Source organism: Paramormyrops kingsleyae, chromosome 7 (assembly GCF_048594095.1).
Source record: "Paramormyrops kingsleyae isolate MSU_618 chromosome 7, PKINGS_0.4, whole genome shotgun sequence".
NCBI classification, from domain to species: Eukaryota; Metazoa; Chordata; class Actinopteri; order Osteoglossiformes; family Mormyridae; genus Paramormyrops; species Paramormyrops kingsleyae.
The window spans coordinates 14,015,765-14,159,943 of NC_132803.1; the positions used below are offsets into that span (position 1 = coordinate 14,015,765).

The window sequence follows — 144,179 nt, forward strand, 5'->3', positions numbered from 1 at the left end:
TTTGTCCATAACGAACACCATGTTCGAGCATAAGGGTGTCCATAAGTGGCCATGGTACAAACATGCCCAGGGCTACAGGTCGATGATCGATTTCATAATCGTATCATCTGATCTGCGGCCTTCCGTCTTGGACACTCAGGTAAAGAGAGGGGCAGAGCTGTCAACTGATCACCACCTGGTGGTGAGTTGGCTCAGGTAGCGGGGGAGGAAGCTGGTCAGACCTGGTAGGCCCAAGCGCATAGTGAGGGTCTGCTGGGAACGTCTGGCAGAGGCTCCTGTTCGCCGGAGCTTTAACTTGCACCTTCGGCAGAATTCCAACTGCATACCGGGGAAGGTCGGGGACATTGAGTCTGAATGGACACTGTTCCGGACCTCCATTGTGGAAGTGGCCGTACGGAGTTGTGGCTGCAGGGTGGTCGGTGCCAATCGTGGCGGTAACCCCCGTACCCGATGGTGGACACCAGAGGTGAGGGGGGCTGTCAAGCTGAAGAAGGAGGCTTACCGGGAATTATTAGTCCGGGGGTCTCCGGAGGCAGCAGACTGGTACCGGCAGGCCAGGCAGAACACAGCTCAGGCGGTCGCAGAAGCAAAAACCCGGGCATGGGAGGAGTTCGGTGAAGCCATGGAAAGTGACTTTCAGTCGGCCTCAAAAAGGTTCTGGCAAACCATCCAGAATATCAGAAGGGGGAAGCAGCTCCTGGTTCCTACTATTTATAGTGGGGAGGGGATGCTGTTGACCTCACCTGGAGGTGGAAGGAATACTTTGAGGACCTCCTCAACCCTGCCTCAGATACATCTACGCACACTGCCTTTGAGACATCTGAGGGCACAGAGCCCGAGAGTGCTGGGGGGGGCTTGCCCATCACTGGGGCTGAGGTGGCCAGGGTGGTTGGGGAGCTACGTGGTGGCCGGGCCCCGGGGGTGGATGAGATCTGCCCAGAGTACCTGAAGGCTCTGGATGTTGTGCTTCTATCGTGGCTGACATGTCTTCTCAACAGTGCGTGGAGGTCAGGGACAGTGCCGCAGGATTGGCAGACCGGAGTGGTGGTCCCCTTATTTAAGAAAGGGGACCAGAGGGTGTGTTCCAACTACAGGAGGATCACACTTCTCAGTTTGGTGGCCTCAGGATTGCCTTGCTGCTTTTTGCAGACAATGTCGTCCTGTTGGCTTCATCTGCTGGGGACCTCCAGCATGCTCTGGGGTGGTGCCGAGTGTGAAGTGGCGGGGATGAACATTAGCACCTGCAAGTCCGAGACCATGGTTCTCAGCCGGAAATGGGTGGATTGCCCTCTTCAGCTCAGGGAAGACGTACTGCCTCAAGTGGAGGAGTTTAAGTATCTCGGGATCTTGTTCACGAGTGAGGGTAGGCGAGATCGGGAGCTGGATAGACGAATCGGAGCGGCATCTACAGTTTTGCAGGCACTTAACCGGTTCGTCGTGGCTAAGAAAGAACTGAGCCAAAAAGCAAAGCTCTCGATCTATTGGTCCATCTTCGTCCCTACCCTCACCTATGGTCATGAGCTATGGGTAATGACCGAAAGAATGAGATTGCGAATACAGGCGGCCGAAATGAGGTTTCTCCGCAGTGTGTCTGGACTCCCCCTTAGGGATAGGGTGAGAAGTTAGGATATCCGGGAGGGCCTCAGAGTAGAACCGCCGCTTCTCCACGTCGAATGGAGCCAGTTGAGGTGGTTTGGACATCTGGTGCGGATGCCTCCTGGGCGGCTACCCGGAGAGGTTTTCCATGTATGTCCTACAGGGAGGAGGCCCCGGGGCAGACCCAGGACTTGCTGGAGGGATTATATCTCTTGGCTGGCCTGGGAATGCCTCGGCGTCCTCCCCGAGGAGCTGGTAGAGGTAGCTGGGGAGAGGGAGGTCTGGGTATCTCTCCTGAACCTGCGACCCAAACCCCAGACAAGCGGTATATGATGGATGGATGGATGGATGGCATTTTATAAATAGACTTGGCCACTAATCCAGTGCTGATTAACTGCAACAATTAAACTACTACAACTGTATGTAAAATACAGCTATAGTCAATGGAGCAACCAGGTATTTTCTCTGGACAGAATTAAAGAAAGAATATTGTCAGCTGCAAAATTCATACTTGGGCCCAAATGCAGGTCAGCTTCTCTACAGTACACATAGCTGTACTATAGGACTGTCTATTAGAGCCAATGATGAATCATCAATCGACTGGCTGTCTTCAACCCTCCACAACATATCCCATTGACTAACCCAGACTAACTCATTTAGTCTGAAGACTTCCAATAAAATCTCATAAACAGATGAATAATTCAGAGCTGTTGCCAATGGCAACAATTGCAAGAATTCCATTGTATTTGCATCATGAGAACCAGTGCTTAGGCAGGTAATAATTTTAAAGTATTAATAAAGTGCTTTGGTCTTGTTTATTTCTGTGTTGTTTGATAACTATATACCACATCATTATTTATAAAAAAAAAAAATAAAAAATTATATATGTCAGAAAATGACAAAATGCGATGTGCGATGGAATGAGCTGATTGGGCTCTCAGGAAACACCCAGCACTAATCAGGGCTTCCATGGCAAATGGGGAGGGGTGGGACCTCTGGCAAGGTGCTAGCAATCTACTCAGCAGCCGAGGCCGGCCTTGGACGAAGCAGACTTGCTCAAGCTGGTGTCCTACCCTAATCGCCCTTCAGTCACCATACGCTAATTATCAGTAGAAGCACCAAAGCCAGCTGCGATTTCCCCGCTAAAACAGCAAGATGACCAGCTCATCCACGGAGATAGAAACACTCAGATGCAAACAAAACATGACATCTGGACAAACTTTTGAAATAGGGTCTTAAAAATAAAGGCCACAGATTGCCAACCTCCCTTTTGTAAAAACTGACAGGTATAAAATGAGAGCTTTGCGGTCTCTCCATGCCAGCTATCAGCTTTGAAACTTTCTGGAAGGGGGGTGGGGGTTACACCACACCCTAAGGCAGTCAGAAAATACAGGGAATGCATTATTAGCAATGACTGGGTTTGTCAAACTCTACACTGAACCAGAGCGTCTCCGACAAATGGGATTTAAAATCTGTGCCGTAAAACCAAACTGAAAGGCTGAGCTGTTTTTTCTTCCTCGGGACTCACACTCTGGAAATCGACAGCAGTTAATCAGAGGCTTCACCTGTAACTGACACCCTCCATTGAGTACCTGGACACAGCCTTGGTTACATGGAGAGGTATGCCAGTGTACAATTAGCCATAAAATATACTCACTTCCCAAGATCTGCAGTGGCCAGAAAGGCACTTACTGAGTGGAGACTGGGCTCAGAGGACCAGACCTTACCCCGCTGTCATGACCGGGAGTTTGGCTGAGGTAGAAGCAGAATTGGTTTTGGCTGCAGGGAAGCAAACCTGCGAACTATCTTGGGAAAGGTGGATTGCCCTATGGGCACCTCCAAGTGGACAGGAGTGAGATTCACGTACTGCCTCTGGCACTCATCCAATCTCCAAAGAAAGTCATTTTAGACTCCTGTCACTTCCATTCAGCCCAAAAAAGGTAGTGGTTAATTAGTTTCATTATTATTTAATTTTTGGGTTTTTTTTTTGCCCAGTGAGTAATGTTTGGTTAGCACAATGTTTCTCAATCTGGTCCTTGGGGACCCTCAGACAGGCCAGATTTTGCTCCTACTAGGAGCTGGAAGGGAGCAAAAATTTGGACTGTCTGGCAGTGACCTGGGAGGGAGCAAAAATGTGGTCTCTATCAAGGTCCCCAGGTACTAGATTGGAAACACTGGGATAGCACAGCAAAAGCACACTGAACAGACGGGGATCCCCTCATGAACTGTGTGAACAGGTAAATATTCTGCAGTGGTAGGTGCGAGGCATCCTGGAGGAGTGCCTCTCTTTGCTTTCGTAAACGCATATTCTGCTTCCTCTTCCTTTTGTGATGTCTTTTTGTTCCTTTTTTTGTTAATAACTTATCAAAATATTAATCAAAAAATGTGCCGGTAATGCAGCTGTAGAATGTTTCCCTGAAGCTCCTGAAACCTCCAGGGAACCCAGCTTCAGCTTAAATCAGCGTTTCATGGTGTGTCAGACAATACATATAGATGTAGCCAATTAGAGTTAATTAATCCTATCATGATTGTTTACCTCGTAATTCCAGCTTTACAGGTTCAGCAGGATTCAAGCTCTATTGTGGTGTCTTAATCTCCAGCCGTTGGGTAACAAATCCGGCTCTTACCGCATTAATATGTATGAATTTCCTCTTCCAATTAGTTAAATTATGGCCATATTGCAATGTGGTGGCTGAGTGGGGCAGCACTGGTCCCTCACACTGCATGGCTGGGTGTCTGCATTCGGCCCCTGCTCCATGTCTGCATGCAGTTTGCATGCTCTCCCTTTGCTATGCGTGTTTCCTCCTGTCGCTCCAGTTTCCTCCTCTAGTCCAAAGATGTGCAGTCAGGCTAATTGGCATCCCTAAATTTCTCACGGAGTAGGGGTAGGCAATCTTACCCAGAGAGGAACATTGTGTTTGTGGGTTTTCGCTGCAACTCCCTAATTAGATTACTAATTAGAGGACTGATTGGCTGAAAAGTTCTTACACCTGGGTTTGAACAGCGAGCCTAAAGGTTATTCCAAAAGCCTGCATACACACCAGTCCTTTGTGGATAAGATTGACCACCCCTGATATACAGCATGACTGCATGTGCCCTGAGAAGGACGGACATGCCATCCATGGTGGGCCCCAGCCTTGTGCATTCTGGGATTGACTCCATTCCCCCCTCAACCCTGAGCAGCATAAGCAGTTAGAAGATGGATGGATTGTTTACCTACGGTCCCTAATGCCCACAAGATGAGAAACACTCGAACGTTGTGTACCTATCTTTGTGACATCCAATACATTACTGAGTGCCATGGAATAAGTGTGTCAAAGGAGGGGAGACTCTTACTTTGATAACCATCACATCTCATTCCTGTTTATCTTTGAAGCAGCCTGTCTGTGTGTCGGGTAAGAAAAGAGGGAGGCAGAGCAATGTCATTGACAGTATTTCACAGATAATACTCAGCCGGCATCCTGATTAATCCTGATTACCACAATCCAACTCCCATTGACTGCCACAATCAGTCCTGCATGCAAAATTAAAAGCCCGCAACTGTTTAAATGCATGCAAATAATATGAGAATTTAGATGTGAATTTGAGAATACAGACGTGGGTCAACCACCGTTTTCTTATTTCCATTTTTGCTTAATTCATGCATGTGTGTCAAGCACGAGTCTCAGCACCTAAAGGGACATCAACATGGTCAACTTATATATAATAATCACGGAATGAGCAAAGTTTACTTCATATGAGCATTTGGAAAGCAGTGAAGACTTTGGTGCATACAAACAAGCGCAGACACAGGGATAGCCAATTACTGGCTGAAACCTAAAGGCCGGCCATTGGACCAAATCTCACAAAGGCTTCTAGGAGCTTGGATCTTATGTCAGTGCATAAAACCCAGCTGTATAAAAGGCTGCCTGTTGAACTGGATGCAGGCGCCCGCTGTGATTGAAGTGAAAGTAGCATATACCTTAGGAGCATGACATACGCTGAGTATTTTGTTTGCTGCATGCATTTATGCGTCCTGTACGGTTTGTTTTGTTTTCTATCAGTGCTAAGGATCAGATGGGTGTGGGTGGGGGGGCTTTTCAGGAGCATCAGCTTCTTGATGGATAACGAGGACACAGGCTCTCCTGGTGGTGGTGCTGGCATAGGGGGGGGGGGGTGAGGTTAAGAATCACCACAAGAAAACCCGTGGAGGGTAGAGATATCCACCCAGCTTCCCCGAGAAATCCTCGGATCGGATGGAGTAGAACACCCCCCCCCCACCTGTGACCAGCTTTGTTCTTACACCCATCTTCAGAGATGATTGCCGCGCTCCTACTCCCTTGTTTTAGACATGCCTGAGTGATCGCTCCAAGCACACTGCAGACATAGCGCTTTACAGCTCAAACATAATTGAAAGCGCAGAAGACTATGTGCTGCCTTGTTACATAACCACAGACAGGCAGTGTGGAGACGGTAGCAGCCTCATTAAGGAAAAAGGATCCAGCTGTAATTGATACTGGGGGGTGGGGGGGGGGGTGTCAAGCAGCAGGTTGTGGGTGTGGTCTAAAGATGACAACTTGGTGAACAAATTATATTAATTTGTTAACAAGGCTGGGGAACCCACCTATCGGCCTGCACTGGATGAATCTCCCTGCCTCTTGGGTGTACAGGCAGGCAGGGAGAAGGAACATCTAAGAGGTATGAGGCGGCCCTTCAAAATAAGGAATGCCTTGTGTGTAGGAGCTCGTGCTGCCCACTATTCCTCCTAAAGCACATTCGGCTGAATAGGGACAGCCTCCCGTCTGCCTTTCCTGGAGGCCGCCGGTGATCGCTCACCACAGAAAGACGGCCGACAGCTCGCGGCATTCAGGGGGTCACAAATCCCTCCCAGGAAAAGCTTGCTCATCAAAAGAAGACTCTTTAAGAAGACAGGAGGGGTATCGCGCTCCAGGATTTACGCAGCCTCCATATACAGAGGAAGGGGAGGCCAGGCCATGGGCGAGACAGCAGATGGGAACCACAGATACACTGTTAAACAGCCAGACAAGAGTAACACTGGTCATTTTACCACATCCGTTAATCTAGTCTCATTCCACTTGGTGAGAAGTAGCACAACTGCTATACATGGAAAACATTGGGAGAAGTCCATCCAATGATGGAAAGAACGAGACCGATAAATGGGATTCCCATCTGTTTTTATGACTAGGTCCACCTCCAAAGCAGTTGGTTTTTAAGCAAGAGTCAAATGCTCCCAAAATGTGGATGGGAAAGGCTGTAGCAGCCCAAGCCAGAGACTGCGGGCAGCTTCATGGGTACAGATTTATAGAATTGTTACACACAAGTAGCTTCTGGGTTATAAAAAAAGACCACAATGTTCTCAAAGTCCATCCAGATCTGGGTGTAATGCACATACAAGGCGGATTTTATTTCAACACCTGCCTTAGCTATGGACAAACAGAGGAAGCGGAGAACCACATGATGGCATTAACAAATCAGAGCCAGAACTTGTAAACAGTTACAAGTCAGAAAGTTTTGTGTTTTTCACCCGTATTACTGTCTTGTATAAACTGTGAGAAGAGGAGAAGGCGAGGGAGAACATGACACATGTGAAAGTGCCCCCGCCGGCTGCCCCAGCGAGAATCTCACTGTTCGTCGCCACTCCAGATCGACAGCATGATTACCGTTATCCTGGAATTAATGCGCGAAACCACATAGCAAATCAGTGCTGGCTCCCGTCTCATTATAGATGGATGGAAGGTCTCCCCTCGTTTTTGCCTGCCTGTACTACATCTCAGGGCTCCTAATTCTCCATTCAATCCAGCAGAGAAAGGATCCGGAGGGCATTTCAGCATCGGCGTTGAGCGCCGCATACTGGTCATCCTTGAACCAGAGTGCCACCATCCCACACTTTCCAGATCTCCCTTCGATCCCTGTAGGGATTAATGAGCTCCTATGCATCCACAGCTGCGCGGAAGCCTTAAAAGTCTCATGTCCTGAAGTATTATGTGCAATAACTAATATGGTAGGGGGCTCGATTCAGTCGGATAAAGACGGCAATATCGTCCATGGGTCAGCTGCACCCTGGGAATACTTCCCACGCTCGTATCCGTGCAGAGCTTCTGCAATTGCTACAAAACGAAATAAAGATACATCTGGGAAAAGAGGCGGGCGGGATGCTCATAACAGGCTGATAAAATCAAACTGGGAACAGGAGCCTTCGTCTCCAAGTGCCAGCCGCAAAAAGGTAAGGGGAGCCTTTAAAAAGCCTTTCAAAAAGACCCAGAGCTCACAGAGGTGGAAGTGACTTTTTGTTTGAGATTCAAACTTTCAAAAAAAGTTTTGAATTCATAATGGAATTCTAAGACAGTACTATTACCATTTTACAGTATGTTAGTATCCTTAAAATATAATTTGCAGAAGTAAATAATAATAATAATAATAATAATAATAATAATAATATCCAATATAGTCCAGTATTATCATCTTAAGAGATGATGATGATTACTGTTGTTGTGATTAAGAAATGGAAGTTATTTTTTTTTAAGAATTTGTCTTACAAGCAAGTGCTCACACAAGTTTTGCTCTTGTGTGCCACACACACACACAGACATGTACACCAGTCAGAAGTAAACAGGAGATGCTCAGCAAAGAGGACATTAAACATCTTGGCCCGCAAACTGTGGCACATATGACCGTGTTAAATGTTGACAGTCTTTGTAATGCTGTTTAGAAGCCAACCACATTTAACTGCCTGTATAGTCTTCCCTGCCTGTAATTAAATCAATGGGATAGCAGGAGCCTCAGAGGCTAAGAACAGGTAAACGGTGCGTGCCGGGTGTAAACACCTTCCCCGAGCATCTGTCAGGTTGATACTGCCTTTTAATTGAGCGATAACAAGGAGTGATGCTCTATTTCGTTCCGCTACTGAATATACATAGTACTTTTATAAAGGGATGTTATGTTTACCCTCCATGAATATGAGAGACATAATTTAAGTGCCCAGAGACCACTTTCTCTTTTTGTGAAGTCCACATTTTTAAGGCAAATCTCTTCTGTGTGTAATTGATTTGGGCATTGCTACAGGCTACAGCAGTAGTAGCTTCTGTGAGACCTGCCCGCAGCTGTCATCTCTTGGCTTTATCTCCACGCAGGATGTGTGCATCTAGGCAAACAACAGCCAGTGACTGGGTCGACTTGTCCTCCTATCTGGCGTGTGATTGGCCGCTGAGGGTCTGCCTGTTAGGAAGATAGACTAATGGGTTATTTAACAGAGATGGAGAGTTAATCAGAGACAAGTGCAGGTAAAGGGAAACTTCTGCTCTTCATGCATCTCCTGAGGCAAAGCTCTAAGTCTTCCTTGTCAGCAGAAAGCAGCAGATCAATGGGTAAAAGCACCACGATGGGATTGTCCTCATCCGCCATTTCTATGTTGTGACCAAAACCCTTGCAAAAATCCTCACTAGTCTTTAAGATCTACTTGGTCAGGATATGCAGCTGAATAATATTGCATTTGTGTCATACTGAAACATCCTCCGTGTCTCCAAACCATAATCAATGATTCAATCTCCTGTCCTTACACCAGAGGGGGGTTATTTTAGGTATAAAAGCAGGAGAGAGATAGGTGGAGTATGCTTTTGACACCAAACCATGTAAGGTTTGGCGATATGTTTTGTTAAGCTGATGTCATACAATTTTGTAGTTTGAGTTGTCCAACCAACACTATACTGGAGTAACTCAGATAAAATACCTAAAGGACTTGAACCTTTGGGCTTCAGGTTGCAGATACACGTTCTATTGTAATTTCAATTTATATACAGTGGAACCTTGAAACTCGGACGCCTCATAACTCGACAAACTCGTATGGGTCGAGACACATTAAACTCTACCAATACCTTGAACAGGTCAGTCGAAAAAAATCCAATCTCAACTTGACCAAAAACTCAGAACATGACAAACCAAAACAGACCTGCCAAAAATTGTATGGATTAAGACGCGTCTCTGATGTGCTGAAACGAAGGCAGACAGGCCTACTGAGATCCCGATGCCTATAAATCGCTCTCAGTCTTACAGTACCTCTAGACAGAGTTCGACGTGCGAAAGCTGTGTTCCTGTATTAAGTGTGAATTTTTTTGTGCTTTATCTAAAGTACATTTAGAATTTAGTGATCAATGGTCACTGTTGATACACCACAGCACACAACAACGAAATGTGTCCTCTGCATTTAACCCATATGTGACATCGTGACATAGCAGGGGGCAGCTAATTCAGTGCCCGGGGAGCAGTGCTTGGGGGCCGTACCTTGCTGGTCGGAGTATAGTTAATGTTATTCATTTAATGTTTATTGCTTTTGTATGTGTGATTGTTTCATGTGTGTATTAGTTTTATATTGATTGTTAATGCTTTTTATAATTAGGCAGGTTGGTAGATAAGTTTAAATAGGCAATCATTAGGGGTCTGGGACAGATTAAATTCATTTACATTATTTCTTATGGGGAGATTCGACTCGGACCTCGACCAAATTGCAACTCTACTAACCTTCTAGAATTAATTATGTTTGTCTTCCAAGGTACCACTGTATTATACTAAAAGAAGGAGAGTAAAACATAACTGTGTTCACTGCCCAAAGCACTGAAGATATTAATGAAAGCACCCATGTTGTGTGTATGTCACATAATATTGGTTTTGCAGAATGTGTTTAGTGTGTTTCCTCACACGTCATTTTTACACATGAAACTAAACCAAGTGAAGGACATGGTGTCACTACTCCCACGATCAAGAGGATTTTATCCAGGAAAATGACGCATGGCTTGCTGGATCCCAATAAATCACTGCAGAAATGCTACAACCTCTAATAAAAAAAATATTAAATGAAAAAGCAAACTGTTTAATTTTCCTCTTTGCAAACCATCAAAAAATGACACACGGGCCACAGGAAGGAGTAAATATCTCCAATCCTCACATGAGGAAATCCTGATTCACGGTCTCTACTCTCTGCTCAATAGGCCACAGGAAGGAGTAAATATCTCCAATCCTCACATGAGGAAATCCTGATTCACGGTCTCTACTCTCTGCTCAATAGGCCACAGGAAGGAGTAAATATCTCCAATCCTCACATGAGGAAATCCTGATTCACGGTCTCTACTCTCTGCTCAATAGGCCACAGGAAGGAGTAAATATCTCCAATCCTCACATGAGGAAATCCTGATTCACGGTCTCTACTCTCTGCTCAATAGGCCACAGGAAGGAGTAAATATCTCCAATCCTCACATGAGGAAATCCTGATTCACGGTCTCTACTCTCTGCTCAATAGGCCACAGGAAGGAGTAAATATCTCCAATCCTCACATGAGGAAATCCTGATTCACGGTCTCTACTCTCTGCTCAATAGGCCACAGGAAGGAGTAAATATCTCCAATCCTCACATGAGGAAATCCTGATTCACGGTCTCTACTCTCTGCTCAATAGGCCACAGGAAGGAGTAAATATCTCCAATCCTCACATGAGGAAATCCTGATTCACGGTCTCTACTCTCTGCTCAATAGGCCACAGGAAGGAGTAAATATCTCCAATCCTCACATGAGGAAATCCTGATTCACGGTCTCTACTCTCTGCTCAATAAAAGAGGTCAAATTTATTTAACCCCTGAAAACACAGAGTAATAATTCCCTGAAAAATTTGCAAGTGCAAGTATTTCCATATCTATGAAAAAGGGGGATGGGGGATTCTTAAATTCTGTGACTTTAAAAGAAACATTTAATATTAACATACATTTTTTTCCTCGCTTTTTCAGATTTCCATAGAACCACATGTAGTGTAATGTTGGCTGTTTTTCTCTTAGAAACTGTAACTGTGGCACTAAAATATACACACACAGTCCTGCTAGCAGCAGAGATAAAATCATTCTTGGAAGGACATAGAAAAACCTGCCTCATGGCGTCAACTGATTGAAGAAATGACCATAACTTTGACTCAGCTTGATTAATTCCAAGAAAAAGGAGGATCCTGCCATTTTCCCCCAGAAACAAGCACGACGGCCATAAATGGCAAAATCTGCATGGAAGATAGACAGGAATACAAAGGATTGTTTGGGGTGAGAGCCTTCTCAGTGCTGAGTACACTAAACATGGTACAAGGAGGACCTCTGTTTCTCAAAGGTTTGGTATCGCAGAACACAAACACAGATAATTCACCATGCTGCACAATACAGGAGTGTACCAAATGGGTGAAAGGGTTATTTAATGCTAAACCACTTTAAACTGTCTAAAAGCAAATTAAATATTGGATAAAATAAGATAAGTCTCCTACAAAACAAGAACAAACATATGGCAACCTAAACATCCAAACTGATATCAAACCCCTAAGCCTTCCAGGTGTTTCCAAATCCGGTCCACGTTTTTGCTCCTTCCCAGGTCTCAACTAAGGCAGTACTCAGTAATATACTAGGTGCACAACAGAAACTGCATTGTGCTTGTGTCCACTAGATGACCATGGGATGATACAGTGACCCCAGATTCTTATTAAGGAGGAGAGCTGTAGGAGAGCCGGGCAGCCTCTGCTCAGCACGAAATTCACTAAACTGTGTGCACGGCAGGCATCTTCACATGCAATCAAAATGTACATTAACTAGGCAATGCCAGGACCCACTGCCAGAAGCTTCACAGTTGGACATATTAAATTACCATATTTTCTGAAATCTGTTTAAATATGTGGGATTTACACAGCAGTTACTCTTGTTTCACTGACCTCTTCTTCCAAATCTAGTCATCTGGCTTGTGTTTTTGTTAGTCTGATTGACTAGACACTCTTCACAGTATGTTACTAAATATCTAGCGTCAGCTGAAATCCCCTTATAGTGTTAAATATTAATATACAGCTCTGGAAAAAAATAAGAGACCACTCTATTAAAAAAAAAATCTGCATTTCTAAATCCTGCTTTAATCCTGGTTCTACTGGCAGAAGGCTAGACTGCGAGGCAGGCTGCTTCCAGCGCTCAATTTCTAAGACAGCAGTACACAAGAATAAGGTGAAGCAGGAGACAGTGGCAATAACCAAAAACCAGTCAGGTAGAGGGCAGAAGCGACTTTCTAATGCCATCAACTTATCCGGCAGTTCCTCATGAATAGGAGGATGACATCAAGTGACCTTGAATGAGAAACATTAAGTGGTGTGAAGTGCACTGCTAGGACAGTTCATAACAGGCTCATAGAAGCAGGACTGAAGACCCATAAAGCAAGGAAGAAGCCCTTCATCAGTGAGAAGCAGCGAAGAGCCAGGAGCATACCCTTATATAGGCGCATACCCATAAGTTGAAAAATGAGTGAGACTGAAAACTTTGCTGTGGTTCCTTAATTTTTTCCAGAGCTGTAAATATTAACAGGGGAGGTGCCTTGTATGTATGGGTTTTCATGTCACAAACACATTGATTGTCCTTAATTGACCAGCTGCATGTATTATATCTCTGTTGATCAGATTTACCATGAGTAGATGTTAGCTGCTGGGTGTGGTCCCCTAGCATCTTCTCCATAACCTCCATCTAAACTGTGACAGCCCCACACTTCAAATAAGAACACTCTGTGCAGTCAGAGTTCTTCATGGGTTCTGTCTGAACCTAAGGGGCCATCACCATGAGAATCAATAGCCACAACAAAAAGAAACAACCTCCGAAAAGCACCACAGGTAGGTCGCTCCCCGACAGGTTTGCTACACAATGAGACAAGCTCTCTTAAACTCATCCCAGAACTCCAGATCATGCCCTTGGCTGGCCGCTCTGGCAGCTACAGCTACAAAGCAGCATCTGATGTAAAGTAACCTGGATTTGGAATTGTAATTATGTTGGGGGTGATGATGACAGGGAAGGTGAGAACATAAGAACATAAGAAATTTACAAACGAGAGGGGGCCATTCGGCCCATCAAGCTTGTTTCGGTAGAGCTTAACTAATACAGTAGCTCAGAGCTGTTAAAATCTTATCTAGCTCTGATTTAAAGGAACCCAGGGTTTTAGCTTCCGCTACACTAGCAGGAAGACTATTCCATACTCTGACTACACGCTGTGTAAAGAAGTGTTTTCTCAAATTCAGTTTAAAATGTCCTCTCGCTAATTTCCACCTATGGCCATGAGTTCTATGATGGTAAGATAAGATAAGATACGATAAGATAAGATACGATAAGATACGATAAGATACGATACGATAAGATACGATAAGATAAGATAAGATAAGATAAGATAAGATAAGATAAGATAAGATAAGAAAGTATAAGAAGAACTGTATTCATCCTGAGGGAAATTCTTTTGTCTTAAACATGCTCAGTGCAACAAGAGGAATAAAGATGAGACAGTAAAGAGTTTAAAAAGAACAGTAGTAATAGTGCAAAACAGAATAACAAAATAAATCTAACAAAGTAACAAATAACTATAACAGATATAATAAAAGAACAGATAATTAGTGCAAGTGGTTATGAAAAGTGACTTAGTGTTTGTGTCATGAATATGGCAGCCAGTTTGGGGAAGCAAGTATTTAAACTAATATTAAAGTAGCCATTTGGCTGAACAGTATCGAGACCTGTTAGAATCATATATACCTGGATCATGTCCCCCCTTAATCTCCTTTGCATGGGGCTGAACAAATTCAGCTCCGCTAACCTCTCCTCATAAGACATTCCTCCTTAAAAAGGACATTGCTGCCTTGGAAATGGTTCAACATAGGGCTACAAGAATGATTCCTGGTATGGTGACCAAACCTGCACACAATATTCTAGGTGGGGTCTTACCAAGGAACTGTATAGTGATAGCATCACCTCCCTTGCCTTAAACTCCACACACCTAGAGATGTAATCCAACATCCTATTGGCCTTTTTAATTGCTTCCCCACACTGGCAAGAGTGGGACATGGAAGCATCAACATACACACCAAGGTCTTTCTCATAATCAGCTACCTTTATTTCAGTGGAACCCATAAAATATCTGTACTTTATATTTCTGCTCCCTGCATGGATTACCTTACATTTATCTACATTAAATTTAATCTGCCAGGTATCAGCCCAGTTGCTAATTAAATCAAGATCCTGTTGTAGCCTCTGTGCTGCTAGTTTAGTATCTGCTACACCACCCACCTTGGTGTCGTCTGCAAATGTGACCAGTTTACTGTATGTATTGTGAGAGTAGAAGCTTCATTGAGAAATTAAATGTCACATCTCCAATGAGTGTCACACCCGGCTCGTACGATCCTCGTGTGTGCCACGCCCCCTCGTTACCTCATGTTAATTCCTGATTGTAATCACCTGTTGCCTGTTACGTTCAGCCTGTCTTATGTATTTAGTCCGTGTCTGAGTCAGTTTTCCCCAAATCTGTCATTGTGGTGTTATATGATGTTCCTTGCCGTGTGCCTCTGTCTCCCTGCCAATAAACCCCGTTTGTCCGTATTTATGGCTCCACTCGCTTCCTTCTCCGCTCGCCCGCTTGCCTACTGTATGTAACAATGAGTTTATTCAGTAATTTCTTGCATTTTGACTCTTTTTATGACTCTTGACAATGTTGGTACTTCTCTTGCAAGAGAACAAGCTGACGAACTGTCATTCATAGCCTATAGCTATGAGAAATGACTTCTACAGTTGCTCCTCAAACTCATGTCTACCGGTTTACTTTTTTTTCTAGAGGAGGTAGCTGGATCTTCACCACTGCTTCAGATGGGTGTCCTAGATTTGGAGAAAACCAAGTTCATTAAGAGCCAGTAGTAGAACTAGCAGCACCCTAAATGAACAAGTCTGACAACTACTGGGTGTCCAAAAACATACCGTCTGATAACTCACAAACTTGTTAGCACTGTGAAGCCAAATGGATAGCACCAAGAAAACAGTATGTCACAGTCTAACTGTAACCTGGGGCATAACCACAATGCCTGTTTTTAGAGCAAATCGACCAGTTGTCACTCAAGAGCCACCACTGTCACTAATTTATATTGAATTTAAATGCAATATATAAAGGAGCTATACAGACAGGGATATTCCCAAACTGAACTCTTCTGAAAAAGCTCAGCTGGCATTTCTAAGGAGGAATGAAGATACATTCAGGAAATAGAGAGCAATTTTAAAATAACCTCCTGCACAGAGAAGGATTAATCAAGGTATTACTTACTCAAAGTGAAGTAATGATAATTTAAAATTCCACCAACTTTAATGAGACAATGGATCCTGAGTTTCAGCATCGAGTGAACTAGCAGTTTTCCCTGTGCCCAGGTTCTTTTCAGTAGATTGAGCTGTGGTATGTGAAATGTCATCCTGTTTTACTGTCATGACCTGCTTGTCCGATCCTCCCGTGTGCCACGCCCCCCCTCGCTACCTCGTGTGGAATCCCCGTGTTACCAGCTGTTTCTCGTTGTTGTTACTTAGTCTGATGTATTTAGGTCTGCGTTTGAGTTTGTTTCCCTAGTCATTAACATCATTTTGAGTTTGTTGCCTGTTCTGTTGCCCTGCTTATCTTCCCTTCGATTAAACCTCGTATTCTCCCTACCCCTGGAGTCCTGCATTTACTTCCCCAGTCTGTGCCCCGCACGCGTCGTGACATTTACCACTTGAGTAGGAAGGGAACCATGGGACCCATTTCCTCTATTCCAAAAGGAGCTTATATATAAATATATATATATATATATATATATATATACTATATATATATATATATATATATATATATATATATATATATATATATATACTATATATATATATATATATATATATATACTATATATATATATATATATATATATATATATACTATATATATATATACTATATATATATATATATATATATATATGTTACTCTCATTAACAATTAGTGAACTATACAGTTATTTAGCTAATTTATAACTATGCAGTTATTTAGCTAATTTTTTAGCTAGCCCATGTCCAGTAACTATGGACTGCCAAATGCCAATAATGTTATTTTTTCACCACAGCAAATATTGTGTGTGTCATTTGACACATTTAAGGAATAAAAAAGTTATAAATCATTTTTGTGAAATGACCCGGACTTAGAAACTCCATTATAAGTTTATGGGGTTTCTCAAAAAACTCAATTATTATCTTATAGATGAAGTGCAGTGCGGATGTAAATTCCATTCATTCTTCCATACTCTTCCTTATTTACCACGTTGCCTCCTTGGTTATATGACACACCCCCAGATTGCAGACCTACCCCTTCCTCATTCCTCGGCAGAGATCTGGGGTAGCTTGCGAGGGGTCCGTACCACAGTTTTGGAGATGGGGACTACTGAGATTGTGCCTGGTGTTCACCCAGTTTGGAAACAGAGGGGCAGTTCAACACAGAAATAGTCTGGGGGAGATGGGGGGCTAGGGGTGGATCTGATGCCATAAAAAGTACCACCCTGGCAAGCAATTAGACCACAGAAAATCAAAACAACCCTGGATAACCGGAAGGAGCTGAGCCTCATGGGAAATGTGAAAAGGTTATGCGTGTCTTCAAAGGACAAGGCACAGAACAGCAGAGGCTTAACTCTTATCACTATTGTGTGCACAAACGGATATCGGGCTTTGCAAGTCTAGCTTGATATATTGGGGTCAACAACACAGAGCTAAAGGCTGAGTAACACCACAGTGTTTGGTAACACACTGGAAGGTGTTTGTCAGGAAAAGTAAAATTGAAACATTATTTAATTATCTATCTTTGCCTACCTATAAAGTACATGCAGAAATGCAAATTGTTATGATGGGGCAGGGGAAAGAGGGACGATCCATGGGGCGGTTCACAAAAAAAACTGGGTTTATTATCAAAACAGAACACAAAGGGGGGGGGACGACAAAATAAAGGGAACACAAGGGGTCAAGGACAAAACAGGAATAATAAAGAACTAGCTAAATGTAACCACATAGTAACAGAACTAGGGAACAGGGCAAAACTGGGAGCAAGACACAGCAACAACCACAATGGCTGACTGAGGAAGAGAGCAAAGGCAGGCACTGAAATGCATTGATAACAATGACTGACATGGTGCATGTGTGGGTTATAAAGTATTAGGGGCAATGAGGAGCAGGTGAGGTCAATTAGCGCATACAGCAGGTTCAAACACCAGGGGAAGCTAAAACAAGGAAAACAACACAGTACAACCAGGGAGCAGGGAGCAAACACAAGGGACTGTAACTGGAATACATACACATACTGTAATAAACCAAGAGAACATAAAATAACAAGTATTAAATACAGAAAAAGCCAAGTATTTGGTGCTGGCCTGAGGGCAGCCCCAAACCCACATCTAGAGGAAATCTGGATGACGGTGGCCCAGGCAGTAGGGAAACACACTCAGGAATGTAGGGCTGAAAGACAGAGGAGGAAACAGGATGGCCAGTGACACCTGCTGGCCCAATGGTGCCAAGACACACATGGGAAAGGGCCAGATGGGCATCGATCCTGACAGCAAATGTGTTTAGGGCTTTTTCTTATCTCCATTTTAAATGGCAAGTACAAAAATATATATAAAAAACATGTATAAGATGAGAGGTTGATGTCAGCTGTATTGCACATGTCAAAGTTCTTAAGCCTACTGATTTAGTGCTCTGGTCTTTACTTTAAAAGAGCAATGGGACTGCTGTCAGCCTTGAAGACACAGCTCGAGCGGTTGTTAATTGCAACACAAGATACTACCACATCAACAGCCCATTATGTTGCTTCAAAGCAGAGGACCAAGGTCACGTGCTACTGACCAGTCTCCAACTCGTCCTCCAGATGGCCGGACGTTGGAAATTTGACCTATTTTTCTGGACATCCAGCACTGAAGCCGCCCAGCCGTGACAGAAGCACAGATTCTAATGTTACGCCTGAATTCAGCCTGTTAAATAGGACATTGCCACTTGCAATCTCACAAGGCCGAAAATGCTAATTTGTTTACTAATTAAGTGTTAAATATACCCTTTCCTATGGCTCATACTCAAGTCAATTAAAGTTTTTTGGACAAAAGAGTAAATATTAGATAATACCCCCAGGAACCCTGTCTATGAACACTTAAAAAAAATCACAAAATCTTGTAATCAATTATCCTAATTAGTTGACCTAAAACAGAGTACTATCAACATGATCTCCTATCAGGGTTCTGGAAATTTCTAAAGCTATTGTTATAGACATTACGGCCAGCAATAAATAAATAAACAACGTCGTGATTCATCCCAGACTCTACTACACACTCTGGAGACAATCTCTGCATTTTCAAAGCTGCTTGAAACTGTGCTGTCTTGATAAACTTGTCAGCCTTTCACAGGAATTCTCTTTAACTTGATGGTCTTATCAAATTACGTCGTATTTCTTTGTTTTGGTTCCCTACAGAGACCCAGCAATGTTCAACTTGATTGTAAAAAGTGATTTTAAAAAATCATAGCTGTCAGCCCCAGCAGCTCTGTGCTCAGCCAAAGACAGCTTGGGTCCTCCACTGAATGACTGACCTTGAGCACATTGTGGAACACGAGCGAAAAAGCTAACTAGGGAAGGCTCTCAGTCATCACAGTAATGGACATTCCATTGGGAAGCCAGAAGACCCAAACAGAAGACAGGAGGTTCTGTAATGCTTCTGTCCCTATGGATGTCAGGAGTCCATATCAACTCTGACGCCACTTAATGATAAGGAATGGCTGGCTTCAGGTTGACGTTTGATTAGGCTGCCTCAATTGTGCTCTATTTCACATTCTGCAAATTCACTTACACAGTTCTAATGGCCTGAGATGTTTCTGGAATCCTAAATATGTTTTCAAAGCTTTAATGAAAGACAGATATGACACAATGGTATTTGCCACAGGGAAGCAAAAATGGTTCCTGGAGATTCAAGGCCACCAAATGCTGAGTGCAGGGGCTCATGGGAAATGGGTGTGAACATTGCCTGAGGGACTGGGAGAAGGATGTCAACAGACACGCCCTTGGCTGACTTATCCCTGCAATAATCAGAGCTTCCGATCTCCAATTCCACATCTTTGCTTTTGTCATATATGCTTTCTCTCTCATCGACCTTCGGAAGATCCTGAGTTTCAGATCTTCTGATTGCTGGCACTTAGTTATTGAGCATATTGTGCTTGAAAGCCCAGGATTAAAAGCACTTGCCGGGAATTTTAAGGCTAACAATGCTAATGTCATTTACAGTCCACGGGAGCCACATGATATGTGCGCAACAAAGTAAAACACAGAGACAGGGATGTGGTTTGGGCTTCTTCTTCTTACGCTCTTGCCTGGTGTTTTGCAGTAAGGGTTATCTGGCTGAATATCGTACAAAACAGAATCACAGAAGAACAGCCTCTGAGGCACAAGTCCCAAAAGATTACTCCTGTTTTTTTTTTTAGTATTTTTTTCAATCCTGTGTTAACAAGAACAGAAAATGAATAATTAACCAGACATCGTGTGAGAACCCCCACAAAATACAATAATAATAATAATAATAATAATAAAAAAAACATCTTTAGAAGCTCACGTTGTTGAGAGCCAAGTGGGGGGTGTCTTTTGAAGGCTTTTGGTCTGTGCTCGCTTTGTTATGGCTGGGCAAAAAAATAAATAAATAAATTTGTTCGTTCGCGGAAAAAAATGTCAGTGCTCAAACCATTTTTTGAAAATTTCCCTGCATTGTGACTCTGAATTGCAACAGAAATCCATGATGAAATGGCAGCAGCTCCCGTCCAGCTGCACTACCACAAGTGAAACATCCTATGAATATCAAAATATAACCATATTCAACCTTGAGAAAATAAAAATAAACAAAATAATGCTTCATAATTAAATACCAGAATATAGTAACATACTGAATATAAGTTATTGATCGATGCTGGTGGGTACATGTTTCTCTAGCCTGTGATTTGTGCTAATTTGTTAAAATCCTTGGTGCCTGGTATATGTAGGAGGTATCAGACACTGAGCTAGCGAGCTGAAGGCTGACAGATGTTAAACGCTGTATTTGTGAGGGCAAACCCACTCTTATGTTTAACAGGGCTATGCTCAGAAGTATAAAGTAACAAAGTGTGAATACTTTGCTACTGTACTTAAGTAGTTTTTTCCTGGATTTCTACTTTGCTTGCATTTTTCTATGTTGTGACTTTTGCTTTCACATCGCTATGATTCTCAGGCAAATAATCACTTTTTTTCTCATACATTGTAACATTTTTTTTGTGCTCAGAATCAAGATTTTCTCTCACGATTCTTGAGCAATAGTTTTTTTTTAAATTGTCATTATTTTGCATTACATTGTGTCTTAATGAAACTGGAGCAAACAATATGTAGCGATGCAAAATATTTTGTATATTAATGTACCAAAATTGCCATCCAATATTTACATTTTATCAATATTCAAAGTAACAGCATTAGAGCTACTGCTGAAATAATAATGGTGCACTATTCCACAGTGGAAAACGATGGTTTTAGTAATTTCATTTACTACTTATAAGAGGTCTAAAAGTACTGTTTATAATTCATTATTAAATCTGACTTGTAGATCTATCTTTTGTTTTCCATAGCATAAAAACATCATTCTGCTAATCTGTGCCAGCCAGCTTGGCAAGTTCCAATGCTTTTTCTGAAAAAAATGATGCAACTCAGTTTTCCTTATTGTGCTGCACTGTAACATGTCAATGTTGTGCTCAAACCTGTCTTGAGTGAATATAAAAGGATATATTGTGTTTTGCAAGATCATCCATCCACTGAATTTCTGTAACCACTTCTCCTATAACGGGTCACAGGGAGTCTGGTGCCTATGGGCAGAGGGCAGGGAACACGATGGGGCGCCAACCTATTAGAGGGTACGCTCACACAGAATTCACATACACATCAGTGCGGCGTCTGGTAACTTCATTTAGCCTCAGCGTGTTTGTGGACTGTGGGGGGAAACCCAAGAACCTGGAGGAAACCCCACGATGACATGAGGCGAACATGCAAACTCCATGGAGCTGTGCAGAGACCTGAACCCAGGGCCTGGAGGTATGAGGCCACAATGTAAACTTCTGCACCACCATGTCATGCCATAAGAGTACATTTAAATGCGCAGTAGGCCTTAGTTTTACTTACGTACCTCGAAAACCAGGATTTTTTCATCTTTCTTGGGTGAAATTTCATCATTTTACTTGAGTAACAGTTTGGTGTGGTATCTCTACTTTTTCTTAAGTATGAAAATTGAGTACTTTTTCCACCACTGGCTATACTAGGTGTCACTGTTGTTTCCATACTGAATAATTCTCAATGCTAATGTGCCGCGTGACTTTTTCCTGCTGTTTCCTTAATGGCTGGATTCTCTCTTCACCCATCATAAGCATTCGGCACGCTTGGATGTGACACATCCTTGATAGCACCTTCAGATTGTGGTTCCCAACTCCCTCTGCCCCCTAGGAAACCACCAAGTGGTCAGAGAACAGGATGCTTCTTATGCTGGACTAGAAAGCCCAGTTGCTTCAGTAAATATCAGGTAATTAATGGAAGTATTTCTTAACAGCTAAGCTCTTAAATAAGGAAAATATAAATATGAATATATAAATATAATCTGTAATATGAATATAAATAACAGCAGATGATTGAATGGTATTACCTGAATTCATGGAGATACGTGAAAGATATTTGCATTGTTGAGATGCAAACATATGCCGTTTGCGTTTATTAGAGGTCCGCTGTCAGCCAGAGACACCAATCCCTCATCGGGTTGTTTCAGCGATAAATGTGCCATAGGCTAACATGTCCTGCACAATTGGTACATGCGGCCAACCTCATGATTTGAGGCTATTTGCAAGTTTACCTAAAGCTTGGTTGTAATAAACAGGAATAGCTCTTGTGAGAATTGGTGGGACGGCATTTTCAAAGTGTTGGCTTTTATTCGTACATCAATGTACTGTACGAGAACCAGCTGACTGACTTTATCTTGCCTTAAAGAACCGGAAGTCCGCATCTGGGGAGCTGTATTAGCATTTGGTGATCCCCCCCCCCCCCCAACTTGAAACCCCAGGAGGCCACTCCTGTTTCACCTCAGAGTGAGACTATTAACATTAACTGCCTGTGTAAATGCCCTGCAGCAAAAACGGAGGGAAATTCAGAACTCCATGTGCTCTGCAGGCCGCCCAAGAAAAAACATACAGATGGGGGGGGGACTGCTCGTCGAATGAATAATGCAGAGTTTGGTTCTTGCCGATTCATGTCAGGTGCCTTGAGTGCGAGGCGCAGACATGGTCCCCGAGGTTTTCCCGATGCTTCCGAACTGTCAGGAAGCGGCTGGCAGCCATCTCGCAGTGTGAACGCGCGTAGACAAAAAAACAGTCAGAAAATTCACAACTGTGGAAAACTCAAAGGCCTCTTCATGCATCTGAAGGCATAAGATGGAAGCTGTAATTATTTACCTTCTCAATTTGCCAATATTGCTTTAAATGTCTCAACCAACTTTTTTAACTCATTACTGTAACCTGGAAGTATTCCAGCAACTCGATGTGTACATTTACTGCACTGCAGGTGTATTGTTAATGGAAACCAGGACAGATTCGTTTTAATGGCTATGGGAAAGCCTGGCTCAACGCTTCTCTTCATCTGAGTTGCTCTTCAGAGAAAATTTCCGGTGACAGATCTTGTTCACTGAGAAGGCCGTGACATGGCTATCGGCCAATCTCCTCTCTTCCCTTTCCTGTGCCGCCGATTAGCCGGGGGTATTAGCACACCTCAGAGTGGGGGCACTGAAGCGCTGTACTCAAGATAACAGGTGCTGCAGGATTGAACTGCCGCCTTATCGCCGGGGCAACCCAGCAAACGTGCACATGTGACTTTCGGCTCTCCCCGAGAGGAACTGTGGAAAGTAGAGGAGGCCATGGAGAGGAAAAAAAGTGGCCGCAGACTGACGTAGAATCAGGTACAGCCACTAGATACAGCTACTGCTGGAGGAGCCGAAAGACATCACCTCCAGCAGTCTGGAGGACAGTGAGTACAGAAGGGGACAAAGAATGTGTGTGTGTTTGTGTGTGTGTGTGGGGGGTCATAGCATATCTCTTTTCACATAGGAAGTGGATCCTCACATTGGTTACACACTTTACAATTACCTCTATAGTGAGATACACACTCTACAGTCTTGAAAAGCTCATGGGAGTTGTCTTACACAAAATTATTGGTTAAGAGAGATAACCAATCAGGTTGTAGAGGAAGTGGGTCCAAGTCTCCTCTAGTTGCTTAGACCCACCTCCTCTCTAATCTGATTGGTTATCTCTCTGAACCAATAATTTTGTCGTTCTGCCCTCAGAACAAGTAACTAAGTGGTCCCATAATTAAATGGTACTGATGAAGTCCTGATGGAAATGGCTGGAGTTGGGAAATGATGCAAATATAATGTTAAGATGGACTGCTGCCCAGGTATCTACAGGAGGGAAAGAACAGCTCTGAATGTCTGTATGTAGGATTCAGGCAGGGGTCTGTGAGGACTATGGGTCCATATGCTTACATAGGTTCAGTGCTGGGGTCTAGATTTTGTACTTGACCCTATACTCACATGAGAGCCTGACCATATGCTCACACATCTTCTGTAAATAAAACATAGCCATAAATGTTTGTGATGACTACAGTTTCTACAACATTTAGTGTTACTACAGACATCACTAGACGACACCGCTCGATTATGCGTGACTGATTCTAGAAGTAACTAGAGGTCTCAGATGGCAAGCTGTCACGTGGAATGAAGGGGCAATTCGCCGGTATCTGCCTGCCTGTCACCCCAGAGACTAAGAACTGCTCTGGGGTGTCCATCCCACCTCCAAACCTGCACTCTTAATCATGCCGACCGAGTGCAGAGAACAAGTTAAATGAAAGAAGTCCGGGGTTTCCAGAGAGAAACAGGCCCGATTGATTGCCTCTTTATTGCTAGAGCAATAGTTCTCTGTATAGTCAACTGGCATTTACTCAGGGTTTTTAATAAAAGAGCTGTAAAGCAGTTATAATTATAATTACAGATGCATCATTATAATTATAACGTTCATAATTGCAAACTTTCTGCAAGCTGGCTGTTTGTTTCTTAGCTTAGATTATTAAACTTTAGTTAGTGATTCTTAAACTTTTTGAACCAAGTGTCACATTTGAAGAAACCGAAGCAGAACCACATGGCAAAAAAAAAAAAAATACACAGAACCCCGAGCACTGACCATTTCATGGTGGGGGGGGGGGGGTTAAGCCAGCTTGGCATAGCAAAGCTTTGAGATGTTGGGGATGAGAGCAGTGAGCTTTAAGTGCAGAATGAAGCCCAAGAATCAGCATGTGCAGGATTGATTAGGTTACCATCACCTGTCCCAAATGTCTCATTATAGAGAATATATATAATAATACTATAATAATATTAAATTGCTTTTTTAGATCCTGGTTTAATCTTGGTTCTGCTGGCAGAAGGCTACACTGAGCAGCAGGTTGCTTCCGTGTTCATAATGTCTAAGACAACAGTACAGAAGAACAAGGTGAAGCAGGAGACACTGGGGACAAACAGAAACCAGCCAGGTAAAGAGCAGAAATCACTTTCTAAAGCCAGAGACGACTGTTAACTTATCCGACAGTTTCTCATGAACTGGAGGATGACATCAAGTGACCTTCAAAAGGAATGGGTGTACACTGCTAAGACAGTTCATATCGGGCTCCTAGAAGCCGGACTGAAGACCCATAAAGCAGGGAAGAGGCCCTTCATTAATGAGAAGCAGGGAAGAAGCAGGCTGCAGTTTGAAAAAAAAGAAACTATATATATATCAGTGAAACAAAAAAAATTGTGCTGCAGTCTCTTAATTTTTTCAGAGCTGTATATATAAAACTTTTACATCGATTTAAATCTTCTCAGGTACCACCTGGGGGCCATCCAAGTACCACAGTTTGAGAACCACCGACCATAGAATAAAAATGAATGATAATAACTATGCTGATTTAGGAAAAAAGAATACTTTATTTATATTTATGGTTGGTCACAAGTAAAATAATGCATATCTATAATATACAACAACCTCAGTGAACAAACAGACAGCACCCGTAAGCGAATGCTCTCCGTGACCACGGAATGACGGTAGGACGAAACTGAAATAGAGAAGAATATCTGTAGCTTAACACTTGTGGATATTAAAAAATAATAAAAATATTAGCATCGAACAAAAATGCATCACTTCTTTTGAAAAAATAAAAACGAATGGAGAAAGAAAATCCAACATGTCTTTGGGTTTGTCGTGGAAAAAAAAAAAAAAACACCCAGAACATTCTTAGTCTGACAGCATGTGTGCATTCTGCCCTAAAGTGACGATGTTTTCGGTGGCTGGCTAGTCGCTATCTTTGCAGCAAAAGCGTTGATGCTTCGAGGGGAGCTGAGAAGCACTCATGGTGCACCTCAGTTGGTTGGGAGTTTCGTGAACAAATGATTTGGGCACTGTTTTTTTATTTACAATAGGTGCTGTATACTCTATAAAGGCATCCATTTGTCATCTTTTCCCTCTCGTGTCTTTTATTCATTTTTCTTTTAAAATCTACAGTGTGCCCTTCCCCTTTCCCTACGGAAGTCTTTGGAAGTCACGGCATGTTTGGCTTCCCAATCTTTTTGGGAAGCATCGGTGTCCAAGTTGCCTCCCGTCCCTCACCAGGTCCAACATGTGAATAAGGAGGACCAGAGCACAGGTAAAATAAGGATATCCAGTGTTCGAAGCAGGGTTGCTTTGCCTTTGGGGCACTGCATGTCTGAACTGAGGTTCTTTGAGCATTTCTTCTTACTGGAGGGATCCGTGGAAGATTCCAGGTCATCAGAGACATCTGGTTTCACTTTTCCCGGGGCCTGGTTCATGTTGGAGTTGCCTGGACCTGGGCCGTCGTTCAGGTTCTGCTTGTTCCGGGTGCCATTCTCTGATTGGTCCACCTCTAAGAACTTAGTCTTAGCAATATTCTCCTTCTCTTTAGGGGAGCTGTTGGTGATCTGCCGGCTGTTGTACAAGGAGGGATCCGGCAGGCCTTTGCTGGAAATGATAGATGATTTGTCACTGTCCGGCAGGCAGCACCGGGGAGTTCCTCCCCAGAGAGGAGCCTCGGTAGTTGGGTACTTTCCTGGCCAAGCCTTGGCACCAAAGATCCCAGTCCATGTATGAAGAGTGCTATCGACACACCCCTCTAAATCACTGCTCTTCAGTTTTTTCAAATCCTTCCCTGCCAAACTAGCAGGAACGTGACACTCCAGTGCTGAGCTGGACCCTTTGAATCGCTTGAACCAATCCCAGAGCGTCCTAGCCCTGCAGTCGCATATCCATTGGTTCCCGTTGAGACGCAAGTACTGAAGCGATGCCATAGGTTCCATGGTCTCCCCTGTGAGCACAGTCAGATTGTTGTAAAACAAATATAAGGTGGTCAGTTTGCCCAAGTCTTGAAAAGCTCTTTGCTGGATGAAAGTGACGCGGTTCTGGTGGAGCAGCAAGCGGTCCAGGTTGACCAAGCCACGCAACATGTGGTCGGACACAGTCTTGATTTTGTTGTTATGGAGGAAAAGGTAGGATAGGTTGGCAAGGTCCATGAATGTGTTGTCATGTAGGGTAAGCAGGTTGTTATCCTGGAGATACAGGTACTGCAGGGAATATAGCCCACGGAAAACTCCGACTGGAAGCTCAGAGAGCCCACACCTGTGAAGGTGCAGGGTGTGTAACCGCGTGAGTCCCCGGAAGGCCGTGGAGCTGATGATCCTCATGTTTCCGTTGTCGCCGATGTCCAGCTCCTCCAGCCTGCCCAGGCCGTAGAAGGCACCCGCTTCGATGTGGCTGATGTCGTTGGAGTATAGCCACAGCACCGTCAGGTTCCGGCAGCAGCTGAAGCTAGTGGAGCGCACTACCGTTAGCCGGTTACTCTGGAGGAATATCCTCTGGCTCCGCTCGGGAATTTCAGTGGGGATGGAGGAAAGTCCTTGCTGCTGGCAGGCCAAGGTGGGCCGGGGCTCTTCGTAGCACACGCACGTGGCCGGGCAGCCCGGCGCCGCGGACGCTGACTGAAGCCACAAGGCCAGGAGGAGAAGCCCGCCCCCTGGAAGAAAAGCAGACAGAAGTCAGTCACAGGCCGGCCGACATGCGCCACTGCATCGCTCCTTCTGTCAGGCCGGGGGGTTGGAACCTTTCGTAAACCACGTACCACGAAATGACAATAAGCTATAACTTACGGACCCCCTATGACTTATGCATGAGCACATACATTTCTGAACATTTTTCTCATTCTGTGAAATGGATAACAATACAGAAAATGTACAGTAAGTCTCTGTGGGCCCCCTGCAACTGCTCCATGGACCCACAGGGGGTGGCAGACTGCAAGTTTAAAACCCCCAAGCAATTAATCTGGAAACTTCTGCTGATTTCCCACTGCTTTTTTTTTCAATTTTGAAATGCCTTTTCCTGAAGTGTTGGCTTCAGACGTGATCCGCTAAAAGCTACTTACGGTTCAATAGTTGGAGAAAACTGCAGCGCCTTCTTTTGAAAAAAGGAAACATCAGGCAGTTTAGCAGCAGCCTCAGCTTAGAGCTGAAAGGAAGTTTATTCTCTCCCTCCACAGAAGAAACAGAGAGTTACAAGTCTTTGAGATTTGTTTTGAAGCGAGACAAATTTTATTTTAAAAGCAATTCCCCCGCGACATCTGGGTGTAGTTTTCACTGAATGTGCTATAGTGGTGCTAACTAATTCTGGCCCCCTGTTTTCGTTCCTCATTGACAAGTGCTGTCAGTCTCCCTTCCTCCAATTTTCAAGTTATATCACAGACACAGTGACCAGCCGCTGCGGGAATTGTCTGCGACAGATCTTAAAAATACATCTCCCTAAAAATAATAAAGTACCTGACAAAACTGCTATTACACCTATTGAAGTATTTTTTTCATTAAGCAACAAAAGACAAAGTCACGTGTAAAATTTGAGTTACTTTTCCGACATGCTAGGTATACCTCCTTACCTCTAGGGGCGCTCTTTCTCAATAGTGAGTTGTTGTCATGCAAATAAGCAGCTACAAGGGATGATCACAGTTGGCTGGAAGGATTATCCCCCATTGCCAGCTAATGGACTCCGAGCAGTAGCTGATTGGGGAGCAGCTGGCACAAGCCCCTTGGTAATGGGAGGGCTCATTAAATTAGACCGCACTGCAGTCAGACCAGCTCCCGGGTGCTAATTGTATGTAGGCCCATGGGAGGGCATCAGATGAGCTGTTGTGTTGTGTCATTGTTGCCAAGAGACTCCGAGTCCCAGAACGGATAGATGGGACCTCAAACTAAGCAAGAATCCTGGGGTGGGGTAAGGGAGCAGGAACGAGGCACCGTGCACCCCAAGAAGCCCGTAGATAAAGAGAGCAGTCTGCTCCCAAAGACCTTGCAAGATCTCCAGAAAACCTGCTCAGGTAAACTGAAGCTGCAGTCCACATCTCACAGGGTCTAATAATATGAGGGATCACGTGGTCTCTGTTGTCCTGTGCGACTGGTCAACAGAACAAGGAGGGATCTGTCCAGATAAACATCTCACATGCAGATTTCACCTGTTGTCTTCCCCGGCTCTTCGGTCATTCCTCATATTTACCATGGTTAAAACGTAGCATTGGAAACACGGTATTAGATGCATTACAGGGCCAGGCTATTTAAAGTGGGTATTTAAAAATAAAAAACCCCAGCAAAGCTGAATGCTGAACAAATGTTGAAAGCGCACAAAATCAAATATGACTCTCAGGAACATGGATGATTTTCTAAGCACATAACTGTCGGAGTTTTCCGTGGGCTACATTCCCTGCAGTACCTGTGTCTCCAAGGATAACAACCTGCTTACCCTACAATGCTATCGATATACTAGATCAGAAAAGAGATCTTCTATAGCAGCTGGGAGATAAATCAGAGATTTATCATAAGTTTTGTACTCATATTGCAAAACAGGAAACCCTCTGGTGATAAACTAGATAATTTAATTTTGTGTCATATTTCCTTTCAAGCAGTGTGTAATGACTAGATAGATAACTGTGTCCTGCAGGGTGAAATTTTGTTTTTTTTTTATCTCCTTTTTCTGCGTGTCACACATGGTTGCGCTTGAAGTGATGGTGACATTTCCTATCCAGATGAATGACACCTGAGCTGTTTCGAAACATCCCTAAAGCCTCCCCCATCCGTGTAAGTGAGCGAAACGTCGTGCCGAGGATTACCGGCATTATGAAGAGTGTTCCCAAGCACAGCCGAGGTGCAGCCCCTAGGGGATCAATGAATAACGATCCCCTTTACTGCCTCCGTACAATAAATTATTTTTGTAGCTTTGAACTGATGGGCAAGGTAATTAAAACATCACAGCGTAACTGTGGCGTTTGTAATAACAAGCCGTGTGCACATGCGCGGCGGAAAATTCGATTATTATCAGATTATTATGACGTTATTCTTGTGTTTGATACAAAACAGAGAGGAAGGTGGCATCACACCAGTCAGGGTGCCAGGATTTAAAACAGCGACGCCATGAACCTGGAAGCAGGGAGATATAATGAGACTCAATTTCGGCTGATAAACGTCAAGCTGTAATATTTTTGTAATATTTACAAAGGAAACATGCTAAATAATGGTCTTTACCTGTCAAATACAGAGATCTGCCTTTGAAAAACGTTGCATAGGCCATATCACACGCACACACACACACAAACCCGCACATGTACACGCACACACACACACACACAGGTTTGTAATTATATCTTTGTGGGGACTCTCCATTGATTTCTATGAGGAAAACTCTAATCTCAACATGACGACCTTAACCCCTACCCAGCCCTAACTATAATCATAAGTAACCAAACAAAATACGACACTCTTGGCATTCTTAGTTTTTTGATCGCATTTACAAATCTTTGTAGGAAAATTAAAAATGGTCCCCACAACATCAAAATAACAGGTTTTAATTACATTGTGGGGGGACATGTGGTCCCCACAATGTGATATAATCTATACACACACACACACACAAACACTAGCACACGTGCACACGAGGAGTCCCACGGCGCAGCTCGTTAAACGTATCCCACAGTCCCTCAGTCACAGCTCCTACACACAGAGCCTGCCTTTGCACGGCGCCTGCTGCTTCCGCCCTCCTCTCGGGGCTGTCCTCTCACCTGTCTGACGGATAAAAATACCCCACCGCGTGACGAGCATCAAATCCCCACCCGCCCCCCTCCCCCACCCCCGGCTTCCGTTCCTCCGCCCCGATCCCGCCCGCGTGGCCAATCCCAGCTCTTTCTGCAGGCTCCTCTCGTCCCGCCCACGCGGTTCTGCCAGCGCCGCCCGCTCTCGGCCCTGCGTGCCGTTTCAGAGCCTCCCCGTCTCCTCCTGACACATCTCTACTCCGCTGTCAGCCGACGGGATATGGCCCACTCAAAATAGGCTTATTAAACAAAATAAAAGTAATAACTGAGTAAATTTATGCTATTTTCTCTGCAGAAATGGCAATTCTTCCTTTTTTCATAAGCTGTGGATGGACAGGGAACGCAGCTTGAGGCACAAACCTCATTTTCCATAGGCTGTTTTTGGACTGAGGTTGCCTGCAGCCTGAAACAAAACTGGACCCACTGACCCATTGTCAGAGCAGTCTGGAACCAGTTTCCTGATCCAATTAAGCTTTTCAGAGTAAAAGTAATACTTAACCGTATAAAGGACTTTTTATTGTAAATACATCTAACCAGCAGTAGTGTAACTTCAGACTACACATCCTGTAACCATCAGTACTGCCCATCCCTGAGTGAGACCTTCCAGAGCATTCTCAAGGTATCCTGCATTTTCATCTCCATTCACTGAAAAACCACAACCACATTCGGCGGTCCTTGAGAAAAAATCCATTGTTTTGCATCAGTGTCTTTAACATTTTGGCATTAGTGTGGACCTGAGAGATAGTGAACGAGCTGTCTTGCTTTATGATACTTCTGCCTTAAGTACGAAGAAGAAAAAAATAAATTGCCACGCTGCAGCGGACATGTACTGACAGCCGCCGAGACAAAGAAGAAACTCCCTGCAGACAGCTCATCTGAACGTATCTGCACCTCACACCAAGGCAGAGGCATGCCTCTTCCATCCATTCAGGTCCAGAAGCTACAAATCCAGACCAAGATTTTGTTTCTACCAACCAATTGAGCATAAACAGTCACAGGCACAGAGTACTCACCTGGTTGGTAGAAACAAAATCGTGGTCTGGATTTGTAGCTTCTGGACCTAAAATGCCCAACATTGCATGGTGAGTGAGCCCAAAACCAGTTCTGACTGGTCTGAGTGCTGATCAGTGGCAGACAGTGACATTGATAGTAGAAGAAACCTAGAACCGTTTTGGTGGGTGCCCAAGTCTTACTAAAATGAAATCCTGTCATTTCTCAAAGCAGACAACCCCCTTATGCACTTGGGCCATCTTAGTCCAACCAATCCTGTGCAATGTCACATTTAACAGCCCTCCCCCTATAGGCCACCAAATAAATCGATACTACGGTCAGCCACTATAAAATCTTTACTGCCTCAAATATACAAACAGATGCTTCTCGGAGTGTGGCTTCAGCACACTGAGTAATCTGTTAGTTGTAATGTTAAATGTTACAGAGTAGAACATTCCGGAAAGGACCATCATTTTATGTATCACATCATCGATCGGCAAAGTTGTAAGGGTTCCGAGGGGCAAGCTAGTCAAACAGCAACTGGACATATGATTGTTCCCATGCCTGTCAAGCAAGCAGCAAATAAAGCTGTTTATGTTCAAGTCAACCATGTTTAGCATGGCAAAGGTGGATGCTTCAGAAAACATCCTACTTATTATCCATCTTCTGTAACCACTTGTCCTATTCAGGGTTGTGGGAAGTCAGGAGGCTATAGGTGCAAGGCAGAGAACAACCCAGGAGGGGGCGCTAGCCCAACAAAGAGCACACTAACACCTCTGGGCAACTTCAGAACTCAAATTAGCCACAGCATGTTTTTGGACTGCGGGAGAGAAACCAGAGAACCTACAAGAAACTCCACAGGGAGAGCATGCAAACTCCAGACACATGAAGCCATGATGGACACTTGAACCCAGGTCCTGGAGGTGTGAGGCAACAATGCTAACCACCACACCACCATGCTGCCCCATGACAAGGGTATTATTATTACTTATTTATATATTATTATTTATTTGTAGGTGGTACACGGTACAGCTTCACATGCAGCAACATGTAGTCGTGGTCCTGCTCCTCTAGGTAATCTTTTACTAGCTGGTTAAGGAGATGGGGGGGCTGCATTATAAAGGGAACAATAATGATATGGCTCATTATCAACGTGAAAGTACACATAGCGTTTTCCTCCACCTGTGTGGTTGGCGGTTTCACACGGGCATGACATTTTTACACAGAAGCTGCACCTTACTGAGTATTTGTTCACCACGTACAGCGACAAACAGGACTCTAATCAGCATTTCCTCCTTCATATAGGGAAAAAGATGGCAGGACCAGATTCATGAGCAGAACATCTAAACAGTCCAACACTCAAACCATCTCATATGAGCATAATAAAAAGCATGGAAAGATGTAGTAGCCTGTTGCCTCATATCTGCAGGGTCTGGGGTTGGAATTCTGCCTCCGCCCTCTGTGTGTGGAGGTTGCATTGTCTCCTCATGTCGCTTAGCTTTCATCTGAGCTCTCCAATGTCCACCCACAAACCAAACACATGCAGTTAGGCTAAATGGCACCTCTAGATCACCCATAGTGTATATCTGTGTGTATGCGTGCACCGCGCTGGACTGGCTAAGTTACTAAGCTAATGATTCATTCATAACTTGGAATGAAGTGCTGAACATACATAGAGGAGAGACTATATAAACCAAATTAACATAAAACCTGAATTAATGGTCCAAATTAACAGGTGACTTGGAACTGCAGATGGCAAAACACCGGCAGCCCATAAAACAGCTCTGGCGCGAGAAAATGGATATTGGTGGATCATAGAATTATAGCACCTGATGGACAGCAGTCACAGATGGAGAGCCGGAGAGCCCACCAAAGTGATTTCCGCGATTCCCGAACCATGCCAGTGGAAGATCTCCACAGGTGATGGATATCTCTGGGGGGGAGGGCACCGGACTCAGTCAACGCGGGGAATCTGCCTCTAGGGGTGTCAGTCGACTCGACACACAGCTCCACCCGGCAGATGGTTCATAGGCATCATAGGAAATGAGGAAATGAGTGAGGAGGAGACAGCCGGAATTCACACCTCGTTCAGCGAAAGGCTCACAGACACGACGCATCAACAGATGGAGCAGAAATCAAAATGCATTTTCAGGATGGCCACTCGCAAAGCTGCCCCCTCCTTATGGAAATCCCAGGTCATGGGACTGAAATTTAGCCAATATTCGCACACGTAGGCCAACATCTGCGTTTGTGAGTCTGCCACCAGAGTGTTTTTGGGAATTCCCATTATCAGACACAGAGTGGTACAGCTTTCCAGTCCCAGTCTGTTGCGGTCAGTTACAGTTTTTATCGATCAGCCAAATCGATCATTTTAGGGAGAGTCCACAACAACGCGCAACAGCCAGTCACTGTGAAATCATCAACTACGGACCAGAATAGTATGAATAAGAAGAATCCCTCGGTCCAGCATTAACCTCTTTTTGCTAAAACGATGCCTAGTCGGTTCCGGAGGTCCCAGAAATCCCATCCTGGTATCCCAGAAATTCCGGCCCGATGCAAGCTCGTAGCTCCTGTACTGTCCAATTACATTACAAAAACCGTCTGTGGCAGTTATGACAAGTTCCGGAAAATTCTGGTCCCCCAAAGGGTCTTCTATACCCCCCAGAACCCCAGGTCTTGCCAGCACTGGGCCCCAATAGTCAGAGCTAGCTAGCGGCCCATATCTCTGGCCTAATTAAGCGGCATCGGCGGGAAATCTGTAGCGATGTCACATGCGGCCACCATATTCCCTGCCGTGGTCTCGCTGCAGGCAACTAATGGAATAACCTCCCATCTTTTGCCTCCTTCAATAGCGACGGGGAGTGGGGGGGGGGGCAAGGGGGATGCACCAAGGCTACGTTCTAAATAACAGAAATCATGGACCCCGCGTCGCTGAAGCATTAATTAGCAATTAAGCACGATTGGAAAACCGTGAGGCTGCCAGCCTTCGGGCTGCAGATAAAAAAAGAACAAGCACATTAACACGTAATAAAAAAGAAATTACACTCCATCACGACTCCACTTTGCTGCGAGGGTGCCTTTCCAGGCAGGAGTAGCTGGAGCATTCAAAATGCCCGTGGCATTGTTTGTGCCATCCAGGCTGCCATAGGGAGCGTCTTCTTCCATGCCAAGCCACCTGATGTTTGCAGTCTAAGTTTTTTGATGGAGGTGGTGAATAGGGAGAGTCAGAGACCCGTATAAAGCCTGTAAGCATCATGTCACTATGGAGCTAATGCCACCTGGATAATATGACAGTTAATCACAAGGTCCTGATGCCTGGTTTGATTGGGACCATCCTACACATCCACAGCATTGTGATGCTGTAAGACCAGTGCTGTCCCTCAAACCAATACCATCGTGGTGCGCTGAACCCACAAGCTTTGTGGTGCTGTGGACAAGAGCAGTCTCTCGAACCCATGTCTTTATAAAACACCTTTAAAGCATGTCTTTACCCCGAAAAAAGGGGTTAGTCACCAGAGAACAGAGGCAGTGAACGTCAGGTGTTTTAATGAAGCGGGAAACATAACAGAGCTCATTCCCACTGTCAGGAAATCCTCTGAAACAACTTTTAACAAGGGGACCCTACTTGTGTGGTTTCGATGGCGTAACACACGTCTCACATGGCAACCACAGGGGCGGGGAGGGGGGGGGCACAAGGCCCAGCTGCACAGCCCTCCGCTCCAGCACAGCGCGCTAATTGGGACCTAGTTTCCGCGGGGCACAGGGGAACAGCCTTGTTTGGGAAGAAGCGAAAGGGTTGCGGACGTAAAGCGAGCTTTGCCGCCCCCAAGCCTCCCTTCAGCTCGCCAATTATTAAAGTTCAACCGTTTTGACAGAAATGCCATAGAAAGTACTGGGAAGTATTATGCTAATATGGCTGCTGAAGATATACTGCAATTTCGCAAACTGCACGCAGATCAGTGGCTTTGTTTTTTGTTTATATGTTTATTTACATGTTTTATAACTCTGTTCCTTCGTGTTATCTCCTACTCTGCAAAGACAAAAAGCATTATGACATCTTAACCAGCTGCTAAAAAGAAGGGAAACTGAGAAGTTCACTGCAGGCATTGTGATGCACTGTGGTCCAATATAACGGCAAAGTTAGAATCCAGAGAAGTCTTCAGGTCATTCGCTACTCGACGCTCACAACGCGCACGTATCGTGGCCAACAAACGTTTTCTACGTTGGTGCCACATGTCGTTTCTGCACCTACACAAGGAGTTAACAGAACACATGTACGAGTTGCAGTATCACCAAAACCTGAGGTGGTAGCAGGGTCACCATTTGCGTCGGTACTGTGTTTATATACGGTACAGATCGTATTAAAGTAACATCAGATTTTTTTCTAAGAATGAATTGCCAGAAGAACGCAAGTGAGAAAATATTCTGTGCACTATTGTGTCCCTCTGTGTAGAGCGTCTTCAAAATTTAATGGCCGTTTAAGTTTCTATGAAAGCAGTGTCATGTGTATGAGGGACAATGGAACTCTAGCTTGAAATTCTGACTTGCCTACTTTAATAAGCAATGTTATTTTTTCAATACAGCTCCGGTATTTATAAATCTGGGTGATCAAATTTGCAGAGAGCGTGTAGTTTATGCTTCAAAAGAACATTTATATTGTTATAGGAAACAAGACTTAGCAAGCTGTGCAATTTTAATGACCGTTGCTTTTCAGGATTATCTAGTATATGTTAACACTAGTTTAAAGTTTACCACCCCTACTTTTGTGTGCGCACTGCATGTGCACTGCAAGCCAATCCTGATCTTTTTCATCCTTGTTGTTTTAAATCACTCAAGAATAGATGTTTTTGTGAGAAATTGATTTATTTTGAACATATTCTTCTTTATAATTCCTGCAATACTTATTGCGGAAATGCATATTTTTCCAATATCATGCAGCCTGATTACAAAATACTAAATACTATGAGATATATAATGACATATAATACAACATTCAACACTGGGTAGTAAAATGATATGTGGCAGAGCGAAGTACCAATATGAAGTGAAGCACCGGGTAGAATATAGAGAATGCTACAACAGTATTACAGAATTAACTCTCTTTCAGACAGCGACTGTACAACATTTCGTGCCACAACGTCATACAAACAAGTGAGACCGGAAACAAAAGAGCTGATTAAGGAGTTTTCTCGCACTGCCTCCTGGTGGACATGACCTTTAATCCTCCAGATAGACATAAACTACACATGGAAGTATAGTCAGTACACTGCTGGTGTAGCGTATGCATCGCGTTGCGTACTGTATGTGTTGCAGCAAGTATATCCTCCTTTTCAGCACAGACACACTCTCCCCTACCAGTGTGCCCTGGTAGCTGGAGAGCTGTCCTTCAGCCTTGCCACCCTCCAACAGAGATGGGTAATTCAGGTCCAGAGAGTAAATGTCCAGACCAAGACTTTGTTTCAACCATCCAGTTGAGTATATGGAGTCACAGTCACAGAGTACTCAGTTGATTGGTTGAAACAAAATCTTGGTCTGGACTTTTACTCTCTGGACCTGAACTATCCCCATCTGCTCTCCAATACATAGAGCTTCCCATGGACAGGAGGCCCATGCTATATCCTCTTTAAAGAGGGCTAACGCTAAATCCCAGTCATACAGTGAGACATGCAGTCAAGCAGTGAGGATCTGATTAGGTATTTTACAGTATTAAAAAAGGCAAACCTACAATTAATGAGTCTGAGTAAAGAGTAAGTACTGAAATCAGGGTACAGTGTGGGGTCTCCTTCCTCTGCCAAAGTAAATGAATCAGAAGGTAAATGACAGGAAGAGCTCCAGAGCCATCACCTTTATAGGAGTGGCCACCACAAGCTTCACTTCGTCATTGGGATGAAACACATGGTCTTGGGCAGCACAGTGAGAGGCTGACAGTGAGGCAGTGCCGGTCAGTGCTGGTCATGTGACACCGTGACTCATCCATCGGGGTATCTGCGACCCGCACTTCATATCCAGAAGAAAGCAATACTGTGAATGCCAAACATGCACACATGTGCAAGCAATCACTCACACGCCTCACTCACACAAACACAGGGCGCAGCTTGGAGACCAAAAGAAAACATTTTCGGGATGCCACGGAGCAAAAAACACACAAACAAAATAAATTATAGACAGGGCACACACCAGATTGATAACCACAACCTGGCGGGAAGGAGGAGACGAGAACTCTTAATATCAATTCCTCACTGTGCAGAATAATAGCAGCCTGTCGTACTTCGGTACATGCATGCAGAATAAAGACACTGATATAGATCATTTTAAAACTATTTATCTTGGCAGGAAGTGTAACATTAGGACATGCAAATGAACAGTAACTCAATGAAAACCAACAAGAATTTATTCTGTTCTCAAACGTTACTGACTATTTGCTGGATAGCGAGTTGAACACCTTTTCAGTTCCCAGGTCTCTCCTTAGGGGGCCACCAGACATTCCATACATTTGTTAAATTTCACCAAGTAATTAACTAATTAACCTAAATATTAAATAACTCAATGAGGTATTGATTAGCCAAACATGTTATGCTAGTGGTCAAGTCAAAAAACACATCTGCATATTGGACAGTTGCTGCAAATGCTGGGGTGACGTTAAGAGAGGTTCTGAAATGGCAAAGCTGATACACTGACAGACATAATATCATAGTATTACACCAACGTGAAAATCATTTAAACACAATTTTCTTTGAGTGACTAGGACATTTGCACATTGCTTTATATTAAAATACCTGTACTTCTGGATATTTGAAAATGCCAATGTAGTATTATACCATTGAATTCCATGATGACTCTAACGTTGTTTTTTGTTTGTTTTGTTTACTAACGCAATACACTTCAGGTACTGGAACATTCCATATTAGTGTCGGCTTTCCCCATTGTTAATATAGTTGGCTAATTATAATACACCAATCAGCACCGTACACCTCCTTTGTCCTCCTGTGACCTCCCTCCCCGTAACCATAGGTGACACTGAGCTGCCAACACGTGAAGCGAGCTCCACTGTGACAGCCTGGGCCACCCCTATGTTGCACACAGGGTTGGAGAAGCGGGTACCATCAGAACCCTGCCAGCGGACCCTGCCGCAGGTTTCCAGACCTGACAATTTGTCTCCAAGTTCAGGCTGATGGAGCTCAGGTTGAAGGAGCTCAGGCTGAAGGAGCTCAGGCTGTTGGAGCTCAGGCTGATGGAGCTCAGCCTGAAGGAGCTCAGGCTGATGGAGCTCAGGCTGATGGAGCTCAGCCTGATGGAGTTCAGGCTGATGGAGCTCAGGCTGATGGAGCTCAGCCTGAAGGAGCTCAGGCTGATGGAGCTCAGGCTGAAGGAGCTCAGGCTGATGGAGCTCAGCTCCCTTGAAGTGGCTTTATTCCCACAAAGCGGGACCCAGGTCGCGGTGCTAAATCAGGTTAAGACCACAACCCTGTTGGGGGATTTCCTATTTTTAAACAGGTCGATTTAATGTTGGGGGGTGGGGGGGGTTCAAAGAGGTATGCCGAGTCTCGAAGATGGGAGACAGATCCAGGATTCAACTTTCACACAGATGAAGAAGCCCAGAAACTTTTCCACCCCCAGGGGAGAAATCCAAAGATAAGACTGAAGGGACATGGGTGGCGTTTCCAAACATAGACCTCCAGCACCATTACTTGAGCTGCAAAAAAGTAAACTGGAAACCCAGGTCGAGTCCTTGCTGTAGACATTACAAAGAAACGAGTGAGGAAAATACCAGACTGCATGTCTCCCCCCCCCCCTTCTTGACAATGACTGGTTGGTGTGACACAGTGTGGGTCACAGGTTTTGGCAACATTGACGCAAAGACCTTCTCACATGACAAGTCACACTTCACGGAAAAACCACGCCTTCATTAACCCGTGATGGGGCACATCGATGGAGGGGTGGGGGTACATCCTGAACATGCTGGGGGTGTATGGATCAGTATACACTGCATAAGAGAGTCATGACCATTACTGGCAGGGATACGGTCGAAAAGGTCACGGAAGTGTCATGGAAACTGAGGTGCAAGTACAATTACATGGTTTTCCCTGGTCACCTTTCACATAGACAAGGACTGGGACCTTCTCTGAGGATCAGTCAGCACATGCACATGCAGATTTCTGAGAACCGCCATCTTTGCCATAGTTAATACTGGCAAATCCTAAAACACAAAACTCAGCAGTATAAGTATATGTCATTCAAAACTCATTTTTCATTTCACAATTAACGCTATAATACATGTAAATAACAAAATTATTATTCTATTTGAAGTTATGGCAAACTGTATATTTTGCAAATATTACACATTACACGTATTTTATCGTCTTCAACATTTTGGTTATCCTGTGGAGTATAGGTGTTGCAGTCAAGATGCACACATTTTGTCAAAAGTGTTTCAAAAACACTTCCTCAGCCTGCAGGCAACACTTCAAACATGCAAGCGCATATCAGAAGACATCATCCCGACATAGATCTTAGAGCCACATGAAAGATTAATAAGACCCAGAATTTTTTTCAGGATCCACCCCCCCCCCCCACCCCCCCCAAAAAAAAACGCAGCTTAAAAATCTAAGTCAGGACCAAGCAGTGGATTTGAAGAATCGTTACACCCCTAGTGTTCAGTGTGGTGAACAGCACTTTGGACATCATGTTCCTGCCACCCTCAATGTAGAATACAGGGTAAGTCACGTGATCACAAATGAGCCAACAGGGTACAAATATGTAGATTATCACCAACTCATGGAAGCGGCAAAAGTGTAAAAATTAGATCATTCGGTGGTTTTGTGACATGGAATTATCAGGAATACGGAGAAAGCTCCCCATAGTCCTACTACTAGGTGGGTAGGGAATCGACAGCAGGGACCGTCTTAGATACTGGGAACCAAACAAACAGAAAGAGGAAACGCAAACACGTTCAAAGGCCTCTTTCAATTTCTGTAATGGGCAGTAAGGTCCCAATTGCAGAGCATGTGACTGGCGTTGAACATCACAGAACATGAGGGCGGGAAAAAAATGAGGTGATGAACGGCCCCCTGCATTTTATTGGGGTTTTATTGTCCAGGCTTGATGATATCGACGGATGGCCACAGGCAAGACGTTTCCAAAATTGGATTTTAACTTCATTTGATTTAACAAGATTTTTGGTCCAAGCGTTTTTGCCCGCTTGTAGATCACTGCTTCTAAAAGCACACTTGTCTTGTTCTCTGTGGGTAGGCATTTTTAGGAAGAGCAAACTACTCCAGCCTCCAGCCCCTCAGGGCTTCTGTGAAACTGCTGCTCCTCCCCTAACATTGGTCCTCCTGTTCAGCAGAGAGCCTGACAGTTAAGGGTCTGATCCTCCAAAAAGGTCACTGACTCAGGATGCTCTCTTGAGCGGACTGTATAAATTACTAGTAAATTACTAGTAAAAATAACCTAAATTCTGTACTTAGAAAGATTCTGCATGTATTAAATGTAAAATGTAAAAAATAAAGGGAACCTATCGTGCTTTTCTGCCTTTTCCATTTCCTTTAGTGTGTTATAGAGCTTTATATGCATGTAAACGGTCTGCAAAGTCTTAAGGCCCAAAGTCCACACCAGAGGGAGTAACTCTCACCACAGAGAGCACTCTTCTTTAATCTGCCTGAAATGCCTCGCAGGAATTTCAGCCCATACTTCCATGATATGGTGAGCCACCTCATAACACAATCCTTATTGGCCGCCTACCTGCAAGGATCTGCCTGCAGACTGTAAGACAGGGGTGAGACATGTAGGGCAAGGTGACCAATCAGGTAGGCTGGCCAATCACAGCACACGGGGCTCATCAAGGGTGGGACTTAAAGCTCTATCAGAGCGTTTCAGACAGACGGTAAATAGAGATGTACAGTATGAGAAAAGTACTGTGTTTTTAGAATGCTGAAGCATGAAAATCTATTCTAGTCGATCCCAAAAATAAAATTATGAACACTGAAAATGAGAATAATAGGGTTCCTTTAAAGTTCCTTGCCGTGTAAAATCTCTACTAAGCACATTGTCAAGTAACCCAAGACGTTTGCAGCAAATTTCTGATATGAAACCTGTGCCAACTTCCTGGAGACCCCACTCTGACTAGTGGCTCGGATGGAGCCCAAAGTGGACGTGTTGGGAAGCTGAGGAGCAGTTCTGCGCATTTCCCGAATACAGAGGCTTGGCTGCACGTGATTGGCTGCTGAGCTCCCCGAGTGATCCCAGGTATGAAGGCCTGGCACCCTGGGATCGGAATGCTGAATGGAAGACATACCTCTGCCCTCCCAGAAAAATAGGCAGGCATAACGATCCGCCATTTTTAGTTTTCTATGTAAACAGACCCCCAAACAGGTGGTGTTTGCATCCTCTACCAGTTTCTCAGCAGACCCCCAAAAAAACACTGTCTACTGATTACCAAGGCGGAAACTGCATCCGGCGATACCAGGGAATGCACGAGGGAATCTTGGGATCTAATTAACTGGCATCTAAGTCAAGCCCTGAGAAACAACAGTTTCAAGTCAGACCTGAAGGTCACTGAGGTCAGCACCACTAATGTCAGTACTGCTGAGGTCACAACCTGCCGGCCCCAATTTCCAAGAAGTCTGAAATATTGCATACTGCAGAAAATCTATATCATTTTAAAGGCAAATCTGTATTACTAAGTCTTGGAGTTTTGTATACACCAGGAAGGCAATTGTATGGACAGCAGCCTTACTTTGCATTTTACGAGTGACACTGTGGAGGGTTATTAATATTTTATTAGGCAGTGCCTTTTACTGATTTTGCACCAAGAAATGAACAGTATGTGTTCCTTATATTATTACATCATTATTTTGCTCAGAAAACACCTTTTCCAAGGTGACTTGGCTAAAAGTTGGACCTATTATTGACTATTTTTACCTAACAGTCCAGATACTTGAGACTTGAACAACTGCACGTCAAGAGCTAATTTTCCTACAGTCTACACTCATGAAATATGCAGCTCAGGTCATGTGACTCAGATTGGCAAATGACATGGGCTCCCTGTGCCCCAGGGCTACTTCCTATGCATCTGATACTGAGAAAAGTTTTGGTAGGAAGCTCTTTCCAGTCTCACAGAACTAGAGATAATTTGCACTTTTGCAGCCAATACAAAGGGGACAGATAGATATGTCAGTTCCCAAGCAGAAAAGCTGTAAAAAAGCAAAACTCATAAACCTTCAGAGTCTGGCTGAAAGTTTGGATAAGATTAAATTTTAAAATGGCTACAGTAAATAAAGGATGATCCACCTTCCCCCCTTCCCACTCACATAATTCCAGCAATCCTAAACTAGTTCTTAAATTAGTATCCCAGAAGGTTCTTATGGGATGGGTTGGGGGAGGGGGGTAAGGTTTTAACCTTCTTAAAAATTAATAAAAATTACAAAAGAAGCGTAACTCTTTTAAAGCCTTTGCCCCAGACAGCACGCTCCCGTGGAGGGGAAAATGGCAACTCCATTATTCACTACCTTCCTTTGTTCAGGCACGCCTGGGCGCGCACAGACCCGCCAGTGGAAAATAGATTTGGAGGTGGGGAGTAGCGATAAGACGACGTATCATGGCCCCCTGGACCCTCCGAGATCACGGCCACCTCCCCTCAAACACAACCGTGGAAACTAGGGGCATTTTTGACATTTCATTTGGTTAAAGCGAAACACTTATTGTCCCAGTGTCTCACTGTGCCCTCTATAGGAGCATACTGGTATTTATTCATTTGGAAACGGGAGAGGTACATTTACACTTATTTATTTAACAGACACTTGTGTCCAAAGTGACATACAACTGCCTATCCGAGAACAGGGTCAGATGATGTTATAGCTACGGGCCTTGCTCAAGGCCCCAATAATGCTTGATTACTCTGCCAGCCACGGAATACGAACCCACGACCTTCCGGATACTGACACATATCCCTGAGCTACACATTGCCCAAATGTAACAAGCTTTGTGTGAACTGCGGAGTCCAGCAAGAAAACATGCCGATTCAATTATGGTGGAATTACATGCATCACTGGAATATGTGGAAATGGTACGCAGAGGAGATGAATCAGTTCCCCTCTCAGCCAGATGGATGCTGGGGTCTGACCATGCCAGTCGCCTGCGGAGGCAGCAGTGGGACTTAACGACCCCTTCAAAGTCCCTAGGTAGTGCTGTGAAGCCACACTGGGTTACGGTCCCTGTCTGTGGCCCGGAAGGCTAACAATGGTGCCATTCCATTAGCGGCAAGTAACACGGTCGCTTACAGCGGGAGTCAGGAAATCCACAGGGGGCCGCGGCCTGCAGATCTCAGGCCATCTCATCACGTGGCCACTCCCAGCGGTCCCGGGCAGTCATGTGACATCCTCCCCCGCTGTTAGGAGCCACGGTGTAAAAAGAGCTGTTGGGGTGTCTTTGACTGGCTGACTAATATGCGAGGAAGATTCCTGCCAGTATATCTATAGGTTCAGAATCTGCGATGCCCAGATTTGCTGAGCTCTGCTCAGAGGATGAGACAGGAAGGTTCCCATGTGAACCACATCCGGCAGTTCAACTACTTTTACCCACACTCTTTGCTGCCCCCCCCCCCCCCCCAGTAACACATCTGACTGCCTATGACGGAATCCAGTCTGATGTTGGGAGGTGCCATTTCTCCTCACCTCCACCCCCCCCCCCTAACAACTCACTAATGCTTACACTACACCCTCAGCCATGCACACTAATTACTATCCTGTAATTGCTAAGGGGTAAATTTTAATTTAATCAGAAAAAGCCCCGTCATCAATACAGGTACGGCTGCTGCTGCCTCACGCAGCCAACAAAAAAATAATTAGCATTTCTGATATTCTTTGCTCTCTCTCAAGGCTATGGATTACAATTTTCTAAAGTATTTCCATTTTCCAGTACACTGTATAGGACTTGTCACTGTATACTGTCTCCCAGTGGTTACTATAGTAGAAGATATACATTCATTCCTATTTACATAACCTACGCTAGACTCTGCTTATTGAGTATATAATGGCCTGTGGCGCTTGTCTGCGAAGAGGAACATTCCGCTCGCACAAGGAGAGTGCCAACAAGACGTGATTTTATTGTCAGAGAGTGATTTTTGCACTATATGCTTCGAGGTGCAAACAAGATGTCACTGCCTGAGCAGAAGGAGCGACTCTATTAAGTGCCCAAGTCTTCATATTACATCACTTCTGGCTCGAGAACAAGATGATCTTAATCCTACGGCCGGGCCTGAGAAATGCGGCGCTCGGTGAGAACCCTTCCCCACACCTCCTTCCTCTCAGCTAAACCCTGCCTCTCTTCCAGCACTAGACACAGTCATCAGAATCACCAAAAAAAATTTTTTTTTTAAAAAGCCAACCAGCAGGGGCTCCGTATCCCGCGGAGACGAACAGGGCTTGCTGGTAAGCTCCAGGTGTTACTCGAGATCACGCTGTCACCGAGGCTCTCGCCATTACCCTTCGTCACACAGCGTCACTGACGCGGGTGCTCCAGAGAGGCTCAGTCAGCTGGAAACACTGCCCATCTCCTCCGATGGGGAGTCCACCACGGGCAGGGTGGTTGCTTAGCCGGCGGTGGCCCCTTGTGAGGTACCGTTTACTACAAAGGCTGCGAGGAGATGAAAGAGCTACCAACATCGGCCTGCGGGTCGATACATCCGAAGCGACTCGGCGGGCGTGAAATGAAAGAGGATACAAATGAAGGCTAGCTGTAAAAACGCACGGTTCCTCCGTGGGGAGGGGCTTCAGACCTGTCTCAGTCTTAATCGGAGAGGTTCACGTGCTTTGAGTGCCGTGGGGAGTGAGGAGAAGGGACACAAGGAAGGTGCTGAGTCATCCAGACACAAGCGCTCCCAGGATGCTTCTTACGACAGGAACAAGTGCGGAGAACGGGGGGAACCGGCACACAAACACCCACTACCTAACATGGCGACATCCCAAGACAGCCTGCCAAACATCCTTCTCCTCAGCTCCCAGCTCAGATAATAAAGAGACATCTCCGAGGATCCCGTGTGTAAGATGCTGCTGTCTCCTGGTTCCAGATTCCTGCTTCTTCGTATCACATTAAGGCCGATTTGCATGGATGTCCTCTGGCCCCTATGGTCTACAGCCAGCTTATCCTGCACACAGCACCCCCCCCCCACACGCATCCCACCCCGCATCCCACTCTCTCCTCCTCCCTGTACATCTCACGTCAGGACCTGTCTGAACGTCTCTAGCAGGATTGCGCGTGGGGAACTCGTGTTAATTGCAGTGATCCTAAGTGTTTACTTCACACGATGGTCGACAAGGAAGTGTCAGTTCTGTCTGGTGCGAACATCAGAGTAACACAGCTACACTGTAAATATATTCACAATGCTACTATGCAGATATATCACACAAACACATATATATATTACACACTTTTTTAAGACACAATAATTTATAAATATATGATGTTTCCTGGTTGACACTCCAACCTGGGTTCTTCCCTGCCTTGTGTACGTAACCTCCAGAATAGGCTCTGGATCCCCCATGACCCTGAATTGGACAGGCAATTACAGAAAATGGATGGATGGGAGATGTTTTGTGCATATATAGACAATGATTCAAATATATAGAAACTGCTATATGTCATGATTCGCCTCTGTCATGTCCCCATTTAGCCAGTAGAGGGTGCTGGCCATCCCGTAATTACCTAATTGTTCCTGGTCTAATGTGATAATCACCCACACCTGCCTTTTGTGAGTCCCTTGGTAGTAGTGCATATATGTGCCTGCACTGTGCTCTCCAGCTCAATCATTCTTGCTGTTACTGCTGTAGAGTGAGCTCCTATTTTCCAGTGTCTCCCTTCCCTGCAGTGTTCCCTGTGCTCCTGTTCACCCGACTCCTTCCTTGTTGCTCCTTCCTGTTGTCTGTTTTAGTTCCCTGATGGTCTCTTGTTTTCTGGTTGTTCCTGTCCCAGTCATATAAAGCCCCTGTCTATTCAGCCCAGTGCTGCCTCTGGGTCATGCCTCCACCATCAGATGTGACAACTGTAATGCATTATTATCTAATAACACTTATAAGAAGATTCAGGAACTTTTTGTGAAATAATTATGTGACGCATGTTTAGCACTTTTTAGGTGGGGGTAATCTTATCAGTTAATTGTAAGACATTTGAATTGGATCCAAATGGATTTTCCTGTTTCATTCTGGCTGAAAAGATTAATCACGTGTGAGTGTTGCCAGTGCTTTGAGCCTAATTCCAACTCTCACCTTGAGGTAGCAGCTTTTTAAAACTTGTTGTTTTGATTTTTATTTTGTTTAAATACATGTGTGCCACATGTTTGATTTCACCCACTCTCCTTCCATCTGCCACTCTAGTTGTCCCCACCAGGGTTGTTATACAATTCATGGACTTACTGCTTGATAAAAATAAACATAACAGGATCCTTTCATTCCCAAAGGTGAAATTCACAATGCACAGATAAATCTTTGCTAGTGGCTAGGTGATAATGGGAATTGTAGTCTTTATCAGAGCTGCCATTTTGAAACGTATGCGCTTGAAAAGGTATCATGAGACTATCGCAGATGTAAAACTGTAACCTTTTATACTTAATTCAGCAAGTAAAGCACTTTTCGGGACAAGAGACATTTTACTGGATCTACTTGATATTCCACTCTTATAATTCTACTTTACCCATATTTGTGGATGTATAATCTTGCAGGATTTCACCCTGTGTTTTTCGTTCTAGTGAATTGTTTGAAAGCTGATTTGTCCTTGGAGCTTGCTTAAGACACATGGCTATCGATAAGCCTGATAGATTTGAGCCTCGCCAAGTTCAAGCTGTAGTTTGTTGACATGAGGCAGGACCATTGGGAGATTCGTTAAACTTAGCCTTTCAATCTGTTCCCCTTTATCATTAAGGTGGACAGGTGGGTTTCGTGATGGTGCTGCAGTCCCACACGCCGTCTCCTGAGTGTTGGATGGCTGGTTTATATATTTAGTGGTCATAGTCAGAGGGACTTCAGCAGCCATATTGGAGGGATGTAATGGAGAGATGTGATGAGTGGAAGTTTCACTCACATTCTCGATACATGTGGAGCAAATCCAGCCATCTCTTCACCATTTCTCCCCCCACATTTTGGAGATGTGTGGCAACTGGACATTTGAAGTCGCACCTAGCATTCGGCTTCGCCAGTGCTCCCGTCGCTCATGCCCCTGATGTGTCCAACCCCCACTCCACTTCGCCTCCTACCTGGGCACATAACGGCCATTTTTTTTTTGCCTCTGGTGTGGAGAACTTGTCATGTCCTGGTTTCAAGGATGCCTTGCTGAAATACAGCGGTGGAACTCAGTCCGGACACTTTCAACCAGAACTCATCCGTCTGACAGGACTTTTCCAGCCGAACAGTTTTTCAGGGTATCCACTGAGGGGCTTTAGGAAAGACGCATAAAGCTATATTGGCACCACGACTTGATTCTCATTTTGAAGCTCTTTTCAGACTGGCTGTAATTATGTCACGCTACGGCCGATTCCAAACCCGCTGCTATTCCACTTCAGCTAGCCGAATAAATTTCCATGTCGGCCTTGACACAGTGAGAGCTACTCTCTAGACTCACGGGAGTCAAGCAGAGCCTTGTGGGCGTCTGGAGCAGTCCATGCATCCGTGTTGATGCTCGCCCTTGCGCCTTGACGGGCAGCATGTGACGGGGTTCTGAGAAGCAGTGATTCCGCGAAGCGTGACTCGTCGGCAGGTAGACACTGGATTGCAGACCGGAGGCGCGTGTTGCTTTTAAACTGGGCCGTCCTTCTTCTCCGAAACTACTGCCCTGTTCCGATAAAGCACTGCGATTTAATGGGGCCACTGGAAACGTCAGTGTGTACAGCTCCAGATCCATTACCATGGCAGCCAGGCCACGTCTGGCGAGACGAGCCAGCCAGCACTGTGTGACACATGCGGGAGGCGAGCCAATCAGATGGGAGTCACTGGATATGAGGAGGGAGCTGGATTCCATTAAGCAACCTGCCACTGGAAGGGCCCTGCAGATCAGTTCCCGCGGTCACTTCTGGAACAGCTTAAACGTAAATGTGACACTCCTCACCCCCCCCCCCCCCCGCCCCCCTCCCGCCCATTGCCACTCCCCGCCCTTGAGAGGGTTATGCATTGAGCCACAGATTCCTGCGCTCTGAAGTTAATCAGCCTCTTATGTAATATCATCAAAACCCAAATTCAGGCCTGCATGTCAGCGAGAGCAGATGGGGATGAGAGAGCAAACAGCCGCGGCATTATACTTAAAAAGTTTAAAGGGATTTAAGTGTTTTATACCAAGCCTGGAAAAATGGAAGCAATAAAAGCCATTCTGCTTGCACTGCTGCTATTCTGCTTGCATTGTAACTAACCTGTTTTCACAATAACTAAACTGACTTTCAATTAAAACTAAAGGAGCTCTATCAGTGCTTTTCCTTAGAACTCCGGTCTGGTGATGAACAGGGTACAAGTTTTCATATTTGTTACAAAGGAATCATCAATAACAAATCACGTTCAGCACAGCCAACACACATGTCTACCCATCTTTCTGGTGAGTGGAGAGTGGTAAACACACTACTGGAAGCGGGTCAGACACTCGGTCTGGGGACCAATTCATGTGCAGTGACCAGAAACGCCAATGATATTTACAGGCCCTGAGGGGAAGGGAAGGTTGTAAATATCCATTATCCTGCCTGTCCAGCCATGGAGTCACCCTTTCTACAGGACAAGTGTGACCTTTGAGCAGACATTACAACATACTGTGGGGGGGCTTATTGAGAGAAATATATAGTGTGTCTTAATAGAAAGTGATCAGGAATTCTGGTGATGTCATTTGAGAGAGATATACAGCTCTGTTGAAGAGATGGGTTAAAGAAATATTCTGATAGCCACCAGTATTATATTGAGGGTTGAAAAAAAATTAGATACAAAATAGTATATAGTGTAAAGTCAGGATATAGAAAAATTTGTGTATCTGGGGTGGAATGGAGGGACCTATAGTGTAGCCAAAAAATTTGACACATATAGATTGATGCGCTACCATTCTGTAGCAAGAGAGTGGCCTGATACTTTAAAGAGACTCGTTCAGGTAGAGTAAGATTGATTCAAATAGCAGGGCCCTCAGCACTGAAGAGAAACTCATTAAGTTAGGGTAAGATTGACTGAAATAGCAGGGCCCCTGGGGGCTGTAGAGAGACTGATTCAGGTAGGGTAAGAATCACTCAAATAGCACCAGGGATGTAGGGAGATTCATTTAGGTAGGGTAAGAATGACTCAAATAGCAGAGTCCAGTAGAGAGACTTGTTAAGGTAGGGTAGGAATGACTCAAATAGCAGGAACCACCAGGGTTCGGGACAGGCTTATTTAGGTAGGGTAAGAGTGACTCAAATAGCAGGGCCCACCAAGGCTGTAGATGGGTAAGAATGAGTCTAATAGCAGCCAAGAGGCAAGAGCTACTGACCCATTAAGCTCTAACTCTTATAATTGTGGGTAGTTTTTCCCACACATCACAATACAAGACTTCCTGTTTACCAGAGCAATATGAAAACCCTAAACAACGCCGTCTGCCATTTCTGGGGGAGAAACCTAACGGCTGTTTGCGGAAAGGCTCTCTTATATGAATGTGATCCCAGAGACTGACTCATGCATTCATCCGAATGCACATGTGACACTGAGCGGACATGCAGAGTGCACTCTTAGCTGTGAATTAGAACCATAACTTTGCGCTGCATTTTTCTAATTTCAATAAAACTAAATTCTTAACATTTTATCAGTAGATTATTCATTGTTTTTCTGGTTCACTCTCCCACCAGAGGGTTACCTTGTAATGTCACATTAACGTTACAAATTCACACCAAGTACGGTATGTACATAAATAAGCTCTGCAACACACCTCAGGGGTCTACTTATACAATTAGAAAAAAAAAAAAGAAACAGACACTGTACTACTTAAGAGTGACTCCCTAACCTACCTAAATTAACCGGCAGAAAAGCTATTTATGCCCAGCACCGGTAGTGCGGTCAGGATTTCAGATATTCCACAGAGTCTCCGAGCTACAGCCAGGGAGCTGAGCATCAGCAGAGATTGGCTGCTACCCGCCACCTCGCAGCCAATAGAAGGGCTCCAGTGAGGAGCTGTAAGGCAGAAAATAAAACCGTGAGACAGAAAATTCCTCCAGTAAGGTTCTTCCCAGACTTCCACGGGCCGGGGATTTTTCATCGTATCGAGCTGTATGAAACAGAAACCCCCTGGGCTTTCAGTCTTCCTCTTAGCTTGCAGGGAGAGACATTTTGTGTTGCTTTTGATCTCCCGTAGCTGCTCTCTCTCCCCATTTTTTTTTAACCCTTTTGTGCTGGAATCCCCGGAGCCTCCATTGCTGGGATCCCTTCCATTTTAAGCATCTGTTTACTTTCTTCCTTAAACCAATTAAGAGGCAGAATGTCTTCAGGGGAAAGTGCTCAGAAAGCTCTGGAAGGAGCGTGTGACCTCAACGGATAAGAGTCACACACATCCAGAAATCAAATGCGTAAGGAATACCCACAGTCTGATCCCTTTTCAGATCGCTGATGAACAGCGAGCCAGCAAGACATAAATAGGCCAACTACCTGACTTACATGCTGCTGCTACACCCAATTCCTCACAGCACTTGTATTAGTATACACCAATTAATATACTTAAATAAAAACTAAAACATAATTGCATGGGTCTGTTAATCTCAACTAGGCAGCCATGCCCTCAGCAGCCAGCCAATCGGAGCAGCGCTATTCAGGTGCCTGCAGCAACGTGGGGGAAGCAGGAGGATGGGGTAGCACCCGGAACGGGGTCACATACCCGCCCGCGCAGGGTGCGTTATGTCTGCATGGCAGCTTCAGCGGGGTCTCATTGGGGGAATCACTGTCTTGCAAAAAGCAAACACCCCTCAGAAACAAGGTATGGGGGTGCGGTGGTAAATGAGAATATTTATAAATACAATTAAAAAAAAATAAAGACACAGTCCATCCATCCATCTTCTAATTAGTTATTCTGGTCAGGGGGCCTGGAGCCTGTCCCAGACAGCACAGGGCAGAAGGCTGGGATGCACCTTGGACAGGATGTCAGTCCATCAGAAGGTGCATACGCACACAATTCTGCGACACCACTTCGCCTAACTGCAAGCTTGTGCTCAGCGGGAGTGCCCGCACAACTCGGGAACAAGATATACGTCCGACCGCACAACGGAGGCGAGATCCGAACCCCCGGCGCTGGAGGCGTGAGGCAACATGGCCACCCACTGAGTCACCGTGTCACCCCTAAAGGTACGGTGATAAAATATGCATGCATCTGCTGGGAGGAAGGCTGCTGTAAAAAGACCAGAGGAATAGATGTTTTGATGAAGGAGTGGGGGTGGGGATCTTTGGAGTGGGGGAGGGGCACCTCCCACTGTCATGTGGGAGAGTAGCTGCGTGGTTGCAAAAGCCAACCAGAAGGTTGACAGTTCAAGCCCCCGGTAGGACCTGCTGGTGTACACTTACCGAGTTTGTCGACATAACCAATCTTTGGTAATGTTCACCTACCATGTTCTACCACGGACACCAATGCGGACTGCTGTCCACCACTCTGCTTGGCTGTGCTTATGACAGATTGGTTAGAATTTCCATTCAGCAGTTCTGTCTATCACTGGAAAGCCAGGGTGGGCCTCACACCTGTAACTTAACGTGAGGAGCCTACGGTGGCCACGAGGATCCCGGCGGGTCCCTTCCGCAGCTCTGGGCTTCCCAGGAAATGTGGGTGACACGGACACGATGCTATATGCCTCCATTACACCGCTAACCTGATGATTCCACACTGCTCCAAGCGGGATGCTCTCGCTCTTTCTGCTCCTCCGCAGCAGAAAATCTGATCAGCCTTATACGAGTAACAGGCCTGAGATGAAAACGACGGCGGAAAGAGAAGAGCTGGTCTTATATTAGAGTCCCTTTGAAGATCAAGTTGGATATTCAATCTGGCTGTATTGGAGAGCACAGAACAGAGGGCCGCAGATTTCATTGTGAATTTCATATGCAAAGGCAACCTCCATCACCCCTCCGTCTCACGCTGCTCTCATCCGCTCTGCCCCATGTCTCACTCTCTATGTCTCTCCCCTAAAATATGCTCTACATAACTCGCTAAGCATTTGTGTGAGACCGGAATATTCTATTTTCACATTTCCGTAAGATCGAAGCAATCAGAGTTTATGCCAAACCAAACTGATGTAAGACTTGAAAGTGCGTAAAAATGTACATAAGGAAACTGTCACAACCACGAGACCCGAACACCTGGACAGGAGACGGAAAGTTCCGGAGGAAATGATCAGCGGGAGTCGACATCGACTTGAAGATTTCTAATGATAATAGCGGTTTAAAAAATAGTATGGGCAGGATTTTTATTTTTCCTGTACGCTGTTCAGTGCCTGTAAATGGGAATGCAGTGAAGGAGGCTCACATGCCAGGAATGCAGTGAAGGAGGCTCACACGCCGGGAATGCAGTGAAGGAGGCTCACATGGACGTTTTCCAAATAGCCGCCGGCCGATAGCTTCCATGCCGGAGCGCAGCAGCCACAGATGGCGGATCTTTGGGTGCGTCTCCGCTGCCCCCCAGCATCGCACAGCGGTCTGTTTTCTGTGACGGCACACGGTGTTTATTTCCTTTCTCGTCCGCGGCTTACTGCTGCAAGGCCGCGGGTCCGTCGGCGCATCAGAATCAGCTCTGTTTCGGGCCTGACATTCTGTAGGCTGACTTCCAGATCAACGCCCCTTTTTAAGCCTCCATTAGCAAGCTGGACCGTTCTGTGTCTATAACAGAAGGTTATACAGCACTGCGCAGAAATCCTAGGCAGGCAAAGAAAATCGTGTTTAAATGATCTTCATGTTGGTGTAAAACTATGATAATATATCTGTCAGTATGTCAGCTTAGCCATTTCAGAACCTCTTGTTATGTCACCCCATCCTCAAGGGCACTGTGAGGGGACAGAAAATTTGAATGTTTCAAACGGAACCTGAGTGCCAGGGGCCCTAAAAAATTTGGAACATAATTGGATTGTTCTGGGCTGGGAGCCCAATATGAGGTACATACATGGGGTCCAAAATCTCTAGAACCCCTGACCATCTCTAGCATACCACGTTTTGTTAGTCAATACCTCGTTGATTTTTTTAAACTGTAACTCACCGCTCAGAACTCGCCATCACGGGCCATCCCAAAGACAAAGTGCACAGTCACTCACGATGCATCGCTCGCATGTCCCAATTGGCCTGCATCCAGTACTGGAAAAGGGGGCAGGTCTGAACTAAGGCAGGAAGCATCACAGAAATTCAATATGGCGCCCTGCTTATGAAGATGGGCCTAATGCATGTTCCATGTTTTAGTAAAGGGAGTAAGACTTGTTAGCTCATGGCTTTGGCACCATCTGTTTATACCTCTAAACTCTGGTGGATTTCTTTGTACCTAAATGCATCAGTATATGTGAACAGGGCTCCTTCACCAAAGGGTGTAGGTTTGAGTGTGGACACTAGGGACATGCCCCACCGATATTGTGGAAGTACAATGTGTGTTTAGGGGGGTAGGGGGCTTTGGGGCTTCGCCCTCGTCTTCTCCCGCACTCTCTGACAGATCTAATGAACGTCAAAATGAAGGGTGGATGGGTAGTTGGAGGTTTGCTGTATGCAGCCAAAGTGAGATCTGCTAATTATGTGCATTATATGTTAAAATCGGACCTCCAACTAGAACAGCATTTATTACTTCGGAGGTCTGGGATAATTGAAAGTTGCTTTTGAGGCAAAGCAATGATGCTTCGACGTTCAAAGTGCCTCTGAGGCCACTCGCTGGAGGAAAAATATCTTTTTGTTTCTATATATTGCTTTAAAGTCCTTGCACTCCAAGCATTGAAAAAGCTGGACTCCTCCAAACTCTCCTGTCACTGACTTTTCTACATTTAGTACATTTAATAATTGCTACACTTTAATAATTATAATACTCTGTGGCCCTTCATAATTTCATCCAGGGATGAGCTACTTTTAAAGCTAGAGTTGGGTCTACTGAAAATGATAATTGCCGGTGCTTTATACTTCTGTAAGATGTTTGATGTATATCAAGTGAACCTAAAAAACGATTTCTGTGTAACAGACTATTGCTAGTTGAATTATAATCACTGCTATACTAAGAAACCACAATTACGCCACATCACATTGGCGGATTTTGCATATTAATATATACATAAGAACCAAAGATACCACAGAGTAATCCTCAGATATAAGCTGTCAGAGCAGTTGATTATGAAGAAGTCGTGATTTGGCCTTTCTGAATTTGGATTTTCCTTCAAATTTCTCAGTGTATGACCTACTTAATAAAACGTGCAATGAAGCTGAAGGATTCTCCCATTATCTTGGACAGAATCACCAATCCAAGCACAGCTGTATTCCTAAGAAGTCCTCACGAAGGCTTCTTAATTACGTCTAGGAGGATCAGACTGATGTTCACCATTAAACATAGCACTATTCACAGAAACACACCTGTCACGTGAAGGACATTACAGCACCCTGCAGAGCTACATGCAGCATCACGCAGACTGAAATGGCGGCTTATTTCTGCTGTCTACTGTAGCGTCAGGAGCAGCGATGACGATGTCGCTCCTCAAGGGAACCTGTGATTCTTGCTCAGTATCAGGAGGGGGTCGGATTGGAGGATGAGGAAAAGCCCAAACTCTGGAGGCCCGGGGGGTCACAGCAGTCCATCTGATATCCTGCCCCATGATTATGGCCTCTCGCCAAGCGTCCATTGCGCTACTGTGAGGGAGCCGGCTAAAGACGGATCCAATTTCAGACCACAGGGGAATGCTCAACAAGATTGGGCAAGACCAAGCTGGGAAAAACAAGGGGAGTTGTATGAGCTGTAGAGATGGAAAGTTCAGATCCAGAAAGTACAAATCCAGGCCAAGGTTTTGTTTCAACCAACCAGCTGAGTACTCTGTGATTATGACTCTTTATAATAAACTGGTTGGTTGAAACAAAACCTTGGTCTGGATTTGTACTTTCTGGACCTAAACTTTCCATCTCTGGCCAGCTGATAGCAGGAACCATGGGGGGGGGGCACACTGTCTCTCTCAGGCAGATGCATCATGAGACCGTTGTTGTTCTCGCTTATTCCGTACATCTGCTCCCCATTCCCCGTATCCCTCTGCTGGTGCGCTTTGCTTTTGTTTTATCTGTGACTGCAGGCTGGACCTGCTTTACACTCACCCCCCGGTTCCCCCCATCCCTGGAAAACAGACAAGCTAGTCATCACTCATCCCGATTCCCCTCCACACTGAGAAGGGGATTCCCAAAGTCATCACGTGCCTCCGTTTTCCTTCAGCCGGGCTCATTCCCAGTTTAGATAAAAAAGCTTCATATTGGATAACAAATCTGTTTTAATTAAAGATATATAGAGTATAATATAATAAATCATAACTCCCCTTGATGATGCCTGAAATCCCAAGATCCCTTTAAGGGTCACATGATGACATGAAGACCTGCAGTTATATATACCTTCAGCTGCAAATGTCAGCAAATAACTGAATAGACTGGCCGGGAGAAGATTTAATTTAGTGGGATAAAAGAGCAGGACAGAATGCTCCTTTCAAGAAAATGCTCAAGCCAAAGTGACTCCATTGCTGACTATGAAGAAAAACACCATAAGCACATCCAAAATGAGAACACAGCAGCTCTGAAAGATGGGACCACTGGATGGACTGAACCAAATGATGGACCAAACTGTCAGGTGACGTGGGGATACAGCATGGAATGGTTCTGATGGGGGCGGAGCCCTCAGTGCTAGGGTAAGAAACGAGGTGACAAAAGGAGGGAAAACATCAAAAGAGGGGAAAGATTAAAGAAATCGGGGTCAGAACAGTGCTCACCAGCAAACACTGTTCAACACCAACTAGCAGGAATGCACGGTTTTTTTAGCCAATTACCATGAAGGATACCAATCACATGACCCTCCCTCCCGCCCCAGATAGCCACACCCCCTTATTTCCCAACAGATGGGTCTTCACATCTATAATCCAGGGTCCCTATATGAAAATTTCCATTTGTATGCATTTTTGCATAAAATCATACAATTCTTTATGGAGCAAAATCAGTATTGTTCATTTAAATGAGCCTCTCTATAAATGCTGCCAGTTTTAACGTTATCTGTAAATCTGAGGGGTGCATGAAAGGACAGAGTTAAATGAAAAGATCTGGGACAGATAAGTGGGGCTGTTAAACCATATGGACCAATTCATCATAAATACATGGGGTTCAGGCTTAAGCACAAGTTTGATGGAATCAGAGAAGATAAGGAGAAATACCAAATTTATGTGCTCATGGCCTACGGCAGAAATTTGGTACAAGTATATGTTTGAGGAGTTTCCGTACTCCTATATCGATGGTCTAGTTGGGGAAATTGACATTATATCTGTTACCCACAATTCCACACTCCTAGCTGAGTGGCTCCAGAGAGAACAGTGTATAATGCAAACTAAAGCAAGAGGGGAGCTGTCAATATTAGATAATCAACACCAGCACAGAGCTGGGCTGCTCCGCACTGCCATTTAAAACAGTGAAGAGGCACACTCTGAAATGTCACACCCCGTGTGTGTGTGTGTGCGTGTATGTGTGTGTGTCTGTGTGACCGGGGGGGGGGGGCGGTGATGTATATTTTCACAATGTCAGGATGCATTCCCAAATCTCTCCCTCATCCTACTCTGCTCACAGCGGAGTAATTTCACATCTCCGACACGTGCATGTCATGCCGATGTGCTGATAACGTGCGTCAGGCACTGAGTGGCTGGCTGAGTGAGTAAGCGGCCGACCACATCCGATAAACAGAAGGGCCCAGGTGTGAGGCCGGCTGATACCCAAAGCGGCCTGGTGAGAGCTTTGTTACGTAAACCCATCCATATGCACTCGACAGGACCTGACAAGGCGCTGAGCACCTATCCTGTATTCTAAATATTTGGTGGCAGTGCTCATTTTATTACGCCCACGGGGAACCTAAGAGACAGACAAGCTATGCAGTTTGCTGAATTAATAAAGTTTAGGACTTTAGTTATGACCACCAATATAAATACATCCATAACATTGGGGAAAACATTGTTGTCTTAACATTGAAAGAGCTGTAATAGTATATAATTGCTTCATATACAGTAACCTTGCTACAGCATCTAAATTATGTTGTGTTTAATCTTTTGTTGGTGGTTCTGGGGCTGATTTAGGCAAAATTTGGTATAAGAAACAAGTCACAGGTCTGTGAGTTTCTGTTTCTCTGTGGGTGTATATGTGCACATGTGCGAGGTCTGATATAGCAAGACAACCGGTCAGTAAGACATAATGAGCAGCCACACATCATTGCTTTGACGGAAGCCTCCTAGCCCGTGATGACAGGCCTGTTCCTCAAAACTCTTGTTAGACGGGATCTCATTGAATGCAGGAGCTGCAGTCCAGGAGCACTTTTACAGGGCGTGCATGTGAATGAAGCCACAGCAAATTATATGGCAGAGGCGATGTCATCCATATACTCATGTTTACAGGTGTCAAAATTGTTTTTTTTACTTTGCTAAGATATCAATATCCCCAGAGCTCTTGGCTGGCAGATTGAAAATGACTCTCTCTCTGTAATCCTGGCAAAGCCACACACTTAAGCAGTATGAGCTTACAAAACAATGAAATGTTAATAGGAGTTTCTCTCTCGCCGGGGGTCGCACACGGGATTTTTTACCTTCCTTCTCTATTTGTCAAACCACAAGTCAAACCTTAGCAACAGAATCCTAAATGGTTTCGGTAAGGAGCATTTTGATGCTGTGATTGATCGTACAGTTTTCCTTTAGCAAAACTCTAGCCCCGTGTGATTGATAATGAGTCTCTCTGTGGATGGAAGCTGCTGACATGCATATCAAATCAGGATGGCATGCTGAGAACTGAGATGAATGACCTGGGGTCTAAAACGACCTTCAGCACCAACCAGGGGTACGAGACCCTGATTTATGCGTGGATTCTTGAGCCGAGAGGACAAGCTACAGATGCAACCTCACTACTATATCCATGGGAACGTTTTAGGTGTTCCATCAAAGGTCATATAGACTGCAGGAGCACAGAACCAGGAGGAAATAGAATTAAAAGCTCAAGAATTTAATAACATGGGGAATGTAAGGAAAATGGGCTGAATGAAAATTCTGCTTATTTACTTGCCTTGCCGAGTCTTGAGGACCCTACAGGTGTATGAATGCACAACATGAATTCAAGCCTTCCCACTGTTAATCCCCTTAGGAGATTGGCCATAACTCCAAGCAAAGACAAGTAGGCAGGAAAGACTGATGAGCAATTCTGCAGATATCCAGGCTGGAAAGTTATTTAAACATCTCACATTCTGAACTGTACCCTAGGAATCACTACAGCTGTACAGGTTGCCTTGGTTTTTCCAATGAAGAGCACCAGAGAATCAAACAGAGCCCCATTGACTTCTAGTGTGTGGGTTTCCCTAAGATGTGAGAGCCCCCAGCAAGGGCATATAATTAGGCTACTCGTCCAACAAAGGCTTCAGTCATCTGCTTAATTAAAATGACCACTTCCTCCTCCACCTAATTAACAATTTACTAACCCATCGTTCATCTGCTCAACGGAGCCGTGTAATCAGTTTAAGAAATGGCTCCCATCCGAGGTCTCGGGCCCCTCAGTCACATCTACTGCAGATTAAATTATTAAAGTTTAATAGCAGGAGTACAAAGGTGGTGAAACAGGGTCACAGCACACACACGGGCGAGCGGGAGAGGACCTGAAGAGCATCCTCAGCATCCATCCGTCCTTCCAAATCCATCAGAATAAAGAACGGACCCCTTGGCCAGGATCAAAGCTGTGAGCGTTTTTGCAATCGATTGGTGAGGATTAGTTGCGCAACCTGGGATTTGGAACTGGGAGCACACACGTCCCAGCTAGTAGTTTTGAAGCCACTGGCTCATTGTGACAAACCACCCAGAAACACTTTTTATTCTCCACCGTTTGGATACTTCTGGGCTCTTAAGTTGGACAGCAACTCCCATTCGTTCCTAACAGCAATGACAAAGGCAAATGGAGAATAAGAAAAAAAATTGATTGGTGGAGCCAGGAGGTAATGAGGTTGGTAAGAAATTAAAGACGTATGTATGAGTGAAGGAGTTTTCTGTGGTTCAGGCAAGGAGAGGAAAGAAAAACAGGCCTTTTACCTCAGAGTCTGGCCCCTTTAATTGAACAGCCAGTGGGAAATGCTTCGAACCATTCTCAACGCACTGAGACCCCAGATCAGCAGCTGCTCATCTTCTGGCAAAAATGATCCGAATAGCGAGGGGACAAGGTCACATTATCACCACTCGTGCCGAGTTTAAAGAAGCCACATCTACTGTCAAACAGACGTACCGTACACATTAGGTATGGCGATCCTGTGCGACCACGACGGCCCTCGGGCAGAATTCGGGGAAGCTTCAAAGTCAGACTATAGCCTCACTGGCCTACATATTACATTTCAGGAGTGACAGGGACATGTTAGTCAAGGAAAGTGAGATTATATACACACAGGAAACATTAGTGCCCTATCCTGGCTCTCTCTCCAACCATTCAAGGCCCGCATGCGAAAATTGTTACCTGCTATGGATGGATAAAGGGTGACAAAAACCTGCAGAGGTAAGGAATCTACAGACACAACTGGCTCTTATTTCAAAGCCCACTAACAGTAACTTGGGCTGAAAAAGCAAAAGCCAGGGCAGGCTGAGAAGGAGAAACAAAAGTATGAGGACAGGATCTCCTACAAACATTTCTCAAGAGTCATGAGATGTTACCATCCCCTTGTTGGCATATCATTTAGTTTTTTTAGTTTTTTTTTATGTGCATACGTTCCCCTCTCTTAAGGTTTATCAGCCATCAAACTCTCCAAGGTCTTACTACTAAATAAATTATCCTTCTGGTTTCCTCATTCTCATGTGTAAGGATTCTCCAGTTCCATCTGGGGGAATCGCTTTTAGCAGAACCAGACCTGACCAGTTCGTGTTCCTCAGATCCCCGCAGCCAAGAGGAGACAGACTTTGAATCCCACACATGTAGACAGTGCTGCATAAAAAGAGAAACTCAGAAGCTTGTTCATTCCACCCACAATGCGCTCATTTTGGTTTCACTTCTCATCCAACGTAGCCCTCAGCCAACAAAAATAATATTAGGGCTGGTCTGTTTAAACACTCACGCTTATGTAAACACATTAAACCTTAAAATAATCCTAACGAAAATTACCACGCGTCAGCTGATGGTATGACTACTGCTCTTTGTCCACATAACTAGTTATATTAGCCATCAAACTATTAATCGTGTATGACTATCACGGCTTTTGGCATACAGACATGGTCGTAACATGTTACGAGTCATAAAAAATAACACTTAGTTTCCTATTACAATTCCTTGACCTTTGAGTAAGTTATTAAAATAAACAACCTTTCAGACCCCTGACAGTCTTTATACAAGATGGTAACTGTGCTTATCCTATCAAACCAACCTTGAAGACAAGTTCACATTGATAAATGTAACACCCACAGCTTTTATCCTTCTGAGATTGGGGGTGGCGAGGGGGGGGCGGCAGAGGGCGTTGACATTCGGCCTTCTCTTTCTCTCTCTCTCTCACACACACACACATTTTCTCTCCTTCTATTGCTTTCTCCAGCACACACAGAGTATTCCTTTGATGTATACTCAGCGACGACCATTGAGCCGGGATTAGCGTTTAGCATTCACGGGCCACTCCACTCTGCCGTCGGGTGTGAAAGAACGGGCTTTGGCCACCTTCAGCTTGATGAATCACGGTGCTTGGCAGGGGGGTATCAGAGGAACGCAGCTGTGTGTAGGATCAGGGACCCCCCCCCCAGATACAGTAAGGTAGTCACCCTCACCCACATTCCACAATACAGGTGCCTAATTTGATGTACCAGAGTGATGATGATGACAACGTCCCCATGAGGGACTCTTGGCTTTTAATCCATTTCTAATTCAGATTCCAAGGTCAACCTACTCTGTTGTATCCTTTAGCAGAGCAGTAAACCGGAATAACTTCAACAAATATTTGGAGACACAAAGTTGTTCATAGGAATAAGCAGTGTGAGTATCCTTATGGCGCTTTCCCATTGGCATACGGAGAGCGAGCCGTACCCGTGCCGTACCCGAGCCGTACCACAAAGAGACACCAGTTACGGCACAGTTCCAGCTTGCAGAAGGGTCCGCTCGGTAAAGGTGTTGCCAGGTATGGAGCGCGACAGTGGTGTAAAATAAAAGAGATGCTTATTTACTGTTCACACGGTGTGCATAATTTACTATGTGCAATTATTATTATTTTACTGTGTGCCAATTTCCGCTGGCACACCTTTAAGAATTGCCATGTTATGCGAGTATCAATCTCTAGCAGATTTAGCATTCGCTTGCGTAAATTTGCATTACAAATCCATTCCGTTCAGCTATTCTATAGTACTTTTTCAAGTAGGAGATTGGAAATTTTCAAGTTACGAGTTCTCGGGAATGTATTGCAATGTGCAATGCTACTAATAATTAACAAAATATAGAATAAAGGCTTATTCCTTCAGATAATCCATGGGCAGAATACCGATACCTCCATGCAATTTCAGATGGTGATGACGCAACCCCCTTGGTTTGGTCAGGCTTTCGGCCCTGCTAGTAAGTAGGGCCATGTCAGCGTGGTTACAGTTCAAGTACAGCCCTCATACTTTGCAGTGGAGAAGTGCCAGTGCACAGTACGGGTCAAGTGCGGCTTGGTTCTTGGTTACAGTGGAAAAGTGCCATTACATAGCGGAATTGCGACATTGCGAAGAGCATGCCAATACAGCAAACGTGTACCATTCAGTTATACCCACACAATGGACAATGGATGCATATCATGTCTTTACTGTTGCCTTGCAATAATAAGCTGCAATGCATTATGGGCTAATGGTGTGAATTTCAGCAGCCACTGCAATGTTGATTTCAGTAAGGCACCCTCGTCAGTGAAGCCAGTGTCCCCCTCACACACAAAGCCCTGATCCAATTGCTGTCAAATACCCTATTAAAATATGTAAAATGCCCCTTCCCTTGTCCAATATTTCACTCTTAATTTACAGCAGCTGGTGTTGTTTGCTTTGATCGTACATTCTGCATGCAAATGAACTCATAGTTCTGAATGCTGACAATTTATAATTGACGTTTCTGCATCTAAGACCTCTTCCAGTGTAACCCGCAGTTTATGAGCTTGTAGCCGGCTTCCCTTGCTATTAGGCCGCTGCCACCCGATGTCAGTAAAGAGAATGTGGTACTCTGTGTCTTAAACGAGGATCGAGTATGCCATTCTCTCGATCTCCAGCAATTTATATAATAAAAATTATAATCGCCATCAGCTACAAAACTTTTGTACCTTGGTAAAATATGAATATTTTAATGGCATATGCAAGCATTCAAGTGTTTTGAATGTAGACTTAGAATGCAACGAATGCGTATATCACGATGTCCTCGACTTCTCCCACGGTGCGAGCGCGACGACCGTCGGACTACCTGCAGCCACGCACGAGCACGAGGCTTCCCGGCAAGGTTTAGCACGAGCACGATGAGTCACGGGATCCTTGCCAGCCGCGCGGATGTCAGCGCATATCTCGCGAGTGCATACTTTGAATGTCACGCAAGTGTGTATTACAGGCTAGACTCGGTTAAAAAGTAATATGGTTAGTTGCAGTCTAACTTCATTTAAGAAGTTGCAGTTCTGTATGTCTCTCTCGACGACGGTTCATGCCGAAGCGTTAAGGCGCAACGTTGTCACCACTGATGGTGCTGTACCTGCAGCAGATGGGCTTCCTCTTTTACTTGTAAAATACATAGTGCAGTGGCATTGCTCGGCAGTAGCAGGGGAAGAACATGATGATCCATCATGCGTTTCCTAAACAGATGCATTGTGCACCTACAAAACACTGCTGGGATTGCCGTTATAGCTGTGTACATTTGAGTCACTGTAGCCAATGAGTCATACGTGCAAAAAAGTATCCCTGGATCCTAATAAGCTATTCAAAACTATTCTATTCTTAATGCGAGTAGCTACGATGCAACATGCCGTTGATCTGGATCACGAAAGTAAACCGACACAATATGAAATGCAATTTACTATTTCAGCATTTCAGGTAAGTCTTAAAATGCGGATTTAACTGGGATCGCGGGGCCCTCTGTATGCTGACATGTACTCCAAAAAGGCTGCTTGCAGCAGATTAAAAATGCCTCCTAGAGATGGCAGGTTCCAGTGGAATCCATAAAGGTAACCCTCGCCCCCCATTTCTGCGTGATATGCCTCCCGTTTTCCTGCCATTCTTCAGGAAAAAACAGAATTCCAGTTCCCTTTATCTGGAACGGTGCACGATACGCCGAGAAAACTTTGCAATATTTACGACTTTGTGGTAATTGAGAGAGTGCGCATATTATAGGGTAAGACAGTGCGGCGTTATTCACCCGGCGAGAGACCATTGAACTCTGAAATGAGTTAAATATCAAAAGAAAACTAGTCCTGATTAAGTCTGTTCATAGCTATACCGCACACGAAGTCCGACAAGGCGAGACGTGAATTACAGACTGCGCTATCCAGACAGGCTCCTCTCGCACACAACTATCTCGCATTTGCGTGACCTGAAATAAACAGTTAATTAAATTACAGTTCGGTAATCTCATCAGATGTGTCTGAACTAATGAAGTCAATATGTCCCGATCTTTATCAAAGGGAAGATCAAAGACGATAATGTCACGACCCCGCAAAAATAATATAAAGCCTAAACTCTCGTCGCATATTATTATTTGACTGCATTAGTAGGCCTATTCAATGCAGAATCTAAAATCAGTTTATTTGTCAATGTTTGTAGCAAGAACAAAAATCTGTCGATCGCTAACAGATTATCAAACATCGCGGGGTAGGAACGTGGATTAATTTATTTTTCCTTAAACTATGCTGTTTCTATATACGGGAAATTGCAGGCTACTTTCGCAAAATAAATTATGAATTTTGTCCTGAAATGTACAAGTAAATGAGTCTGCTGAAACCGCCTGCTCCTTTTCTATCTGCAACAGCTCCATAATCTATGGAGATAATTCCGTATCTTCTACCTACCTTCCACAACAGCCGTCTTCATTTTACTGAAGCAAATCCCAGCAGATGGACACCCTGTTGGCGTTGACTGGCAAAGGCGCAATTTTAACTGTAAATAACAAATCCAGGTTGCGGTTACCTCTGACAATCGCTTCATGAAAACTTTAGCCAGAAGGTTTTCATATGCAGGCGGATGGGAGATCGGAGTCTCCTCCGAATCCTACGCACGGTCATCTGAGAAGTGTGAGAAGTACAAAACTGCGATTAACATCCAGATAGGAGATCCTGTTCAGAAAACAGGAACCGTCCCCAAAGGCGGACAAGCGTCGCAGCAATCCAACGAGAAAGAATGGCAATCCTCGAATACTGAAGCATGGATCCAGCAGTCCCCGGTCTGAAAGTCTAACGCAGATATATCCAGAGGTACACTGAGTCCGCACATGTGAGAGGGTATTGACTGTAATGCTGCGTTTTTTGTACTGGATCGCGGAGCGAGTAGGGCGGGGTGGGGAAGAAGAAGCGCTAGTGGGGGTGGTATGTTTAATGGGACTGGTTGAGGGACTGACCGCTGATAAATGTTTTATACTTCTGTGGGTTGACGGGAGAGGAAGCACTAAAGGAAACATATATATATATACACTAGAGGCTGACAAATTTATATAGGTTGAAAATTTGTATGATTCGCAGTGATGCAAGGGAATCGTCCGGCATCGGGGCTGGCAGGTGCTAGATGACACCTTTGGTTGTAAGGCGTCGCCCTTGAGGACTTGGTCAAGGAGAGTAAAAACATATATGTAAATATTGGTCGTATATTTTTTAATTTTTATTAAACCATAAACACTATGTACACTGTACTATTCTGGAACATAATCGAATTTCTTAAATTAAATACAGGGTGGAAGAAGGGATATAATTGAACTCAAGTTAGAGCAGCAAATAACTTGCACTAATTAGAGATCTGCGCACATCGCAAAATGCTACAGACCTGCGATACATCAAGCAGATACTTCATTCAGGCTATGTGCATTTCCAAAAGCCCAGCACTACTAAATTAGCCCAGGCCGACAGTTCGCATGGATGATGCGCCGCCTAGCGGCAGAGGACAAACGTCACGTTTTACAAACCTCGCTCTTCTCGCCGGTCTGAAGAACGGCTGCTTGATTCGCACTAGTGTGAAAACAGCGCGATGTCTCAATAGGCTGGTGAACGTCTTGTCAGTATTCCTATAGATTGATGTGTCTGTATGCCTATAAGAAAAATATACCGGCAACTGCGAAATACAGGCTAGCTACAGTATGCCAGTCAAAGATGATACATTAAGAACTATTGTTTTCCAAGTACAGTAAATACTGAAGTATTTCCATCCCGTCCAGGGTGTTCTCCTGCCTGCTGCCTTGGGCATTTTGGGACTGGCTCCAGGCTCACCGCGATCCAGTACTGAATAAGAGCATTTACTGGTGATGGGTGGACGGGTGCTCTAGAAAATCACCTGACAATGACACTTTTGAGCACAAGTAAAATGAAAATCACAACCTAGGCCTAAATGATCGATGTGCTCACTGAGCACAGTCATACTACTTAAAGTAACACTTTTTTCATATATTTAGGCCTTCGATTTGATGCTGAGATATATGCCATAGAAAAAAAATAGGTTGTTGGGTAAAATCGTCAGGTCGGAACCAATCTTTAGGCTGTCATATTCTGCAGATGAGTGCCCGTAGCAATTCAGTGAAGTGTACTGTCTGTTTAAACGATGCCCACGAAGTATTTAAGTTGTTTAACGAGGACAGTTATCAGAAAAACAGCATGCGTAAGTCACGCTATGCAAATGAAACCATGTGTGTGAAAACAACTTTTCTGTTTTGCAAAGAAACTCGGAATGCAATATGCTGTGGACAAATGGTGGGAGATTTAGAGGGTTTCCTACGCGACAGTCGCCGTTCAATCGCGAACCCGGTTGAATTTCCAGAAGTCTGGGGAAGAGAAGAGGAACTGACAAGGCACTTTGACGGATTTATTAAAGTGGGATTATTATTGAAGATGAGATTTTAAATTTCGGTTTAATTTGTACACGACCTAATTAAAGGCTTGAACAAACATTGATATGAAGCAGATTATTAATCTACGTTCCAGACCCTTATCCTGGTCAGGGTCGGGCAGAAGGCAGAAAAACACCCCCCCCCCCCCCCCAGAATGGCAAGCCAATCCATTGCAGGACACAAACTCGCACATATAATCATTCTAAACGGTCAATTTAGAGACACTAACTACCTTATCTACGAGAAGTTGGAGGAAATTCACTTAACACTGGAGGAACGTGCTTAACGCAAAGAGCAGAGGCGGGATTGGTCCCAAAGCCTTGGAGCCTAGGAGGTCTGCCCTATTAATCGTTATACAGATAACCTATACAAAATACTGCAGTTTAACTGGGGAATAATTTATTTTCAAGACGTTTTAGTTACTGGTAACATGTGACGAGTCACTTCGCAATTGCAGTGGGAGACGTTAATTGTTATGCAACATTATTGCGTGAGGACGCAATACAGTGTCGCAGGTTAAATTCCTCTCGGTTGTATGATCGATGAAATAAGAGCGTCTTGATCCAGCTGAGAGATTAAAGTCAGAATCAGTATTAGTAGGCTTTTCCACAGTATCCCGGTTAGAACAGTGTGGAAACCCACGCGTGGAAACCAAATGGTGACTATATAGCCTCTACTAATCATTTTCCCAATCTTCCTAAACAAATAAATCTGTGATGTATTTATTTTATTATTGAGCTTGGTTTATGTTTCTTAATGTTAAACTCTCTTAAAGATTTACAATTATTACTTTTCTCGGGTAGTGACCAATATTTACTAAGCATTCAAGAACGAGCTAGGTGTATAACCTGGTTATTGTGTTTCCCGCATAATCTTCTCTGTTGCTACTTAACCACTTCGACAGTAACTGCACCTTTGCTGCAACACTAAACTGAATTACGCCTGATTTTGTTATTATAGAGTGCCCCAAAAACTGGCGTCGATTCAACCCTGTGACTGTTGGCCGCAGCCAAGAAGCAACTGATGAGCAATTAGGGTTAAACCAGGTAGGGATTTTAAAGACTTTACCTAGGGTTAAATAACTCGACGGGAACACCATGTCGATGTGACCTTTTGGTCGACCGTCTACAGATAACAGCCTGCGCAGAGGTGCACAATGCAGCCTGTACCTTTCGCCTGCGCAATCTCTTCCGCTCCAGGTTCTCCGTTAACCTACCCCAGATCAACCGCTCTCCTGCATGAATTAACGGTATTTAGAGTGTGGAACTAAAGCTTTGGGATTTGTGCATTATGACAATGGAACGGATATTTGGGTGAATCCGTTTCCATCAGTGGGTGTGAATGATACGACAAGGTGAAAATGTCACACGCTTTTCAACCTTAGGATGTGGGGTGGATTTTCGCTTCGCCATTCCTGGCAACAGAAAATTCCTTAGACTCATCCAATTCCCAGTGGGTCAGTAATGATCCGCGATAATCACAGGAAGCACAGAACTGAATTAGGTGGACTTACGTTCAGTTTGGTGCAGACTGACCAAACGTAAGAATGGATCATTAACTCAATTTATATTCTGTACGTTCTTTACAGCAGCCTTTACTAAATAAAATTGGCGTATTGTAGGCCTACAGATTTTACTAGTACGCCACCTGCTGGTCTTTTATGAAAATTTATGAGGTCACAAGAGAAAAAAAACGGGGGATTGAATATAATGCGATGCAACGCAACGGAGGAAAGAGCGGACAGAAATAGGGCGTGTAATTACTATCCAAGATCTGGGTCACCACCAGGCAAGAAACAAACGCGAGAATACCCAGAATTAACTTCTCTGTCCTGAAAAGCAGGGATTGCAAACCATGAAAAAGTGTCACCCACAGGAAGCAAAGGGTGACACCTCTATAAACTGGTGGCCAAGGGAAACAAAGCCACACGTACCTGTCAGTCACTCCTAACTGGCACCCAAAGCCTGCAGGTGCAAGTTAAAGATCTCACTCGCCAAGGCAGCGCTCGCTATTATGTTAGATTTCCATACAAGACGTTAACTTTGTCTTTTTAACCAGCCTCTGAATATCAAGAACAGAGTTGGAGATTAAATTCACAGTCAAAGTTATATTTCAGTAATGTGCACTATAATTTCCCCCTTTATAATAAACATACGACTGCGTGTTCCTGTTAGTGTCTTTTGTGTTTCTGTCCACGTCTCGTATTTTAATCTCTTTCATTGCTGAGAATTCCCAGATCGCTCTATCGAATTAAAATACAGATCTTTATTAATCATTTCGCAATATCTCTTAAATCTTTATGAATTCTCAATCTTCTTGACCGAGTCAAAAGCTTCTGAAAAGACAACTTGAGTTTAAAAGAAAACCGTGTCGATAAATTGTGCTCTCCCAGCATGTTTTTTTTCTGTCTACTGCTGTAAATTTACGGAAGCAGATTGGGTTAGGTGCACCTAAGGTGCGTCAGAAGTTCACTTTAGGTGTTCGATTTGGATTTGTCCCAAGCCTGGAGCCGGGAAGTTTTTAACCCCCCCGCCGTCCCCCCGCCCAACTTCTCAGTCATCGGAGTTGTCGGGTTTCGCTGCGTAAGGGAAATGAAGAATTAAATCAAATAAGGTGCATAACGGCAACAGTGCAGTTAGGTAAATACTACATGCTGAGTACAGCCATTATCTTTAAAGAGCTGGTACCAGAGAGGATTTTCAGCGCCCGAAACAGTCCCGTCAGACCTGGGGCGTCCTCCATCGCAGGCACATTCGGGGACGCGCTGTGTTGTTAAAAATACGCATATTTAAGGTAGTATAGCGAATATACAGACGGATAGATAGAAATATATATTTTTTTTTTTACTTTTCAAGGCAACTCCATGTGGTTTCTGTTACTTCAATGTTTATAATGCACTGGTTTTTAAATACAGATTTATGGTTATGTTTGTAAATAATGACGCAAGCAAGATTGTTCGCACTTGTGTATTTTATTTATTATGGCGAACATTTGATATATTATAGCGAGCTTTATGTTTGAGTCTTGCTTTATTGTGGAATATTTCAGGGTGTTTTCTCTTCTCGGAAACATTGCTGAAATACAGGGTTAGGCTCTGCCTCAGTAAAAGTTTTACAATCCATCCTCAGAGATCTTGAATAAGTTGATCGTACACAAACTCAGAACATCTTTTGTTTTGGTATTAGTCCCCTGAATCACATCAATGCTTTATAGACGAAACCTCTACTGACTTCTAAAATTTTGTGGAAGGTTTTACCCAGAAACGAAAGGAAGTTATTCTGTGCGTATCTTGCAACGTCATTGGTCTTAAACCTCTGTCCCCAAAGCATGGAGATGTACTTATCCAACATAAATTATGCAAGATGTTGATCTGCATTTCTGAACCACGTAACCTTTACGTGAGATTCTCTTTGATGTACCCACATCTCAGCCCATCTCCAGCTCACTCCCAGTCGTACCCACGCGTCACTCAGAGCGCCAGAAGAAAGAGTGCTGTAGGTGTTCTTGACGTCTCTGGACGCCGTGGAATAGGAGCATACTTTGTGATTCATATCTCCTGTAGTTGTGTATACAAGCATTCAGATTCCACTGTAGCCACTGGGACCGAGTGTTGCTGCTGGGTTTTTCACAAGGAGCAGATTCCAGGTGCGTTTTAATGACATCCGTGGCTAGATTCAAAAATTAGAGTCAAAAATACATTCTATAAAGCCACGCTTAAGCCTGGAAGATCACATGTGCATCAACGTGATGAAAATGAGTCAACTAACTCCGTGGTTTGCTGTGGGAGAGCCAGCAGCCTCAACCACATCTCGAAAACGCTAAGGCCTCCTAACAGTCTCTACGCTACCCCTCCAGTGCAGAACCACTGCATGCCCACAGGTCCATTATGTCAGCGGCACCTCCCACCGGAAGGGGAGCCAAACACAGACTTTCATCCCACTTCTGATACCAATGCAGCAACTACATGGTGAGACACCAACACCAGCAGGCCAAAGGCTCTTACCAAGGGTGCCATCCTCACCATACCATCACCGAGAGATGGAAAAGAGCAACTGGAGACTGGCGGAAAACAAACAGTTCATGTCAGGGCACCGAGGCATCTCACGCTCCCTCACGCATACACCATGCATGTAATCAGCTTTTATTAGACAACCGGAGCCAGAGATGAATGTACGAAAACAGAGCCATACATACCCACACACGCATGCACGCACGCACACACACACACACACACACGGTGCCCACGTCCAGCTGACTGCTCGCGCCTCCAGTCCAGAAGCGCACAACTCCTTCAGGAATTATAAAAACCATCTCGTTTTATGTAACTTTCCCGCTTCTCTGCCCGTCTTGTGATTTATCTTAGAAACCGAGATGTTGAGTTCTGCTCGCATTAGCGAACTCGCAGAGGATGAATGTAATCTCGGGGGGGGGGGGGGGGGGGGGGGGGGACATGCTCTCGCTGCTGAGCTGCTCTCTGCGAGGAATTACCGTCACAGAAAGAGTCACAAGTGCAGTAATTCAAAGGTAGGATGGAGTTCAGGAGGCTGTTTCTGCCGATCTCTAATGCCAGCATCCCCGTTATGTGGTTTATTTTAGGAGATGAGTCATTCTATTCGAATCTGTAAGTAACTTTAAATCCTTTTGTGGCTACTGGAATCTTAAAATCATATTCCACAGTAATGAATAGCTTCATCAACTCCACCAATATTTTCTTAAATATGATAATCATATAAGATTATAAGATAATAATATATGTGTTATTTTGACGTTGTGGGGATAACCTTTTCGGTCCCCCCAAGGGGAAACTCAATTTTATGAAAATCCGTGAGTGCAATTAAAAAACTAAAAGTCTTGTGTGTGGTATGGGTACTTGTGGTTAAGGTTAGGGCTGCGTAGGGGTCGTGGTTGTCATTGTTGGGATTAGAGTTTTATCTGTAGAAATGAACAGATGTTCCGCACAAACATATGAATACAAACGTGATTTCAAGTTTTCAAGGTTGTTATGACAACGGGAAAGAGAAGCCAGGCATGTCAAGCTCTGTCTTTGGACTAGTTAGTGAACAGTAGGCTTTAGCTGGTGACATCATCACTTCACTTACTGAGTTATGGGCTTGAATCCCACCCACCTGTCCCCTTACTTTGGGACTGTGACGGAGTAGTCTGGTGTCCCCTTCACAAATGATAGGCCCTGTGTGGTTTAACCCTGTGAATTCACAGGTTAAATTAAAAGTAAAATGGCCAGCTGAGAGTGACCGCTAACTGTATTGGTATTCTGCAGGTGTCTGTCCTCGCTGGTGTGGCTTTGAAACACCTCGAGAACTTATGGTGGGAAGGAACGGGGAGGGAGGGAGTGCTCGGAGATCCAAGGTGCAGGAAAATAGCCCCCCCTCCCCTCCGCCAACAACAAATATGGACATCCAAGGATCGGTCCCAAGGTCAGAAGAGGAGGCTCTTGGTCGGATTTATCCTGAGCCAACATTAAATAGAAAAAAAGAGACGAAAGAGAAGTGTGATGTAACTAACGGTAAGATCTGAGGCGAGGAAGGGCTATTAGCAGCCGCTGGCCCTGACAGGGCGTGCAGTCATCGAGCGACGGGCATCACTCTGAAGCCTGCCGCTCCCATTACGCCCCCCATACCCGCCCTTCTCTTCTCTCATCCTTCATTATTCACAGAAACGTGACTGCTTGTGAATTATCGATCATCGCGTTTCTGTGCGGGTATTTTGTTATCTAATTAGTGAGAACTGTCTGTTGTGGTAGCATAGTGCAAAGACAGATAAAGTGGAGGAAAGCAGAGAGGAGTCTCAGATCTGGGGGCGACTTGGCATGAAGAGCCCTCCTCACGGTGACCAGGCACCCGTCTCTGTACCTGGAAGGAGCCTGAGGCGAAGTTGGGCCTTCATCTGCAAAGGTGGCATTATCGCTGAGATTGATGGCAAGTGGTGTCCACCATACTCCAAGCCCCTCCATGCTGTAATTGTACTGCAGTACAGAGCATGTGGGCTTCTTGCAGAGAGTGCCATAAGTGCATTGATGGATGGGGACTGGAGCCCCCATTGATTCAGTAAGCTATTCCGAGAGTGGACCGGGGGGGAGGAGGCGTGGACCCAGGACCTCTGTGCTTTTAACCAGCTGCTGAGTTAGTAGGTTTGGTGAGCCAAGCCTATACTAACTATGGTCACGGTAACCCGGACGTCTGGTGAGGTGCTGAGAAAAGTGGACCATTTAGACATGAAAAAACGTATTTCAATTACACAGACTAGTGATCAAAAGAACCATTTTAAGATCAGAGTGTTCGGCTGTTGTACCCTTGAGCTTTGATCATGGGATACTTTGACCCAAAGTATTTAACCTGAAGTAGGCCCTTCGTAAAATGCTTTTATTAAAAGTGTCAGATGAGCATAAACATTCATTAAGCAATGAAGGGCGCTACCCATCAGACCAACACACTCTGCCTACTCTCATTCGCTAAACATGTGGTTATATCCATGTCCAGTTGCGTAACGTACAGTGTAAGGCTATGTATCATCACTCCTACGTCTAAATGCACATCATCCAGGAAGCCACAGCTACACCAGCACTGAGCCGCTTTTATGCATGCATACTGAGCCACTGGGAGGTGTTTCGGGCATGCCCAACTGAGAAGAGGCCCCGGGACAGACCCAGGGATTCCCCCGGAGGAGCTGGAGGAGGTGGCTGGGGAGAGGGAGGTCTGGGCATCCCTGCTTAGACTGCTGCCCCCATGACCCGGCCCCGGATAGGTGGCAGAAAATGGATGTGTTGATGGGAGTACATACTGTGTATGCTGCTGTGACATCATTGTGATATCATTAACCACGGGGATAACTGTTTAATCATGATCTAGAATGGCACATCATGGTCCATTAATGGGAGACACAACAGGCATCCAGGGACCAGACAGATGTCTCACATATGGTAAATGTATGTATGTGATATTAATCTAGTCCAGTTGCTGATTGTAGTCAGTGGTTGTGTTCAATACGTTTCCTGCTACCGCAACCTTTCCCGCATTTAAAAATTGATGCTGGTCTCCGAAGGGAGCGCCGAGGTTGTATTTTAATTAATCTCCTTAATCCAAAATTAATTGCAACCCTTTTTCCACTCTACCATTTTCAGAAGGTTCTACCTCATAGAACAGTTGGTGCTAAATGGGCTGTCAGCTAGGAACCAGACTCACCACAACAGATTATTTTCACAGGGTTATAAATTTGGTGACATGGAGAGGAGGGAAGGTTCTGGGGTACACTAATGCCCTAAAGGGTTCCGTCTGTGCGGTTCTTTTGTGAGTTGGGTCTGATGCACCCAAGGAGACGTAAAACCAAGAAAAGACTCGTCCCGTAATTATCCATGAGCGTTTCTTTCCACTGGAGACGTATATCAGAAGAAAAGATGGGTGAGGAGAGACATGTATGTCTAATCTTGTTTTAATGCAGAAAGGTGCCTGGTGATTGAATGGAGGTCAGCCTGGGATCGATGCCAAACGCCAGGCTATATCAAGTCAGGACAAACGACACTCGGCTCACCTGTCTGACCCAAGATGAAACTGAGAACGTGCAGGCCAGCTGCTCTCTCCATTTTGCCTCCCCCAAATGAAAACAAAAGCCTGACATTATTTTTAAAGGTCACCATGCCCCCCCACCACACACTCTCTTAGGAAGCACTCTATGTTCCACTTGCAATAAAAATTATTCCCCCAAAAATTTTTACATAAGTTTTGGTTGCATTGGGTGGTCTTCCTCTTAGACATGGTATTTAAATCAGCACCGCTAGCAAAATTTTGACGTTGTTGTTTGAAATCGCTTCAATTCCACACGTGGAAAAAATCTAATTGCTGGTTAAACAGAGCTTAATTTACAATGAAATAGATATAGACCAGTGAAGCATAATTGACCTGTCAGGGTATTGAGCCCAGCCCTAGAGTATTTGTTCATGTAGACAGCCTTCCTTGATGCAATTCCAGGTAAGCGCACAAGGTTTATTCTACCGCATGTGTTTTATTAGTAATGAGGTAATGACCCAGGGGGCTGTGATCTTTCCCTTCTATTAATTACCAGAGATCATTTCCAAAGTGTCTTTCCAGCTTTTGTGGGAATTAATATACAGCACCAATGGCACATGCCCAAATTAATTTCTATGAACAGTTTAATACAAATAGGCGTCAAGATGCCGGTCTTGTGACCAATTCAAGAGAAACTGCAGTTGTACCTTCATACAAATTCAATTCAATTTTATTTATATAGCGCTTTTAACAACAATCATTGCCACAAAGCATTTTACATATAACCGGCCCACCCCCACCGAGCAAGCCTGTGACAACAGTTGCAAGGAAAAACCCCCTCTAGCAGGAAGAAACCTTGAGAGGAACCTAGACTCGGAAGGGGACCCCATCCTCCTGTGGGCGACTGGGGTGCATGAAAATGTATTCACATTAACAGTAGTTGAAAAGTTCAAGTCCATATAAATTAAAAGTCCTACTTGGTTCCAGATGATGGTCTCCAAGGAGCCAAGTTCAGGGTTCAAGCGGTGAAGTGTCAGCTCAGTGTTCAGCTCGGAAAAGAGGAGAAAGAGAAGAGAGTTATTGCCCTACACCTAACCTAACCTCCGGCAGTAATAAAGTGACTATGGCAGCCTGGCTAAAAGGGAGACCTGGAAGGAAGCACAGACATGAGGGTTTCCAGGGGTTTTGGCGTCAAGTCAAACTACCGTCAACAGCTTAAGTGATCAGCGAGAGTTACAGGACGACAGCACCAATCCCCCCTTTCACCTTTAATCTTAAATGACCATGAACCCCCAGATCTCACATTCACCTTAAGAAAAAGGGATTTTAATATCCAAAAGACGCAAAAGACTAAAGAGGCAAGTCTTAAGCCTTGACATAAAAGATTATTTCTGAGTTCCAAACGCTAATAGGAAGTTTATTCCATTGCTGTGGTGCTTTATGAGCAAATGCTCTTCCCCCAGAAGTAACGTTCTTTATTCTGGGTATTTATAGAAGACCTGCATCTTGCGATTGAAGTGTACGAGTCGGAATGTAGTTGCAAATGAGGTCACTCACACACTGCGGTGCAAGACCATTTAGAACTTTGTAAGTTAAGAGTAGTATTTTGTAGTCAACACAAAATTTACCTGGCAGCCAGTGGAGTGAAGATAAAATTGGGATGATATGATCATATTTTTTAGTTTTGGTGAGGACTCTGGCTGCTGCATTCTGGACTAGTTGGAGTTTATATAATGACCTATTTGGACAGATGGAGAATAAGACATTACAGTAATCGAACCTGGAGGTAATAAATGCATGAACCAATTTCTCTGCATCTTGATAGGATAGCATGTTTCTTAATTTGTCAATATTACACAGGTGAAAGAAGACAGTACGACTAATGTTAGAAGCATGTACATCAAACGAAAGATTGGAATCTAGAGTAACACCAAGGTTTTTAACAATATAACTTGGTGCAATAGATAGTCCATCCAGATTGACTATGATGTCCGATAGTTGACTTCTGGTGGCTTTAGTGCCAATAAGAAGAACCTCAGTCTTGTCTAGATTTAACTGGAGGAAGTTGTCTGACATCCACTTTTTGATGTTAATTAAACATTCTTCCATTCTCTGAAGTTGCTGTCTATCTTATGGTTCAGCCGATATATATAATTGTGTATCATCTGCAAAGCAATGAAAGCTAACTCCATGCTTACGAATAACTGAGCCTAAAGGTAACATGTATAGTGAAAATAGTAGGGGACCAAAAACTGAACCTTGTGGTACTCCATTTCTGACCTTGACATGTTCTGAGGAATCACTATTTAAATTCACATACTTATAGCAGTCTGAGAGGTAAGATTTAAACCAAGAGAGCGCCACTCCCTTTATGCCTACAGTATGTTCAAGCCTGTCTAGGAGAATGGCATGGTCTATAGTATCAAAAGCAGCTAAGATCAAGCAGCACTAGGAGCTGCTTGAACCACTGACAGCCTTGGTCAGCAGATAGGAGAAGATCATTTACCACCTTCAGTAAAGCAGTCTCTGTGCTATGATGAGCTCTAAACCCAGACTGAAATCTTTCATAAATCTGATTCTCCTGCAGAAATGAGGTTAGCTGACTAGCTACAACTCTCTCTATTATTGCAATGGTATTATATGTAATGGTAGTATTATAATGGTAGATTAGAGATTGGTCTATAGCAGGGGTCTCCAACTCCGGTCCTGGACAGCTACTATTCAGTAGGTTTTCTATCATACCCAGCTTCTGATGAGCCACACTAGTTCTCAGGTAAATACCAGGAGCAGGTGTGGCTCATCAGAAGCCAGGTAGGATAGAAAACCTACTGGATAGTAGCTCTCCAGGACCGGAGTTGGTGACCCCTGGTCTATAGTTTATCATTTCCAAGGGATCCAAGTTTGGCTTTTTTAACAAATGTTTAATTACTGCTAGTTGAAGAGATTTTGGCAGATGGCTAATGCTGATTGAGGAGTTAACTATTGCTAGTAGTGGTTCAATCACTGCTGGGGTCATTTCTTTGAGTAAACTTGTAGGAACAGGATCTAGCATACAAGTAGATGAACCAAATACCACATATCGCCTGAGTATCTGTCCATTACCTCACTTGAGCCAAAGGAGAATTTTTCACCCCAAGGCAGCTAATAACCTCTGAAAAACAAATATTAATTTTCGCATGGATGTTGGTTTGCAGTGAAGAATGGAGGAGAAAGATGGAACCAGGAAAAAGCATAGGTAGAGAAGTGATGGATTTCCGACCAGGATGGGGGTGGGGGGGTATCACTGAGTGCCAGGTTGAACTGGGAGCCTTGGACACCACAGCCTTTCAGGCTTATAGCAGCCAGGGATCTTGTTAGAAGTTAATTAATCACAGGTATTGATCTGTCGTTGGCTGAAGGCTGAGAGCTTTTTGGAGCTGCAGATCTGTAAAGGGGGGGGGGAGGGGCACAGTGAGGATTATTGCTGCTATCAGGCCCACAGACATGGTCCATGACATCCATGACAATGCCTGCCTGTCATGTGATGCTGCAACGGGCTAATCACAGAGGGTGTTTCTCAATACCAAGAATGCAAAAATCATACTTGCGGTCTTGGCAAAACCGGTCCTGCTAACTTGTCTCCCAAGAATGAACTTGGAGCACAATGAATAATGAGATTTGTGTCATTCGCCGAGGATGCAACCAATGTATCCTTGATATTTGGGGTGGGGGTATCTGGGGGTTTCACCATCCTCTGTACTTTTGTTCTTAGTATTAGAACTGATTTTCAGCAATGGAAGATGACATAAAACGACTACAGGTATGCCAGAACGCAAGTACGGTCAAGTACGCATATTAAGAAGTGCGTTACGACACTGTTCAGGAAATGTTCAGGAAAAGCAATTTTCAGTTTGTATAATTACACACTAGGCTTTCACTTTAAACAAAATTTATTCTTGATTTTAAATGGACAAATGAATTATGGTTGGAGAATTAAAAAGAAATTGGTTTTGTACCTCTAAGGTGTTCCAAAATAAGTTGGCCAAATGAGGCAAATGCAGCCGGCAGAGAGGGGGAACCTGCAGACTCTGATGTTTGTAATATCGTCCTTCAAATCATCAAATCATATACAAGTTAGGTGTTACGTCCAGCCCACCATGTGCGCCTAACCCCCCTGTCTCCTCCCTACTGTGACCCTGATGAGCCATGCCTGTTACCTGCTGCCCCTCGTTAGTCTTGATATCTGTTTGTCTAGTCATCCCCAGTCCGTCATTAATGTCACTCCTCCTGTCTGCCCGTGTCCTTCCCTCTACCAGTCCTCCCGTTTTTGATCGCTCGTGGTCCCATTTGTTTTCCAGCCCCTGTTCAGTTCTGTTCTGTTTTGGTTTCAATAAAACCAACCCCCCCCTTTTGTTCACCCAGATTCCTGTCTTTGTTTTTGTCCCACGTGTCACAACGTTACGTTGCCTAAAGATATGAATTTAAAGTAAATTTTATCTTGCACAGACAAAGGGTGACCTACTTTCAAGACTATAAGATTAGATATAGGGTTTATATATCACTTTTGGAAAGAATTGTGTCCAAATAACTATGACATAGTCAGTATAATGCTAACTTGTATTACAATTTTACGGACTATTCAAATATGGTGATGCATGAGGGGCAGCTGACACAGGAATGGCTCATCACTGCCCGGAATACCTCTGAGTATGCGCTACAGATTTCAGGATCAGTGGTGAAGGACACATTTAAACAATTATTTTTCTAATTTATCTTCCCTGATTCAGCTGTGTTGCAGCCATTGAGGATGACAACTTACCAGCTCCCTTTGGTAAATGAATGTAAATGCAGACAGTGTAAATGCAGACAGTGTAAATGCAGGCAGTATAAATGCAGACAGTGTAAATGCAGACAGTGTAAATGCAGACAGTGTAAATGCAGGCAGTGTAAATGCAGACAATGTAAATGCAGGCAGTGTAAATGCAGGCAGTGTAAATGCAGACAGTGTAAATGCAGGCAGTGTAAATGCAGACAGTGTAAATGCAGACAGTGTAAATGCAGACAGTGAAAATGCAGACAGTGTAAATGCAGACAGTGTAAATGCAGACAGTGTAAATGCAGGCAGTACAGCAGGTGGGTTTCAGTCTAGCCCCTGGATGAGATATATTTCACTACCTATAGCATTTGATAGAAAAGCAAGCAGTATTAGTGTCCTCCCCCAACGGTGTTCACAGCATACGGTGTTACTGCCTTTATGATGGATGCACGCACCTGTCAAACACACTGAGTAGCTCTGTGAAGGTGCGGCGCACTGCAGTTAACCACACTGATGTCGGTCCAACAGCCGAGCCCATCTGGCGACGCGAGAACACGGCTTAGACCTTACTCGGATGAGCCTTCGTACAGCCGCTTACATCCACGCAGACCTACAGACGGAACAGCCCCATGTGTCTGCCTCCCTCTGCCCGTCACGCGCCACGTGATATCCGCTCTGTGACCACAGCCTGGACACCCTACCCCGCCACATAGTGCTACTGTTACGTAAGAAATGATTGCTTAAGCATATACGCACAAAGACATGTTCTCTGTTATTTATAAAGGATGATCAGTCTCTGCATGTGCAGGCAGCTCTGCTCTGCAATTTAGGAGAACATGACTAAAGATTTTAAAAGGCTTCAACATCTGATCTTCAAGATCAAGATATCACAAATGGACCAAAACTGTAAAACTAAAATACATCCATCCATCCATCCATTGTCTGTAACCACTTATCCTATTTAGGGTGGCAGGGGGTCCAGAGGCTATGAACACAAGGCATGGAACAACGTAGGACGGGGCACCAACCCATCTCACACTCATACACCGTTTGCACACTCATACAGCGTTTGCACACTCATACGCCGTTTAAAACGAAAATCTTATTTTCCAAATGTTACCATAAACAGAACAAAACAGCTGTTAAAGCACCGGTGTGTTACTGCAGTGTTTTATATATGCATGTTTGTTTTAAAATGAGTTTTTAAATAAATTAGGTGTTTCCAACAACTAGACCAAAATGGAAGAAGTCTTTTTAATTAAGTCTACTAGCATTGATGCCATGTGAATTATTCAAGAGAAGGCTGTGATCTTGTGTTTTCTTTGAACATATTCTTTGTACTGTCTTCACCTTTTTATTTGTTCAGCCTGCTCTCAAGCACGGACCTGTTTTTTCACTAGGCTCGTGAACGGATCGGATGCCGCGTGTGGATTACCTTTTCATGGTAAAAATGAAAACCTCGGGAAATCTGCAATTTTCAGACGTTCATCTACGCCTGTTTGTCTCGTCTCTGGTTCGGCTTGAATTCATCCCGCCAGCGCTTGAGGGTTCGGAGCCTCATCCATGCAGTCTGGAACTATCCGCTGTAGTGATAGGGACTGGCGGGGGCATGTGGGGGGGGGGGGGGGGGCATCACAGACGCCGCAAGCGCCAGACTACCAGAGCATACCAACACTGCTACAGTCCAGTGGCTCCTCACTCCTGTACACAGGCGAGATCCCTTATCTGCCTATGAAGAGGCGGCACACAGGCATACAAACACCCACGGATCATCGCCGCAAATAGAAAGCCGATCACACTGCCAAAGGCACGTAAATCCTCTGTGTGACGATTGGCTGTTTACAGGCCCAGTTGCAGCCTATGTGGCGCCCTGGGTGAGCTTTGAATTACATTCATTTTGATACTACAAGGAGAGAATCGTATGACAAATATTGAATATACAGACTATAAAATCTTTTTTTCCTGTAATGGTATTGCAGCTGATTGAGTCTGTGATGGATTGCGACTAAAAAAGAATCATTTGATAGCTCACTGGCGGTGTTTTTGTTTCTGGTCCCGACGTGCCGACCTGACAGGCCGCCCGACAGCCTCGCCTTGCCTCCTCATCACGGAGCTGTCCCGCACCGGGCGCCGCATGGGCCGTGAGCACTTCCAGGGGCGCCAGAAGGCCAATCGCACTCTGTCTCACAAGTGAAATTAGCTGACGTTAGTCCCCAGGAGCCGGTCCCCTAGGCGACCGCCCACGTCAACTATTGGATTGACTGGTCTGCCTGTTTCTGCATTGTTCTGTTTTTAGTTTAACATGGGGGGACTGGCAGCACTTCTTGTGCAGAATTTTACATTCCAATTAGCCAGAAAGTCTGCTTTCCCCATATTTCTGTACATAACGAAGGGGCCCAAGTCCAGCCACTTGTGCTCATGTGCACCATGATGAAATAGGGTTATATTTTCACAAAGGCAGGGCAATGGTCGAAACAATGTGGTTTTTGCCATGTCTTATAGTGTCTGCGCGTTTCTCTACTCTCCCTAGCTTCTCCTGCAGCATGAAGAAGTGTGATACAGCCAAACCAGTGAGTCTAATTGGCCAGGTTATCATACAGTTATGTGAATGCCCTCTAATGTGCTGGCATGACCTTGAATCATATCAGTGCCACCCATGAGAAATCACCGTCTTAAGACCACATGTTAAAACTGAAAGCATCTCACTTTCCAAAACAACAGCATCCAACCCTCCCACACCCCCACACCCCATGGCCCAGAATGCATTTCAGAGTTAACACCCTGCATGTAGATGAGGCCCCTTTAAGAGCAGTGAGAAAAACGTACGACTCCTCAATTCAACAAATCACGGGAAACACCGCAGTCTTTAACTCCTTGACCCTCATCAATCCTTTCCCAGAGAGCACATCTACTGTACGGCCTCTTCCAGTCCCCCCAGTTGACTGTACTTACACTCTAACATGGCAATCAGTCCAATCAGGTTCGGCTGGATGTCAGTACCTGGGGCACTGGCTGGCATTGGCTGCTCCTCATCACCATGGAGACATTAAGATTGCTCATATTCAGCCCCATTGTGTGGTTACGCGTCCTGCTGGCTCACACAATTTTGTATTTCACAAATATTCTGCATTTTATTCATCTCTCCTTGCTTTCAGTAACTGCTTTCCCCAACAAGGGCCACAATGCTTGCAGATTGCATGGTCTTTAAAACTTTTTAGGGCCATGGGGTAGTTAGGGATTAATTTCTTCAAAGCTTGGAAAGTCTTTTATGCTGACCTGCATGTGCACATGGCTGGGAGGACAACACACACAGAGACCAGCACCATGTATGAGAGAACATCCAGTGTTTGCTCCAGCAAAACCACACTATTATGAGCTATGCACAAGATATGAACAATATTTATTTAACAGATGGTTTTGTCCAAAGCGAGATACATGTATAGCTTTATGTGAAATAAGGAAAACAGTTACAATGTTGATTTGAATTTGCTTTAATACATTTTATCTGATCCATAATAAATCAACTATCAATAACAAATAAGATAGCGTGTTTTCCGTTTCTGACCCAGTAATCAAGAAATTCCGGAATACCCCAAAGTTCTGAATCATTTAATAAAGTCATCAAAAGGACAAATGGGATAACTGACCAACAGCCCAATAAATCAATTACACTCTCCACATTAATAGCTCTAAATCATCCACCTTATCACAGAATGTCAATGAGGGCATTAGTATCTGAATGAGACTTCTGTACATCCAATTAGTATGTCTGATTAACTGGCTACAAAATGAATAGTTAATTCACCAGTACTGCAGTCGTTCATGCAATTTGTATTGTTTAATGGCTGGTTATGGCTTGAGTAATTGTAAATGTAGACAGACACTGCTCAGTTCAGACTCTGTGGGTCTCACTCGCATTTCCAATTACTTAATACTTGATATTTTAGTTGAAAGCAACTCTTCTGTGTCTCCCCTGAAGCAACCTTTGATGGAAATTAAAAAATAAAATCAGCTCCGACCTGCTCTTTTTGACTCACTTTCCAATCACTTGATTTGCAGCCCTGGGGCAATGTCTTGACTGAAAATTAAAAAGTAAAACAGGCCCATAGATCTGATTTTCATGCCATTAGCAGGAGATGCCTAGAGGTAATCCTATACCCTGTGTAGAATCTGATTGGTTCTGGTCAGGGGTAAATGGATACAATTCAACCAGTCAAAAAGATCTAGGGCAGGGGTGCCCAGTCTTATCCACAAAGGGCCGGTGTGTATTCAGCTTTTTGGGATAACCTGTAGGTCAGCTGTTCAAACCCAGGTGTGAAAACTCTTTCAGCCAATCAGTCCTCTAATTAGTAATCTAATTAGGAAGTTGCAGCGAAAACCCGCATACACACAGATTGGCCACCCCTGGTCTAGGGTGTGGCCTGTCTAATGCTTCCTGAGACAGGCTTCATACCAGTACATCTCCTGGGGCTCCGTGAGTAAGCAGTTATGGAAGATGGATGGAATAATCCCATAAACCCATCCATCCATTTTCCATAACTGCTTATCCAGTACAGGCTCACAGCGAAGCTGGAACTCATCCCAGGACACCCACAATGGGAGGCAAGTCGATCACAGGACACACACACACACACACACACACAGACCTGTATTCATATCTTTGCGGGGACCATCCATTCATTCATATGGGTAAAACCAAAATCTAAAAATGACATCATTAACCCCTACCAGTGCTAACCTTAAACATAAGTAAACACACAAAATACACGTCTTTTGGCATTTTTAGTCTTTTGATTGCAGTCAAAAGATTGCAGATATTTATGACATTGAGTTTCCCTTGTGGGCACCAAAAAATGGTCCCAACATTATCAAAATAACAGGTTTTTTATCACATTGTAGGGACATTTGGTCCCCACAATGTAATGTATACTGTACCTGGATCACATACACACAGTTACACATTAATGGAAATTAGAAGATTAGTTCATATAACTGAATATTTTTCATCTTGGCAAGAAAATAGCATCTCTGGAGGAAATCCAGGCAACATTGAATAAACACGCAAACTTCTCAGATGGGGGCAGGATTCAAGCCCCCCCACCCCAGTGTGAGGGTCGCTGCACACTGAATCACCGTGACACCTAATGGTGCATTCAAGAAAATGTATCTAACAACTATTTTTGTGACTGTTTCTAATTTCATTCAACATTATACAGACAGAGAGACTGATTTAATGTGGCTTTGGTGAGTGAGGAACACGGATCTTCAGCGCATGGATGCAACTGCGTAACTTTGGCTGGAACATTGTGGGGGTTGAGGTCTCCACCCATTACAGGGGAAACATGATTACTGGGGGGGTTATATTGGCTGGATCTGATTATTGGGGGGGTCATAACCCTAACCCTAACCCCAGAAATTACGCCCATGCATGGACATTTGAAGATGGTGGAGTGTGTCCGCCTGCTTTCACAAACCGGGCTCAGCTCAGATGCCTTTCCCATCCTCCAGTAAAGTTTTATTTGTGAGTTCAAATAAGGAAAAGCAGTTGATGAGATTTAAATCTCCCCACGTCTGACTGCCGCCCCCCATGGCCAGAAGATCCAGTTATGGCTCTGCCTTTAACATAATTGTGTCATAACACTGATTTCATAACTGTTTTATTTTGTGGGTTTTAGTCAATGGGCATAAAAAAAACAAAAGGACAAAAAAAACTTTCTCCTGGGAAAGAGCATCAGAGCCTAGTCACTGGATGGCAGTTTAGAGGTACTGATTCATGTAAGCTGATATTTTTGGACCAGGGGATGAAATCCACTGAGAAAATCCACGTGACACAGGTAGAGCATGCAGATGTCAGGGGCAGGGCTCAAACTCACAGCCCTGGAGCTTAGAGACTGCAGCACCATCCACTGAGGCAACTTCCGAGACTTCAGCTTTGGGCCTCTGCACACACAGTTTGAAGGCAGTTAATAGAAATGAAAGCCTTGTAGGAGAATAACAACACATCTGAGAAGAGTTCAGTAACAGTATGTGAAGAAACATCACTCGGTCTCTCTAACCTTAATGCCAAAGCTAACCCTAGCACCAACTCTAACCCTAATACTATCCATAGAGATAACCTAAAATCAATCCTAACCCTACTTACCCAAACCATATCCCTATGTGTGAACCTAAGCCTAGGCTAATTATCAACAATAACCCTAAACCTCATTCCAGCCCAAACCCTACTACAACCTCATCCCTAACCTTACTGCTCATTGCAACACCAGCGCTAACCCTGCACCAGGCCCACCACTAAATGCCCACAGTCTTACTCCTAATGGCAGCCCCACCCATAACGTTAAGGATTAAGGTTCTTAATGGTTAAGGGTGACTGGATGGGGAATGATGAGATAAATGTCGATCCTGGGTGAGGATCCGGGGCGGCACTATAAAGAAGGAGTGTTTTCAAACATGTTAATCACATTAATGGCTGCTAATGCCAGATAAGATTGTATACGCCCCCAAAGAAAGTGCTTGTTGAAAGAGACCCACTAATCTGCTTGTAAACAATGCATTCCGAATTTTAATTATATATTAATTTATTCCTCATTTATTTGTTAATATTACTGTGAGATTTGCTGTGAGTGGGATGGCCTTTATTTGGGGATGGGAATGGAGATGAAATCAGAAAGCAGGGCTGGGAATTATCATCCCAGGATGTTCACTGGTGAGGGTGGAAGAAACATCTGGGAATGAAAATCTAGGCAGGATGAAAAATAACTGGTTCAGAGAGATAACCAATCAGGTTGTAGAAGGGGGGTCCAAGCAACTAGAGGAGGCGGAACCAACCAATCAGATATTTAATTGCTTTAGTTGCTCCTCTGTTTAGTTGCTAGTTGCTTGGACCCATATCCTCTATAATCAATTTTTTCATTCTGCCTTCAGAACATTTTTGTGAAGTAAAACTCCCACGAGCGCATTAGTCACACCCTGCTCCCCATGTCACGTCAAGTTTCCAGTTTTGTCAAGTTTGGATGGAACAAATGGCCAATCCAGCGATATGATGCATGTGGACGGACCAAGGGGTGGGTAAGGAGACGTAGCCACCACGCGTAAACCGGACATCGGGGTAACCTGAAGCTCTTTAACCCTTAGCCACTATTTACAGCCCAGGGCGGCTTTGGTTATAGGCGCCCGGCTTTTCCTTATGGATTATGTACTCAAAGCTGTCTGTGTCATAACATCTTTTTAAATAAGCAAAACAGCCAAGTACCCTTTACATAACTCTTATTTCTTATAATTTATGACATACCTACAGTGCAGCACAGTAGTGCCAAGCTTGAAAGTCAACATTACGTTTCACTTATAATGAAAAGCTTCATAATTTTCATGAAGTTGCATGATTAAGATCCCTGTGTCGTGGTACGTGACTGGAGCATGCAGGAAGTAGCAATAAAAAATGTGTATAAAGTCATAGGATGAAGCAATGGCTTCATATTTTATTTGCGTTTCGTTGTCTGGCTTTGACTTTCTGTTGTTCTTTTCATTGTTTCGCTCCCTTCACGCCTTTGTTTGGGTCTGCCACCCCAGGACTCTTATCACGGCATTACAGGAGCGTGGCTGAGCGGAGCGATGGCACAGGCAGGCGGACGGCGATCTCCCGATTGTGCTGCTGCCTTCGCCTGCACTGCCAGAGATTTATTTGCTAGGCCAGTCTGAAAAGCGGGCCTCCTCGGCCCCAAGCTTGGACTCAGCAGTCAAGCATAGAGAGAAGGGGGGGGGGGGGGGGATTGGCGACTCAGGCATCATTTGATGGGGATGGGAGCGTCGAGGCAGGAAGAAGAGGACCAGCGGCGGAGGTCAGCGAGCCAGATGACAAAAAGGAGGGCTGCATCGCAGACACCTGACCGACAGGCCCTGGGAGGGGGGGGCGGCGGGGGGGGGCTGAGGCAGCAGGGTGAGGGGGAGAGACTGCAGAGCATTCAGACAGAACAACCTGCAGATTAAACTGCGAAATCCAAAGGGGGGAGCTCAGCTCATTAATATGAAAACAAGCCGACACTCACCCAGCACAAACCCCACAGCCCTGAGCAGCAGAACCAGGGCCCTCTGTACATGCTCAGGCCCAGCAGACATAGGGAACGTCTCAGAAGGTGCCAATCAACAGAACACTTCCCAAAGAGGTTAAAGCAAAAGCAGGACCCCTTCCATACAGCAAGCCCCTTAGATATTAATTGATATTCTTGCATCCAAATGAAATTCAAATCGGTAACAAGGAATCATGAGGCAGAGTTTTTCTTGGGGAGCTGAGGGAGAGTTGGGGGGGGGGGGTGGATTTAAAGGGGAATCACAGGCATGATAGATGATAAAATTACCATCTGAGCTGGGTGTGCTCACAAAGAACAGCTTAATGAGGGGAAATGAATTAAACAAAGAGAATAACATATAAATTATGAAAGGAATGCAATACTGGCCAAAGACAGAGGAGATCCATGATCTGCAGCCTTCAGAGACCAACTGTTTTTTTTTACTATTTTTGAGCCCCGAAAATGCCCCCCAATCCCTGCCCTGTTTCAGTCTGTCCCTGAACTGAGGGAAGTCTAACCTAAAGCTTTTTGTCTACTGTCAGATCTCTGGGACCTTGTGATTTGATCTTGTTCACTCATTTTGTTGTTTGCACATCTCACTATTGGCTAACTATCTCCGCCGGTGCTTTCCACACGCTCTTCGTCACATCCAGTGCAGTGAGAAAGGGCCGCACATCCACGTGCGACGCTGTGGGAGAACTCACAGCTCACTACGCCGTCCGGGCAGCTGCCTCACATCCAAATGGGCACCCGATAGCGTCGTCTGCGGCTCTGAAATTAGCCAATTAGTCATCTAATTGCCAGCAGCCGTAGTGAGTCACAAAAGGGACCTTGTCACCTTTCTGACTCCTGACATAGCACAGTGCATAACGCCTGGGTATTAAGGCGTCTAACTGATACGGATAAAATAAGACAAGAATAATTATCCAATCCAGACATGACTAATAGATAAATAACACAGAAAGACTGTAATTACGATTCAGGCATTATCCAGGGAGACTGTCTGAAATAAAAAAAGCTCAACAGAAATAAATTGGAAAAATGCATACAATGAATTAGAACATGGTATAAGAGTAATTATGGAGAACAAGGTCAAATTTAACAGAACAAGGACTCAGAGGATTATGTCTGATGAATCATGCTGTAAGGGTTGTGGGTTCAAATCCCACTAGTGCCACGTGTGTGAGCAGTTTGTATGTTTTTCCCTGGGTGTTACAGTGTCTTTGTACTCCCCAAGGAAGGGCTAGTCCCAAAGTGCCCCCACTGTGTTTACGCGCTTGTGGGAGTCTTTGTTCAAGATTCCGGCTCACCGTAGTAAATGTACAGAAAATGAACTGATCGCAGACAACTGCTTTTAATAAAACCATGTGGTCTCACAGGTGAGTGAGCAGGCTGACATTTTTTCTGTTCTCCTTTGAGTCTTGAGTTATTCAAAAAAGCCCAATAAACCATTATCTCAAGAAACCAAATATATATATATTACATTTTCTCCCATATTGGCGCCAGTAGGAATATGAATGCAAAAATATCTCATGCAGTGGCCATTTCAGACCATTACAGACAGGGTGAGTCATGATTCCCCAATCTGTGTTCAGAAAAATCATCAATAAAATAGTCTTTTTGCTACAGAAACAGGAAAGTCCAACGCCACCAACATTTTGCCAACTTGTTTTCCTGGGAGAAGGGGAAATATACTCCATTCTGTTCATTCTGTGATTCTGATGATGCTCACCCCTGAATCCATCACGTGAGACACGGTCAGATCTTGTCCGATGTCTTTGAAATGCTGCCCTTTCAACCATCATTAGCCCCCTCCGAGGAAGCAGGACATGCCCACGATCGATGACTTGCTATTTGGCAATAACTCTGCCTCTTTTCGAAATGACCTTTACGGCTTCCAGAACAGTCCGTGCCGACGGGCCGGGGGGGAAAGGGCTGTCCATCTAGATAATACAGTAAATGGCGCAAAGCTTTGTACAGCCGTGTTGAGACCCAACACTCAGAACGTTTTCTCTGAAACACTCCTGCATGCTTTGCTGTTTGGATTCATTTTAATTCAAAAGTTGTTTCTGGAGTCGATCCAGAAGAGTCCAGCAAACACGGCCGTCTGTCCACGTCACTAACGAATGCTGCAGGTGTGCCTCACTGTGATGAGATCGTTCGGTGCTGTAGTCTGACGGCGCAGACTGCTGACAGGCTCACCGCGGCGCAGCCATGCTGAAACACAGGATGCAGCAGCTCTGCTCTCCACGCTCATCTTCCATACCTCCTTCCCTCCGGCGGCCCAGTTTCTCAGCAAAAATCTTCTGCTTTGACAAACTCAGGCTTGATTTTGGGTTTTTTTTGACAGCTGACAAATAAATAATCACAATGCAGGATCTGTTTGGGTGCTAGAGGCAGGTACACACACACACAGCGGTGCGCAGGCATGCTGGGCTGATGTAAGCACAGAGCGATAAACACACAGGCAGACACGTGTGACGTGGCGCACGCACACATAATCACACCTAAACACAAACACACCGGCTGTCCCGGAACTGACAACAGCCCTCCTTATTCAGCACGCTTACTCTCTCCCTCCCAATTCCCATCCAGCACCAAAAACCAGTAAAAACTTTTAATTAAATGTGGCTAGGCAGGGTGACTCTGTTAAAGCGTTTAACCTGATGACAGAGATGCGCGCGGTCAAGGTCCACTTCTGACCATCCACCAGAAGGCAGTTCCATCAACCCGCAAAATACAATTTGGGGGGGGGGGGGCGGCTAATAGGAGCTTATAACCAGTGCTCAAGTTACTGTCTGGTTAAAAATTTTTAGCATGAAAGCAGCTGGTAAACCTGTCCCAGCAAGGAAATCACCAATCAGAAGTGGTCCCACTCAGGTCGGGTTTAAAGGGTTCCAGACCCACGTTGATGCAGTGATCTGTGTGCCCCCATTAGACGGCTATGGGAACGTAATGGCCTGCTGGGCACTTTGCTGGGACAGTCTGAGATGGCGTACCGAGCTGGAGGACACAAGCAGGGCCTGTAACATTGCCAGGTTTGCCTGCTCAGTTATGGATAGTCACCACAGTAGGTTGTAAAAGCAAGCGTCCCACTTCAGAGGGGAGAGGAGATCATGCCACGTTACTGTCCCAGGAGTCACGGCAGGAAGACCCCAGTCCGTTTGCATGGGCCAGGGACCAGATGCCAGTTGTCTTATGTGGGTGTCTGTCAGTGTCCTCTGTACGCAGCTGTTCCAGCGACATCCACGTCTCCCCCATGTTAACGCAGTGGCAGCTTACCAGGCGGGCGCAGAGCGTTCACACTGGATCCCGACGTTCCTCACAGCCGCAGGAGCAGAGCAGGAACCCGGCCGAGCAGGCAGGACCTCTGCATCTCGTGGGAGTGATGCTGAGCTCCGCGCGTGTCAGCACACCTCCCCTCAGGCCCAAGGACACGCGATTCCAGAAGCAGTTTCCAGCTGCTGAGTGACCCAGCCGCTGTCAGTCACGCCTCACAGGGGACACAGAACAGGGCAGGGGGCTCACGCAACAGAATGCACCACGTCTATCTCCAAACTCACGGCTCGTCCTTTGACCTTCGCATGTCATTAGCGACCATTACCTAAGAGCTCCGGTGGATGTTAGGGAATTAGGGATGGCCGACACCCACGCAGAAACTGAAAATCCATCCCCGTCACCTGGAGTTTCACAAAAGATGAGACAATCCATCTACCGACTGAAGGGTCCACAAGGGACAACACGCCGTAACATTATCAGATCAGGGCTGAGACAAAGGACACCCAGTCAGGGAAGCGACTCCCAGTGTCCCCTGTGACATTTTGTACCCTCTCTCCATCATTCTGTCTGTTACCTGGCAGCGCCGTAGACGCCCAGCACGGTCACCTGACCCGAGTCAGCCTGCTGGCTTTTCTCACCTCCGCATTCCCACACTTTATTCATCTGCTTCTGACTTGGCTCTCCAATGCTGAAATAGCCCACATTGCGGCCTCCTCTACCCTCTCAGAGCATTTTCTGAGTAATCCGTTTTCACCAGGGACCAGCGTCTTGGGAAAAAAAAAGACTCCTACATGCTTTCGTTCATTAAAGGGCACCGGTGTTAATTATATAACTGTGCTCATTCATAAGGTTTTTTGACAAAACTTCACAAGCAGGCTGGATTTTCTGAATTTATTTTATTATTATAAATCCAACAACACAACTAATCTTCATAAAAAGACCAGCGACTTAGGAAAGGTATTTAGAGACCTGTTTCGAAAGCAACATGTCAGGTTCGGTCCCTGCCTTGTCCCATTCTGCCTGTTGCTTCCCTGTTTGGCCAGCAGGTGTCGCATGCCATCCCATTCTTTCCTCTGTGTTCTTTAGGTTTCGTATCTTTCACAGTCTCTAGTGCTTTCTCCAGCTTTCTGGGCTGCCACATGGCTGAATGGTGTGAGTTTGCAGCTAAGAACTGTGTTTCCCTACTATCTGGCTGGCCAGAGGTTAGTCCTACCTATTTAGTTTTATAGTTTTATCCTGTTTCAACTCTCTTCCTAGTTCCTCCTAGTACTTGAGTCCTTAGTGCGTTATGACCCTCACTTATTCTACGTAGCTCTAAATCCCCAGTGTTTAAGTGTTGATGACCTCGCTCTTGGTGCAGGTATGTGTCTGCCTTTGTCCTGTTGCTCTGTCAGTTATTGTATGAGTTGCAGTTGTTGCCTGAGTGTGGATATGCCTCTTGCTTATGTTACTTGTATGTGTTCCCACTGCGTCGCATGTCTTTAATTCTAGGGACTTATTAACTCAAGGGAATCTGGGGTGTCCCTTACAACACCATGATTAAATTTATTAATTGGTTCTCTTTAAATTGAATTCTGGGTGCATCCTGATTGCTAATTGACTGAAGCAATTATTAAAAACAAACATGTCTAAGACTGAATGGTGAGACGGCTCCCTTGGGATTAAGGTAAGATACAAACTACAATAACTTGAAAATGACGTCTTTCTGACTGTTCACGTCTCTGCCGAGCATGAATTGATTTACACATGCTTCAGCTACTCACAGGACGGTTTAAATCTGCTAATGTGGTGAATTTTCAGTTGTTCATATTTGAAACATGGATTCTCCTCATTTAAAACTGTGTTTATCTGCGTGCTGAATATACTTACAGAATTATGTAAGAGGGACGTTCTGGCCAGGCTCAGATTCTGAAATAATATTCCTTTTATATGCACGAATGATGTTATATAAAAAAATGAGCAGAACACTTAAATAACACTTCCTGTATGACTGCATTCTTATGGCTTCATAATCTGCGTTGCTGGGGCAGTCGTCCTCCAGAGACCACTGCAATTGAGATGAAGGTGCTTTCGCAACATATTGGTGGCGTTGCTAGTGTAAACACTGCCCTCTGGTGGCAAAACGCCGAAATGCCAATATAGTGTCCTGCTCCGTCAGATCGATTTACAACCTTTACCCGGGAATCGACAAGTTGTTCTGTGCCTAGAAAATAGTCACCAAGGTATCTATGAATATTCGGTCTGTTTAAATGTTAACCACTAATACGTTTCGCAACCAACAATATACAATCACAATTCTGCAAATATCTATTCAAAGGGTAACTATACGGCGGTGTCCATCCAGCAAGTAATTTATCAAGGTCACAGTGGCCAGGATACTGGAGCCTATTCCAAGGAGCATAGGGCACAGGGCTGTGGTACACACTGAACGGCCGCAAGGCTCAAGCACGTACCCAAGGTTTACCTTCACCTCAGCCCTCCTAAGGTTGCCGCCACGTTAGGGTCTGTCCCTCAGAAAAAAGGGGTTCTGCCACAAGAGGGTGCTGTTTTGCCGTAAGGGGGTTACCTGTCCGTCGTAGCATCGCTGGTGCATAACAAATCGTCTTTCGGCAGCCATATATCTCTTCGATTTAAAGTGTGTAGTTGCGATGGAACCAAAATAAAAGCACAGAAACGATTTATATCATTTAATATATAAAGTGGTACTAAAATACTACTTTGTTGCTGGAATACCATAAAATATTAATTAGCCCATCTGATGTTACTCTACTAAAGTAATTTCCCCACTGCCTCGAATTCAGGTCATATCTCGCAGAAAACAGAAAAACTGCACGCGGGAATGAATGGGCCAAATCCATCGTCTGGGGTTTATATACACGAAGGTTTTCTATAGGGAACCTGCACTAATAACCGGGTGACGCTCCGTCTTGGCTCACAGAAACGCGCACATGCCCCCCCCCCCCCCTTCTTACATAACAGTAAAAAGACTGCGGCGTTACGAAAGGAGCCGCCCACCACCTCCCCGAGCTCCCCCCTTGAAGCGTCTCCTAAAATAACTTCACGAATCGAGCTCCCGCCCGCTTTTCTCACGGGGGTTGGGGGGGGGGTCGCGACAATACATCCCCAGTCTGCTTTAGCAGATATTTCATACGGCTAATTTTAATACGCCTTTCTTCATCGTTTGCACGCTTGCTAAAAAAAAAACCAAGCGATGTTAAACTTTAATTCCATTTCAATTAACAGCGGCGGTTCTGGCCTGTGCGGCGTCGAGGGCATACCCCGATGTTAGCGTTTATCTACCCCCCACCCCCGCTTATATTTAGATTCATAACTATCATAGTCTCGAATTATTACACTAATAAAAATACTAGTGTTAACTACAGTAGCATATTTCATTACATGCCTAATGTTATTTTTTCACGTTTCTGGTCTTCCACCTTCCTCTTTTTTCTAAACTGGCTGCCTGATGGCTTGGACCTTTTGTGTTAATCTGGCACTCGGACATTAGTACATTACCCCTCCCCCAACACTATCAACCAAGAGTCCAAACTAAATTCACCTGGTGGTGTGCAGACTGGCTTTATATTATTTTCGATTTCACACAAATCAGGAAAAATGCAATGTCTGTGAAGCTATATATTCACAGATTTATGAAGGAATTCTCGATTATTTGCTAGCATTTGGTAATGTGACTGATTTTACTAATTGCATTAGTACTGTACAAAGTTAGATGTGCACCCTTTGATAGATTACCCTGCTCCCCCCTGGGGCTGCACCCTCGTAATTGTACCTTTTAAGGATTCTGAGGATCATCGCAAAGGTACAAACAGCATTAATGTACCATCAATGATACAGAAATGTTCTTCAGAGTCCATTTCTGTACCTTAAAAAATAAAATTACCCACAGCTAACGGTAGAATTTGCAGGGTACAGCCCCAGTGAGACAAAGGTCGAATTTTTCTTCTTTCTGAAAGTGTATATCAGGTTACCTGTGCAGCGACCTGAGGTCAGCCCCCCCCCCCCCCCATCTCCTACTTTTGAGTACTGGCCTGTCTCCCTCACAAACCAGAATCAGGCTCTGACAAGGGCAATTGACCCATATGCTGACATATCATCGATGTGGCGTGCAAATGAGCGATAGATAACCCATCACGCTGGCAGCCCGTGCTGCCCCCGGAAAGATGCCCCCCTGGGCACATGCCCCTGTCACTCATACCTAAATCCACCAGTAATTTAAAAGAAGGAAAAGTCACATATGCACACAGGATGGTCTAATCATCTAATCACTGGAACAATTGCAGACAATGATGCGACCTTTGGGCCGGCCTGCTGAAACGAAAGAACGCTTCACAATGAGGACTTTCCGCAATGCCTGTTTAATACTGAGCTAACCGGAAGCAGGCAGCTTAACAGAACGGGCCCATTGACAGGCCAACACCTGGTGTTGCTGTTCTCACTCAAGGCTTTGTTTCCCCTTAATTGTGATTCCGGATGACCAGTTTGTTTGATTTATATCGAGTGAAGCGATACGATTCAAAATGATTGATCATCGGATTTTTACAGCTCAGTTACTGGTTCTAAGGACAAGGGCGACACAGTTGTGTGGTGGAGACTCATTCATCCTGAGCTTAACCAAGACCAAATCAACTGAAATTACGGGTTAAATTAGGGAGGATATTTTGAAATGGCACGCTCTCCTGTTTATTACTGAAAGGCTCTACATAAAAGCAGCATTTGATTTTCCATTAGCAATAAGAGCAGCATTTTGCAGTTTGATTTCCTTCAGGGTCGACACCAGTTCCCGTACAACTCTGAGTGAGGCTTTTACCTTCACCCACGCGGCTTTTCAATCAAGTGGCACTAAGGGATTCTGCGGATCAGCAAGTTGAAAGGGGCTTCGCACTTCAAAACGACAGGAAATACAGCATCAGACTAGAGGAATATTGCACACTGACTGACACAAAACCGCTAAGAAACAAAAACAGACTGTGATGTGAGAATCATGTTTACTGGAGAATGCAGTGTGATTTATGGCTCTTTTATTTTTAAACACTTAAGGACGCAGGAAGGCAGATACCATCACAAAGCCAGCAAAACAGATCGTAATCCTTATAAATCAAGGACTGATTTACAGCAGGCTTGAAAAATATGAGAAACACCAAGCTATTTTGGTGAGAGAAAAAGGAAAATTCACTCTAAAACTGCCATAGCTTAGCACTTCCCAACAGAACACATTTAACAATCCATGTGTAATTTACACTTCATTGGAATAAATCAGTTTGCAGGAACACTTTAATAAGGTGAGGCACTTTAAAAGTTGTGTAACTCCACATCAGGGGTGGGGAACCTGTTCCATGGAGGGCCGGAACGGGTTTTTGGGATGGCCTCTCAATCAGCCAATGACAGTGGGTCCCCAGGACCAGAGTTTTATTATTGGCTGATGGAGAGATCATCCCAAAAAGCTGCACCGGCCCTCCATGGAACAGATTCCCCATCCCTGCTCTACATAATACATATGCCCTTTCACACAGACGTGATACGCTTTATATACTCGCACAGATGTAAATTTCAACTCACTGTCTTATAATATTTGTAATATTATAATATATGTAATATCATCATTGTAATATTTGTAATTTTGTAATATAATTCTGAATAAAGTTCGATTCTAAATATCAACAATAATGCAAGTTTTACATTTAACTCCTCTCTGAATAACGTTAGACCATCTCGTCTATTGTCAGCTAACATTAACAGTAATAAATATTTACAACATTAAGAATTTGTCAAGTGAATATATTTTATACAATCACTTGACAAAGATGGTGTTAATGTGGTGCTAATATGTATTTAATAGTAGAAGACAAATGTACTAATAGTAAATTTCATTTAGCAGTGGGTGGGCAGTTGTAACGAACACGCACCATCATTAAAATACGTAACTCTAGAGACTGGGTCACAGTAACCCAGTGTGTGTTCTGTCCAATATTCACCCTGCGCTGGGTTGCCAGTTAACCCGGGTTGGGTTGTTTTTGTTTTAGTGTACATTCTGCAATGTACAAGGCACGTTAAACACACATACAACCATGTCATACATGAACAAGCATTCTGAACAAGTATCCATGAAAATCCCATCTTCGTCTATCTGGAACAAGCCCTAAACAAAGCTTTTCACAGAAACCGACAAACCGGAGTGCCGGAGTGTAACCAGATGACCGTTACCAAAATAATTACAGTACGTTTATTTATATTGTTACCAGAAGCCTTTGTGTTAATTTTCTGCTAGTCCTCACACTTGTAGATGAGTCTTAACACTGTTCAGTTTTGCAGCTGAGAAGGAACCATGACATATTACATACGGACAAGACGAGGAACAGAAGTATGTACAGCTTAAGAAAGAACAAGGCACAGGGTATTATGAGCAATCAATGATACAGGCTGTACTATATTAAACCTTAACAGAAGTTTACACTACGGTAGAAGTTCACGCTAAGGGAGCCTGAAAAGATATAAAAAAACACAGAATTTCCCATTCCGTCTCAAACGAATGCAGCTCCTTTGATTTTCAGTTCACAAGAGCTATGAACCAGAAGTGTTACACACTGTCTCCCACCCTTCCCTTACCTTCCCTCTACAAAACCACCGCTCTTATAAGGCTGGACTGTACAGGAGCTCCCCGCTAGCCAGCCTGCGCTTGAGCTCTCTCCACAGCAGGTGGCGCTCTCGAGTCGACCCCTTCATGATGCCACGGTTCTCCTGTGCGCGGCGCGATAGGTATGGTATGACCTCATTTACGGGACCATAGGGCACATACTTGTACACTGGGAATCCAGCCTGGCCTGTATTTAGAAGAAAAAACAGCAACATGGTCAATACTGAGAGCACAAGGGAAACACCAATAATCCTATACTGAAGACAACAATCAGTATGACCGTAAAACTACAATATGTGGGTGGGCGACTAATTAATGTAATTAGAATTTTACAGTAATCTCAGTGTGTTTCAAGATGGTGACTGAGGGTATCAGAACTCTGGAGTCTGTGTAGGAGTACACACACACACACACATACTGCCTGCAGCTTCTGAAATCTCTCAGCATCTCATCTGTGCTGGAATGGCTATGGGCAGTGAGCTGAGCCTAAGCTGCCTATCTGACAGGACAGCTGGTGCCCCAGGCACCTCAGGGTGAAGTCAAAAGTGTAACTGGCACCCGTAACCACCCCCGTTACAGTCACTATGGCTGCCAACCGGAAGGCCTGAGTAGAAGCCTCACCAAGGGGGAAGCTGATCTGGTCACACATGCCCAGCAGCTGACCAAAGTAGACTTTGTTCTCCGTGGGGGAGAGACCCATCTCGTTCATCCTAAACGGGAAAGAAGGATCAGTGGAGAGCATCAGTACCGTTTCCTGTACGAATCACTCTGTTACCGAGAAGTCGTAAAGGAGATGGACGAAGTTCTCTGATGTGGAGTCTCACCTCTGCAAGGTGAACTTGACAGTGTCTTCATTGTGCGAAGCCACCATAATGTTGGCTTTCCTCCTGTGCTCAATGTCTTCCAGCACAAAGTCCAGACACCTTCAAGGAAAAGGGTCATTGCACTGAGCTGTACAAAGACATGGTCACGGTTTGCCAGCACGAGATAGAGGCACCATGAAAACCCACCCTTACCTGTGGTACATCCGGTTGGTGGCCTCATAATCAGGGTTAATGGGGTCCTCATAGCCGACCTCCGCCGCCCGGCTCCTCTCCTGCTGCATGTAGGCCCCACGCACCAGCTTAGCCCCAAAGTACCAGCCCTCCCGCCGGGACAGCTCCACATCCACAGATACATTGTCATAGGCCTCCTGGGGGGCGAGGAGTGAAGGTAGGAGGTTGTGCTTAGTCAGGAAAGAGCTAAACACCCACAGGGAACATGATACCTTCACAGTCTAGGGTAATCATGGCCAAAATGATGCATCATGAACCATTTGCTGTATTTTCTGACTCCACTAGATGGTGCTCTCTGTTCAAAAAAGGGTTCAAAGGGTTTGGGAAGATGGCGGCGCAGGAGGTAGTGCTGTCGTTCGGCAACTGGAAGGTTGCAGGTTCGAGCCCCGGGTCCTCCTGACCCCATCAAAGTGTCCTTGAGCAAGACACTGAACCCCAAATTGCTCCCGGTGAGCTGGTTGGCGCCTTGCATGGCAGCCTCCGCCACCGGTGTATGAATGTGTGTGTGGATGGTGAATGTGAGGCATACATTGTAAAGCGCTTTGAGTACTCGAAGGAGTAGAAAAGCGCTATATAAATGCAGTACATTTACCATTTCAAAGCATGCCCCAAAGTAAACAAAGAGCACCGGCTAGTGGGGTCAGAAAATACAGCAAATGCAAGGGTAAAGCTAGACGCTAACATAGACGTACTATTCGCTGCCTGGAAAGGGCTCACCTTGAGATAGCACTGATAGGTGTTGAAGATGATGGGCTTTTCCTTGTTGAAAATCCTCTGCATCTCCAAGGTCAACCTGCTGATTGCTGGCTGGAAATAGGTTTGCTCGGCGTCCACCATCAGCCTGACGCCTTCGCTCAAGGCGTGCTGGAAAACATAGCCTCATTCACTACACCTGCAGCCTCATTCAGCCAGTCGGGTTGGTTGGATCCCTCAACTGATGTATGATGGGTTTAACTCTGATCATCACCATAAGGAACCATTTAACCAAACTATGCCAACAGACTGTGTTCAATACTCATTTACTCAAATACTTCCCAAATATCCTACTCGCACCTATGCATCATACTATAGCAATTACCCAAACCAGTCAACCAATCAATCTGCACCTTGGCAAGTACGTCAATCCTCTGCAGCATCCTCTTCATCTGCCTCTCCTCCTCGTCCGTAAATTTGCTAAGCAGCGGCTCCAAATGTCCAGTCTGTGGAGGATGCAAAACCAGTGAGTGTTACCCCTCTACCACCCCCTACAGGTAGGGGCACGTGTTAGCAATCCTGTTTTAATTGAAATTATGCACGCTTGAGGGAATTGCAGATTGCAGTGACCATGAGTCGTGTATGTAAACAAAGAGCATACCTGAAGATTTGGGACAACCAGTAGATTTGAGATCTTGGTCCTGTCATTAATCAGACTGTTCCAGTCCAGCAAGTCTATAGTCCTGCAGGGACGGCAGATGGGACCGAGTTGGTGTTCAGTGAAAGTGTGTTTAGATGTTTTATGAGGGTGCTACACCCTGGGGACACAGTGCCACATATCACACGTCACGCCAGCACAGATGTGCACATGATCATGTATAGAGGTGCTGACATACCCAGACAATCCCAGTTTCTCCCCCGTGAACCAGTTGTGGAGATCTTCCTTGCCGGCCACTCCCAGCTTCGCCAAGCTGTCCTGCAGAGACCATGAAAACAGGATGTGTCATAGGTGGAGTCGGAGGTCACTGTCAGGAATGACTATGTAGGAGTCACCATTAAAGGGCAGCAATAAAACTGAAAGCCATGCACGTCACACTGAAGACTGGGCGTGTCCGCGTCAGACTGTTCACCTAGACATGAGTCACTCACATGTCCAGTGAGTTACGAGGTCCAACTGTGGTTGGCTTTTATCCCCTAACAAATCTTTTAACAAGTTCTGAGTTTTACATTACTGGTTATAAAAAGCAATAGAATCATGCGGTTTCATAAAGACTGGTTATTAAACCATGCATGCATAGGGAAACTTCAAATTTATTTCAGCCTGGAAAAAGCAGGTTATTGGCATTTGTGATTTGATCATGTGAAAACTTATCGCTTTAAATTAGTATTTGCTTTTCTTTGCGGTGGCCATAATGATCGACTACGTACTGCTGACAAAGGGGGTTAAACAATAGGTTGTTATCTGCCTCCCCCCCCCCCCCACCCTGAGGTGTGCTTGTCTTAACCACATCAAGATAGTGTGGACAAATCAAATCAAACCCCCTGCAGGAGCTGGCCGAATGAATGCCTGGAAAGCTGTGGATGTGTGCTGAACCTCGAGGTTCCCGATGCGGCAGAAGGGTGTAACACGGGCCGCGTACCTGCAACTGCTCCAGCTCCAACCTCTGCTCCAACGCCGCCAGACCTTCCTTTCCCTGCTGAGCTGCCAAGAACCCGAAGAAGCGTCTCCACTTCACCAGCACCTCCGAGAACTGGAGCTTTGGTGCCAGAGAGGACCGAAAGTCAGCCGCAATACTGGGGAAACGCATCAACTCACCGCGACTCCAGTCCAAACCCCTCCCAAACTCACCAAGAACTGAGGCCTTCCTAAAGCGGTCAATTTAATGGCTGAAAAGCCGTCCTCAGAGCTCCCACCTGGGGGAGGAGAAAAGATTACCCAGTAAAATGAGTGTCAGATTTTATTTTCATCCCACTCACAATTTTTTGCAAATCTGCCTAGCAAATGTAATTACCACCACACTTCAAAGGACTCAGGCTTTTGGTTTTGGGGGGAAATTCTTTAAAATGGCCAAGTGCCATCGAACAGTTCTTTAAACTATCTAACTATCAGGCGTGGGAGAAAGTGGGGACTTAGTCCAGAAACAGTCACACATCGTAAACAGTGACAGTGACTGGCGTTCACCTCACCCGAGGCACGGATGCAGTTGCGGAAGGTCTCCATGTGCTGGTCACATTTAGACTCGTCAGCGTAGAAGTAGGTGCGGGCACTGGTCACTCCCCCTCGCCGATCACCAAACCGCCGGTGTGCCTGGTACTGCTTCTCACGGTGCTCCGTGCCTGCAGGGAGAAGCGGGAACGGTAATACAGCTTGGACTTTGAGGGTAGAGAGCCACCTGCTGATGGGAGTCTGTATTACATCTGAAAATTCAGACAGACCTTACACTTTACTGCTGTTTCTACTGCAATATTAAGAAACAAGGCAAACAATTTAAAAGATAGCCACTGACAATTTTAATCATGGGGAAAGAGGGAAATAGAAAGCAAAAGTGACACTGTACAGTTAAACCTGCCACTCCAGGCTTTACCCCAAAGTAAACGCAGAGCTATGTCAACCCCCGCGCCTCACCCCAGATGATGGCTGGCGAGAGAAAACATAGCAGCTGCAACCCTTTTTGGGGAGAGTGGGGGCCTGTAAATTCCCAGCAATGTGCCCCCCTCTTAAATATCCCCGGTAAGGGAGACCCCTGCTTCCTGATCGCCAGTGGTCATCCTCAGCTCACAGAGCCGTGGGTACATCTGGTACCCACTGCGGTTAGAGTGGACAGAAGAGAGAGCAAAAGACTGACACCCGCTTAATTTGGGGAGGCCAGAATGTACTGTACACGCACTGTCCTGAATAGTGCCATGTTCTCTGAAATACTCTGAAACAATAAGAACATGGATGGTGTCACTATAATCAATCGTATTTCAACTCACCAATTCCATAAAAATCGTTTATAATTATACATACCTGGGCTTGTTTTTTCCACTTCAGACATGCATGAACTGAAAACAGAGAGTAAAAAATGTGTTAATAAAAACGAAACTAACAATATGAACATCGAACTTATGTGACACTAGAGTGACACAACTGTGCTTGTGACACAAGCCACGTTAAGGTCAAATACCTGATAACCACCAACTGCAGTCAGTGGCGTCATCCTTTCTGCCTGCCAACACTCAGACATCACCTTGGCAATGTAGCCGCCAAGGTTACATTCCGAAAGCTGATCTCCTCACCGGTCATCTGACCGCAGCCGGTGGATAAGCACCAATGACGACTCTCTAAAAGGGCGAGGACCAGACCAATGCAGGCCAGGATCTGAAAAGCCTCCTCCGAAAAGCTAACACTGCTTATCTGCTGATAAGGCGTCTCCCGCAGCCATCGCATGCAAACCTGACCTCAAACATACTTGCTATCTACGGTTAAAAGAATCTGGCACAGTCAGCCCCGAATCCTTATAAACGGCCTTTAAGCGGTTTTAGGATTAAGTGAAACCCTGGTAGATGGGACTGGGTGTGTGACCTGAGATCCTTACAGTTACTGACATTCCTGCTTCCTGGATTTAATCCTGGGTCATTCAGGACAAATAACCCTCAAAGCAAAACGGCAAATGCCACAAAAATTCTGAGAAAGGCTGTTCGGGTCGGTGCTGGGCCCAGTTTCAAATTCAGCTCTCTGTTTGCGTCAGTGTGTGTGCAGATCCTGCCTGCCAGCGCGAGGCAGCAACATTACGCAACAGCGCCCGCCCTCCAGCCACAAACTGCCTCAGAAGAGCGACTCATATTTCATCGCCTCCCAAGCAGCCCGTAAGGGACTTCCTTAAACAGAATCTGCCCTTTCCATCACCCAATAAGATGCAGGGGGCCTTGCCCTCAGCAACCAATGAGATGACAACAGCAACTACACCAAGTCTCAGAGGCTGAAAAAGGGGGGAGTGTGTCATTAGGCCTATTGAAGATGTGGTAGGTGTTTGGGGGGTGTGTTCTGCTGCCAAGTGCGCAATGAAATTTGAGTGCGATTCCCTATGGCGCCTGTTTTCCATCAGTCCCAGGGAAGACAGCCTTTCAAACACACCGTTCAATTTGAATTCTTTCCAAACTAAAGTACTGCATGTCCCCCATTTTAAGCCTACCTAAAAAAACTATTTGCCAGTGTTACATAATCTCACAAATCTAATCATGATCACAGTCACTACTGTACAGGAAACACATAGAACTTCTCTCTCTAGATTTTTATTCAAGGAATTATCAAGTAGAAAACAGCTAACTGAATATGTTGGGCGTACCCAAAACTAATTTATTTGCAGAACGACATTCTTCCTTGGCCTGAATAGAGAATGCGCTGCATTCCAGAGGGACATCTGAGCACAGTATGAATATGCTGCCTGGAATGTAAACTTGACAGCAGCGAGGGACAGCAGATTTCACAGCATGGAAGACATCTCCGGTGACTCTGCTGCACAGCCCTTTTGGATGTCGAAGGTACCTACTCCATCTCCTTCTTCTCAGCCTCCTCCTGGGTCAGGTCCTCCTCCACGCTATAGTCTAGGACCGACCCCACGCCAAAAGCCCGGTTCTTTTGGACCAACGGCTTGATAGCCTCGTGATCTTCCCCAGCCACAAATTGCCCGTAGAAGGTCATTTTCATCAACCTCTCAAACATCTTCTGGCCCAGGAGCTTCCTGGTCATGTCCATAAGCTTTGGGGGAGAAAAGAGGTACATCTTATGTGTGCGTGTATAATATACAACATTTCTCCAAGCAAAGAAAGGTGTAGATATACTTCAAAAAAGATTTATACTTAAGTGTTTCACCATGTCTATCATTTCAAATCTGCGAGTAACTACATTCTATAACTTTCCAGGTTCATCAGACTTCTGGGTAATTTCTCAGTCATAAACAGACCCGTCATAAGTGTATCGTAAGGCAGAAAAATAAGCGATCGGGGGAGACTTCATGACAGGCTCATACGATGCAAACTGGAAACTCATCTATGCAGAAACACAGAAAAACTGGATTTTGTCTCCGCAGGAATAACAAATTTCAGATACGTTTATTAGTAGCGATAGTTAACACGACAGTAACAAGTTAGAAAGTTAGACGTCGTAGAGCTCGATCATTTTGGATCGGATCCACAAACAAGCGATGCAATTTAAATACAATTAGTTGTCAAGTAATTTGCATAATTGCCCACCAAGGATGAATATTCTGACTTAAGTTTGATTTCATGTGCAGTTGCTCCGGGGAAATTGCTTTTGTCATTTGTACATGGATAACGTGGACATCTGCTAAATACATGTAAACAGGGGTAATACTGAATCGAAACGGAGTAAACGTAACCAGGAAGTAAACACAACCGAAACGCATTATTATTAACGCGGATGTAAGAGGGACTTATGCCAAATTAAAACATATGAATGAAAAAACGAAATCCGCGGATCTACCCGAGAGATGATGATGCAGCAAATGAAAACCACTCGGCTAACGACAGTTTACTCACACGGATCTGACTTTTTATTTAGTTGGTTAATTATGTCATATAAAACGAATAAGTATCTAAAGTGCGTCAGACTAAAGCGGACACCGGTTTTATATGTTTTATCGTCATTTCAGCGCCAGTCCCTCGCATCCTAATGCTGTTACCGTAAATGCGGAATAGCGACATCGTACCTCCTTGTTCCTATCAACCAGAAAGTCATATGAGCAAAGTTTGAAGACCAGCAAACTTCTGAGCAGCTCGAGCGTGTCCTTGCTTCTGTACGCTTCTTTGGTGTTTTCGAAGTCGACCGAGATGCTGCTGATCCGGACATCCTGCGTGGCGGTACCGGTTTGGCTGATCAGGTCGACCTGGGCGGCTTTCTTCACCACCGTGCATGTGGGGTCGGATGGCTGTTCCTCCGCAACCGGATCGCGCCGTTTGGAGGCAACGGTGGAGCGCAGTCTCCGGCCGGATGAGACGGCGATGCTCCGAATGCCGTCCGAGGCCGCCTTGGAAAAGGTCGGCACAAGTCTGGCGTAATACATTGACGTTGAAGTTCTAGGCTGAACGCTGCTGAACGCTGCAGAACGGCGGGTGATGGAGGAGGATGGAGTTTCAGCGACACATTATACACACGCGGGCAAGACCCGCCCACGCGATCTCACGCGCGATTGGCCCGCATGTCCGACAAGAGCGCCGAGCGTCACGTGACCGGCGCGCGTTCCGGGCTGATGTTAGACAGGTGCTGAGCCATCGTGCCGTATTTAGCTGTGACTCCCATTTGTGCTTCAACGAAGTTTTAATTTAGTTGTGGAAAAAAAAATACCAAATTTGACACTTTTGTAGGGATCTACTGCATTGTATTTACTATTGTTATTCCCATAAACTCCAGAGATTAAATCTACAATGTATGTGGGCAGTGGTGGCTTAATGGTTAGGGACATGCGCTTGTAATTGAAAGAATGCAGGTTTGAATCCTTGACCAGCAAGGCACAAAAGAGGTACCTTGGGCAAGGTACTGCTCCCATTGTCACATATGGGTTAAATGCAGAGAACACATTTCATTGTTGTGCTGTGGTGTGTCACCAATGACAATTAATTTCTAATGTCATGTTGTCAGTACCTCCCAACACCTGGTACTTGTATTTAAGTGACTTCTTAAGCATACGGTAAAGTGCAGTCAGTTTTATAACCTATCACAATGAAACTGGTTAACAAGAAGGCTATAGGTAACCACGAGCCTCTAACAAGATCACATGCGATCCATATAATCAGATACGAATCTTGCTTCCAGTGTTATGTGCCAAAACTGCAGCCTGCAGTGCAATAAAATGATTACCCCTTAACAAAAACAGCATTCCATTCTGGACTGTTTCATTAGAGAAGCAAGTTGAACCATCCTCAGTATAAGATCCTCAGTTTTCAGTGCTGGTACAGCACCTATCCCTACATCCCACTGTACTTCTACAAGGGACATTAAATACTGCTCTGTTTCTGGATGAAAGACTTTAACCTAGTGCATTTAAAATTAAAGGACAGTCTTGAGTTTGACTATGCCATCACCACTCAACCAGTTAATAGGACATCAGACATGCACTGTTACATACACTTTCCATGTTATAAAGGCAACTTGTTTTATTTGACTTATATTTTCATTCATAGTTGTTCACTCAACTTTCCAATGCTTAACAAGAAAAAAATCTACACTTTATGATAATGGAAGAGAAAGGAATAACCTGTGGCTTTTGACTGGTAGCCTATGTGTGTACACATCTTTGTGAATAAATTTGGAAACATGTTGGTAATGTGAGCATTTTATTCATATCAGTAAGGAGTCCAGAACCTGACTTTTCACTTTACTTAAAGCATGCAGTTTAGATAACAAGACAGGCCAGAGAAGGTCTGCATTTGTGACAGGGTTAGAGAGGGTGACAGGAGAAAACTTTATTCTCTGAGAAACTAGACATTAAGATCAAAGGGACAGTTTGGAAGGTTGTCCAAAAAATACAGTGAGGTTAAAGGTCTCATCCTCCATAATCAGAAGGACCATGTGCAAAGCACCATTTTGCATGAAGAAACAAGCAAATCACTTTCTGCTACAGAAAATGTTTAACAGACTTGAGTCCACCAACACCTTGATCACCATAAACGGCCCCTACAGCTCGGAATCTGTACTACAGTACATTGCAGGACCAAACAAGTGAAGCATATCTCAGCCAGCAGGTGATTCCCACATTCCCTGAGGAAATCGTTCAGGCTCCACTGTTCAGGCACGCCACTTACTCAATTAGGACCTTCCCCACATGGGGGAAAAAAAACACATTGATACACCAATACAAACAAGAGCAAACCCAAAGGTCCTTTGTGAAATACATACACTGGCTGCAGTACTTTCAGAACTGGGTTCTGGGTTGTGATAGACAGCTGCACGGGCTCTTTGTGAGTCAGTCAAAAACAGCCATCCAATTAATTAAAAAATGTCTATGTACAAAAAAATGTATATTAAAAGTACACTCACTTTAAAGAAGCTTACGTTCAAACATCATCCCCAATGATATATTTCCAATTTACAGGCAAGCAGCATTGCTTGGTTTACATTTACCAGCAATCTGTACATTCCATTCTAACTTGGAAACATTGCCTAAATGCTCGTGACAAGCGTTGCAGCAGTGACAGTGTCATGTGATGAGACTGCAATGAGCTGGAATTTCCTTTTCAAGAAAAGCTGGGTAAGGAAGGGATCCAAAATGAAATTACAGAACCCACAACAGAACCAACAGCTGGCATGCTACCGGCAAGGGGGGGGGGGGGGGCAACTTTCAGGACAAGAATCAACAGACCATAGTAATTTATGTCTAAGGCAGAGAATGAGGGACACACACAAAAAAATATATATATATAAATATATGTATATGTATATGTATATATAAAAATCAGGACAATAAACGCAGCTCACCTGACTTTACGTTCCGTAATGGAGGTAAGCCACGCCCTCTTTCACAGTCATCCTCTCTGTGCCTCAGCATGTCTGACTGTGGGGGGGCATTCCTGAAATTGTGTGACATGATATAGAAGGACAGTGACAGTGTTCCCTGGTGTCACACAGGGGCTCTTTCAGGTGTCTGTGGACAAATTACCCCTCAGCTCTTTAACATGGAGTCTTCAACACTCTGAAGGTTCAGTGAGCCTTTTATTGCAAAGTTCTAGTCTGAACGTCTAGCAAATCTATTTTTTTTTGTTCTTTTTTTAGAATAAAACATCACACCCATTTGAGCGTTACATGCGCAGTACTTGGAACAAAAAATGGTCCCTTTGTTAGCCAGGCTAAAATTCGGCAGGAGAGGTGATATAAGCTGGGTAATAGGAGAGGAACAAGGGTTCTGCTCCAGGGGCAATGAGAATCACGACAACAAATGATCCCTCTTTCAAATCGTCTGCTGGTACTTCCTTGATGGGGCCACCTGGGTTACAAGAGGCAACCCTGCTGCCTGATTCAATCCCAGGCTTCTGCTATAGTCCACACTGATGGTCAAACATTAATTGATTTGTTTTTGTTGCTCCTGGCTGCTTGATTCCTTTGTAAATACCTTAATACCTGGACAAGGAAGGGCTCCAAGTGGAAAGAAGGAAGGTATTTTATAGAATTTAAATGACTCATAAGCGGCCAACAACCCTTAGCCATGTTTACACACCTGGCCTGCAGTCCAGTGACAGTTCTTACAGAAACATCCTCATTAAGATCAGAGTGTGTTACCCTTCCAGCTATCGGGACCTATAAGCCTTAAGCTTGGGTAGGGTTGACTTGGTTGCAACAGCTTATGTGAAGACATTCATATCTTGTAAGTATTTCATCCCTGGCAAAAAATGGAAAACAGACACGCCTGCTTTTGAGAAGAAAATCTGAGATGGTATCTGTTGCAATACATAGCAAAAAGCACCTCAGGTCAGGTCAGGTCAGGTTGTGGAGCACACCCACCACACGACGAAGCACTTCTGGATCCATGGGCATCCCCTCGGCCTGGTCCAGTTGCTCAGGTCCTCAGCAATGAGGACTGATTGATTTAAAAACAACTCAGATTGATTAAAATGCTAACCCCATGACCCTTTTAGCGTTTTTAATTGTATGTAATGAGCTTAAGTGCATGGCAAATATCCCGTTTTCTTTCTATGCAAAGCCTAAACATGGCTGTTGAGGGACTGAAAAACTCAAAGGAAGTACATTGAGGGTCAGAGTATCAATACTCACACTTCTAGACTTGGCTCACATGTGATTGTCAGAGCGGTAGATATTTTATAGTGTTTGATCTGCTTTTAGAGATATTAGAGGGACAGAAAAATACAGTTTTCTGGAAGCAGAAAATTACGTGAAACACCAACTGGTAGTTAAATAAAGCCTTGAAAAGGCCTGGTATATGACAGTAATAAAAGCATGGGGTGTTTTCATGACTGATGAATGTTTTGAACACTCAAAAATGTAAAATTCTGCCTTAGACTATGAACCCCCCCTACAGCAGTCTTTTGATGATTATTAGCCACAGATGAGGATGTATGACAGCAAACTGGTTGTAGCATTCCCGGCTGAACATAAGCACTTTACTCTCTAACTGATGTTTGATAAAGGTTTTTTAATATTCAAAACACCGTAAGAGCTGAATAAAAACAAAACAAACAATAGACATTTGCCTGTAAATGGTATGAATCATCACCAATGTTAGTAATAAACATATACAATAATGTATACGTATTTACTATAAATTACATTACAATGTCATCCCCTTTTTATATGCATTAAATTATATCCTTGCCTTACCACTGTACAATATTTTAAAAAGACTTATTTTAACACTGATAATGTATTTTTAAATGTATATAAAGCATTTACAACGACAACGAAGTATATATATAATATATTTTAAACATTGACAACCTCTCCTTTGGTGCTACCTGTATGATTTTATTAATTACAATCTTAACAACCTCCCTTTAGAGTGCAATTAAGAAACATAAAATATACCAATGATCGAATAAACCCTGAACTACTGTAAACAATATAACTTATAAGGTAAAACTACAATGCTGATAAGGCAATATGTTTAAACAATTAAATTTACCACACAATATAACTGCCAAAAACCGTACCTTGTGCCCTTTATTAGCCAGGAGCTGAGAGGTAGGAGAAAGCCTTAAATCATGCAAGTTAATATATGCTCCTTTCGCACACCAGCCAGAGGCTTATAACGTGAAAGTACGCGAACATTCACAAACAGCGCCACTGCACTTCCTTTTATGAACTTCATAATAAAAGTCTCTGATATAAAAAGCGAATACAAATGTAAAACAAATAAGAATAAAGTGTCCATATTAGAATTAACATGAAGGAAGAAACAAAACACAACCATTAAAGAGTTTCCCTTATACATTTCCTTAAATAAAGGCCTTCCTTGTAAACTTTTATAAGCCATCTATGGCAACACTGCCCTCTATTGCTGGAGGTAAAGATGACGTCCCACTTCTGTGCTTGGGGGTTTAATGATCATTTACACTGGTATTAACAGAGATGTTGTGTCTGAGACGGCTGTACATTCCAGCAGTTGGGAAACCAATTGAAACTGGATCCATCCCGTTACCAAGGCAATGTTACAAAACCCCTGAGAGACGAAAAGAAATGTGAATCTGTATGGTTTTATTTCCTTCTGTCTAGTATGGAAATATCAGCATTAATATTTTTAAAAGCAGATGGAGAATATGTATTTTTTACTATGATGAAAGTTCCAGAAAGTGAAGATGATTATCTTTGTGTGAAGAACCTGTGAATTCTTACTCTCACCATGGCGTAACATTCCGGGAGGTTGTGGGTTCAGTTGCACTTCGGATGACCAGATTCTTTCAGAGGTCATTTTGGCAGTTCCTAAACCAGTCCCGATTCTGCATGTTCTTCTGCATGACAAACCAGTAGGGTATTGTTTCATTTTTATTATTATATTATGCAACAAATTCTTACTATGGGTGTTCTGCCTCAGAAATTGAGTTTTGGTTTATTATGTTATATAAGCTCAATTCTCTCTCTTTTTAGCTTTCGGGTCATATATATGGAACCTTTAGAGTTGTTTTCAGTTTCACTTAGTACACGTATCACGTGAGGACAGACAAACCTGTGGAGCTAGATTTGCAGTAAATATAGAAATCAGTTATGACATTCATCCTTGCTTTCCCAAAACCCTAATAGTGCAGAGTCAACTGAGTAAATTAAAGCCTGATTCACTGCTTTGTCTTACAAGAGGGTGATATAGAAAGTATAAGCAATTTATTTCTTTATACAGTAGTAGGCTATATTTTGTCAACACTGACTTCTAAACGATTTAATGTTTGTGCAATTTGCATACAGACTTTTGTTATTACTGTTAGGAGTGCCTCTCTGGGAATGACAGTTCCTTGCATGTTGCGCGATCTTCGATTGATTTCGAAGTCTTTATTTTGTGCGCTCTATCGCTTCCTCGCGGAGCCTTACAGAATTGCAAAATGAACCACTACGGGGAAAAACGGAAAACAGCAGGTAGTGATTTTAAGAGACGTCAGCAGTCGCGGCCATGGAAATATGCTCATGAAACCCACGCCATTCGCTGTTGATTATCGCCTGAAAAGAAAAAGAATCCATCGCCAAATAGTTCATTAACAGTTCATGGTAATCCTGCCAAACATGCTTTGGAACCACAGAGAAACCACGTGAATTCACTAAAAATTAGTCTTTGTTTTTTAAATATATTTTAACATCATAGTTTAACTCATATAACCGATTTCTTAATTCCTGCGTGTGTGGGTGTGTTATGCGCTGGGTTGGCGCCCCATCCTGGGTTGTTCCCTTCCTTGCGCCCATGGGCTCCGGACCCCCCGCGACCGTGAATAGGATAAGCGGTTTCAGAAAATGGATGGATGGATTTCTTAAGTAAGTCAGGATAATTATTCAGCATTTTACTTTTTATCCTGTATATTCGTCTGAACATTTTCTCCTTCTGACTGATACAGGACCTAAAACCGCTATCATGGTGGCGGGTGAAGGATATACAGAAAAATACAGAAAATTCAGTGTTACTGTATATCTGAATACCATTCAAAAGTCTTGCAAGCTGAAGATGGTAGCGGTCATGAGTATCTTGGCATAAACTTGTGTATTCTATTAAAGCTGTGTATTCTATTCTATTGAGAATCCATTTGGATGCCTGACCGTTTGGTTTTGCAAACAATGCCTTTCCCATGCCAGTGGATTAAGATGGACTACAAAGTATTAGAGTTGGTTGACTTACCGACCTCTCGAAATAAAAGTATTTATTTAGACTCGATCTGCAGGTACAGCAACGATCGGCTGTGACTAAATGCACGGCTCCTGGGTAGCTGGTATTTTACGGGAGCCTGCTCCCCCCTAACGGTGGTAAATGGAAATTATACCACAGGAAAATTAATGTTTTTCCTAAGGCAAGAAGAGCCCCCAATCAATGTAATAATAATACAAACGCAAGAATCATTAAGAAAAATCAGTTAAGCATTTCACCGCATATACCCCAAATTATCTAAACATTTGCATTCGTGCACTTTAGTTCGGCGCTAATTATTACTGTGTGTCAATTTATGTAGAAAGTTGGTCTATGCTAAGAAATCGCTCCGATGTAACAAAAACGAGCCCAACAACGAGAAGTAACGCTCTTATACGGTTAGAAGCCCGAGCGTTCATGCAAGGCGGACTCGGTTGCTTAAAGGCTATTCCAAACAATCTGAAGATAAATGTGAACTAGGTAGCCCCAAGCATTAAATACTGAAACCTCATTTGAATTTATGAGCATGATATAATGAAGCTGTAAGCTGTCCACAAGCATAAAAAACAATGTGCAGCAACATTCGTCACCTTTATTATTAGAGTAAACGATCAGCAGAGATGATCTACGTGTCAGAGCCAGAAGTGAGCAAAATTGTACCGCTTCTGAGTTTATGGAAATGAGGAAACTGATGGCAGAAAATATCTTGGAACTCCATCAAAAACGGAATAATTGATGATAAATTACATGACAGAGTGGGACGTCATACGATGGCTGTATCTGAATCTTAATAACGCCAAATGGACATGTATTCCATTTAAGTCTTTAAACCTTTTATCCAACTCTTGGATCATGGAAACCCGCCGGTGGGAGATCGCGTCCGAGAAGATCACGACGATGACGACGGGATGTTGGAGGCGCGGCTCTTCGGCTGTGGCGCCCGAGCCCAAATTACTACTCGTCCTTGCTCTCGTGGTTGTGCTTGATGTGCTTCCACAGTTTCTAAAAGAAAGCCACATGAATACAACATTCGGTCTCACTGGGTCATTCGGCATTTGACCAATTAGCCGGCTAGCCGCACAACACAGAGGTCAACCGGGACGGGCTCAATCCAAACACTCACCCCGCGATTCAGCTGCTCGAAAATGGTGTCTCCGCCTTGGTCGAATACCCGCTCGAAGAGGACGGCTCCCACCATGATGGTTACAGCGAAGGTTGAGGTCCTCCTGAAGAGCAAATTGTACACACTCTGGGAAAGCGCCATGACTGATTGCTGGAGTTCTGCACAGACCGGAAACGAAGGTACCGGCAACGAGGAAACGATGTCATATTCACCGTGACGACATATTAACGCGACGTTGTTAATAGGTAGATTTTACTCCTACACTGTAGGCGGCGATAATGCAGGTTTCTGTGTATTTAAGAGACCCCAAAATCAATGAGGAAGAAGAAACTGGAAGTTCTTAATAATAACCTTGTGTTTTTAAGATCACCTAATATGCTCTGTTTAGATCAATAAGTCAGTCAATGAGGTAGTTAATTAATCAGAGCCACTGTTGAACCGATAATATCCCTATCGTCATCTGAAGAAAGATCTACTTACAACAAATGCGTAAGAACCACTTGCCGTTTTTTCTCTATCATATAGGTTCCGTTGCCGAATTACATGAAGAGTATATCACTAGCCATATGTCTCACTTCATTTGTGTACTTGTGCAAACAAAGCGGATTATGAATGAGCTTGTTGCTGACCTAATCAATCGTACATAAGTAAGAAATCTTATCTGATGACTATAAAATAATCTTACAAAGGCAAAACAAAACTAAGAACTACTATTTTCAGACATGCTGTGAAGCTCGTACCGCACACGCAGCTCCTGAAGAGTCCAGCTACTGATGATTTTTCTCTTGCAGCTGAGGCGCAGTCATGGGGAAGAGGTATTACTGCGACTACTGTGACCGATCCTTCCAGGACAACATGCACAACCGAAAAAAGCATCTGAACGGCGTTCAGCACCATAGATCCAAAAAGGCTTGGTTCGACAATTTTAGAGGCACGTTCCTTTCTTGAGACGTTTATTTCGGAGTGATGTGCACCTTTATTGCAGTTAAATTGTTCCCATTGTTCAGGGGTGCTGTTTAATAGCTGACATAAAGATCAGCGTCAGTAACAGACGTATGACTTCATTGAAATGCGTCTTCCACTGATCACTAAATTCTTCTAAGTTCTTTTTTTTCCGCGTGCATTTTTAGTGGTGCCAATGGCATATATGCCATATAAATTAATATTATATTGCATTAATTCTGTTTATTGCCAGTGTAACAGTTTGAATGATGTTATAGATGCTGCTGCCATCTTGGCGGAAGAACAAACTAAGAAGCCCTGCAGGAAATTCATCCAGACAGGTAAGTATGAGAAATGCATTTCTCTATATCGTGCTTAGCTATAATTATAGAATGTACTACATATCTGCTCGTTTTTACATTTTTTGCCTTAGAAGTTCAGGTTAAGCGCCTCGCAGGCCTGTCCGTAATTCGAACCACCAGCTATTCTAGCTGTGAGTTTAACTGACATTGCCACTAGCTAAAGAAGCTAGAAAATGCTAATGGTAAAATTAGTCTAAATATTAACAAACGGTCAGTTTAACTACAAATCTCTGATCATTTCAGGCCAATGTGTCTTTGGCTCTAGCTGCAGATTTTCCCACATGACAAAAAAGGACATCGACGACCTCAAGCGGCAGATTGAAGGTGAGTGAATGCCCACCAGGGGGCGCTTGTGGATTGAACTAGATTTTACAAGGTCCGCGTGAAAACTGCGGAGTTTTCCTTGTTTGCGGTCTATCCTTTGGAGTACTCTGCACGACCTGTCGGGTGCACACACAAGCGTAAAAGATGCAGGCTAAACCAACGAGAGCTATTTAGATGTCTGAAGACAAGTGTGTCTGTGTTCTTAATACCTGTGCCTCGTGGGGATAATGTCCAGGTGGGTTCATGCTGTTAACGAATGCATTACAGCAGCATAAAACTGGTAAAGAAGTAGGCGTGTCACTCAGACAGCCATCAATATTCAATTAAGTCTGTCGAGTGCCTTCTGCAGCTGGTGACACGCAGGGTGGAAGATAAGGAAGAAATATGGCACAAATAATAAAAGCAAATGACTGCATTGCGACAGAGATGAGAAACATGTAATGGCAGGAGATGCAGTGGATGTTGCCTGACCCAGTTGAGCTCTAAGATGTGTGATCTTACAGCTGCGAAAAAGATCCGAGCTTGGTGGGCGAGTGCCTCTCTTTTTATGCTGATTACTTCTTGTAGTTTTACCCTTTTTTTTATACTTTTTGTACCCTTCTGTGGATTCAGGAGTTTAGGTTACATACTTCTGGGGTTGCAAAATACTGGGAATTCTCTCGTTAATTCCCATACATTCCCGTTAATTCCCATGGAAAGTTTCCAGCTTGGAATATTTCCAAAATTCCCCAGCTCAACTTCCCATGGGATGGGGAGTTTCCAGAAATTTTCCACCCCTTACCAACCTTACTTCACATGCAGTGAGTCTAGCTGGTGTCCATAAACTGCAGTTAGTTATTGTTAGTGTATTAGAGAATTGAACTTGCAGATTATGGACATTTTCTCGCTTCCAGCTGAAAGGCAGAGGAAGGAGGACCCAGATGCTGCCTGGAAATCTCCTGAGCGGAATGTGGATGACTGGCTAAGCAGGCGAGAGAAGAGGAAGGCAGCACTGGACAGTGGCAGGTAAACAGGGTGCCATGGTGACAGTACCTGTTAGCGGGCGACGTCCAGCTTTCTACCGTACTTCTGCTACTCTCTGCCACTCCGTGATCTTTGTGTGACCTCTACTTTTTCTTTTCTCCCTTTCTGTCCCTTGAAGCATTCTGAAAGAGGAGGAGGAAGAAGCTGCTACGGGGAGTGACGTTCCTCCCCATTTTCTCTCCATACCGGACCTCCCGGTCTCTCTCTTGCCACCGCCCCCTGGTGGATGGAAGAATGTGCCTCAAGCGGAATGGGGTTAAGTCTCCCACCTTGTTTGCTGGCCTGTGATCAGTTAGGAGTCAGGCCAGCGGGACCACAGGACCAGCAGCTAAAGGCACACTGTGGGATCCGCCATTTCAGTCTTGACTCAATTTAGCCGCTAATTTGAGCGGAAGATCACACCTGTCTGATGCTAGTAAAAATGAGCCGCTGACTGAAAGGTGGAGCAGTCGGTGAATTATTATTCACACCTGTGAAAGTCAGGCGAGGTTTCCTCTCCAAACAGGCAGCTTAAGCACAGGCCATCGTCGCTCCCTCCCTGGGTCCTCTTTCTTAAGCTACACTAACAAGTGTTCACGGCTTTTAATCTGATGTGCATAATCGGTATGACTTTTAGCCATGTGAACGTCTAAAATACGTTTATTTTCTTTTCCCGAGAGCGTGATGGGGTTCTGCCAGAGAAACCGATTCCTTTATATGGAGTTTGCTGTTTTTTTCAAAGCGTCGAAATATTCCATATCATCTTTTTCCCTATGAGGGAGGGGAAGGTAACATTTGATGCTAGGATTAGCATGGAAAAGAGATTTCCCCAAGGAAACAAGGAATAAGTTTAAAGATGGGGAAAGGAGAAAGTGGCATTTGGGGCAATGTGGGTAGTTGCACTGAAGATGAAAGTGCCTGAACAGGAAGTGGAATGTTTTGAGCTACCTAGTGTAGCAAGGCCTGATAAGTGAGCCTAACGAAAAGTAACATGTCCTTTGGGAAAATCCACACGTGACGGCAGTCTGTCCAACAGACCAACACTGTGCGTCTTTTAAATAAAGTTTTGCATCGTTTCCAGGCTTCTGCTTTGGAATTGTTTATAATGCGTACACTTTTTTTAAAGCTGTTTTTATTCTGTGTTTGGCAGTGTTTTGTGTATTGCCCTGTAGCGTTAAAATGTGTTTATAAATATGCAGGTATCCATTGATTAACACCTGAAATTACTTCTGGAACCATCAGACGAGAATCGATTTGGGCGTATTTCAGTAGTCACAGGGGAGACATTAGGTATGGTACTGTATTATACATATAATACTCTTTATATTTGTATTATTTTTTTTCTATATTCACAACACTTTATAGTAAGAGATTGGACTTTAACAAAAAATTGCACCACAAATTCAAAAGATCAACGAGGTAGCAGTAGGAACAGAGAAGGAAGATGGCATCTGAAGCTGCGGGCAAATATTGCATTGCTTGTTACAGTAAGTTGCTTTTGATGTAACGCAATAGCACAGTACAGGTACTGTATCTGCATCATGTTTGCTCATTGTGGCTGTCCATCACGTATACAATGCTATATGCGTGCTGTATTACACGGTAAATTTGGACGGCTACGTTGTGTATATGTACGGCTGGCAGTGCTGCCCATTCTGATTTTACACCGAGCGATACACCCGTTAACGTCCTAGCACATCCGCTTTCAGGTGTGTGTATATTATTTGCTATGGGACTCCGGCATGTATATGCGATGGAATACTGCTCGATAGTTTGTAAGTTGGTGGATTTCTTGATGTTGTTTTGGGAGGGGGGCTTACGTCTTTAAATGTGGTGTTTATCGTGCATATCCATGCAGGGAAATTTGGAGGCTGTCCCAGCAAGGGCATAAGGCTGGGCACATGCTGGGTAGGATGCCAATCCACGACTGACATAATTAGGGCAGTTTAGAAACGCCGCTTCACCTAACTGTAGGAGGAACCTGAGGGGATCCCCAAATCGCGCACGTAAATCATCAAGATCCTTCTCTATAACTTTTGTGAAAGGAGTATAACTAATTTTACAGTTTCGGAGTCGCCGCTTTAACAGTAAGTGAATTTTTCAGAAGTGTCCTGTGGGGAAATCAAGTCCCTGGATCGGAATGACAGAGAAATGCTGACAGGCTTGAGTCGGGAGAGGGTGAAAATGACTTGCCATCAGAATCGTTTGAGGGCCACTGGGGATGCCTGAATTTTTTTGTCACCCCTGTGAATTCCTGTGTAGGATGTGTGTGGCCATCTCCATGCTACATGCTTTTGAACACGGAGATCATGTTGGAATGATCCCATATTATCTCTGGAAACAGTCGTTTGTCCAGACAGCTTTGAGAGGGAAGAAAGAATATAATTTGGAATTGAAACTGTAGTGGAGGAAAGAATCAGGGCTATTCCTCCATCCAGAATGGTGGGGGTCACGGTCAGGGGTTGGCTGCAATGCAGTTCTTTTGGCTGTGACAACTGGAGCTGTCGGCTTGTTTGAATCTCTGTTGGGCAGGACAGACATAAAACTCACAGGGGTGGGAGCTCAGTGATACGTTCATCCCGCTCAGCCAAAGGATGGATCAGGATTAACTGTAATATTGGGTATGTCCCGGCTGGAGAATCGGCTGTAGCTATTCCAATGAAATTATCCAGTGTAATTTAAAAAGCACCTTCTTGCTCAAAGCTTAAAAAGTCTGGACTTGATCTCTGGGCCGCCTAAGCCAAATTAGCCCATTTAGAGCATCCAAGCGCATTGACTGATAAAAAAGCTGGTGGCTTTCAGCATGACCTTTAATGGCACTCAATGCCACAAGCTGATGTCTGGGTGAGATGTGAGAATGCACGCTTGTTGCTGCCAGAACTGGGGTGCTAAAATCAGGACTGGGTTGTGGTAGGAAGATGAAGGTACAGGGCTCTGAAGAGAAAGGATGGCGTTTCCTTGGCGATGCAGTACCCCTGCACCTTCTGTTTCGTGGATAATACCAGTTACCGTAGGGGAGCCGCAGGAGTTGGAGAACCTTCCAGAATGAGATCTGTTTTGATGGTAACATGAGAGCATCTGCTGGAACACCTGCCTGACTTCCGAGAGCATGCTATGGAATTCACACATGATCAAAGTAAGAGTGGTATCCCAGGAACTCATCTCCCTTTTGGGGGGGGGGGGCGGCAAATCAAGGGCCGACCACCCGCCCCCTCTCCAGTGCTAATTTGTGGCCCCTGCACACAACCACCAATTTCCCTGCTGCCCCATCCGTGGGGGTGTCAGCTTGTGACAGCTTCAATGATGCTGATACAGAAACATTTATGTAAACACTGGACGTACGTGCTCATGAATCAATAACGACTGGAATGAAACAACATGATAGATAGGCACTTTAGAAAAGAATAAAAATACAGCTTAGGGAAGAAATTTTAGGTACAAAAATATCACATAATTCATACCCAACAAGCGAGGCTCTCAGTGAGCTGGGTGGAGGGACCTGGTGAATAATATAATGAGATCCCCAGCTACCTTTGAAGAGTGGTTATGCAACAGTTAAGTAAGAACAAACCACAGGAGATTAGCTAACTGTTTACACCATATTTTGAATGAAATCTCAATGTGTCACGTACCAAGGCACATTTATTTTTCCTGGTCTTGGGTCTGACCCAAATCAGATGCCAGAAAAATTGACGAAGGCCTGTTTAATGTGCCCGACTCTCCAGAGAGTTACATAATCCACATCGGCACAGATTTTGGTTTACAAGCAGAGCCACGATCAAAAGAGTCACGTGACGCGACTGCCGGGCGCTTTAATTGCAGACGATCTGAAAATAGAGCAGTCTTTATCCTTAACGAGAGATTATTGTCCCCACGGAGACGCAGGCGCTGATACAGGGCCGTACCCCTTGGCCAGAGGCGGCCTCTAAAAATGGGCAGCGAGGGTCACATGACAGCAAAACAGCAGATCATTCTCAAACTTGAATACAGTGACAACTCCTAATGACTCCAGAAGTAATTTCAGGTGTTAACCCTCCCAGAAGGAACAGCGAACAGCCTTAAACACTTAGCTTTATAGTAAATGAACAGCTGATAGAGAAGTGGTAGCAATCAAGTAATGATGCTTCCACGCTTCTTGACCTTAGTGCCTTGGGCTTGTTACAGCTACACTTGCTGGGGGCCGAAGCCATCACCCTCCAGTGTGTGACAACCCATTGTCTATTACTGCAGCTGTTTGACGCTCATGGGAATTTCCCTTGCACAAAAATGTTCTGAGGGCAGAGGGAAAAATTATTGGATCACAGAGATAGCCAATCAGATTGTAGAGGAAGTGGGTCCAAACAACTAGACGTTTCAGGACCAACCAATCAGATATCTTGGTCCCTCCTGTTTTAGTTGCTGGACCCACCTCCTCTATAATTTGATTGGTTATCTCTCTGAACCAATGATTTTTTTTCTTGTTCTGACCTCAACATTTTTGCGCAAGTAAAACCTGCATGAGCCTGTTTGGCACCCAAGAGCCAGCCTACCCTCCTAACTACCATGTTATGTGACTCACGTTCGTGATGTGAGTGGCTATGTGGCATTTCGCAAAACATTTGGAACCCAAATAATTACATACCGTTTAAATGTAAAATACATTCGCTAAATGAGGAATATGATAATGAAACTGATGAAAGTGCAGCGGTTGATTGAATTGTGTTTTAGATTAACGAGGAAAGGCAGGACACCAAGAAGCCCCAATTAACTTGAGACATGGCCGAAATCATGTCCATTTATCTTGAGATTGAGAAAAGGTCTGATGTTTAATCAGCTTGCTGTGATGGGACCGTCCGTGACTGTTAATGCTCAGAGCCCGGAAGCTTAATCCGTCCGCGGGTTGTGGTGCCCCTCCCCGGCCTCCATTTTCACCGCCCAATGGGATGGCACCTTGTGGACAGGCGGCGCCCATTCATCATCGTTTGCGCTGGCCGCGCCTCCGGTGGGCTTCAGACGATTAATTAACAGGCGAGGGATGGTGAGGGTCACCTGTGACATACACCCCTGCCACTTTGGCTGCCACGATCCCGGAGCACTGCTCAGAAGGCAGGGGAAGACCGTGTCATGGAAGCAGAGATGGGTCAAACTTCAGCAGGGTTTTTTTAAATGTTTCTTGTAAAATGAATATAAAATATGTTGGTTTTCACTAATCTATAAAGAGAAAAACATCAATAGCAAATATCTATATAAATCTGATTTTTTTAATAACAACTAGCTGCCCTCTAATTTAACCTCTTCGACAATAATTTTTCACAGATTGACATTATTTCGAAGATTAGAACAAATGTGCCATATTCAGTAGAAAATGATTTTTTTAGGTTGTCTGGTCCCTGGTCAAGGGGCCTTCACCCATATAACCTTCTCCATCACCCCAACATCTTTCTGACAGTGTCATTTACTGACACGGACTCACAGTCTGTGGTTTCAGAACGTCGCAGATGTGAACTTCACAGACACAAAACCAGGCCATTGTTTGATACATCACCTGACATTTGATCCCAAGGGGCTGTGGAGTTCCTCACTTTTTCTTCAGTGAGTACCAGGCTTGTCACTGATGGCAGACACCCCAAACTGCTGACTGACTTATGACAGAATGGGTCCGATCACATCCGGAAAGACTTTGAAGAGTCTCCTGTCCATGCCAAGGGATGGGGGGGGGGGGGTGTAATCAAATGAGGGAAGTCATCTGAAAGTTCTGGAAGAAAACCAAGAATTATCCTTCCTAAAGCCACCTCCGTTCATTTTACACCCCTTGAATTTGAGAGGAAAATTCTGTCAGGACAATAAGACTAGTAAATGCGCGACCCGGTGAACAATATCAGATAAGACTACTGCTGCTTGACCCCGAAATGGGCATTGTTATCCAGGAAATGATGGCGTGACAGCCAGAAGTCTCGATCGGTGTTGGAGATGAAGCGGAGGTCCTGTCAGACACCTGCTTTGTCCTGTTCTTTAGAAAAAGAGAACCCTATTCCCCACTCAAAAACAAAATCAATTCGCTCCAGGCAGTATCTGATCTGAGCACCTGTGCATTGCGTGTGAATAGATTTTTCAATCTACTCCCCTGCTAAGAGATTTACTGTAAGAGGAACTGAGTGGGTTAGAGCTCAATAGGACATATGCTTGTGAGGATACTTTATAATGTCTGCTATGGCGGAATGGAGAAATGACGAATACCCAGGAAGATAAAGGCAGGGAATTTATGAGGCAAAGATCTGTGCCTGGAATTAAGTTATACAGAATGATAAGGGAAACTCGGGTTGAAAAAATTGGGAATATATGACTCTACAAATATTAATTTCTATGGGTATAGGAGGCTGATTTAGTATTTGCCTTTTTCAATAGCAGAGCAGCAACTGATGAACAGGTTAATGGAAAGAAAATGAGATTTCAGATTTACTCTGTGTTTTTTGTGGTGGGGGAGTGGTCACTTTGTCCGAGTCTAGGCTATATCACGCGAAAACAATTTGCAGGAGCTCTTTGCTTTTCTCAGCCGTCGTTGCGAATAGACAGCAATATGTCCTTGCCGAAGTAACAAAGCATGAGCAGCTAACTAAGGGCACACAAGTCTGTAGTAAAACAAAACTTAGACACCTGCGGAATAACATGGAAAGATCAGAATAATAGCAAGATGCGAGAATAAGTTGCAACAAGCATGCGATTCCAAGAGATGTTTATTCATGGAAAAAAGTATGCAGAGAAGGTGTAAGCAATGCATTAAGGACACCATGCACTGCAAGCCCTGTCTAAGATCGATGTGTGATCAGCTAAACTCCTTGGTTACAACAAAGGAATGATAAGTGTTAAGGGAATTAAGTGATAAAATGTGTCTGCCAAAACAGAAGCTAACAATTGTCTAGTGATTCATTTAAAAATCTATTTAAAATCCTAATTCCTATGCGTGAAATCTCACAGGCTCTGCAGCATTCAAGCCAAAAACTGCTAGCATTTATTTCATAAGAACGAAAGGTGAAAAATAATAAGATGTCTATTAATCTCAAAAGCCTATTTCAGATTCCTCCCTGCAGTCATCTGCAACTTTATTTTATAGGGAAAAAGACAGACCTGCAGATCTCTCAGCAAATTCTGTGCGGTTGATAAATCTTTGGAATAGTCAGAACATGGTTGGGAAGAAAAAGTCGGGAAATGGTGTGTGGGTTGATGGCAAGACCTGCTTTGTGGATGACATGCCTTTGGCAATCATCGCTTCCTTTTGGAAAGTAGAGTCCTTTTCAGGGTTTTTTTTTAGCTGTCAGTGCAGAAGATGCAGATATACACAAGCCAGCGTACAAAACACCACGGCATAGCAATTACAGATATCTGACTCTGACCATCAGTAGTGGTCGAAGTGCATGGGTGTTACCCTAGGATATCTTCATGCCACCCACCAGGGCACAGGGTGCAAATAGTTGTCAACTTCAGGTAGCGACAGTAAAGGTTGTTAGCGGAGGGGGGGGAGGGGGGCTAGTGACTTGCTGAAAAAATTAGCTTGACCGGCTTAAGCTGGTTAAACTGGTTCACCAGCTTGAGGTATGATTCCGTAAGATAGTTTGATGGTTGAGCTGGTCGTACCATCTTATGATGGGCATTCTAACTGGTCTAGCTGTGACCAACTGGTAACTCACCGAGCTAAACCATCAAAGAGCAGCAAGAACTGGAATATGACCATCTAAGACCATCTTAGACCAGCTAAAATCAGCTACCACTATAAACTGGATTTTATCTGTTTTTTCCAGTATGGCGCTTGAGGGCCACAATTTCGAGATATGCCCCTGGTTACTGTTAAAGTGCCAGCAGTTTCTCAGAAAATTTCCCATGTCGCCCTTGCCAGGATCCGCCACAGATGTCAATGGATGAACTGTCAAACTGAAGAGCGTATACGGGCATCGTTAGACAGTGTGCTAAGAGTGTTAACCGGTCCACAAGACAATTGACATGATTTTAACATCCCAAAATAATGTAGCTAAACAGGCATAATATAAAGAATTTACTTAAGGCTATTATTTTAGGGATGGTTTGTACTCCATTATAAAGGAATCTATAGTGCATTATAGATGAGAGCTTCATAAGGCAGTCATAATGCATAATAAACATGGCTATAATGTGTTATACCTTTTTATAAAATTATAATGCTTTATTAACACTTATAAGGCAGTATGAATGTGTTTATAAATTACTAAAAATGTGGCCTTAAGTAAAGTGTTACCAAACTTTCTGTTGGTGTGACTTAATTAGGCCGCTAAGGTTTCCACTGATTTAACAGCTTATGAAGTGGAAGAGCTATCAAATAGTAATAAATTCATGGATACCTACATGATAATCTGAGAGCAAGTGAGATGTTCAGGCATTTATCTGTGGTTGAGTTCGTTTTTGGCACAAACCAGCTAGCTGATGAGTTCCCCTATGTGGCACCTGCTTACATGCACGAATGTTAATGATGTCTCATTAGTGGAAATTACCGACTTAATGAGTCTTACCTGTCAGATATGGCTTTTTATTGATGGGAGATACCAAACTGGGTAATTCAGAAGTGTGGTGAGACGGAATAGTTCACAGTAACAGGAAGAAAGAGACGAGCACTGCTTTTAATCATATTACCACAAAAGGCAAGTGAAATGCTACAGTTTAAAGTTCAAGATACTTAATAAACAATTAATGAATTGTTACTTCATTTATGGTGTTCCCTCCATGGTTATTGAACGCACCTTTAATAGGAATCATTAGAGAAGCTCATTAGATCATAATCATTACAACATGTAATGTTACAACCAACAAAAACTGAATACAGTGATGTGTTTATCTATTGCAAATTGCCCAATATGTGAATAAGCAAAGTTACAACTTAATGCCGCAACAAACTGAAATTTCACGTATAAAGCATTTTTGTATTAAATACTCACAGTGAAATTGTTTTATCTGTTCATTTGTTGATTGATTTTATATGATGAATATAGCACCACATTACACAAATAGTGTCATGTCATGTGACAGCCCTCAACATAAATCTGTTTCACCATTTTTCACACATGGGTTGCAGCTGGTGGGTGGATCAGCTGAACACGCTACACTGTGACTGCATGTGTTACATGTATCTTTATAAATTCATAGCAGCACACTTCACAGACCGTAAAAAGTGATATTTTGCCAGCCCAACGTGGTGTCCATGTATTATTTAAAATGTATATTAAACTTCAGCTTTAATGAGAGAAGACACTGCAATATTTTCTCTATGTTGTCTATTAATAAGCAAGATTATTGTAATTGATTATAAAATGAATGTGAATATAATGTATTGTGTATATAATTGTAAAAAGAAGATCTAGAAAATCGGAGCTAATCAATATGTTTGATCTCCTCTGGGGCATATTGAATTAATTTCTGCCAAATGAGCCTTGCATTCCATTGACATAAAGATGACAGATTGCACTTGGCCATTGAATGTGAAGTGTAGGTTGAAAAAACGACAGAGCTGATATGATTTTACAAGGTACAGACATTCCGCATAGCATCTGTGATTCTCACAGAAGCATTTTGGGTGACCTAGATAGTCTGCCTACTTATTAAAATGTTGCTGTTGCAAAATCTGCCAAAGACACACAATGAACTTCCTGAAACGCCGCCCTTCCATGATTAAGTTGCAAATTTAGACAAGGAGAGAGAAGCGCCGTATTCTCTTGGGATATAAACAGCCCTCAGAATTTATTTTGATGCCAGTATCTGTTTGCATTGTGGCGCGTAACCTCCGTCCCTATGCCTATTGTTTAAAAAAAAAAAAAAATGAGAGAGCACTCCATCATTAAACTGAGTGAAATCTGGAGCACCTCCACCCCCCCTAAATCTATTTGCTGGATACACAGAGCCTGCTAATGATGTCTTTTCAGTTCAAAGCAGTCGACGTGTCCTCCGGTGAGAATTAAATCAACAGACAGACTAGGGTGGCAGAGGGAGGCGCTGGGGTGTAAGGGGTGCAGGATGGCAGAGGGAGGCGCCGGGGTATAAGGGGTGCAGGATGGCAGAGGGAGGCGCTGGGGTGTAAGGGGTGCAGGATGGCAGAGGGAGGCGCTGGGGTGTAAGGGGTGCAGGATGGCAGAGGGAGGCGCTGGGGTGTAAGGGATGCAGGATGGCAGAGGGAGGCGCTGGGGTGTAAGGGGTGCAGGATGGCAGAGGGAGGCGCTGGGGTGTAAGGGGTGCAGGATGGCGGAGGGAGGCGCTGGGGTGTAAGGGGTGCAGGATGGCGGAGGGAGGCGCCGGGGTGTAAGGGGTGCAGGATGGCAGAGGGAGGCGCTGGGGTGTAAGGGGTGCAGGATGGCAGAGGGAGGCGCTGGGGTGTAAGGGGTGCAGGATGGCAGAGGGAGGTGCCCCTCAGATGGCTATTTGAAGGACTGCCTCAGATGTGAAGCTCAACCGCGGGTACCCACCCTCAGAGAGCCGGCGATTCCCCAGACGTGGCCAGCCGTGAACGCTGGCAGGGGAGGTCTGTACCGGATGTCACTATCTGCCATTCAGACATACACATGTCATAGTAACCACAGAAACGGCAGGTAAATGGAAGACGGGCTGAAATAAACCCAGAAAACGGGCACAGGGACTCCTGCGATGTGCAGACATGGAGACTTTTGTGGTAAAAAAGCCCAGGTTAGTTTTATCTGTGTAATGTAACACGCCATTTTAAGCCATGAATGATTTTTTATGTTCATTTTTTTTTATTGTCGGCAATACAGTATCTTTATTACAGGTGTGCTCAAACACGTATGATTGTGTAACATATAAACTGACATATATCTGAAGTACATTATCAACATTCCATAACCAATTTCCACATATAAAAGGAAAATATCTTTTCATAATGCAACATACACATATCATTGGTTCTATATAATATTTGTACACAGTAAGACTTGTTTTTCCACAAATGACGTCCAATGTGGAGACGTGTAAAATGAATAGGATATGAATTAAACACAAAATTATAAGAAACATGAACGGAGTAAAATGCCACGATTCCTCAACTGAACAAATTCACACCATTAGTTTCTAATTGATTCAATGCTATTCTTACGTAAAAAAGTACTGTCATAATAGCTGTACTTTAAGAACCTCTGTAAAAAGGAAAAAAAAAGAAAAAATAGATATTTAATTTATGAAAATTACACTCAGTTTTTATTTTTCATATAAGAAATAAATCTTCCAGAATATAGTTTCACAATAATGTGGAAAATGACCCTGAAGGAGAAATTCACTACGTTTTTTGTGCAATACAAACACATATGTATTTTTAAATATAATAACTTCATATTAATTAACGAACAGTATTAGACAACAGATATTCATATCTTTTATATCATTTAAATGCTATATATATATACATATATATATATATATATGTATATATAGATAGATAGATAGATATATAGATAGATAGAGAGATAGTTAGATAGAGAGATAAACAATGTATATATCTATATATATATATATATTTGCGCCCATTCCCCAATTAAAAAAATATAATCACATCAAGGTTAAAACTAAACATTGTTCAACATGATATGTTAAAATGCCTTTTTTTTTTACTACAGAACTCAGCTTTGGAAACAGAGGCCATGATATGTTAACCAACCTCTGGCCTCAAAACAGCATATGACTTTGTTTACGATGGTGTAATTTACTATACTTTTTTGCAATATACCTTCAATTTGCATATTTAATTCAAAGGAACAGAGACCTCAAAATTGAGAGGAACACACTAATTTCTATCTTGACTATTGGTAAAATATAATTTAGTCAGTGTTATTTACATTTGTCTATCAGAAACACTTTCTGTCCTGATCCCCCACCCCAGTTGAACCAGTCTGACCTCTTCACTGCTAGGTTATTATTGGCTGAAATGCTCAATGGTGGTCACATGATTAGAGGTGCCTTCCCATTCCATCTGCTTTTCATATTGAGTCCTAGTGAGGACTGATGAACAAGCGTGAAGCAAAATCTCAGCTCAAGAAATAACCTGGAAAATTAAACAAAGTGCTCTTCTGATTTAATTATTATTATTTATAATATTATTGTTTTTATTGTTAGCAGTAGTAGTGGTAGGCCTCAATGTCTGACTCCCTTGTCTGCAGTACTGAGCTATGCCAGTACTCCCATATGGTAAAGTCTTTGTTTCATTATTTTGGAAAAACACAAGACCCACACAAAATAAACTTCTTATGTGTGTGACAAATTACTAGGGAGGATTTTTGGTTCGAGGCCCATGGACAGACATGAGATTTCACTTGGACGTGAAAGTGAAAATGTCTGTCGTTGTATAGGTTGAATGTAACGCTGACTACGGAATGCTTAGGATCTGGGAATCGAAAAGGAGCGATTTTTAATAATTGACAGTGCCTTCCCTGCTTGTCTGGGTGTCGGCACCCCACTGTCTTCACCTGCCTGAACTTTTTTTTTTTGGGTACATTGTTTATCTAACAAGTTTCCACGGCGACATTGTGAGGAACCAACAATACACAGACATTCTCCTGGGCGACTCTCACAGCAGTAAAATATACTGAATAATAAACACGCTATCTTCTATTTTTCAGAATGCAGCCAAGGTCAGAATAATGTCTGGCTGCATGCATGAGCAGATGTCTTCAGCAGGAACTAAATGCAGAGACCAGAAGCCTTAACCACCCTGTCATCCCCTCCCACCCCCCGTCGTCAGATTTGGAGCAGAATACAGAATACTGATTCTCACCTTTTCAAGCCTTAAATGGATTTCCACCAAAGTACCTTCGAGATCTTCAGCTTTTCCCCAGTCACTACATTCACAATAAGCTGGTTATCTTTCACTACAGGAATCTAGGAAAAGAGGAAGCAGAGTAGACTTCCTGCTTCTCGGGTTTCCATGCTTCAAAAGATCTACCTACTCATGCCCACAGTTCAAACACTCCACAGGATGTGTAGAGTGTGTGAAGACCTCCCTGTTGGACCTGTGCTGAGAAGAGGACAGGTCCTGGCCATAGAGGGATCACCCCTATCAGCTGTCTTGTGGCACTGACCATCTGACAAGGTACATCCTGTGCCTCTGCCACATTTTTATGGTGTTGATGTAGCTCGTTCCTACAGGACTGCACCATATTGCACTTACTGTCTTATTCTAAATACTTTTCAACAAAACGCATAGCCCTTTTTCTGGTTTCCATCAAGCATCAATGTCCACCCAGCCCTGAACTAATATTCCAGACAAGACATCTCACAAGTAAAAGTGCGTAGAAAATGGTAGAGAAGATCCAGAATACCCAGCCCACCCTCAGTCTGATGCCTCTAGCTGGGTCACCTGACCACGATTATTCACTCGTGGTTGCGGACATCCTTGATGGGGCCTTTTTTCTTTACAACTTATTTTTCATTTTTATTTTAATTAACACCATTTTCCAGAACATCTCAGTCCTATTCTTTGAAGTGGTTTTTCCCCAGTCATGTTACTCTGGGATTTCTTCTGTTTGGTGGTTCCCAAACCATTAGCCATTATAAATCACTTTTGGGTGACTTGCTTGGAAAAATCGTACTAACTAAATAAATTTTGTTGGACAGCTTGAGCGATCAAATCACATTTCCTACTGACTTCTTTAGGCCCTCCTGATGTCAAGGTTCAGATGTAATATGTCGCATGTATTTGCTTCAACTCACATTGCTGAATCAGGGTATTCTGTGACAGTGGGGGGGGGGGGGGGAGCGGCTTCCAGAATGAGAATCAGGGTGGGACTTTTCCTGGCTGCTTCGTTACTGCTGTCGCACTTTGGTTTGTTTTGTGTCCTGATAATGAAAGGATTGGGGTTTTTTTGAGCTCAACAACAACCTGGCAACATCATTGAAACCCTGGAGGGTTCCAGTGCATCCCAAGAAAGGGGCGGGGGGATAATACATAGAGACACAGGGTTGTGTTCCAACATCTTCCAATGCATAATTTAACAGCAGCAAACACTCTGGTCTGCACGCCGGCTGGTGATGATGAGGACACAGCCGGGAGGAAGATCTTTCTGCGATTCTGCAAAGCTTCGATGTAACATTGAACGATCCTCATGTCAAGTCCATGTAGCTTAATCCTCATCTTCTGCACAAATTCATCTTTAGTCCTGAAACCAAGCATGCCACCATCCCCTGGACCCTGTTTCCAGACACCGCCGGCAAGAAGTTATGATGCACATTTAATAACGACTTATGCACGCACAGATACTTGTCCTTGCACGAATGGAAAAACACCAGTTGCATCAGGATGGATGTTTCATGCAGTACATGCACTGAAAGGTTGTCTCCAGCCATATTGCCTTGCGCTTACTTCCCTCTGACTCTGACACTCCAGAAGCAGGTGTAGGTGGGCAGACGTGGTACAGTTGTCCCAAATGATCACTGCGTTTTGACTCATCCGTCTGTTTTTCTCCCAGCGAAGCAGGAAAAATGAGTTTTTCTGCCTGGAAGGAGGCAGGATGTAGGTCGCTGCAGCAAGTCCAAAGCTAGGCCCCTTGCAATGTTACTTTTCTTTAAGTTGTGTTACTTTTTGCTGTCTTGCTCTGAGACGTCTGACGAAAGACAAAGACAAAGGGGGGAGGGGATTCCCCATGTGGACATGTCCATCCCTGGCTCCTCCTACTTCATGCCCCTGCGTAACATCTGATTGGCCGCAATGAGCATGACGCTGATGATGAACGCAATGGCGAAGGCACAAATTAGACTCTTCCGAACACAGGTGTGCTTGACCTGTTGCATTGGACTTGCTGCAGGGAAGATGAGAGGAAGGGAGGGAGCAAGAGAGGGAGAGAGCGAGAGAGAGATCTGAGACAGATGTGTCAGAGAGAGAATCTTCCCTAGATGTCTGCAGGTCCTGTGTGACCCGAACAAAATAGAGAGGAAGCCACGGAAACAGGCAGACTGCTTACTGTCGATATCCACCTGACACTCTGCGCTGTCCATGTGGTTCTCCTCGGTCATAATGATGTTCTCGATGTCCTTCATGGTCAGATGGTCACAGAAGGTGTCATACAGGAGCCTCTTCAGTTCGTCCACTGTCAGCTTCTGCATGTCACACTAGGGGGTGGGGGTGGGGGGAGGGGGGAGTCACTACCATGAAATATTCACAGCCTGGACCTGAATGTGCCCATTTGCTATCAAAACGGTTAGCTTTTAGGTACTACAACCGAAAAGTTGGGACGTTGTGCAAATTGTAAATAACAACAGAATGGAATGATATAGAAATCTCATAAACTCATATTTTATTCACAACAGAACATATAAAACATATCAAACGTTTAAAGTGAGACATTTTCCTATTTCATGAAAAATATAGGTTCATTTTGAATTTTATGACAGAAACACATCTCAAAAAAGTTGGGAGTGGGGGCAATAGGAGGCTGGATAAGTTAGTGGTACAAAAACCCAACAGCTGGAGGAACAATTTGCAAATAATTGCAAATTGCCACCAGTGTGTGAATGGGTGAATGTGAGGCATAGATTGTAAAGCGCTTTGGTACTCGTAAGAGTAGTAAAAAGCACTATATAAATGCAGTCCATTTACTATTTACCATAATTAGGTCAACTGGAAACTGGCCAGTAACATATAAAAAGAGTATCTTAGAGTTTCAGTGTCTCTCAGAAGTAAAAATGCGCAGAGGATCACCAATCCCCCTAATACTGCATTAACAAGTAGTGAAGCAATTTCAGAAAAAAAGTTCCTCAGCATAAAATTGCAAAGAGGTTGAAAATATCATCATTTACAGTATATAATATAATCAAAAGATTCAGAGAATCTGGAGAAATCTCTGTGCATAAGGGACAAGGCCGAAAAACCAAAGTGGACGCCCATGATCTTCGGGCCCTTAGGCTGCCTCACAAATAGGCATGATTCTGCAATGGAAATCACTAAATGGCCTCAGGAATATTTCCAGAAAACACTGTCAGTGAACACAATTCGCCGTGTCATCTGCAAATGCCAGTTAAAACTCTATCATTCAAAGAAGAAGCCGTATTTGAACATGATCCAGAATCACCGATGTCTTCTCTGGGCCAAAGCTCATTTAAAATGGACTGTAGCTAAGTGGAGAACTGTTCTGTGGTCAGATGAATCTAAATCTGAAATTCTTTTTGGAAACCGTGGACACCGTGTCTTCCGGACTAAAGAGGAGAAGGACCACCCAGCGTGTTATCTGCGCTCAGTTCAAAAGCCAGCATCTCTGATGGTATGGGGGTGCATTAGTACATATGGGCAGCTTGCGTATCTGGAAAGGCACCATCAATGCTGAAAGGTATATCCAGGTTCTAGAGCAACAAATGCTCCCATCCAGATGGCATCTCTTTCAGGGAAGACCTTGCATTTTCCAACGGGACAATGCCAAAGCACACACTGCATAAATTACAACATCATAGCTTAGTAGAAGAAGGGTCCGGGTGCTGAACTGGCCTGCCAGCGGTCCAGATCTTTCACCCATTGAGAACATTTGGCACATCATAAAAAGAAAAATATGACACAGAAAACCTAGGACAGTTGAGCGACTCGAATCCTGTATCAGACAAGAATGGGACAACATTCCTCTCCCAAAACTCAAGCAACTGATCTCCTCTGTCTCCAGATGTTTACAGACTGTTGTTAAAAGAAGAGGGGATGCCACCCAATGGTAAACATGGCCTTGTCCAAACTATTTTGAGACGTGTTGCTGCCATGACATTCAAAATTACCTTATTTTTTTCCTTAAAATGGCACATTTTCTCAGTTTAAACATTTCATATGTTTTATATGTTTTGTTATGAATAAAATATGAGTTTGTGAGATCTCCATATCATTGCATTTTGTTTTTATTTACAATTTGCACAACGTCCCAACTTTTTGGAATTGGGGTTGTATACGCATGTTCATTTTCACCCACAATTTGGTAAGCAGATTAGTAATATGGCTAAAAGTTATGTGACACCCAAAAGTTAGTAATCTGTATAAACTCAGCGTATATTAATGTTTATTTTATTTGGTTTGCGAGACACACCACATAATGCTGTTTTGGTATAATATGGTTTGGTATACTTCAGTGCGATATGCACTGTAGTGGAGCACACCACGTAATACTGTTTTGGTATACTGTGGTTTGGTATACTTCAATGCGATATACACCATAGTGGGGCACACCACGCAATACTGTTTTGGTATACTATGGTTTGGTATACGTCAATGCGATATACACCATAGTGGGGCACACCACGCAATACTGTTTTGGTATACTATAGTTTGGTATACTTCAGTGCGATATGCACCGTAGTGGAGCACACCACGTAATACTGATTTGGTATACTATGGTTTGGTATACTTCAATGCGATATACACCATATTGGGGCACACCACGCAATACTGTTTTGGTATACTATAGTTTGGTATACTTCAGTGTGAAACACACTGAAGTGGCAGTGATGAAAGGAACAGGAAGGGCTGAGCAAAATCACGTCGGAAACAGCTCAGCAGCTACGACACCTTTTATAAGAGGAGCTCTTATGGATAAACAAGGCAAAAAGATGTCTGTGGTGTGGTGGTACTTTCTGCAGTTTAAAGTCTTACACGTTTATTAAACATTAAATTTATATTGATTGCTAACTTTTGGGCATCTCAACATAATATTGCCTAGCCCTACTTCAGGAGTTAAAATGCTTCACAGAAATCATTAATCATGCAGCCCCAAGTTAGTTCCAAACAGGATAGCTCATTTTAATAAACAATCATTACATGCATCAGCAAATAAACGTGCTATACCATTTGATGTTATTACTATGATACAGAGTTTCAATTCATTCTAAATGTCGTCACATGTAACTTGCATTTAAAAACAAATGAATGTGCTACAGTAGCTGATTTATTTATTACTAGCTTATCACCCCTGTACTGTTCTGTATACAAACCAACATAATGGAATTATTCAAAGGTTTTCTGAAGTTTTTTGTTACATGGTGTCTGTGGACAGAAATATAACACAGAGCTCATTCAAGCTTTGCTATTACATGAAATTATATCAAATTTATTAATATTCAGTGTGCATAACCATGTAATGACTATAAAGCTTTAATCGGAAAAATGCTAATAAAGTCCATCAGGTCTGGTTGGTTATTCTATGACTGTTTCAAGCAAGCTAACATCATTCTTTCAGGGACAAAAGATAATTGATTTTTTTCTCTTAATAATGGTCCTGACTGCATCTCTCCTATGGTAATTTTAATTAGTACGCCTGGTTTATTATTGCAAAATAGAATTATCAAAGGGATATCTCTTCTCCCACCAAGGCGATATCTCATGAAAGTTCTAATTAAGTCCGGTAAAAAGCGAAGGAGAGACTGAAAAGGGAACTTTGATATGCTTACCTTCCAGAACACAGACAGAAAAGGGAATTTTGGAACGCTTACCTTCCGGGACACAGAATCACAGTCCAACCATTTTCCAGAACACTTAATCAAAGGCTGCTTACCTTCCAGAACACAGAATCAAAATCTGCTTCCCATCCAGAACACAAAGTCTCCATACCTTCCAGAAAACAGAATCAAAGTCCGTCCCATTGAACTTGTCTGGCATTCCGGCTGAAGACAGCTTTGGTCCAAGAAGGGTGACAAATTCGTCGAAATCAACTTGGCCATCTCCTGAAAGTCATTATTAATTCGGACTTCAGTCTTCTCTGAAACATTCCTCATACCTCAAGCAGTGAGTGAATACAGAAATCATATCAGCAGCAGTGCAGTGGTGGTTCTAGACCATTTCAATTGCGGGGGGGGGGGCAGACTGAGGCCAGATGTTATATTGGAGGGGGCAGATGCATTTGACCTAAATGTCCTCCAAGTATTACACACACTAGATTGCCAGCAGTAAGAAACAAAAGACGATTTTGAAAATCAATGTAATTTATGCAATGCTTTGCAGTCACATTTTACAGTTTTTACAAATACGTAACACACTCTGATTTCTTGTTTAGATTGTCTTGCTTCCACAAGCTTGATTATTTTTTTCTATCATTAACTTTGCTTTTCACCAGTTGAAGCGAATCAACCACCCATCAAGAAAATGTGCTTCTGTTCATGTTTGGCCGGTTCCCAGCCCACATATTCGAATGTAAATACTAGTAATAGTATAAAAATAATAAAACATTTGCTTCAAACCCAAGTAGCATATGCATATAAGGGGGTCAATGGGGGGGGGGGCTATGCATGTTGTCACGGGTGCACTACCCCCCCCCATCCCCCAAACCGCCCATGCAGTGTAGTGATCTCCTCAGATAATGAGGCCTGCTTTGCAGTGTTAGTGACACGTAACTGCTTCGGTTTCTCTCTTACGGGGTACTAGAAATTTTAGAATCTGAATTCGAATAAGCATGAGGAACTGCATGAGCGACACACACACAGACATGGGCTCATGCAAACATACTGTCTCCAATCAAATATCTTTCTCATTTTTTTTTAAAGAACAAACACGCAGATGTTCAAGCAGCTTGTGAAATGACCCAGCAATTTCATTCTGAAAGACTGAATTGCTCACATATATAATTATCGATTATGGAAAGATCACAGCAGGAAGCGTTAGCAGCTCACCGTCCATGTCCAGCCTCTGGATGATGACCTCCAGCTCCACCTCGTTGGGCATGTAGCCCAGGGAGCGCATGGCCATGCCCAGCTCCTGCTTGGAGATGAAGCCGTTTCCATCGCGGTCAAACACCTTGAAGGCTTCTCGGATCTCTGCGGGTGGGGAGGGAACAGCGAGGGATGGGGGCATTTAGACCCTCATAGCCTGACGCACCAGAAGTTGACAGATGCAGCCTCGTTAATCCCACTGTAATTTTCAACTGGAAATGGGCCACTGGCTCAACAGCGCTGGCCCGAAATCGCTGGCACGATAGAAGTCGCCACTGGCAGATGCATTCCTGTGCTGTCATCTACATCACGTCCAAAGAAGCGTAATTGTTTTCCCTCGGCTGAACGAAATAATTCACTGTCTCACTCCAAATCGCGGGATTTCAGGGCAGCCTCGTTTTTTTAGATGATTTACCCTCTTCAGAAACAATACTTAAACCTTAACACAGAACAATATCAGAAGACAGGCATAAGCTGCCGGCCAGATCATTGGGGCTGTTTTCTGCTCTTTGTGAGGCTGAGAGGATTTTTTTAATCAGCATGCTCAGAAGCACAGCTATAGTGCTAATGAGGTCGCGACGCCCAAAGCTTTATCGTCAAACAGGTATCGTGTGGGAATAACTTCTAAGATATCCGGGTATTGAATAAAATATGCAGATAAGAGATGCGCAATAAATGCACATTAAAGTCTGGTCCATCATTTGTATTCACTCCAGCTTATTTGTCTGCGCGTCCTTTAATGGCCGGAGTCGTGATCTAAATTGTGATCTCACTTTAGGGCACTAATCCCTTTTCCTCTACTTCTGTGTCCCGCAGGTGACACACCGTGTTACAAAACACCATGTCGAGAGGACACAGGCCCTGCCGTCTGTTACATACCCAGGAAGAAAGTAAAACAAAATAATTGGGGGAAAAACATGGAAAAAAGCATAAATTAATGTATTTTAGGACAAGATAGACTTCTGTCATGTAACCCCTAATAAGAAACACTTCACGGTTAATCGATCATTAACCAGAACTCGCAAAGCGTTATTTGGTAAGAGAGCCGTCTATAGGACTGCTGGATAATCGAACCCTGGACTTTCTAACACAGTCTAAGGAGAGGAGCACCTAAAAACAAAAACATAGACCCACATCAATAAAAAAGAGGGATAAATGTACTTAAAAGTCAGTCCTAATGGTTTTGGAGATTAATAAACCTGTGTTTGCTTTTACATAATCCTACTTAAATTCACAATTCCCTCCAAATGGGTGTAACCTCATTGTGTCTGTGCCTTCAGTAGTGTACTACAAATTGCCTTGATTTCTGCATCCAAAACAGAGCATTAATAAAATTTTAAAGAAGAATAAATTACATTAATTTGTAACTAATCTGTATAATTTTAGTATCTGAGGCTATTATGTGCAAAAACACATCAAATTAAGTAGCTTACCAATAAAATCATGTCTGGGTTTTGCATAAAGCCCTTATTATTGCACCATAGCTAATATTAAAAATCACTTAAATTCTTTGACATGTTGTGTGGGAATCTGAACCAAAACAGTCACACAGCCAGAGGTGAAGGCTACCGAAATGTGAAGTCATGGGTCAATTGTTACCCGCACAGCTCCGCTCAAGACTGTCATAACAATGGCCCCCTGGGGTCAATCCATCACCCACAATCCCCCTTGCCTCTGGCTCCCAGCAGAACCGCAGGAGAGGAAGGATTTTCGAGTCAGCTTTCAGCACGTTTCATCACCTCTGCCTAAAGCACCATGGGTAACAGCTTTAGATGCACACCCCCACAGCCCTGACCCCCGCAACACCAGTGCAGCCAACACTTCAGGACCCCATCGTCTGGTAAACAGTCATCAATGTGAGTGGACAGCGAACGCAGCCTAACCCAGTCAAACCACAGGACTGCCTCTCTTCCTGCAGCTGTGACATCATCAGCAGGCGCTGGGATTTAACAAAACCGTATACAAACAACATTTTTGGTTGGAAAATCATGACTGTACTTTACTATAATACCTTACAGAGCTCATTGAGACCTGTGTAATTAAACAAAAGCTGAGCAGCTTTGTCAGTGACCAGAAAATCTAATCGTGTCAGAAACCATTCTCTCGTAGTAACCTGGCCTACATTGTGCCTGAGCTCTATAATTCACATTATCAGGACATTATCAGGACTGAATTCCATCCGTTGTACAGGAAGTTGAAGCTTTTTGTGGCTACCTGCTCTAATGATGTCCTTTTCCTAGGAACTGACGTTGAAATATGTGCCTAATGGCTTAGCTTCTGACCTAAAAACCGCAAAACGATTCCAGAGGAACTTCCTGACCAGCACATACATACATAACACACTTTTCTACAGTTATAGGCAAAAGACAAATGTTTTATTTGAGAAATTTTCAATCACGTAAGAATGCCCAAGATGCCTCAGCTTTGTGCTCTGTGTGGGCAGAGACAGGCGTCATGCCCCTCCAGGAGCCTATCCATGATAAACAGAAGATATATGGATGGTAGAATTAAGAGCGGCAGAAACTTTAAAAAGTCTTCTGCCTCCCCAGTTCTAATGTATGGGTCAAAGCAGGGCACCCGTGACAAGCAGGGATTTCCCGGTGTCACGTTTGCTATCTGTTGAGATAGTGTGTGGTGTACAGACTGGCTTTCTGTAAAGCCATGGTTAGCTTAGATATCACTCCCTACCTTTGTCTGCCAGGAGAGATGTGTGAACAGCGCCCCCTGTCTACAGTCAGGCGCATGCTTCGCTTCACCTCTGCATTGTAGGGGACAATGCGGCCCATCCCAGACAGGCACCCTGTCCTGGGCAAACCTCAGCCTTGTTCCATATGCTGCCTGGGTCAGGCTCCAAGCATCCTTACCATCATGAGGGTAAGAGGTTAGCAGATGGATGGATGGATGGATGGATGGATGGATGGATGTTCGGACCCACTTCAGTCGAAAGTTTGCTCTTGTGATGCCGAAATTCCAAGGTTCTGCCTAAATGATTTATCATATTTTTTATTTAAAAATGATGGTGAGCCTCCACACAGATATATGTACTGTGCCGGTTTTGACGAGATGTCTCCCTGGCGGAAAATTTTGAGTTACTTATTGGAAAACCCAAATACACATCTTTAATTCCTTCACCAGATGGGATGCTGTGTTTATACAGCGATATTGCCTCCGCAGCCACCTGCTGCCCTGCCTCTCCTGTTTCATCTCGAAACCTCTTTTTTCCCACGTTTCCTTTCCCTCGAAGGAGTGCAACCACTATATAAATATTTGAGTGCTTTGCAGATCAGTCCTGTGCGCTGCTGCTGGATTATCTGAGATGTCCTCGCCATGTCGAGGGAAATTGGATAACATCTTCACGGCCAAGCTAATCAACCGCATCCTCTGTGTAACCAAAAAAATGGACGGTTTTAGTTCAAACAGATGTAGCTGAAAATATGGTATGAGTCTTTTCACAAAGCGCCAGAATATGTTTGGCATAGAAATCTCGCCTGGGGCTGTTGGCTCCCCTTAGCAACACGAGCTTCAAAGAATGGGGAAAGACGTTGGCAGGCGTTTCCATCCCGCTCCCATAAACGACAATCCAGGGCGTATGATTCAAGGACAATGTCAATTGCTGGCTTGTAGAGGCCATCTTCCTCCATTGTTGGACAGATAAACCCGTGACCGTGGTACTATTTTTACCAAAATAGGCTGCCAGTCCTTCTGTAAAATGGTCATGTGCGGAGCCTTTGCTGACCCCGTGCAGCGGAATGACCACTGGCGACTCGGGCACGGATGTGGGAAACCGTACAGCAGGGGAATCTCAATTTGAGCGTGTGTGCATGCCGGCGTGGGGCGAGGGGGACGTGACCTTCTCTTTTCACATGATCCAAGTCATCTAGCCCAACCCCCATGCAATATTCAGACCTGGAGCGGTCACTAGCCATTTGGAGTTAAACATTCAACTTTGTGATCGACCTTTAAAAGAAAAAAAACATCCTTTTTTTAGAACATGGATACAGACAAACACAGAGACATACGCACACACTCCAAAGCTGGAAATCTTTTCCACCAAACTCAACATTCTCTTTGAAGATGGAATAAAGAGGCAGCTTGAAGTACCGCTGAGGTTTCCACTAAGACCACAACAAACCTCATGCTTTATGGGTGTTTTTTTTTTCCAGGAATAAACACAAACGTGTAAAATTTTAAGACTGGGATTTGTGCTAAATCAGTGCATTTATCTTTGGCTGATTTTTTTGTTGCTGATGTCACAAAGAATGATTGACAAAGATATATCTGACACATATAATTTTACTGAGACTCAGGTCTGTTTAATATAACCACAATTTTTAAATGTTATATTCTGCAAATAGTAGAAATATCTTTACAAGTATAACATGTAATTGCAAGCCACAGGGAAAGATTATTTTTTTTAGTCCTGCTTTAGGCATCTGAAAATGCAACACATGTCATTTAAATCTCACTCCTGTGCTGTTTGTATTACCAGAACAGGAAGCCGTGAAGAGTAATGAAAGCTGGGGGTGTTTTCCACGGGGCACTTCTGATAAGGAGCTTATGCTGAAACACCCACGAGGAAACTGGGAGATCACAAGGAGGCCAAGTGCTGAATAGCCCCGGCCAGAGAGATGCTCATGGTCTGGGATGGCCACTGGCTTTTATTTACTTTATTATTGATTTTATTTTGTATTTAAGGTGACGGCTCGTACTTGCTTTCTTAAAGGACTGTCCAATCCGGGGCCAACTTTAATCCGTCCTCAGTGCCATGAACCTGTACTTTTACAGCAGGAAGCGGATTTTTACAAACCCCAGGAGGAACCTCCCAGGCTACCCCTTCAGGAGACCAGGGGCTGTTGAGACACTGTTGGCTTCTGAAGTCCTGCCACCTGTGGCCTGGATGTGTAGGCGGTTCACTCTAAGAGGGTGATATTATCATGGTGAACAGGCATGGTGAACAAGTATGGTGAACAAGTATGATGAACAAGTGTGGTAAATAAACATGGTGAACAGACAGTAGCATTTTGTCCAGTAAAGAAATTAATAACCAAGATATTTTGGTAAACATCTAACACTACACAACAGATAAGCATGAAAAACTGAAATACATAGTTTATTCTGTACGTTTCATTTGTTATAATAGAAAATGACTATACCTAGATGACTACCAAATCTTATATGGTGTTGTGTGTGTTTTTTTTCCCAGAATTACACTATAAGGAGAACATTGCTAATTAGCTCTATGTTTGAAACCTCATCTCATTTTTAGATTTCTCCAGGCTAGAAGAAACAATTTTAGTTCACTGTTTAGCCTCAAGACCTAAGCCTAAAATTGTAAATTGTGTGTGTGCGTTTCCCCATCTACAGCATGCAGATCCAGCCCAATGTTAGATAGTGTTACCGCCTCATTAGATAAAATTAATCAAGCCTTTGAAAACTTTAGCCTGCTTAACTTTTCACAGCTAACTTGTAAGGTCAGCTTTGTCCTGGGTCTAACATCATTCATTCAAGACATCATTCTGCTTGAGATCTTTATGGAAGATCTCATCAACAGATATATTGTGCTGCCCTCCTCCCACTAAACAAACATTTAAGATTCAGACTGTCACACCTTTATACTCGTCATATTTTTAATATATTTTTTTTCCTGGCACAGATAGACGATGCCATTAGCCATAGAAACATGACATCTCTCAGCCTGAACAGTCTTCGGGCGAGCGGGCGAGCAATTCATGTTCCGCCGTAAATTACCTCACCGTTTCTCTGACACGCCGTTTGTTTACCTCATTAGTGTAATGTCAGTTCACTATTTATTAATTCCCTGGAAGTATAACGGAAGGCGTCACTCCGCTTTATACCAAACGACCCGGTGTGACAGCTTAACGAGGGCGAACGCGAGCATTAGCAAGGTTTTTTTAAGGACACGCTCAATCAAAGTTGGCATGAAGTTCAGTCGCTCATTCATCTGCCGTGCGACACGATGTGGCACACGCAGCTGACTGACTTTAACTTCCGCACAAAGCACCAGACACACAGAGACTTACGTCCCCTCTGCGTACCTGTAAGTAAAAGGTCTGCACCATGCACACCCCTGCTGTTGCTCTTCTGTTTTTAGGTCCCCAGACACACATACCTGTACCATCTCACACCATATAATCATATACCATATAATCTCAGGGAACTCTCTGCAGTCCCCACAGTCAGATGGGCATTACATAACTATTGGTTATGCACAACCTGGTACTTGTTTTATCCATAAAAGAGTCTCTAAAACAGTGCCAGGTCACCTGTCATTATACTTGATTGAGTTTTAAAGTGTAATGCCCCCTGCTGGTGGAGGCCATTGTGGTGACTCTTTATTATTATTAACTATGTTTCATTTTACTGAACGCTTGACTTTTAACTGACACAGAATGCTGGTCACTGATTTTAAAACCATAAACCATAGAAGAATCTTCTACTTTCTGCAACTGACCAATGCATTTGTGAGGCACTGTGATTTGGCCTGGGTATGAATGTGAGACATATGTGTCTTCATCACCATCTGGCATCATCATCATCACCACATGATGAATATTTCAGCAGTAATAAATGCTCCCATTTTGAAATATCCAGCCCTGTAAATGTAAGATGGCTGCTGAATCCAGGTAGCTTTTTAAATTAGATGAACTCCCCCCCCCCCCCCCCCCCCCGCCGGCCCACTCAGTGCTGCCTCTCCTCATTCCCATCAACCCCTCCTTGTTTTCAGCCGAGACACCAGCACCGCTCACCCGCACCTGGAGCACCTCTGCAGTTACTGAGTGGGACCCCTACGGAGAAATCAATTACCCCTCCGCATGACAGTTGCCAAAACTACCTGTTTTTTTTGTGCCGGGATTGGTGCTTTACAAACCGCAAAGTCCGTCGCCCCTCCACTCCTTGTCACCATCTCACCGGTTACCGTGTGACCTGGCGTCTGCGGCCGAGCGCCAGCTGCTGTCTCTGTGACAGACTGCCTGCTCGGAGTACATACACTTCCCGCTGCCCCTAGTGGCAGGATCGGGGGGGGGGGCACGGGGCCTTCGCCACGCTGCCGCCTGAAAGCTCCTCTTTCCTTTATCCCTCTCTCACTTTCATTTGGCCTCACAATAAAACATTTAACTGCATGGGGAGCCTTAGTTGCAGAATGCAGGAGGCGGGTTCCTGCTCACATGGCTCAAATGATCCTGCTTATTTATGACTCAATGATGAGCGATTTAAAGATAAAAAAGCACCGAAGATGGAAAGGTACGTCGCATTCTAGAAAATGCTGAGTCACAAGCAGGGATCAGTATTTCTTAATATGACCCTGCAAGTTTATCTTCCACGGGGGGAAAAGTTGAATGGGCAGGAACCACATGGATATATGGTTTTACAACAGTGTTTGGTTTTTTGTTATAGCTCAGCCAACTAATGTTTATGAATTAAGGAGCCAGAATCAGTATGCGCTCTCTGACCATAGGTCTATAGGACACTGTTTCATTATACTCCTTCTCAGGCACTGACCGGAGCAATGTCCTTGTGCTTTTTGTCGATTGTTTTTGGTGGGGCCATCGAGCCGAAGGATAGGCTCGTCGACCTTCCCTATCGACACGGATTGGCTGGCCATTCGCGATGCCGCAATAAGTGCGAGGATGCAGTTTATGATGCTCCCTGGGGGGATGGAACACGGGTCAAAAATCTCTGACTGCAGGACTGGGGAAAGAGGATGCCCCAAGTTGGCTGCTACTGCCACCGTGCCCAACTGGGAGGAGACCCCGAGGCAGACCCAGGACAAGCTGGATGGATTGTATCTCTCGGCTGGCTTGGGAACGCCTTGGTTTTCCCCCTGAGGAACTGGAGGAGGTGGCTGGTGAGGGAGGTTGGATGGATGGATATAAGGTTTTACTCATCTTGTGACTTTAAATGACAGTAGCTTTCCTGGGTATTCCTAGGTATTTCTTTGGCAGCATATTAAGTAGGTAAGAGTTAACAGTAAAGCTATTGTTAGCTTGGTTATCATTTGATACAATACCTGACCTGAGGCTGTATTTGACTTACAGTATTCTACTAGAGTCACTGAAGCTGAACCAATACAATCAAGACCCTCAGGCAAATTAAAAAAGCACTGCTACCCTGACCAGGGTAAACAGAGAGACAGCAGATGGATAGATGGATATATGGATATTCCTAGGAGAGTTTAATAATATATTGCATTGGCTATTAGGTGGATCAGTGTTCCCCTAACCTCTTTCCAACCCCCCCCCAGCTATTTGGAATCTTGGTGTTTTTCCTCCACCAGACAATCAAAGGACACTAATCAGCTAATCTCCGAACCCACAATCACCCAATCAGGTGTGCTGTATGTAGCACAAAGAGGAGGCTTGAAGCCCAGTTATTACACAGGGATTGTAGAAAACCAAAATATATCCTTGGCTGACTTCTTATAAAAGGAGAAAAAAACAGAGTTTGCCGCACCGCTGAGTCTCTGAGGGAGATCTTTACTCATGATTTTCGACGTATTTACGTTTAACCCAACTCACCACTCATCCAGGTGATTTCAACTTTCAGTCAAGCCCTGGTGCGTTAGAGTCACTAGAACTGCAAGGGTCTCCAGGAGCAGAGCTAACAAACAGATGTGACAAACATGCAGGGCTACAGTGTGCCCAAGAGGCGCTCGCTCCATCCTATAAATGAATGCAAACCTATTTTAAACAGTTTAAGATGTTAGGAATAAAATAACAATGGTGCTACAAACCAAAAAGAGTATAACTGGTTTATAGAAAAAGTGAGAACCAGTTAGATTCTGGTCCCTGGAAGAAGCCCTGCTGTGTAACTGGTATAACAAGATTATTAGCTTGAATTATCCCGGTGAAATATCCGACCACAAAACAATGCATTGTTTTTAGAAAAAGGCATCATCTAGTCAACTCCTTACTAAGAGAGATATCTATTGGTAACATGGGACTGGCACTTGGCTCCCTGAACTGTGGGCACGCCGCAAGGGACAT

The 144,179-nt window shown here is 44.1% G+C and overlaps 5 protein-coding genes and 1 long non-coding RNA gene across 8 annotated transcripts in view; 1 reads left to right on the plus strand and 5 right to left on the minus strand.

Annotated features, from left to right (window-relative positions):
• Positions 1-25,463: 25,463 nt before the first annotated feature.
• LOC111850002 (reticulon-4 receptor-like) lies at positions 25,464-65,338 on the minus strand. Its single transcript, XM_023823404.2, has 2 exons — positions 64,861-65,338; positions 25,464-27,579 (listed from the first exon to the last, which is right to left on the minus strand). Exons 1-2 carry the CDS (start codon positions 64,994-64,996, stop codon positions 26,159-26,161), a joined length of 1,557 nt encoding a protein of 518 aa, XP_023679172.1. The 5' UTR covers positions 64,997-65,338; the 3' UTR covers positions 25,464-26,158.
• Positions 65,339-77,234: 11,896 nt separating this feature from the next.
• LOC111850003 (uncharacterized) lies at positions 77,235-80,772 on the minus strand. 2 transcript variants are annotated; one of them, XR_002839683.2, is made up of 3 exons: positions 80,629-80,772; positions 79,649-79,731; positions 77,235-78,485 (listed from the first exon to the last, which is right to left on the minus strand). It is a non-coding gene; the product is annotated as an uncharacterized lncRNA (long non-coding RNA). The 2 variants fall into 2 exon arrangements; XR_011992238.1 differs by lacking the exon at positions 80,629-80,772 and having other exon boundaries at positions 77,235-77,822; positions 78,394-78,485; positions 79,649-80,169.
• Positions 80,773-95,560: 14,788 nt separating this feature from the next.
• On the minus strand, positions 95,561-105,110 carry LOC111849964 (proline dehydrogenase 1, mitochondrial-like). The gene is made up of 14 exons (XM_023823326.2): positions 104,650-105,110; positions 103,471-103,679; positions 101,949-101,983; positions 101,126-101,275; positions 100,788-100,852; positions 100,579-100,695; positions 99,835-99,914; positions 99,600-99,681; positions 99,352-99,444; positions 98,963-99,109; positions 98,207-98,382; positions 98,015-98,113; positions 97,812-97,900; positions 95,561-97,377 (listed from the first exon to the last, which is right to left on the minus strand). Exons 1-14 carry the CDS (start codon positions 105,001-105,003, stop codon positions 97,187-97,189), a joined length of 1,887 nt encoding a protein of 628 aa, XP_023679094.1. The 5' UTR covers positions 105,004-105,110; the 3' UTR covers positions 95,561-97,186.
• A 7,227-nt stretch (positions 105,111-112,337) lies between these two features.
• uqcr10 (ubiquinol-cytochrome c reductase, complex III subunit X) lies at positions 112,338-113,081 on the minus strand. The gene is made up of 2 exons (XM_023823360.2): positions 112,889-113,081; positions 112,338-112,767 (listed from the first exon to the last, which is right to left on the minus strand). The coding sequence occupies exons 1-2, from the start codon at positions 113,027-113,029 to the stop codon at positions 112,720-112,722; spliced, it is 189 nt and encodes a 62-aa protein (XP_023679128.1). The 5' UTR covers positions 113,030-113,081; the 3' UTR covers positions 112,338-112,719.
• A 64-nt stretch (positions 113,082-113,145) lies between these two features.
• Positions 113,146-116,594, plus strand: zmat5 (zinc finger, matrin-type 5). The gene is made up of 6 exons (XM_023823358.2): positions 113,146-113,377; positions 113,680-113,819; positions 114,109-114,171; positions 114,436-114,516; positions 115,410-115,521; positions 115,658-116,594. Exons 2-6 carry the CDS (start codon positions 113,693-113,695, stop codon positions 115,797-115,799), a joined length of 525 nt encoding a protein of 174 aa, XP_023679126.1. The 5' UTR covers positions 113,146-113,377; positions 113,680-113,692; the 3' UTR covers positions 115,800-116,594.
• Positions 116,595-128,161: 11,567 nt separating this feature from the next.
• Positions 128,162-144,179, minus strand: part of cabp7b (calcium binding protein 7b) — a 26,358-nt gene continuing 10,340 nt past the window's right edge. The window contains exons 2-5 of one of the 2 annotated variants that reach the window (XM_023823044.2): positions 135,136-135,279; positions 134,081-134,193; positions 130,483-130,617; positions 128,162-130,307 (exon numbers count right to left, since the gene is read on the minus strand). In XM_023823044.2, the coding sequence (XP_023678812.1) occupies positions 130,260-130,307; positions 130,483-130,617; positions 134,081-134,193; positions 135,136-135,279 (440 nt within the window). In that variant the 3' untranslated portion in view covers positions 128,162-130,259. Of the gene's footprint in view, positions 130,308-130,469; positions 130,618-134,080; positions 134,194-135,135; positions 135,280-144,179 lie in introns of both variants that reach the window. The other variant, XM_023823042.2, reaches the window with a different exon arrangement.

Bases quoted from the DNA above. Each gene is read 5' to 3' on its own strand.
- zmat5 (XM_023823358.2), top strand. From the start codon at position 113,693: ATGGGGAAGAGGTATTACTGCGACTACTGTGACCGATCCTTCCAGGAC. The intron at 114,517-115,409 runs GTGAGTGAATGC...TCTCGCTTCCAG, and splicing joins CCTCAAGCGGCAGATTGAAG to CTGAAAGGCAGAGGAAGGAG. The intron at 115,522-115,657 runs GTAAACAGGGTG...TGTCCCTTGAAG, and splicing joins GCAGCACTGGACAGTGGCAG to CATTCTGAAAGAGGAGGAGG.
- uqcr10 (XM_023823360.2), bottom strand. From the start codon at position 113,029: ATGGCGCTTTCCCAGAGTGTGTACAATTTGCTCTTCAGGAGGACCTCA. The intron at 112,768-112,888 runs GTGAGTGTTTGG...GCTTTCTTTTAG, and splicing joins TCGAGCAGCTGAATCGCGGG to AAACTGTGGAAGCACATCAA.
- LOC111849964 (XM_023823326.2), bottom strand. From the start codon at position 105,003: ATGTATTACGCCAGACTTGTGCCGACCTTTTCCAAGGCGGCCTCGGAC. The intron at 100,853-101,125 runs GTGAGGTGAACG...CTCCTCCCCCAG, and splicing joins CAACTGCATCCGTGCCTCGG to GTGGGAGCTCTGAGGACGGC. The intron at 99,110-99,351 runs GTGCAGATTGAT...TATGTTTTCCAG, and splicing joins GGATTGACGTACTTGCCAAG to CACGCCTTGAGCGAAGGCGT.
- LOC111850002 (XM_023823404.2), bottom strand. From the start codon at position 64,996: ATGAAGCGATTGTCAGAGGTAACCGCAACCTGGATTTGTTATTTACAG. The intron at 27,580-64,860 runs GTAGGTAGAAGA...CTTTTCTTCCAG, and splicing joins GAAGACGGCTGTTGTGGAAG to GGGGCGGGCTTCTCCTCCTG.